Below are 144,179 nucleotides of genomic sequence, written 5' to 3'. Positions count from 1 at the left end.
TGCTCAAGATGCCACTCAAATCTGGCATTGCTGTGGCTGTGGTGTAAGTTGGCAGCTACAGCTCCAATTCGACCCCTAGTCTGAGAACTTCCATACACCGTGGTTGGGGACCTAAAAAGACCCCCCAAAAAAAAGTATTATGCAAAATTGTATGAACATATCTCAAAAAAAAAAAAAAAACCTGTATCTTGCTAAAAGGTATAAAAACATTATTCCAAAATAACAATGGGTTACATCCGATAGCAACGTTATGGATACTTTTTACCTTTTTGAATTTTCCTACGGTTTTTAGACTTTTTAACAATGTTCATGTATCTACTTTTTGTAATCATAAGACTCCACTACACTTTTAAACCCAAAGAATAAAAATCAGTCCAACATTGTGTTTGCGTCAGTATGTTATGCCACCCTGCTCTTAAATCTTTTCTAAATAATGCAGCTGTATCCATCCAAATACATTGGCATTTTCATTTGGGTTTCATCTCGGTGGCCTGGTCTGATCAAAGTCCAAAGCACATGCTGCTGAGTCAGCTCGCCGACCCACAGGACCCTGCTCTGAAAAAAACAAAAAATTATTTTTTTAACTGTATAATTGTGTTTTCACTAACACTGAGGAACATCAACTTTGGGAAGGGGGGGAGCAACATTCTTCGACCAACATTTGTGTAAAATGCACATGCCAGGAATTACAATAACAAGAAAAGGTTATTATTATAAGGACCTGCTGTCCAACATCTCAGCAAATGACCCTCTGCTCTAGAAACCCTTCCACTGAGAGAAGACCATCCTTTTGGGTAGATGTGTGTTTTCTGTTTTTGCAACTCAATGCAGGCAGATTAGAAAATAATAAATGTGCAACCGTGTGAGCTTTTAGTGTTTAAAGATGAATAGACAGCATCGAGCTTGTTTGTAAGTTAATGGAACTTAGAAATAAGATACAAAATCAGGCCTCTTACTTCACGTCCCATGAGTTCGTCTGAAGGAGAAAATGAAAAGCTCAGACAACTGGAGATTTTATAGGGAAGAAAAATGGAATCAAATTCTATTCTGTGTCAAATTCTATTCTGACTCGATCTCATATTAAAGAGCAAACAGATGCCTGCCTCTGTTAATAGAACTTTGGATCCCAGGCATGAACAGCCTCCATGAGGATGAAGTGGGTTGTTTTTTGTTTGTTTTTAGTATTATTCATTTTTAATTTTCTCACAAAATCATAAAAAGATAGACCAAGAACCTAAGAGTAGAGAGGAAGGGTACAGTATAGTGACAATTGGGATTATTTGTTTTGCAGATTTTTAAAACTTAATCCAAGTTGGCTTCAGGAAAAGGAGAATTCATTGCTTCATGGGACTGAACAATCAAAGGGAGTTCTGGCTTCAGTGGTGGCTGGATTCAGACACCCATGTGATGTCACGAAGGCCTAGTCTCTCTCCATCTCCTGGCTTTGCCCTTCTCCATTTAAATTGTGACTCAAAGCTCTCATTTGAAAACAGCAGAAGCTAACTACAGCTATTTTAGGCAGAAGACATTATGAAAGGGTTTTAACTAGCTCACAGCATCATCAGAAAGACCTGAGAACCAGATCTGGAAATGTGTGGCTAGAAACACGCCCCAAATTACATTCAAACCCAGGCCACCAGAGACGTCACTGCCAACAGTGGACCCAGCAGTTCTAATTCCACCCCCTGGATGCTCCTGGTGGAACCATTACTCCTGATGCTTCTAGAAACAGGATAAGGCAGCTATCGTCCTCTCGGAATATAGTCCTCCTTGTTTCATTGGCTTCTGTGTGAAAGTCTGTCAGGAGTGGGTCCAATTGGCAGAGCCTAGAACACGCATCTCTTTAGGCAAAAAAAAAGACTCGGAAGGTAAGAATCCAACTCTTAAAAAATGTAAGTGGTCTCAAAAATCGGAATGTTCTTCCACATAGGAAAGTTGTTCAAAGATGCTTAATGGCCCCAAAGAGTAACAAGCATATGCCACACCCTTTTCCCCATAGGTATCACATGCCGCCAGATGGCTTCCAGCAGCTCCAGAATTACCTCTCCTCAGGTTCATATCCTACAAAGAAAATGCCTGTGCTGTTAGCAGTAGATACGGCAAAACACTGTCTCCCACTGCCTCTGATAATGTTTCCTGCCCAACTCTGAGCCCATCACATGGTCAGGGGAATGGGCTGTTTCATTGGCCAGAACGGAATCCTCTGCTCTCCCCTGGAGCTGGAGACAAGTCAGCTCCACTTGAGGCATTAGAAATACTTGTTCTGAGAGCAGAAAGGCTGTGGTTCCCCAGAGAGAAGTTGCTAGATGGTTTCCAGAAGGGTGAATGGATGAAAAAAAGGAGGGCAAAAGCAACAGATGCTTTCTACAAATACTTTGATATCCAATTTAATCCTTTTTTTTTTTTTGTCTTTTTGCCATTTCTTGGGCCGCTCTCGCAGCACATGGAGGTTCCCAGGCTAGGGGTCCAATCGGAGCTACAGCTGCCGGCCTACCCCACAGCCACAGCGATGAAGGACCAGAGCCTCGTCTGTGACCTACACCACAGCTCATGGCAACGCCAGATCCTTAACCCACTGAGCGAGGCCAGGGATCCAACCTCCAACCTCATGGTTCCTAGTCGGATTTGTTTCTGCTGCCCCATGACAGGAATATGTATATTTAAAACTACCATTTTTTCCCTCAATATGTATATTTAAAACTATTATTTTTTTATTAAAGTAGAGTTGATTTACAATATTATACCAATTTCTGCTGTACAGCAAATGACCCAGTCATATATATATATATATATATATATATTCCCTTTCTTATATTAGCTTCCATCATGGTCTATCCCAACAGACTGGGTATGGCTTCCTGTGCTGGACAGCAGGACCCCACCGCTTCTCCAGTCTAAATGTAATAGTTCGCATCTACCTACCCCCAACTCCCAGCCCATCCCACTCCCTCCAAACCACGTACATTTCCTCTCGGCAACTTTATGCTGTATATTTTCTCCATTTCACGAATGAAGGGACTGAGGCACAGCATGTTAAATAATTGGGTCCAGGTCAGATGGTGGTTTGAATAGAAAAGCTGGGATGTGACTCTCTAGAATCTATTTTCTTACCCACATACTGGAGGTTCTAGAAAGTGATACCTGGTGATAGATTTTTTTTTTTTTTCTTTTTAGGGCCAAAAGTGCAGCCTATGGAAGTGCCTGGGCTAGGGGTTGAATCAGAGCTGCAGCTGCCAGCCTACACCACAGCCACAGCAACGCAGGATCCAAGTCGCATCTTCGACCTACACTGCAGCCTGCAGCAATGCCGGATCCTTAACTCACTGAGTGGGGCCAAGGAGTGAATCCGAATCCTCATGGACACTATGTCAGGTTCTTAACCCATTGAGCCACAATGGGACCTCCTGCCATAGGTGATATTTAATACAATTCTGGGGATCTTCTAGTGAGGAGATGTGAAAGATACTTTGCTGTTTCCAAAAGTGATTGATCACTTTTCTCGCCTCCTCCCAGTCGGCTGTATGCACTATAGGCAGACGAGGGCTTCATGAAGCACTTGCAGTCACCCCTCTGCGGCCACCACCACAGGTTCTGGCGCACGGTGGCAGGTCAGGCAGAGGACACTGTGTTTCTCAGCCTGGCCCCGTTTGTCAATTTGTTCCAGGCTCCTGCACTGAGAGCTACCTGTGGAAGTTGAATGGCTCGCCTAGGTGTTCGCAGTTACCCCCCCCCCACTCCAAAAACTGCCCTGCAATGCCTGACCTTTAGCCAAGAGATAAATATTCTACATTTCCAAGCAGCTCCCACAGTCTAGGGCTGCTCACAGATCTGCTGTCTCTAGACAAAAGTGCTTTGCTAACCTGATTAACTCACTAACCTCTCTCACAGCCATGTGAGGCCAAGGAGGGGCCACAGAGCCTCCCCAAGCCCCTCACACAAATCTATTAGTCAGAGCACAAGTTGTGCTTGAAAGACAATCTAATGATTGTCCATCTTCCCTTTGGGCTCTAGCTATTTTTACTTTTTTCTAAACCGTTCTCATCCTGTTAAACACTGAAGCTGTGGCGGCAAACTTGATTACAGTCTTATGTGCTATGACACACACATTGCTGTCCCCCACCCCAAAACCACTGTCAAGCGCCTTGAGTGGGGAACTGTTGTATGCAGCTGGTACGCATCAGTGAACAAACAGAAAAAGATTCCAGCTCTCCTGGGGCATGTATTCCAGGAAGGAAGGAAGAAAGGAAGGATGATATGCAACGATTTCAGAAATTATGCTATGAATTGAGTTAGCAGAACCCAACCCAGCCAGGACGTGGAATCCAATATCTTCAACAGTTTATAAGTCTGATTCTCAAAACCTATTAAGCGATTCTTGTGGTTGAATATTATTCTGAGTTACTGCCACTGAAGGCGTTGCCAAGATTGCTTACAAGTAACTAAAAAGATCAGTCTTTCCAGTCCATCTGATTACTCACTGCTCCCTGAAATTCTGCAAAGTGAAAAATCCCTCCAGATACCTACTCATTAATTAATTAATTAATAGGCCCCTCCTTCATAAGCCTTGAAGAGAAAGATACATATGATATCACGTGTACGTGGAATCTAATAAAAAATGATGCAAATGAATGTGCTTGTAGGACAGAAACAGACTCAAAGATTTCAAGGTCAAACAGGATTACCAAAGGGGGAACCTTGGCAGGAAGGGATAAATTGGGAGGATGGGGTTGACATATGCACACTACTAAGTAAAGGGTGGATAACCAACAAGGCCTTATTGCGTAGCACAGGGAGGTCTAGTCAACGTTCTGGAATAGCCTATATGGGAAAAAAGAATAGATATACGTATATGTATATCTGATTCGCTCTGCTGTAGACCTAAAACTAAAACAATATTGTAAATCAACTATACCCCAGTAAATTTTTTTCTTTAAAAAAATAAAAATAAAGTTCAAAACAATTCCAAAAAAATAAGACCTTCTCTCGGATATTCTGATTACTGTGCAGCCCGAAGGATTTTCTTATGAAGTAGAAGATCTTAGGCACGAAACTTTGAACAGTTTTCCCATTCTTATTGTCCTCTATAACTAATAACACGCATTAAACTATATGTACTGCAAGGGGGCCAGGCTTGCATTTTTGCTACCATACTGCAGTAGTAGGACCGGCATTTAGGTTGTTGCCAAGAAATGCAAACACTTCACCGCATTTGTTCAACTATCTGTGGCATCTGTTCTCAATCCCTGATGCTAATAACAGGGAGATCTATTTCCATTCGATCAGCTTTTAAAGAAATGGAGCCTTACTCTTTAAAGAGGTGAAGAACCAGATTGATGTATCAGTGTTTTCTATTTTATTTTGCAGTAGTAATGACATTATAACTGCTTTTGAGAGAAGAATTCTTAGCCTAGTAAATGCAATAACTTCTCGATGAAAAAAGTGGCTACTGAAAAGCCATCACATTATTTTTGCAAATAGATAAAATAACTAGCCAAATAAAAACCAGTCTAGCACCCTGAGCGTCTTCATGGACGTCTTTGACAGCTCTGCTTGTGTTTCTTTTCTTGATTTTGATTGATCTTTGAGGCTAACCAAGAAAAATAAAACAGACATTTCTTGAAGGATGAGCGTTTTCACTATTGGTTACAATATGTCCACATTTTTAGGAATGCATTTGGTTACACACAATTTTGATCAGAAGTATCACTCAAAAGCAATGGAAGTTGTTTTTCATATGACAAGAAATATTTTGTCTTATATGTGTTGGGTTAAAATACTCCTCTAAAAAGACGAAGGAAACAGTGGAGGATTCTTGACTCCTGAATATATGATTAGATGAGTTTGGTTATTCAAGTTCGATAGCAGAGGCTAGAGAGATATGAGTTGTTCTGCATAACAGAAATTTTTATTTGAAAAAAAAAAAAGAGGACATGAGAAGCAAAGAGAGGTGGATGGAAGAGAATCAAGTGTGATGAAGAAATCTCTAGCAATGGGAGAGCCAGGAGGACTTATTTTTTAAAGTGCTTTTTAAAATTGTGTCTTTGGAGTTCCCATTGTGGCTTAGCAGTAACGAACCCAACTAGTATCCATAAGGAGGCAGGTTCGGTCCCTGGCCTCCCTCCGTGGGTTATAGATCCGGTGTTGCTATGAGCTGTGGTGCAACTCGCAGAATTAGCTCAGATCCCACATTGCTGTGGCTGTGGTATAGGCGGCATAGGCAGCTCTGATTCAACCCCTAGACTGGGAACTTCCATAGGCTGGCTGCAGGTGCAGCCCTAAAAAGGCCAAAAGAGAAAAAGAAAATTGTGTCCTTAACACACATAGCAAGTGTGAAATATAAATGTAAAATTCAGTGAATAATTTCAAAATAAATTCCCATATAACCACCTGAATCAAGAAATGTATTATTGGAGTTCCCATCGTGGCGCAGTGGTTAACGAATCCGACTAGGAACCATGAGGTTGCGGGTTCCATCTCTGGCCTTGCTCAGTGGGTTGGGGATCTGGTGTTACCATGAGCTGTGGTGTAGGTTGCAGACATGGCTCGGATCCTGCATTGCTGTGGCTCTGGCGTAGGTCAGTGGCCGCAGCTCCAATTGGACCCCTAATCTGGGAATCTCCATGTGCTGCGAGAGCAGCCCAAGAAATGGCAAAAAGACAAAAAAAAAAAAGGAAAAAAGAAAAAAAAGAAATGTATTATGAAACTGATGTAGGTTTCATAAAGAACTGATATTTTCAAAATATCAACAACATTGACACACCCCTACCTAGACTAACTAAACTCCAAAAATTGGAAAGAAAATGAAGTCATTACAGAAAAGGACTGTGTCTACTGTAGACAATTATTTGCCAACAAATTGGACAACCCAGAATAAATTACTAGACTCAAGAAATCAAAAATTGGGGCAGACCTATAGCCAGTAAAATTTATCCAAGCAGTCTTCCTAGAAACATAACTCATGTTACAGCAGAACAGACTACAAAGTACGGCAATGCAGGGAGTCTTGGAAGTAGACAACTGCCTATCAACTCCTTTAGAAATTGTCTGGATCAGAAGACATCCATAACAGACTTAAAAATGTTTCAACACTTTCTACCAGAATACTTAGACTGTCAGAAATAATGTGTGGTTTGACCAGAGAAATAAAAGTTTGGCAGACACCTACTTGAAAAAATCAAATAAGACTTTCACAAAACCGAATAAGCCACACATAAGGACAAAATTTAGAGGCCAATACAAACATACTCACTCTTCCTTCTCTCAATACGAAATAATTCTTTAAGAAATTTCTCTTTGCCTTGAGATGGTTCTGCCAACACCATGTCTCTTTTAATTCAGTGTTTGTTTACCCACTGTGTTCCAGGAAATGCATGTTCTGTGAGATGCTAATAGGATTCTCATAAAAGTATTTTCGATGCTAATTCTTTTGGGTAGCTACACATCTGCCTCCTGGAAATTCGCAATGTACGGATAAGGGCTCTGGGAATTCCTACGGTAAAGAGAAGTGCTTAACTCAGCATTTAACTAGTTATTCTGGCCACTGAATCATGAGGGCACTTCTAATATTTTACTGAATTGTTCAGCAGAATGTTTTTTTGGAGGGAGATGGTAATTTAATATCCGGAAACAATTCATTTCCAGACCCACAATGGGTTAAGGAGATAGAGGGCCCAGAACTATTTTTCCAGGAGTTGGGAATCTGACATTAGCTGTGAATGTGCTCCTACCCCCTGTCTCATAGCATTTTTGCATATTCCGTAAATCTGATGGAGAAGGCGCCCTGGCTCACAATTAGCAGAGGTCACAGGTGTTGATTCTGCCACTAGTGATCATGAATCCGTGAGGATTTTTAAAAACCTCTGAACTAGTTATTTTATCAATAGAACAGAGTTAATCCCTGCTTTTTTTATTCAATATCAATAAACATTAAACCAAGCTTGGAAGAAATTTACATTTTTTTAAAAGAGGGAGAATGATTAGATAGATAGATATTGATGGGTAGATATTGGTAGATTGATTGATTTTATAAATGCAAAAATAAATAAGAAAATATCAGCAAGTGATATGAGAAGAGTTAACATAAGATGATGTGATAATGTTGGGACAACTACCTTTGATTGAATGGTTATGGAAAGACTCTCCAAGGAGATGAAATTTCAGTTACAGGCAAGCAAGTCTTTGGGATGAGGCTCTCAGGAGCAAGAGCAGGACGGGCTCTTTCTCTGGGGAAAGTGCAGTGGGGACGAAGGAGAGTCATAAGCGATCCGTGTGGAGAAGGAGACAGAAACCAGATCAAGGGCGGCTCTGTGAGCCATGCAGCTTGGGTTTTATTTCAAGTGCAGTGAAAAGCCATTGGAACTTTCCAATGACAGAGGTGACATGATCTACCCAACCTATGTCATAGAGTGAGCATAAAGATTAAATGAAGCATTGTATATGAATCAGTCAGGGGCCCAGCAGGACACACTGAATCCAGGTGATCCAAGGGGAATTTTTAAAAGAGACTATTTGGGGAGTTCTCGTGGCGCAGGGGTTAAGGAATCCGACTAGGAACCATGAGGTTGTGGGTTCGGTCCCTGCCCTTGCTCAGTGGGTTAAGGATCCGGCGTTGCCGTGAGCTGTGGTGTAGGTTGCAGACACGGCTCGGATCCCGCGTTGCTGTGGCTCTGGCGTAGGCCGGGGGCTCCAGCTTGGACTGGACCCCTAGCCTGGGAACCTCCATATGCCGTGAGAGCAGCCCAAGAAAATGGCAAAAAGACAAAAAAAAAAAAAGAGAGAGAGACAGACTGTTTACCATGAGGTAGGTTTTAGAGAACCAACCAGAAAGGGTTCAGTACCCATGGGCTATTAACAAGTGAATCCGGAGTTCCCGACGTGGCGCAGTGGTTAACAAATCCGACTAGGAACCATGAGGTTGCGGGTTCGATCCCTGCCCTTGCTCAGTGGGTTAATGATCCGGCGTTGCCATGAGCTGTGGTGTAGGTCGTAGACGTGGCTCGGATCCCGAGTTTCTGTGGCTCTGGCTTAGGCTGGCAGCTACAGCTCCGATTAGACTCCTGGCCTGGGAAACTCCATATGCTGCGGGAGCCGCCCAAGAAATAGCAAAAAGACAAAAAGACAAAAAAAAAAAAAAACAAGTGAATCCAAAGCCTGAAAGGAGTGGCTATCCAAACCCATAGGAGGTAGTTGTGTGGAGAATATCAGCTGAGAAGAGCTTCATAACCTTAAGGAATTGGACAGAGCCAACCTGTAGCACCACAAAAGGGAAGGAGCCACCACTCACTGGCGCAACCAATCAGGAGCCAGAGGCAAAGGGGGCTATTGATGAAGATCCACACAGAGAATGATGGGCAAGGATAGAGAGGGTACCCAAGCACGCTCTGGTCCTCCTGCCTCGCAGCATCCGCCTTCATCCTTTGCCTGGGTGAAAAACTTTTTTTGCCAATCAGCTACTCTATCATCAAGGTCAATTCAGTCTTGTCACCACGTGCAGCCTAACATGGTAACCAGGAGCAGAGCTCTTCATAAAAGGAATGGGAAGCAGCATGGAGAAAAGAAACCATTACTACAAGGTAAAGCTGTACAATCTCTGCTTCTGGACACTAGACCCAGTTGTTAACATCCTGGCTTCCTTTCCAATCCCCATTCCAAGTCTTCCTTATCTTCTTAAAACACACTGGTTGGATGGATTCTTAATCTGATTGCTGAGTCAAGCTTTCCATCCTAGAGGAGCTGAGTCCTTTTGTGGTTCTATCTTTATGGCACTGCCACAGTTTTCTATTGCCAAGGGGCGTGAGGGTAATAAGAGTCTTGAGTAGCTTAGAGTCTCACTTGGGTCCCAAAAATAGTCCTCCTCACCCCCAAATGTATATCTGTGGCTCAATTTCCCCTTGATAATAAGATCATCACCCCAGATAATACAATAACCTCTTCTCCATCTATTGCTTCCTTAGCCTAAAATGGCCAGTGGGCCGTCTTCATTTCTAATTCAATGGAACTACTTTGAATTCCTTCGTGGGTGCATTCTTCCCTCCATTTCTGTAAACCCACTGAGACCGAGGTTGCACGGATGGGAAGAAAAAAATTCCCCAAATTGTACATTTGGTGTAGTGGTTGGAAAGTCCTTCCAGCTCCTAGATACATGGAGACATGGAAGATGGTACCTTATGTTGGCCCTGGTTAAAGGTGTTTACTGAATCTCGTACGTGGCATCCCGTCCTTACAGGATTTTACTCCTGATGGTGCCAAAAGTGGGCCTTCAGATGCCATCGCACAATTCTATGAGCCTGACAGAATACCATGAGGGGGGTCAGACTGAGAGCTCAGCAATGGTCTTTGCCACAGGAGGATTGGACGCACAGTGGTGGTGCTGATAAATCAGTCGAGATGAGCGTGTACCCATGTTGCTGAGCCCACACACAGTTCTGTTCCTGCTACCATACCCACTGAATATACGCTCGTTGACCAAGCACATCAAAGGCTAGGGGAAGAGGCTGACAGACCTTCAAGTGGAGAGAGCCGCTTATCCACTTAGTCACTGAAAGCACTCACTCCCTACTGGGATACCCTCTCATGGAAATTTACATGGAGCACAAATATCCTCCCATGTGGCGCGATGCTGAGAGGCCCATGCCCCCTTCGCTCTCCCCAAGACCCTGCAACCAACTTTCCTGTGTGTTTCTCCTTCCAAAGCCTTAACCGGTGGTCTGTGCAGTTTACGTGATCCATGCTGCGGACTCTCTCTCCTTCCATGTTAAGTGGACAAAAAGATGATTGTCCCAAGTTCTGCCCCCAGAAACATTTTTTTTCATGGCTGTCTTCCCGTGCCTCGGCTAAGTGAGGCTCTGTATGGTGCTACCCATTTCTGTTTGAGGCCCACAACCTATCTGTTCATAAGCCATCCTCTTTCCTCCCATGTCAGCTGATCATAGAGTCCCCCCGCCCTTAGTCGGCAGGTGTCGTCTGAGGGGTGGCAGGAAAGCAGTAGAGCAGTGACCCTGGGAGCCTAAGCCACACGTTAATGCCACTTATTTGTGCCTTCGGACTTTCCTTGTTTTCATGTTCTATTGGAACGGTAGGCACGTGTCTACATCTATGGTGCAGGGGACTCGATAACACCCAGCTCACAAGAGGCAGTTCGGGTCATATCCACTCACATTCAAAGATCAGTTGTTCCATCTTTGCCAGGAACAAGTTACGAGGTGTTTTCCAAGTGGAGAATGCTGTCAGATGAAGTCAGGTTTTCCAAACACCTAGGGGTCTGCACTGTGAGCTTGTCAGAAGCTCTGTACATCTTGGAGAGTTCCCATCGTGGCTCAGCGGTTAACAAATCTGACTAGCATCCATGAGGATGCAGGTTTGATCCCTGGCTTTGCTCAGTGGGTCGAGGATCTGGCATTGTCGTGAGCTGTGGTGTAGGTTGCAGACGCGGCTTAGACCCTGTGTTGCTGTGGCTGTGGCGTAAGCCAGCAGCTGCAGCTCTGATTCAACCCCTGGGAACCTCCGTGTGCCCCAGGTGCAGCCCTAAAAAAAGCAAAAAAGAAGCAGTAGCAGCTCTGTACATCTCTGTCTGAAACAAATGCTTAACATTATTGGGTCGAACGGGCCATGGGTGTGAGCAGCACAGGCCTGCTAAAGCGCTTTCGTTGCTTTTCTTGCTCCAAGCTCTGCTCCAAAACAGCAGCATCACAGATTTTCCAACGATTACTGAGGCCAGCATCTCTATATGTAGTATTTGCAGCCTCCCAGATCCAAAGAGGCTCATGAAATGTCATGCTTCTTCTTTGCAGGGGGCCATACCAGGTGCAGAGACTTAGATCTCAATTTAGAAGAGATATTCCAGCATTCCCAAGATGACTGGATACGTAGACATTCTGCTTGTGTAGCACATCTCGGAGAGTTCCCATGCTGGCTCAGCAATATGATCCTGGAAATCAGCAGGGTTTGTCACTCCCCCTCTGACACATATCTGTCTTACGGAGGCATGTAGGGGCTTGAGAGTTCATGCTCACTAGGTCCAATAAGCATAATTTCCTCAAAGGAATGCACTGCCATAATGTGCTATAGCTCTTCAAGATGATCAAGCTCCCTCCAAACCACGTTAAAACAGGGATGAAGTGGGCTGGCGTCGATTAAACAGCCCTTAGGCAAGAGAGTATCCCGTTTTGCCTGCTACTAGAAAGCAAAATGACATCTTGCGAATTTAGCTGCCAGAGACGCCCAAGAGCATGTACTAGGTCAACAACAGTGCACCAGGCTTGGAGTTACGTTTATTTCCTGTTCCAGGGAAGACAGCATGTCCAGAATCGCAGCGGCAATGACACGGCCACCTTATTATGTCTGTGATCATCTACAGCCATTGGTAAATGGTAAGATATAAAATAAAATCTCCATGAATTTCCCCCACGGCTGACGGATCATTCGTAAAAGAATGGAAAGGTCATTTCCTCAAACAGAAGTAATGCCTGGCTTCTCTTTTGGGAAGGCTGGGTGCTCAGGCCCCGGGGAGGTGTTAATGGTTTGTGGAGTTCAGGGCTAGGGCAGGAAGGAAGTATGTTGCCCAGTGAGTGGTGGAGAGGGGATCTGGGGCTTTGGGGTCAAAGGGAGGTCTGATCTCACCCCAGAAGAGCGGTGGAGTCCTTAAGTTTGAAGGGATGGTTAAGTGATGGTTTCCATAAAGGCCAGAAATCTGTATTCTATCCAGGGTAGCTCCCCTGGGAATTGCCAGACCTCTGGGGAGTGGTGGCATGGGTCTGGAAAATAAGCCACTACACACACACCCTTAGGTCATTCGGTGAAAGTGCTGATGGCCACGCTCAGCACAGGGAAGCCAGTAGAGTTACCCCCTGAGAATGATGGTGAGAACGGGGACAAGAATAGACCCAAACCAGAGGCCAGGTCTTGGGTAATCCCAAGGAACAAGAAAACCAAAGTCCATGAAAAAAATGAGTGGACTTGAAGGTCCTGCTCTTTGGCAGCCTGCAGCCGAGACAAATTGCATTTCTTCAGTAAGATTCTAAAAAGCATGTTGTTTTGTGCCAGAGGCCAGCTCCATTAAGTTGGATATGAATAGGGGAAAGTCTTTCAGGATGAAATTCTTATTATATGATTGTTGTGATTTTGTGCAATCACAAATCACCACAGGAAAATAAGAATGGGAAATAAGAATAAGAAGCAAATAATCAGGAAAGACTGAGGAAAACGGAATAGCAAGTCAAAAACAGAAAACACTAAGTCATCCATGGAACAACCCCCACTCAGCAACATAAAATGGCAATTATTTTCTGGGAAGTTGAGTTTTCCACCCATGTCAGCAGGCGAGCCTTATTGTCTCCTGGGGCCTGTCCTCGGAATTGTGCCATGCAGGCAGGCAGCCCCTTGTTTAGGAAGCTGCCCTCGGAATTGCACCGTTCAGACAGGCCCTTTTTCCTGATGATGAGCTTGCCCTCGGAATTGCACCATTCAGGCAAACTCCCTTCCTCGGCTCCTTGTTTCTTCTCGGGTCCCAGCATCTCCCCCTTTTTTATTTTTTAAAATGAAGGTATGAAGTTCAGTTGAAAGCTGTCAAACATTACGACCTGTAAGTTTACAGAGAACTGGAAGAGACAGCAACAGCAGAGTTAGAAGTAAAGCAGACACAGCAAGACTAGTGAGCATAGAGGTGAGAGGCGTGTGACTCACAAAACTGCTTATGTCGTCAAATAGATCTGAGGTTATATTTTGAGCCCTGAAGGTTTGCTCCCCCTGATTTACACCCATTATCCCCTGATGTAATTTAGAAATATCCAATCCAAAGTCAGAGTGATTCCCAACTCCTTCGAGGTGATCTTTAATTTTATCCCAGGCATAACGAGATGATTTTACCTGGAGAGGAGGGACACAAATCCATTTGAAATCTGAATGGCAACGAAGAGCCAATTTAACTTTAAGAGATATTATTTCCTGTTCCATTGCCATAACTGCTTCTCCCAAAGCATCAACCTTGTCAATTTTTTATCAATAATCTCTTGTGTAATTAAAGCTAAAGTAATATTTTTAGATAATTGATCGGCGAAAGTTGCAGTATGTACCTGTTTTGTTAAACCAACAGCCGATACTATTAAGGAAGTGATTATAGAAATCAAGGCAGTAATTCCTAATATAAGAGCAGCAACAAATCATTTGGTTTTAGTTAACTGATTGTTAAGCAGCTGTAATGCTCTTAATCCCTGATTATCATACCAATCATCAGAAATGTTTACAGGAATCATTACATATGGAGGCTGTTTTATAATAAGCATAAATTTATAATTACCAACATCAGAACTAATACAATTTGTCAAAGTACAATTATCACATTGCGTTGTAAAAACATCATTTTTTTATTAATTTTTATATTAAAAATTTTGAAAGAAGAAAAGCATAAGGAACTTGTAAACAAGCTTTTACAAAATAAGTATTTTAGCCAAGGACATTCGTTGGTCTAGGACTATAAGGAGTTAACGGCAAGGCAAAACAAATCGGCAATGTCTGAGCTTTTGAGGAATGAATAATTAAAGGAACTGGCTGTAGGAATTTCAAAAGGAGGGGGAGGAAGCCCTGGTCCCCCTAACAGGTCAGACTGATTTATATGTACTTTAATTATTTTATTTTCCCAAGTAACAGGCTGAAGACTGGGTGCATTAGGAAAAAAGGCCCAATATGAATGAGCAAAAATACTACTTGTTTGACAACAAGAATTGTAAGCATAGTAACGAACATAGTTGTAGGATTTAAATGTTGATTTTGAGCTCTCACCAACCCCTCAGCATTTTTAGCAAGTCTCTCTATCTGGCCCCAAGTAGGTGGCAGACAGGATGGGGTGGTTGTAGCCAGACCTTGGCGGCGAGACAGCCGAGTTGATTGTAGCCGAGGGGATTTGCAAGAGAGGTTTTTCTTTCTTACTTGGGCTCAGGAGGTTTTGTTCCTGCTTCAGGAAGTTGAGAGGAGGCAGGGGAGGCAGACCGGACTTGTTTGATCAAACGGTCAGGAATCCAAATAGGTGATGATGAGTCCTGGAGAAAAGCATAAGCACATCCTCTCCCCCGTGTTAAAAGGATATCAAGTCCTTTTCATTTACCTGTAAGGAGGTCCTTCCAATTTACCTGAGGTTTAAGCGTGTTTTTAGGATTCCAATGTCTTGACATCTGTGAGCTTCTGCAGGAATCAACATTTAGGTGATTAATAACAAACATTGTATGATTAACAATATGATGAGGAGAGCTATACTTAAAATTTTTTCCCTGTAGATTAGTTATTTAGTTTTTAATATTTGGCGTGCCCTTTTTACTATTGTTTGTCCTTGAGGATTTTAAGGAATCCCCGTAGAATGAGATATGAAACTGGGCACAAAATGACTGGAAGAATTAAGATGTATAAGCTGGAGCATTATTTGTTTTAAGTTGTTTAGGTATTTTTAACTGTATAAAACAGAAAAGCAAATGTTGAATAACATCTTTATATGTCTTATCTGTTTGGGCTGAGGCCCAAATGACATAAGCAAAACTGGAAAAATGAGTAACATCCATTTGTCAAAGAACATTTAGTTTGAGTCCCCATCAAAAATCACTGAGAAGAGTTCCCGTCGTGGCGCAGTGGTTAACGAATCCGACTAGGAACCATGAGGTTGCGGGTTCGGTCCCTGCCCTTGCTCAGTGGGTTAACGATCCGGCGTTGCCGTGAGCTGTGGTGTAGGTTGCAGACGCGGCTCGGATCCCGAGTTGCTGTGGCTCTGGCGTAGGCCGGTGGCTACAGCTCCGATTCAACCCCTAGCCTGGGAACCTCCATACGCCGCGGGAGCGGCCCAAGAAATAGCAACAACAACAACAACAACAACAAAGAAGACAAAAGACAAAAAAAAAAAAATCACTGAGAAGCACAAAGAGAGAGCCATATCACCCTCAACTTGAAAGGGGCAGGGGTTAATAGGGAAGTATTTTCTCCTGGTTCCCGTTTAGCTTTAAGGGGCATTTTATCAATATCTTGTTGAAGATCTAATACTTCTCTAATGATATACCATAATGCAAAAGCATCTACAGGCACCTCTTCTGGACCGTGATGAGTGTAATAAAGCTTTAACTGTTCCCCTACTTTGGTCCAAGTTTTAAGATTAACGGTGCCTTCTTTTAGGAACCAGGGGCATCGTTCTTGTACAAGATGTAGAAATCCAGCAATCTGAGAGTTCGTAAGTTTTATATGTCGTTTATTAGCACACATAACAAAATATCAATAAACAGTCATCTCTCTTGACTCCTGACCCATGGTTGTTACAATATTTTTACAGTTATTTTACAGATTACCTATCTATATAATATCTCTACAGTTACTTTAGAGATTATCTCTACAATATCTTTACAATCATTTTACTGAGTACTTATCTCTACAATATCTTTACAGTCGTTTCACTGAGTACTTATCTTTACAATATCTTTATAGTCGTTTCACTGAGTACTTATCTTTACATTCTTGCACAATTACTCACCCCTACTCTCCCTGCCTCTCTCTACAGGGGGGTCCTGGGCACCCCAGGTGAGATCCCAGCCGTCCCGATACTTACTTTTAATGATTATTCCTTTGGATCCCTGTTCGGGCACCACTTGCCGGAGCCCAGCTCCAACAACCGGGTCCGGCAGCCAGGGTATATACATCCTGATCAGAGATGGATGGCGTCGGCGATGAAACGGAGACAGCTTCTTTGTCCCTTCTTCCAGGGCGCTGGACTGCTCAAGCTCTATTAGCATAAGTGGTTGATTATATAGACAGTTTTTCACTACAGATTGCATCTTAGTGTTAAAAGTACATTGGTTAACTATTAGGCTTTGTTGTTTGATCACATGGTACAGTGGCAACACATTACATTCTAAAATCTTCAACTTCACTAAATTCAATGAGTACAGTTCAAGGAGAAACAGGTGCAGCATATCATGTGGGAAAGAGGAGACCCAGCACAAACCATCTCACGGCCAGCCAATTCCCACAAGCTGAAGAAGGCACAAACACAAAAATTCCTGGCTTTAGACTAGTGTCTATCTTTAAAGCGTCTCACAGTGTGAGAAAATACAAATCAACTTAGCCAGCTACCACTACAAGTTTCTAAAATCAAGGACAAGACTCACAGCTGGGTTTCTTTTGATCAAGAATAATATATGTCTAACCTCTATAGACCTCAGTAAAATCCTAACTCTAAAGTTTACTGTATAACTACTTCGTAGATAAACACTCTGTTTTAATTAAGTTGGATATGAATAGGGGAAAGTCCTTCAGGATGAAATTCTTATTATATGATTGTTGTGATTTTGTGCAATCACAAATCACCACAGGAAAATAAGAACGGGAAATAAGAATAAGAAGCAAATAATCAGGAAAGACTGAGGAAAACGGAATAGCAAGTCAAAAACAGAAAACACTAAGTCATCCATGGAACAACCCCCACTCAGCAACATAAAATGGCAATTATTTTCTGGGAAGTTGAGTTTTCCACCCATGTCAGCAGGCGAGCCTTATTGTCTCCTGGGGCCTGTCCTCAGAATTGTGCCATGCAGGCAGGCAGCCCCTTGTTTAGGAAGCTGCCCTCGGAATTGTACCATTCAGACAGGCCCTTTTTCCTGATTATGAGCTTGCCCTCGGAATTGCACCATTCAGGCAAACTCCCTTCCTCGGCTCCTTGTTTCTTCTCAGCTCCCTGCATTTTTGGAGTCTTATTTATAAAGCCCATTGACATCTTGATATAAAAATACATGGAGAGCGGACAGCTAACCATCTTCCAGCGATGAGAGCAAACCCATGGATGAAGAGGCAGAAGTGAGCTTCTAGCCCAGGGACCCCCGTTTACTTCCCTCACTGCAGTTTGTCCTTCTAGCTCTCAATGCTACTTCCTCTCAAGTCTTTTCATAGCAGTCTTAAGGCATGCCAACATAGTGAAACTGCCAGTATGAAGGGCCTGAACCCAGACAGAACACAGATTGGAACTTAAACCCAAGGTTTTAAATTAGAATCCCTCACCCTATGTCTGCACCCACTGGGGCTCACGTTCTTCATGTCTCTGCGCAGAAGGAAATCAGCGAGAGACAAAGGGATAAGCAAGAAATAGATTTATCGGGACAGGTCTATATGAGAGATGCAAGCGGGCAGGCGTGGAAGCTCTACCCCGAGGATCCGGTGGGCTACAGTTTTCTCACCCTAGGGAGTGGGAGTTGGCAGAGCCCGGCTCTTCCTTTCTGGGAGTAGTAGCTCCTCCTTGGTATCTGGTAAGGAGTGTTCAAATCCGCAGAAGGGTGGTTCTTAAACTCTTGCCCTTGGTCTGAATATGAATGCAGGCCTCACCCCATCCTCCACCCAATGACCTGAGGCAAATCTCAAGGCTCCACCAATGAAGCAAACCTACCCTGCTCTGATGGTTTTTTGAGCAATGTGTTTACGTAGAGAGATCCTCCGATGTCCCTCTTTAAATATGGTCCCTTATCGGGACTTCTACAACCACCTGTGTCTCCTCCATCTCTATCAACAGCACTTTGAAAATATTGTTTCAGGGGCACCAGTATTGGAAGACTGTGTTCAAAGCAGGCGTTGTTGCCACATCCCTCCAGAGAGAAAGTCAATAAAATTTTATTTGAACAAGAACTAAAATTAAAATATTTCATGTCATATTTTCTCAAGGAATATTTTTTAAATCACCCTGGCTATAAAAATAGTGTTCCTCACTCCATTAGGTCTTAATTTAGGGCAGACTTTCCTGCACACTTTGAGAAGTAATTTGCCCAAGCTCTGTGGCTTTCTATGTTCTTTTAGCTTCAGCACAAAAAAAGGGCTCTCTCCTCGCTTTCTTCCCAGTTGCATAATGGCTAAAAAACGAGCAAGAGAATTTTTTTTTTCAGCCTGAAGTTGCAAACTCTGTTTTATGGGATTTTAAAAAACACCCTTAAAAACACCCAAGCATTACACCTTTTTGACAAAGTCAGTGATTCCTCTTCAATGAGCAAAACAAATGGCACCGTATTTAACTCAATAGATGTTACCCTTGAAATCTACCTGCCAGTTCACACTCTCTTCTGGGCATCTGAAAGGGTACATATCCCTAGAGAAGTTTTCTTGTTCCAGACCAAGGAATACTTACCACGAGCATATTTTAAAAACTGCAGAATTGTGCCAAAAGTAATTATATAACAAGTATTTTTCAAATTCTACTGTAAGATAGTCATGGGAGGCCAAGAATATTTAAATCATGGCCATAAACTATCCAAGAGCCATGGCCTTCCCACCCCACCCCCAAAAAAAGGAAAGAAAAGAAAAAGAAAATCTAGCATCCAGGTCATTACTGGGTCCATGCTGGGAAATTCAAAGGTTAAAGTGTAAAAGGAAGACTGAAAATATCCCCACTTCTGGGAGTGCTTTTTTTTTTTTTTGTCTTTTTGCCATTTCTAGGGCTGCTCCCATGGCACATGGAGGTTCCCAGGCTAGGGGTCCAATCGGAGCTGTAGCCACTGGCCTACACCACAGCCACAACAACTCAAGATCTGAGCCTCGTCTGCAGCCTACACCACAGCTCACAGCAACACCGGATCCTTAACCCACTGAGCGAGGCCAGGGATCGAACCTGCAACCTCATGGTTCCTAGTCAGATTCGTTAACCACTGCACCACAACGGGAACTCCTGTAAGTGCACTTTTGTAAGTTATTCCAATTAGTTTTTGCTTCTTTACTTGTGCCCTAATAATGATGGGATAGGTTCTGGATGTATTAGTCAATTAAAGGAAGCATTCCCTTCATGGCTCAGTGCTTCACGAATCCGACTAGGATCCACGAGGATGCTGGTTTGATCCCTGGCCTCGCTCAGCAGGTTAGGGATCCGGAATGGCCGTGAGCTGTGGTGTAGTTCGCAGATGCAGCTCGGATCTGGCGTGGCTGTGGCTGTGGTGTAGGCTGGCAGACATAGCTCTGATTCGACCCCTGGCCTGGGACCATCCATATGCCACAGATGCAGCCCTAAAAAGAAAAAGAAACTTTAAAAAAAACCTATGAGAATATTATCCTCTGGTGTATTCTTCAGATCATGAATGTTCAAGACACATGGAAACCGTGTGCTCTAGTGTGTTTTCCAGAACAGCCAGAAGTCCAATCCTGATCCCCCCACCCTCTCCACCCCCCCCCCGCCCCCTGCCAGGAGTTTGTTTCTTATCATGTACATTTACAGCTTTTGCAAGGAGTCAATAGTCTGGGTTTGCCCACGTAAGACCTGCGGTTCAAAAGCAGGTCAAAAAAAGATGATTTCTCCCAGAATCCACTGTCACTCTTCAAAAGGGTTTTTTTTTTTCTTTCCTTCAGCCAAAATTCAAAGGACTTGATAGACCTTTAAATGTTCCAAATGGAAAAGTACCACTAAAAATAGCACGATGGGGAGCATGGGTAGAGGAGCTTTTAAATCTACTACCAATAAGGCAACTCGGTAAATAGAGATAAAACGTGACCTGTGAAGTCTCTTCTATAATTACTCTAATTAAATGCTGTCCTAAATGAACCTTCAATTCGTGAAATGAGTGTTAGAATCAGTGCCAGATGCATCATCCTTAGATTATTGACCAAGGACTAAGACCCTTTAAGTGTATGTTGACGATAATCATATAAAATGCGCCTTCAGGAGGATAAAGGCTACTTCCTTCTTTTCAGGGTGTATCTTCTCTGTTGTACTCTTGTTGGCAAGTGCACTATGTCGCAGGTTTTTGGACGGTTCCTTTGCAAAGAATAAGACTTTAGTGGCAACGGTGGGTAGTTGATGAGTTTCTTAGAGAGTGTTCTCGTATCTCCCCATGAATGGCGATGTTGAATCCAGTTTGATGACTCACAATAACCCCATGTTAGCAAATATTTCATGAGTCAAAGGAAACCACGTAGACTTTATTTCTGAGTTGAAGATGTAATCCTCTGAAATTAAAAAAAAAAATGCAAAGAACGAAATTTCAGAGGCTAGTTCCGGGCAACCATACCCCTGCTTTGGTCACTGACAAGTGCCTGCAATCTCTCGTGTCCCCAAAAGGGACTATAAGGCTTGCAGTTACTGCACCAAGAAATGCTAACTTGCTTCCTCTCGTTCTCCATCTCTAACCACACTTGCTCTCGTTGTGTCTGATTCCTGTTGTTACACAAGAAATATAATCACACTCAACTGTGGGTCTGACTGTGTAGTGGTGGAAGGAAGGGTGAGTTAGGGGTGCTTCTTCTTACCAGTCTGTCGCCAGCTGGAAAAGTTTGTCAGTTGATTGGCTGGATTGTTGGTTTTATCAGAAAAGATGTATTAAAAGAAAAATAGGAGTTCCCACTGTGGCACGGTGGGTTAAGTATACAGCTTTGCTACAACTGTGGCTCAGATTCAGTCCCTGGCCTAGGACCTTCTACATGCAGCAAGTGCAGCCCCCCCCCCCAAAAAAAGGGGGGGAAATCAAATATGTTTCCAAAGTCAAATAATGTTATGGGTTGGGGAAACCTGGTCTGCATTTGCAATCTACTTGAGCTAGAACAGCATTCCTTTGAGAAAGAGGTCAGCTACTTTCTTCAGTTATGTCCATGCGGTTCTAAGAACAGATGCATATGACCCATCCCAGTTCCAAACTGGCAAAGCAAGTCTGAATTAAATCAAAAGAGGTCGGAGTTCCCGTCGTGGCTCAGTGGTCAACGACTCTGACTAGGAACCATGAGGTTGCGGGTTCAACCCCTGCCCTTGCTCAGTGGGTTAAGGATCCGGCGTTGCCGTGAGCTGTGGTGTAGGTCACAGACGTGGCTTGGATCCCACATTGCTGTGGCTCTGGCGTAGACAGGCAGATACAGCTCTGATTGGACCCCTAGCCTGGGAACCTCCATATGCCAGGGGAGCAGCCCAAGACAAGGCAAAAAGACAAAAAAAAAAAATCAAAAGAGGTCCTCTCATATGTGCTTCCCAAATAATACAACTGATTTAATCAAGCCAAGTGCAGAAGGAAGTGCAAGTATAACCAAACCCAGGAGTCAAACAACTTCCTGGAATGGGTCGTGTCGGGAGATCTATTAAAATACATCAGATTAAAGACTTATCTTCTTTCTCTTCCCAAACTCACTACCATGGCCACAAAAATAGCAAAGCCTGTAAATTCAGAGAGAAAATCAACGAGGAAACGATGGTGAACCAAAGATATCAACACGACTGAAGGCTTTGTTCTTAAACCCACCTTCAACCTGCCGGGGTTGATTTCCTTTGGACTCTGGCCCTCTTGTTTTATTCTCTTGCTTCTCCTACTGGGCTTTTCATCTTGATTTACCTTTTGAACTGTTTCTTGCTTCATGAATGTTACATTTCTTTCCCAAAACTTTCACTAGCTTGCAGCTTCCTGGAACAGTGTCTCATTATTTACTGTCGCTTGGCACTGATTCAGGACAGCTTCCCTTCAGGGCCTCCCCCCCAACCGCTGTGCCCCTCCTCCTGCTGTGGGGGGCCTGACTGGCACAGCTCCCTCTCCCTGGCTCCAAGCCAGGAGGAGCCAGCCAACACTGCCCACCAGGACGGTGGGAAAGTAAATGCAGAACAAATAACAGCAATCTTCGGGGATCGTGAGATGAGTGATATTCCTTCCCCGTATTCTTCAATTTTTTTAAAAAAGGCACAGGGAACATACACTTGGATAGACCTTACAGGATTCCAACATCGAAGACAAGACTAAGGGTGTTGGGAATTCTGACGGCTTGCGAGAGTTTGAAAGTAGAAGTCTCTCCTTTCTGTTATCCTTGTGCAGTGAAAAGAGCAGAGACAGTAGGACCTGGCAGACACAGGTCAAATTCAGATTCTGTTGCTAAATAGATAAGACTGAGACCTTGACCTATTAACTCTCATCTGTTGTAAAGATTAAAGACAACATAGACCAATTGCTCAATTAAGATTTCTTGAGTGATGAGCGCTGAGGGTCCCCTTGAATTAAAGGGGAGTCTCTAAAACGGCAGAATTGAAGGAGGAGCTGTCGGGATGGGAGGGACTGGGGTGGGGTGGGGTTTATAGATGCTTTGGTACATTCTTTCGGCTCTTTTTTTTTTTTTTTTTGGTCTTTTTAGGGCTGCACCTGCGGCACTTGGAAGTGCCCACGCCAGAGGTTGAATCAGAGCTGTAGCTACCAGCCTACACCACAGCAACACCAGATCCAAGCCACATCTGTGAACTATACCACGACTCACAGCAACATGGGATCCTTAACCCACTGAGCAAGGCCAGGGATCGAACCCACATCCTCATGGATACTCGTCGGGTTCATTACGGATGAGCCACAACAGGAACTCCTACTTTGGCTTATTGATGATAAGTCACAGTTATGTGATGGATAACATTTTGTTTAAAAAAAAAAAATCCTGAGACCAATATATTAGCATCTGACAAGATATTTCCTTTTCTCCCTCGTATAATTTTTACAAGTTCATTTTATACCTTAAGTAACTAAATTCAGGAGAAAATACAAGGTCACTGCTGTATAGCAACAATTGGCACAACATTGTAGGTCAATTATACTTTAAAAATTTCTAAAATAAGGAGTTCCCGCTGTGCCTCATTAGGTTACTAACCCGACTAGTATCCATGAGGATGTAGGTTAAAGCCCTGGCCTTCCTCAGTGGGTTAAGGATCTGGTGGTGTTGTGAGCTTGGTGTAGGTCATGGACGAAGCTCAGATCTGGTGTTGCTGTGGCTGTGGCGCAGGCTGGCCGCTCTGATTTGACCCCTAGCCTGGGAAACTTCCATGTGCTGCAGGTGTGGCCCTAAAAATTGAAAGAAAGAAAAAAAGAAAGGTGAAAGAAGAAAGAAAGAAAGATGAATGAAAGAAAGAAAAGGAAGGAAGGAAAAAGAAAAGAACAAAATTCTAAAATTAAATAAAAATAATACTGCGGAGAGAAAGGCAAAAAAAAAAAAAGATTTTAGGGTAGAAATTAGGTTGGACAGATAATGTTGAAAAATGAAAAGGTGCTACTATTGGTACCCAAAGGAAAACAAGGAATAAATTAGATAGTAATTATCATTTTGTTTTAAGATTACCTGTAAGAATGTAAAACTAAATTTGGTGCCAAGTGTGTGCATTTTGCCCACGTAGTAAAGAGTGTCAAAGAAAAAAAAAGAGAGAGAGAGAAAGTTCGAAGAGGGAAAAACCAAGCATGTCAACCAACTCCCTCCCATTCAGTGGCCCTGAGGAAACTCGGGGACAAAGTGAATAAACCATCTTTGTCTGTCTTTGCACAAAAACTGGTGGAGTCCTGCCTTGGAACTTATTTATATTATAAGAGAAACTGTAAAACTTTCACTCAGCTGCGTGTTACTAAAAAAAACAAAGCCTTAGCGTAGACATCATTTTATTTCAAACATACGGAGAGGTATTCCATGGAGAATAACATTGTTCTGCTTTGGAAAAGGAAAGGAGGCATTCCCATCATGGCTCAGCGGTTAAGGAATCTGGCTAGCATCCATGAGGACGCAGGTTCGATCCCTGGCCTCGCTCGGTGGGTTAAGGGCCTGGCGTGGCTGTGAGCTGTGGGGTAGGTCCCAGATGCAGCTCAGAGCCTGTGTCGCTGTGGCTACAGCTCTAAAGCCCACACAGTTAAACAACCGTCTTGTGGAGTTCCTGCTGTGGGTCAACAAGTTCAGTGGCGCTGGGACTCGGGTTCGATCCTGTGGGTTAAGGATCCTGCGTTGCCACAGCGGCAGTTTAAGTCTCATCTGCAGCTCAGATCTGATCCCTGGCCCTGGAACTTCATATGCTGCAGGGCGGCCAAAAATGACACAAAACAAAAACCTGTCTTGTTTAACATGTAAAACAAAGTATTATGGAACAGACTACTTATTCTAACATTTTAGTTTATTTTTCCAGCCATTAGAGGAGGATTGCTATGCAGGAATAGACTTTTCCAACAAGTGACTAGTTTTTGAAGAAAATTTTTCTTATTGAATTGCCACTAGTAATTACGATTCCAAACAACTGACCTCGGGGAGAGGGGAGCCTCAATACCGACCTTGTTTGAGGTTTCGTCTTTGTCAGTTTCAGTTAGGTCTTCCAGGGTGATTCCTAACTTCTAAGATTAGGATTTGGAGTGTGTAATTTTTGTCAAGTCAGCAAAACGTACACATGTGCTGCGGTGAAGGTTTCATCTTCCCAAGGCTATGCTTATGGGCAGGAAAAAAAAACAAAGTTTGCTGATGAATAAACTGTCATTATCCCTTGGTCATAGTAGGCCTTCCTAGACTTCTGTTTTACCATTTTAACAGGAAGTTAAAGAGACAAGAGCTTTCTTCACAAACCTAACTTCTCAGACTTGAAAAAAAAAAAAAAAAAAAACCTGCATAAACTGGAACCAAAAATAACTCCTTGAACCTTCTTATTTAGCTCCAAGTGACTCCAAAGTATTAGACTTCATAACAGGAGGCAAACTCTGTTGATTACATTTTACAAAGGAGTATGCTTTCCATGACTTTCCAAAAAAGACAAAGTTTTCAGAGTTTTCCATGACTTTCCAAAAAAGACAAAAAGTTTTCAGAGCAGCCAAATTTGACTTTAGCTACTTTGATAATTAACACAATGAACACAATCCACTATTTTAATACATTTATCATTACACAATGTAAATTGTGTATTTATTTGTTAATTGTGCATTTATTTATTGTTATTCGCCATCGTTAGCCTTGCCATTAGAATTCAAACTCCTTGAAGGCAGAGGCTTTGAATGGTTCGCTGCAGTTTTGTTAATGGAATGAATGAATCCCTGAGAGTTATGGGTCTGTGCTTAGGCAGCACATTTCTTTTGCTCTAGAAAAATAATGAAATTAATCCCACCATAAAATTAAGACACAAAATAAAACACTTCGGTTACTTCATGGCTATAAATCTTAACAGAGCGAATCAAAAGATACTTTGTGCCGGCATTCCCATCATGGCTCAGTGGAAACGAATCTGACTAGCATCCATGAGGCTGCAGGTTTGATCCCTGGCCTCCCTCGGTGGCTTAAGGATCCAGCATTGCCATGAGCTGTGTTGAAGGTTGCAGATGCTGCTCAGATCTGACGTTGCTGTGGCTCTGGTGTAGGCCGGTGGCTACAGCTCTGATTCAGCCCCTAGCCTGGGAACCTCCATATGCTGCAGGTGTGGGCCTAAAAACCAAAAGAAAAAAAAAGATATTTTGGTTAGTACCTCACTTACTATTTTCCTCTCTAGTTCTGGTGTTCCATGATTTTCAAATACAAAGGCAAAAGCATAGAAGGTGTAAGTCATTAAGGAGCTTGGTAGGATCATATTTCTCTCAAGATGAGACACCAAAAGATGTGTTTTTCGAAAGTCAGTGACGCTCTTTACATATATGTTTAAGTGGAAATGCATTCATAAATTTCCATGTGCATCATAAACAAAACCAGATCAATGGATTCACTATGAAGAAGCTGCGCAAGGCTGCTGAGCTCAAAATCACAGATATGCTGCTGCTTCTCCCAGGTGATCCGTGGGGCCATTCCACTCACGGTCCCAGCCACATGCGTTCAGCGAGATGGGCACACCAGCTTATTTGAGCCAACAGTTATGGACTCTGCTCTGGAAGGGGAAGTTGTGATCATAAACCCCCTGAAAGTCTGTGCGTGGTTATCTACACTTTCCGAACACTAAACGCATTTGCAAATGGTGCCACTTAGCTCTTTCCAGTTGCGTCTTTCCTTTCCAGAGTCTCCACTTGGGAAATCAAGCGTGGCTCCAACCACCACTGGCGTTAGTCTAGCAGGACCTCATCAGAACCCGCTACAGAACTGGTGTTTCCACAACGATATGGACGGCATCCATGTCCACGCAAAATGCAGAGAGCAGCACTCATTGCTGGGCTGATGTTTGTTCATATGAAGATGGGAACTACCACCCATCAGAAAGGAAGAGAGAAGGAGAAAGACAGGGACAGAGCGAGGGAGAAAGGGAAAAAGAGAAGGAGGACAAGAGAGAGACAACATTCCTATCCATTGCTTTCTGTCTAAACCTTTTTTTAAAGTTTCCATTTTCATGGAAAAGGCGATGTGGCCCAATTAAGACATGTGCTTATTTCCCTAAACAGCTCATAAGTTTCCATCTGTTAAAAAAATGTCATTTGACTTCAGTAAGCTAAAAATTCTCAAGAAGCAGAGGGAACCTAGGCTGAATGCTAAGCACAGTTTCAGACCCAGTATTTCCCAATATACTGTCCATCTAAAAACGCAGCGACTGTTCTGGCGGAGATTCCCCAACCCCAGCTATTCTGCTTTCTTTGCTACCATAACACACAGTCACTTTTCTCTTCATTGTGTGTGTAGAATGAGTCTGAAGACAGGAATTTCATTTTTAATGTTTTCAATGTTTTTCTACTGTTGCCTATTTATCAAATCTCCCAGCAGCCCCTAGAAGAGCTTTTTTTCTTCTCCTTTGGCTTGGAAGATAGAAGTCATACACCATGTGATTTCTTGTATGGAACATGGTGTGTAATGTTAGGCACTTATCTAAAGTGTGCTTCCCACGCTTTGAAGTTAACACAGTTGTAAAATCACAGATATCATTTCTGAGTGATAGGAGCACGGAACCTTTGTTAAGTGCTTACCGAGTTCCAGGTCTAACTGCTGGTCTAACCCATGTGTGTATGCACACGTTTAATCCTCTATTTTACAAAAGAGACCCAGAGAGGTTAAGTAACTTGCTTGAGATGTCTCAGTTAGGACGTGACCAAAGCAGCCTCAGCCCTCGTTCTTGAGGCTGTGGTACACTTGAGAGCAAGAACGCCTCGGGACATTTCAGAAAGACCTTGTCTTCTTTATATTTGACGCCAAAAAGCAGTGAGTGGATCTGTGATGTACACAATTTTTGTTCTTTCTTGTTTTGTTCTTTTTAGGGCCCCACCCGTGGCATATGGAGGTTCCCAGACTAGGAGGTCAAATTGGAGCTGCAGCTGCCGGCCTACACCACAGCCACAGCAAGGTGGGATCTGAGCTGCGTCTGTGACCTACACCCCAGCTCACGGCAACACCGGATCCTTAACCCACTGAGTGAGGCCCGGGATTGAACCTATAAACCTTGTGGTTCCTAGTCGGATGTGTTTCTGCTGCGCCACAATGGAAACTCCATACTCACACAAATTCTAATTCAAGGTTTGACCTTGCCAACAGGTCAGCTAATGAGGCCCTTAGCTCATAAGAGCGAAGGTAAATTTTTGGGAGTGAGGCATCTTGCACCGACACAATCCAAGGCTGCGTGGCTGCTCTCCCTGTGTCAGGCGTGTGCTATTGCTGCCCACTTGTCAAGCTCACTGCAATCAGTGTGAGAGAGTTTCCTTTCCTTTGCCACTGAGAGGTAGTGATTACGAGTATTTATAATGTATACAGCAAACACTGGCGTACGAGGTCATGCAAACATCGGAAAGGTGTAAATGAACTTCAGGGTTCTGAGTAACATCTCTGAGAAAATAGATTTTTTTTTCAACCCCCTTTTGCTCAAAGCTATTGCCTTCCTCTCCAAGAGGAGAGTGGTATTCTCTGATTGCATGTCATCTTCCTGGCCTTTTTCCCTTAGCTCTAAACTCCCTTTTTCCCCCCATTTCACTCTGCCTTTCTTTATTTTCTTTTCCCTTACATATTTGTTTTAAGAATTATTGGTCCTGGAGTTCCCACTGTGGTGCAAGAGGACTGGTGGTGTCTCTGCAGCGCCAGGACGCAGGTTTGATCCCTGCCCGGCATAGTGGGTTAAAGGATCTGGCGTTGCCACAGTTGTGGTGCAGGTCACAACTGTGGCTTGGATTCAATTCCCGGCCCAGGGACTCCTTAAGCTGTGGGGTGGCCAAAAAAAAGAATGGTCCAGAAATGATGGTGTCTCCCCTCCATTAAAAAAAAAAAAAAAAGGAAATTGTCTGTCTTCCCTAGAATACGACAGAAACCTTGGTTTGAGGCAAGGCACAGGATCATGCTCTCCTAGTCAAACCTTCTTAGCAATTCTCTCTGCTCTGGAAGGCCCTGAGTGGCTTCTGATCCTTGAAACAGAAAGCATTGGTGCTAAAGGAACAGCTGTTCATTTGTTTACTTGAAATTCCCTGAAAAAGAACATGGATGCTTTTCTGACATTCTCCTAAAAATTCCCACATTCCCTGTATCAGGCAAGGTCTCTCCAGAAAATCAGAAACCAAGGCCTAGAACAGAAAGGTCTTAACACAAGGAATGGATATGGCAGAAGATCTGAGATGCCAGTGGGCTCCGTGAGACAGCATCATGAGGGGCCACTGCTCTCCCTGAGCCAGAGGAGAGAATGGGAGTCGGTCACAGCCCAGGACCTGGGGGCACCAGGTTGGCACAGCATTGTCTGAGAGGCTGCCGGGGGGCAGAGAGAGAGAGAGAGAGAGGCGGAAACCCCGGCTGCTACCTTCTTCCTGCCATTCATTGACTGAAACCAGCCAAGGTGAGATGACCTGGGGACTTGGGAATGCATCCTTCAGGGCCATTCCCTCTGATCCCGCGCTGAGCCCCGAGGACGAGAGACTGGAGCTGACAGCCAGCAATCAGGCCGCGGACGGCACACTTCCATTCTCTCCTCCACTTCTCCGTGGCTACACACAGTCATCTTTCCCCACCCAAGAGCTGTTACTCAATCTAAACACACGGAACTTTAGAACTCATGTGGTAATGTGTCACTCATCCAATAACACTACATCATCAGGAGAAACGTCAAGGAATAATGTGCTGAAAACTGAAAAAAAAAAAAAAAAAAAACCCTACCAAATTGCTATGCAGAGGACTGTGACACAAAGCTCCATCTCTGGGACATTTATCGGAAATTCAGTTGCAGATTATTTCCTTATTGAGTTTTGCTTTTCTCTTTTCCTGGGATATAGACATAAAGTCAAATTTGGCAAATTTCTCCGGGTAAATCACATTCTGCAAAATTACATTACTTCTTTATACGGCCACAGAGAGATTTCAGTGACTATTTCAGTACAGTAGGCTAGATGAAGGCGCAAAGAAAATAATGCAACGTCTGAATTCTTTAAAACTTTTTTAAAAATTTCAATTTTCAAAAAATACTCTTGTCTTAAGCATGCATTATAACTTTTAATTTTAAAAGCCTTAGGGTAAGTTAAAAACCACCCCCAAAACACTAAAGTGTAAGAGCTAAGAGACATTCACAAGAATTTGATCTGGTTTTAACCAGATTTGGCACATTCTTCCCTGCAGTCGCCTCCCAAAAAATCCTGCAACAAGTACCAGCAGAAGAAGCTTTTGAGCTTCTTGCAGAAGAAGATGGAAATGTGTTTGATTTTAAATCCCCAGCAGCTGATGCAGGCCCTCACACCAAGCAGGCATCCGTAAATATTTGTTGAATAGTCCCTGGGTCAGAAAAAGATCTTGCAGTATCTAGATGCTGATGAAGCAGGGATTGTTCCTTTTAAAATTCCACTTTACTATGGAATCCTTCTGCTCAGGAAACTACACTGCTTTTTTCATTGCCCGTAGGCTAGGGTTCCATATAAAATACAGGATACCTAGTTAAATGTCAGTTTCAGATAAACAATGAACAATATGTGTGTCCCACATATTGTATGGATAAAAACGTTTGCATACTTGAGACACATTTATACTAAAATATTATTCATTGCAGGTCTGAAATTCACATTTAACTAGGCATCTTATATTTTCATTTGCTAAATCTGGCAAACTTACCATAGAATTAAATACAGATTTCTATTTTATCATGGTTTAAAAATGGCTTAATTGGAGTTCCTGTTGTGGTGCAGCAGAAACAAATCCGACTAATATCCATGAGGATGTGGGTTCAATCCCTGGCCTTGCTCAGTGGGTTAAGGATCCAGCGTTGCCGTGAGCTGTGGTGTAGGTCACAGACATGGCTCGGATCTGGCGTTGCTGTGGCTGTGGTGTAGGCCGGCAGCTACAGCTCCGATTAGACCCCTAGCCTGGGAAGCTCCATATGCTGCAGGTTGGGCCCTAAAAAGGAAAAAAAATGGTTTAATTACCAGATATATTGAGTAGAGATGGCCACCCAGTGATGTTAGCCAGGCGTCAGCAGACAAACTCACAGCTATCATTCTCATGAATAATTTTTAATAATTTTCTGAATAAAAAACTTTAGCTATAAAGAAACAATCCAACAAAGAAACAGGAAAAAAAAACTATGACGTTTAGGCAAACTGTGTTTTAAGTCCTGATTCTACAATTAAGTGAGCATATGCCCCTGGAAAGCCATTTATCCTCTATAACTTTATAAAATTATCCTAATTCCTCTTTCTTCGTGTTGAGAAGAAAATAAGGACCTAGATTAACCTATTAAAGTTCCTTTATACCCATTTCTCTTCACTCCTTTCCAGAGATAATAACTGCTATAGTCTGAATGATTCTGTTTTGGGTTTTTGGGTGTTGGGTTTTGTTTTTTGTTTTTTGTTTTTTGTTTCTTTTTAGGGCTGCACCCGAGGTGGCAAATGGAAGTTCCCAGGCTAGGGGTCACATCAGATCTGCAGCTGCTGGCCTACGCCACAGCCACAGCAACGCATATTTGGAGCTGCATCTGCTACCTACACCACAGCTCATGGCAATGCTGGATCCTTAACCTGCTGAGTGAGGCCAGGGATCGAACCCACATCCTCATGGATATTAGTCGGATTTGTTTCTGCAGCACTACAATGGGAACTGCAGTCGGAATGTTTCTCAACATTCTCTCAAAACTCAAATGTCAAAACCTAATCCCCAATTTGTAGGTATTAGAAGGCAGAGTTTTGGGAGGCGCTTAGGTCAGAAGGGTGGATCCCTCATAAATGGAACTGGTGCCTTGTAAGAGACCCCAGAGAGCTCCCTCGCCCCTTCTGCCATGTAAAGACCTAACAAAAAGAAGGCTCTCTACGAACAAGGACAAGGCTCTCACCAGACATCTAATCTGACAGTGCCTTATCTTGGACTTTCCAATCTCTTAAACTGTGAGAAATAAATCTCCACTGTTTATAAGCCATTCAATCTATGGTATCCTGTTAACACACCTTGAACAAAGACACTAACCATTTGATCTGTATCGTTCCCATTATTTTGTATGCATTTATAGACAGACATGTATTTATGCACATGTCCTCTTTTATTCATAAAAAGGAAGCCATATTTCACATATGATACTTTCATTTTAATCTAAATCTCAAATGCCTAAAATTATGTATTTCATTTTACTAAATAGATCACACACACTGTTGTGACAAGCCAACTCTAAAAGGACCTCTCTATGATCCCCAGCTCCTGATACTCACGCCCTCACATAAATCCCTACCCTTGAGTGTGGGATGGTCTAATGACTTGTTCTAACAAACAGAAAAAGGCAAAAGTGATGAGATGTCCCACGAAAGTGTAGGACATAAAATTCTGACTTCCATTTTGCTGGCAGGCTCCTTCTACTGCCTTCTCAGCTTGCATGCTTTGATGAAGTAAGCTGTCACCTTGGAGAGGAACAGAGGCATTATTTCGTTCTTTTCTATGGCTGAGTAATATTCCATCACACACACACACACACACACACCCCAGAAGATATCTTCTTTATCTGAACTAAAATTGCTGCTCTGATCTCCATTTTTAGTGATTCTCTTCCCATCTAGAACCAAAGTTGTCCTAGAGCTAAAAGAGAGCCTCAGGTTTAGATCACCCGTCCTCTTCTCAATGCCCTGTCTTCTTGCCATCCTTCTTCCAGCTGGTTGGCAGATTCTAGGGCTAGAACCGTAATGGTAGATTAGGAAATGTTATCTTTAATAGAAATCTCCTCTTTATCTTTTGGGATTCCTACCACCAGTTTTTCTTTCAAAGATATTTTTGATTAGCCAAACAGCCACATACAATCCATATGTTTAATTTATATTGACTGAAATTAGTGATTTTAAGCATTTGTTACTAGATTATGTCAAGGCAACTAAAATTAATGTTTATAACCCCATATATAGCCTAGACATTTTTCTATTTTTGTGCTAAATTTACTAAAACACTTAATAAGTTTTATTGGTTTCATAGCATTCTTTCCTCAAATCTCTCAACTGTTGATGGTGTATTTTTATGTTGCATAGATTTTTGTTGTTTCTTTTTTTTTAAAAAAAGCTCCAATCCTTCATGCAAGAGAAAGAGCTACACACAGATGTGTGCGTGTTCACACATAGCTGGTACCATGGGATAAAATTTAACTGGGTTTATTTCCCAGTCTTAGTTCTCCTGCTCACATGGCTAACACCCCAGGATAGAAGATGGAACCACAAGAAATAAACCAGTTGCCCAGTTTTATGAAAATACCATGAAAGTAAATTCTCTTTTAGAAAAATGGACTCCGTGCATGTAAGAGTATTATTCTCCTTCTTAAAAAGAACAAGGAACATGTTTCCATTAATTTACATCCCCAAACTTTCAAAGATAGGAGACTTCCCTGAAAATGTGTCACTTCCATCTTTCTAAATTCAGAATGCCATGGTCTCTACAATACAAACTAGATTCTTTTTTTTTTTTTTTGGTTTACTATCAGTGATCTTTATTTTATTGTGTTAAAAAATAAAACAGCCTAATTGTTCTCAACACCTGCTTTCTTGTTGCCATGTACAAACTAGATTCTTAAGTGACCAAGCTGGATGAAGCGAGATGTATATTTGAAATCTTACCAGAGGTTGAGACACCACAATTTGACTCGTGTCTGAACCAACTCCACATGAACAAAAATAAAATGAAGCCCCAGCCTGAGACGCTTTGGCCCTGGCTACAAGCGGGAAGAGGCTGCTTTCCTGACCCCAGCCTCCACTTCCTCCCAGCCCGGACGAGTGGGAGGACCAGCGCTGCTGATATGCCATCCATGACCTCTTTCCCGGCCTCACGGAGAATGCTGGCTAACCCGCTGGCCAAGCTATGATCCACAAACCAAAAGCCCACTACCATGTGGGGAATCTCAATGAAATATACAGGAAAGGGTCAAAATGCCAGCTCCCATCATAAACAGTTTCTAACTTCACCTACTGTTACCTCTAATTATGGTCATCTCCATATTGGGAACCACGGTGAAATGTTTTAAAACTCTTCAAGTTTCCTAGAATTTGCCACTTACACAATATTTGATCTGGTAAACGGCAACTAAAACTAAAATTAACCTGTAAAAGCATTCCTCGCAGGGAAGAGAAGTCATTCAAAACGTTCAGAGAACATGACTTCAAGTTTTCAAATGTAACTAGATAAACTGATTTTAACTTCATCTCTATCTGCCCGTTGGCCCCTTGGTGAATAGGCCAAAAGACAAAAGGTACCCAAAAGACAGGTGGTCTAAATTAAGAAGTAAAAGCAGGAGTTCCCTTTGTGACTCAGCAGGTTACAGACCTGGCATAGTCTCCGTGAGGACGCGGGTTTGATCCCCAGCCTCACTCAGTGGGTTAAGGATCCGGCGTTGCTGCAAGCTGTGGCCTAGGTTGCAGATGCAGCTTAGATCTGGTGTTGCTGTGGCTGTGGCACAGGCTGCAGCTGCAGTTCCAATGCAACCCTTAGCCCGGGAACGTCCATATGCCTCAAGAGGAGAGAGAGAAAAAAAAAGAAGATGTAAAAGCAAATGATGCTGTGTGAACAAGCAGAAGTTGCAAGATCAGTTTATTATTTATTGGGAGGTAATTGTAGCTTCTCTCTTCTCACAGGCAAACTAACTTAACCATATTTAACAGAACTTGCAGTATAATCACGAAAGACCTTGGGTTCCCTGGTTTCCCATACTGGACATGGTACACTGACACCTGTACCAAAGCTAATTCTCTTCTGGTAAAAGTGGGAAAAGCAAAAACAGATGATGAAGACAAAGCTGCTCTCCTAATCACTTAAAATATCTACTGATACTACATATCATCTCCTATTGCAATTGAGTGATGCGGTTATTGTATAAAATAAGCAACACCAATTTCAACATGTTCGTAATTTCACAAGGACTAATTCAGTGCTTTAGAAATGGAGAAGAAAAATGAATAGAAAAGATGTGATACAGATAACACCTATATAGATACAGATGTTATAATATAGAAGTAGAGACGTTATAATATAGAAATCATATACATAACACATATACACATATATGTAACTTACATGTACCTGTACACATATATGTAACTTACATGTACGCACATATATAACTTGTGTATATACACATATATATGTAAGTTATGGCGCCAAAATTTAAATCCAGTCTCATATGTCTAATGATCTGGCACACAGATGCTAACATTCAGAAACAATGGATTGAGCATTACTATGTGTACAAAGTTGGCTTACTTAAGGTGACAGCTGTTACTGTAACAGAGAACAGGGATGAAAGGCAACAGAAGCATGTTTCTGGTTCATAAAATATCCAGTACCAGGGTTCCTGGTCAGCAGACTGTTCAAGCTACCTCCTCCTTGGACTTCCGCCTTCAAAACCCTTCAGCATCCTCTCCATTCACCCAAATGGGGAGAAGAAGTCTAGGGAGGAGATACCCTTCGTTTTTAGGCACTTTTGGCCTAGACGTGGAACACATGACCTCACTGGCAAGAACCAGTCACGTGGCCACACCCAGGTGCAAGAGAGCCTGGGAAATGTAGTTCAGCTGGGCAGCTGCTTCCCAGCAACTCCTCTGCAGAAGATGAGTCTTTGGTGTACAACAATCACGACGGTAGGTACCACAAGGAATTCAAAGTAGTAAGACAAGGCTAACTATGAATACACGGCTTTGTCCAGCTTTGTCCTGTTAAAATACGAGGAGCAATTCACTCAAAATTTAGCTAATCAAGATAACTAATATTTAAGGTCATTATATTGTTGGGTTTTTTTTGTTTGTTTTTTGTCTTTTTGCCTTTTCTAGGGCCGCTTCTGAGGCATATGAAGATTCCCAGGCTAGGGGTCTAATCGGTGCCGTAGCCACCGGCCTATACCAGAGCCACAGCAACACGGGATCTGAGCCACATCTGCAACCTACACCACAACTCACGGCAACGCCGGATCCTTAACCCACTGAGCGAGGCCAGGGATTGAACCCAAAACCTCATGGTTCCTAGTCGGATTTGTTAACCACTGCGCCATGACGGGAAATCCTATGTTTTTGTTTGTTTGTTTGTTTGTTTGTTTTTTATTATATTGTTTAAGTATGAGGCTCACACTGTTAACCCCCAATCAGCAATCACGTGTTTTGAGTTGGTGATTCAAAGGCGTGTGAGATTAGCAGGGATGTATTTACCTTGTCTCACACTGTGTGGCTGACGACCACACCATGACATGGCTGCATGGCATATGTGGAAACATAAAGCTTTGCATTTTATTAGATGTGAACCTACTAGAGATAAGGCTAGTCACTCTCTTTACTCATCCATGTTGCTGTAGCTTATAGCTTTTTTGGCATGCTTATTTGGTTTTTGTTTTTTTCCACAAAGTTTGGTCAAAGTTGGATGCTTGCAATTTTGATTCACATCTTAGAAGTTAGTCACTAAAATCAATTCCTCTGTATTGTATTTCAGAATCCTCTTGGAAGTCTCCCATACCTATAACAGCAGAACTAAGCACTCCCTCTCCTGGGCCTCCACTCTCCCTGAACATATGTATATATATATTCAAGGGTTTTTCAAAGAGTGAATATAAGGACATATACAGAAGTGACTGCAGGATAGTTGGCTTCTATTAAACTTAACTGAAAAATTAAGATCACGATACTGAATACATATAGTTGTCAAGCATATTAGACATAATTCATACTTTCCAGTCTAGTATATTATAGGTGCTCCCCGAAAACATATAAATTTCCATGAATATTGTTATTATTTTGAATAGCTCTCCTTTTAATAAGCAAAGGCAAAACCTGGCTTTACCATAGAAAAGGTAAATTACAAGGAAGTATTTCTTCTTATTATTTTTTGTCTTTTTGCCTTTTTCTAGGGCCGCTCCCACGGCATATGGAGGTTCCCAGGCTAGGGGTCAAATCGGAGCTGTAGCCGCCAGCCTACACCACAGCCATAGCAACGTGGGATCCGAGCCGCATCTGCAACCTACACCACAGCTCACGGCAACAACGGATCCCCAACCCACTGAGCAAGGCCAGGGACCGAACCCGCAACCTCATGGTTCCTAGTCGGATTCGTTAACCACTGCGCCACGACAGGAACTCCAAGGAAGTATTCCTTACAGAAAAAAACAAGCGGTAGAAATTTGTAAAGCATGAAATGGGTGAAAAGAGGAGAGAATCTGCTCACAAACTTTGATTCTTGAATAATTTCATCACATACAGAGTGAAATTAATAGGTTGCCTTAAGCGGTCCCATCCACAGATGCTGCAAGTAAAGAGGACATAAAGTGTGAGAAAGCAAAATCTAAAAACATCTCCGGATTACAGAAAGCCTGACGTTCCTGATCTGTTTGGCAATGAAATTGCCTCCTAAAACCACAGGCAGCAATTTCCAGGAAAGAAACAAGCCAACCTTTTCAGTTTCTGTGTCCTTGATCTCATATTCTTGGTGTAACAGAATCTGAGAGAAAGTGATGGGACCCACGCTGAGAAAATGATTCTACAAAATGCATTTTCGGGGGAGGTAAGATTACAAAATTCTCAGAACAGCAAAGATTAACTTGTTAGCGTCATATCTTGGGAGTGATTCCCCACCATTAAAAAAAAGGTTTATTTTTGTTAATATTATTATAATAATGTACACTAATTTTTATCCATGACTTCAATATGGCCAAAAAAAAAACCAAACCCATATGACCATTTACTCAAAAACATCTTAAAGACTGCAACTTTTCATATTAGAGATTCTTCGTGTTCACATCTTCTCTTTCTGGCTTTTAATCTGAACTTCTTTTACCATCTTGATGCCATTTCTACTTCTATACCTGGTTGCTCTTCTGTTGTAATATCAATATTTCATGACTCATGGGTTTACAAAGACATAATAACATTGCAGACTTTTGCAGTTGAAACTGACATCAAAATTAATCTAGACTAACTCTATCAAGAAACCTCAGATCCAAACAAGTTAAAGTGCTTTCCAGAATCCCCTAGAGAAGGAAAGAAGGTCCTGGTCCTTCAAATTCTGCAACAGCATTTTTTAAAATGTATGTATTAATTGTGGTGAGAACCCGGCAGTTGCTTCAGCTCCCTGGAGCTAATCCTAAATGCGAGTGTTACCTACAGCCTCAAACAGGCTGAAGCATGATTAAGGCAGTACTGCTTCATTCACTTGTTGCCCATTCATTTACTGAGTCCTAGTAGGAAACTATGGATGTAAACATGAAAAAGATGCAGCCCCTGCTGGAGAGAGTTGCCCTGAGCTGTGGGGTAGGTCGCAGACACGGCTCAGAACTGATGTTGCTGCGGCTGTGGTGTAGGACGGCAGCTGCAGATCAGATTCGACCCCTAGCCTGGGAAATTCCATATGCAGTGGGAGAGGCCCTAAAAAGCTATATATATATTTTTAAATGAACACTGAAGACAGCAGAATAGAAGGACTGGAGCTCAACTTCTCTCTAAAAACAGCAAAATCACAACCAAATGCTGAGCAATCTTCAACCAAATGAACCAGAAACTTTCAAAAAGATATCCTACTCCAGAGGACAAAGAAGAGGCCACATCAAGAAGAAGCTAACATCTATCCTTCTAAAACTATTCCAAAAAATTGCAGAGGAAGGGACACTCCCAAACTCATTCTATGAGGCCACCATCACCCTGATATCCAAACCAGACAAACATACCACAAAAAAAGAAAACTACAGGCCAATTGCACTGATGAACATAGATGCAAAAATCCTCAACAAAATACTAGCAAACCGCATCCAGCAATACAGTGATCAAGTGGGATTTATCACAGGGATGCAAGGATTCTTCAATATCTGCAAATCAATCAGTGTGATACACCACATTAACAAACTGAAGAATAAAAACCATATGATCCTCTCCATAGATGCAGAAAAAGCCTCTGACAAAATCCAACACCCATTTCTGATAAAAACCCTTCAGAAAGTGGGCATAGTGGTAACCTACCTCAACATAATAAAGGCCACATATGACAAACCCAGAACTAATATCCTTCCCAATGGTGAAAAGCTGAAAGAATTCCTGCTGAGATCAGGAAAAAGACAAGGATGTCCACTCTCGCCACTACTCTTCAACATAGTTCTGGAAGTCCTAGCCATGGCAATCAGAGAAGCAAAAGAAATAAAAGGAATCCAAATTGGAAAGGAAGAAGTAAAACTATCACTATTTGCAGATGACATGATACTATACCTAAAGAATCCTAAAGACTCTGCCAGAAAACTGTTAGAGCTCATCCATGAATTTGACAAAGTCGCAGGATACAAAATTAATACACAGAAATCAATGGCATTGCTATACACTAACAATGAAATATCAGAAAGAGAAATTAGGGAAGCAACCCCATTTACCATCACATCCAAAAGAATAAAATACCTAGGAGTAAACCTACCTAAAGAGACAAAAGACCTATACTCTGAAAACTATAAGACACTGACGAAAGAAATCAAAGATGACACAAATAGATGGAAAGGTATACCATGCTCTTGGATTGGAAGAGGCAGTATTATCAAAATGACTATACTACCTAAGGCAATCTACAGATTCAATGCAATCCCTATCAAATTACCAAGGACATTTTTCACAGAACTCAAACACAGTATTTTAAAGTTTGTTTGGGAGCACAAAAGACCCAGAATAGCCAAAGACATCCTGAAAAAGAAAAATGGAGCTGGAGGAATCAGGCTTCCTGACTTCAGGCTACACTACAAAGCAACAGTCATCAAAACCATAAGGTACTGGCACAAAGACAGAAATATACATCAATGGAACAGGATAGAAAGCCCAGAATTCAACCCACACACCTACAGCCAACTCATCTATGACAAAGGAGGTAAGAATATACAATGGAGAAAGGACAGCTTGTTCAATAAGTGGTACTGGGAAAACTAGACAGCCACATGGAAAAGAATGAAATTAGATCACTCTCTAACCCCATACACAAAATAAACTCAAAATGGATTAAAGACCTAGACATAAGACCAGATACTATAAATCTCTTAGAGGAAAACATAGACCAAACACTCTCTGACATAAACAACAGCAAGATCTTCTCAGATCCACCTCTTAGAGTAATGACAGCAAAAACAAAAATAAACAAATGGGACCTAATCGAACTTATAAGTTTCTGCACAGCAAAGGAAACCCTAAACAAAATGAAAAGACAACCCACAGAATGGGAGAAACTCTTTGCAAATGAATCGACTGACAAGGGATTACTCTCTAAAATTTATAAACACCTCCTACCACTCAATACCAAAAAACCAAACAACCCCATCAAAAAATGGGCAGAAGGTCTAAACAGACAGTTCTCCAAAGAAGACATACAGGTGGCCAAAAACCACATGAAAAGATGTTCAACATCACTCATCATTAGAGAAATGCAAATCAAAACGACTCTGAGGTACCGCCTTACACCAGCCAGAATGGCCACCATCAAAAAGTCTACCAACAATAAGTGCTGGAGAGGGTGTGGAGAAAAAGGAACCCTATTACACTGTTGGTGGGATTGTAAATTGGTGCAACCACTGTATAAAGCAGTATGGAGATGCCTCAGAAAACTAAAAATAGAACTACTGTTTGATCCAGCAATCCCATTCCTGGGCTTCTATCCAGAGAAAACCATGACTTGAAAAGACACATGTTCTCCAGTGTTCACTGCAGCGCTATATACAATAGCCAAGACATGGAAACAACCTAAATGTCCATCGACAGAGGAGTGGATTAAGAAGATGTGGTACATAAACACAATGGAATATTACTCAGCCATTAAAAGGAATGAAATACCGGCATTTTTAGCAACATGGATGGACCTAGAAATTATCATGCTAAGTGAGGTCAGCCATACAATGAGACACCAACATCAAATGCTATCACTGCCATGTGGAATCTGAAAAAAAGATACAATGAAATTCTTTGCAGAACAGATACCGACTCACGGACTTTGAAAAACTATGGTTTCCAAAGGAGAGAGGTTTCAGGGTAGGAGGATGCGCTGGGGGTGTGGGATGGAAATCCTATAAACCTGGATTGTGATGACCATTGTACAACTATAAATGCAACAAATTCACTGAGTAATAAAAAAAATTTTTTTAATTAAAAAAAAAAGAAATACTGCTAGATTCTTGAGTACTGGCAAATATTAGCTGTCAATATATGATATACAGACTCAAGCATTTTGCCCATGCATTATATTGACAAGCAAGAACTATATACCCACAATCAGTTGTTATGGAAAGAGATGTGGTGGTTAATTAACAATTGGTTGAATACTTATTAACTCTGTAACAATTATATGGGTCTAAAATGAAACTTTTTTCTTCTGTTTCAAGTGAAACTAATGTTTTCTGATAGTAAGACCATTTTTTCAGGAGCTAGATTTAGTTGACTCATTTATCAAGCAATGGGATAAAAGTTTTATATATTTCTTTTTCTGTATTTCTGAAATGTTCTACTATCATGTCTGAACTAAAAACAAAACAAAACCAAACCAGCCTCTTATCTTCAGCCCTTGTTACCCTCCCCTGGTAATAATGCCATCTGCAAATGATGAGTAGTAGGCTTCTGATTAGATATAATTCCCAACTTCTCTGTGACAGATCTAAGATATCAGCTTTTTATCCGAACTTTGACTCAAGTGAAAAATAATTACTTACAGAGCTGAAAGAGTTGAAATAGTTGATTTTAATTAGTAAAATACAATTAGAGATATCCAAATAAACTGGAAGTCCATATAATAAGTCCACCAAAACAGCTGGACACTTAAATTTTCCTATCATATGAGAACTTCCATGTCATTCGAGAAAGAAAATTGTTCTTTATGTGTCCATAGGTCATCTTCTAATGTCTATATTTTATGATCACAACCCACTTTTCATTCCAGTTTAACAACTAAACTTCCTTTCCACAAACAAGATTTACAAGGAATTTGATCATTTTGACCTTTTGATTCTAACGACCATCAGCCTAGTCTAGAATGGAAAGGCTACAGATTCAACCTCTGATTTAACACGCTCATTCTGACCATTGGAAAATCCTACTTAAAAAAAAAAAAAAATGTGTTGGCAGCATGTTTGATTACAAAAAAAATCGAGAAGCCTGAGCTTCTTCAAAAATCCAACCCATGCTTGACAGACCTGCCTCTGTGACAAATCACTTTTTATCTTCTCTTCTCCGAAGCATCCCAGACACATTCTTTGACCATGAATTCACTCGTCTTTCCTTTGAGGGAGACCAGCTCTTGAGCGAGTGTGGGAAGCGGGGAAGGAGCCCATCACGTCCACCTGCGGTTGCTAAAGACAACAGAGCAGAAAAGAATGCTCTGCTTCTCTTGGCCTCCGTGTTCCCTGTTAATGTGTAGCGCGTCATTGTTGGGAAATGGTTCCTCACCTGACTTTCCAAGAAATGGAGGGCCTCACAGTTGTTTGATGGCTCGGTCATTAAATGCATGATCGTTCCGTCCTGCTGGAATCACTGACGGAACCAGACCGTGGTCTCAGGTCCTTCTCCGAAATGCTGCCATCGTGTGGCACCTCGGAGCCATGACCGGAAGAGCCCTATGGGTCATGTGGTTCAGCGCAGGGTGGCTGGGCTCCAGCAGAATCTATTCCTATAACTGTCTACGTTCATATTAGACCATTCCCGTGGGCACAGAGTAAACCATAGTGAATCCTGCGGAAATCTTGGCTGTTTTTAGAATTTGTGAACTTCCCTCCACGACACTGACAATATGACAAACTTAAGTGAGTAATGTGTTTAAAGGGAAAAAACAGTTTTTAAGAGCAGAAATGAGAAATCTGGTTTTGCAACCTGATAACCTGTGTACTTTATATTTTATAGAGACAGCTGCCATCCGAATTATTAAAATGTGTGCTTAGAACTCACAAAGCAACAATATCAATTCATTTGAAATGCATCCAATTTGAAAGTGACATTTCCACCCAACAAATCTATGGATTAATTATACTAGCACGGCAAAAAAATTACTTAACCTGTATTTATGTTAAAATGAATATTTGGTAAATAGGAATTGACTCCTTAGGACTAATAATAAATAGGGCCATTTATCTTCAGTCTCATCTTACACGTGAGTCTTACAGTGGAGGTGTGAGATAAATGACTAGTGCAAGCTCCTTTCACAACTGAGAAAGGGAGATGAAGAGGGTAAGTAACGTCAAACAATATTAAATATTTCAAATGGGCTCAGAGCTCTGCTACCCTGAACTTTGTTCCAGTATTCAACCTTCATCTCCAGTTTTCTTTCAAACACTTTTTCAATACCCAGTAAAGTTTTTTAACATAAATTTTTATATTTAATTTTCATTTAAGTAACCAACTTTATATATCCTGGGAAAAAACACTAGAAAAAGACAGTTCAGAAACCTAATCCATTCCCGCAGATGTGTGCCAATGAGCCTATTGATGTGCACAGTTTAAAAATGCTACATCCGGAGTTCCCACTGTGGCTCAGCGATAATGCATCCGACTACTATCCATGAGGACACAGGTTCGATCTCTGGCCTCCATCAGTGGGTTAAGGATTCAGCACTGCTGTGAGCTGTGGTGTAGTTCGCAGACGTGGCTCCAATCTGGCGTGGCTGTGGCTATGGTGCAGGCCAGCAGGTGCAGCTCCGATTCAACCCCTAGCCCGGGAACTTCCATGTGAAGCATGTGCAGCCCTTAAAAAAAAACAAAAAAAACCCTTACATCTGGTCTTATTTTAATAGCCTATTCCATTTACAGATTCACAAATCATGACTACCTGTTCCTCCTAAAAATTTTAATAATAATTAACACATTATACAGTTTAAAATATGCAAGGCATTTGCATATATGTGCCAAGTATCATTAGTTTTACACACACTAATTCACTTAAACCTCTCAAAACCTCCATGAACAAGGTAATAGCATGTATATTTGACAGATGAAGAAACTGGTATAGAAAGACTTGGTGATTTGCCCAAGGTTACAGGGCTAATTAGCAGCAGGATGGCAGGCAAAGCCACGTCTTGTTTCTGAAGCATCACTTTCAAGCAGTAACCCTGCCCTCAGTCAGAAACTGCTTGACTTCTGCCACATTGAGAATAAATTACCATTCTTCTGTCTGACATAGCAATTATCAGATTCATCACCTCCAAACCATTCAAAAATCCATGTCCTTGAAAGGTCTTGGATTTACAATGGTAAATCCGATTTAATAAACATGAACGTGGATTTGAACGTTACCAATGCCACTTGTCTAAATGACAAGCTGCTGCACATTTGGAATCACAAAACAGAGCTTTAGTCGAAATGGAGAGAAGCTGGCAGAACTCTTTGTGTGCCTGAACAATATAGCCTTGTCGCCAGAAATAAGTACAACTGTAAGGCAAACTTGGTTGCATATATTACCTTAATCTGTTATTTCAACCAAAAGAAACAAAAATCCATCCTATTTAATTCTATTTAGGACTGATTTCTGTAATATTTTTTCTTCTAATTCAGAGTTAATATAGTCTTTGTAAGAACTAGTCATTTCTCTCTCCCCCCCCCCCGCTTTTTTAGGGGACCCAGAGATGCCCTTCCAGGATGCTGAGAGCCAATCCTATTCACGAAAAAGCTAGTTAATGACATTGTACATAAGTAATGTTTTAACTGCAGAGGGCGTGTGTGTGTGTGTGTGTGTGTGTGTGTGTGTTGTAACCACAAAACCAGAGGGGGAAGTGTGGGAGCAAGTGGGTTGGGCAGTGGCACAAACCTCATGACACATCTCTCCGCCCCCTGTGTTGGTGGCGGATGTCTGGTGCAGCCTTTAAATTCGGGGGAGGTCCAGGCTGTCAGCAGCGAGCGGAGGCCAGAGGGCAGCACTGACAGCCGCATCAGCATTGCTCCCGGGACTGGACTCTTCGCGGGGCTGCAGACCAAGGTAAGCCTACAGCCCGCTGATGGTTGCTGTCGTAGGTAGGCAGTGTTTCATTTCACGGGGAAGGTCAAGTTGTCAGGAGAAGGGTTTAACCGCAAACGCTGTTAATCAGACTTAAATTGTTCTAAGAGTCTTTCCAACAAGCACGTCAGATCCAGGGCAGGGCAGATCTCCTGCAGGAAAGGTGACTGGCTATTTTGAAAGACAGTCAAATATAAAACTTAAAAATATGTCCACGGAGTCCTCAAAAGAATTATAACTACTTCTTGCCATCAGAAAAAAAATAAAATTCTATGCCTATGTATTATATGTAGCTACGATGGTATCTGCATCATTTTAAACGGACAGTTGATGGTGGAGACATTTAGAAGGAAAATAATATTTAGTGGTAATGTTAAGCTGGTGATAATGCTAATTTTTAATGACTTGACTTACCTGTTTTCAAGGGAAAAAAACGCTTTCTGAATATTTTCACCCCTGTATTTAGCTGTTAACATTTTCACCAAAATACCCACATGACATTATGAAGACTTACAAATAGAAAGGCTGTGAACTGCTCTCAGTGTTTAATTTTTCATTTCAAATTTTAGAACACCTTACTTAAATTACTAACTCTAGAGACAGCTTCATTTCACTTAAGTAGCACCTTTTAAATAATTTAAGCTGAAAAATCCCCTTTGAAATGCATGCTGGAAAATGGAGAAAGCAAGTTTCTTTCTCTCTTCTCTTTTATTTTCCCGCTTTCTCTTCATATTTTTCGTCTTTGAAAAAAAAATGTGTTCCCCTTCTAGCTTATTATTTTAATTAAAATACTGTTGATCTGTTTTTAGGTTTAGATGGCTGGAGATATCGGGTAGTGATGGCATAGCTCTGAAACTCTACATTTTTTTTATAAAAATTATGTGATTTTTTTAAATATTTTTTTTATTTTCCCACTGTACAGCAAGGGGGTCAGGTTATCCTTACATGTATAAATTACAATTACATTTTTTCCCCCACCCTTTCTTCTGTTGCAACATGAGTATCTAGACAAAGTTCTCAATGCTATTCAGCAGGATCTCCTTGTAAATCTATTCTATGAAACTCTACATTTTAAAGGGGACTAAATAAGATTTGTATGTAATCCCCCTCTCTCTTGCCTAACAGTAAGAGATGGAAAATAGAGGTGCCCCAACAAATATTAACTCAAAGGATCATAAAATTAAAAAGAAAAAATTTTTCTCTAAGTAGTAGAGAGTATTTCTATAGGAAAAAAAATATTTTTTTTTCGTGATTATTTTGTAATGTGGTGGCTTTGTTTTAACCTAGGAGAAGATCAAATATTTCTTACAAAATATTTTGCAGGAAAATCATTACCATGAGAATTGCAGTGATAGCCTTCTGCCTCTGGGGCTTCGCCTCTGCCCTTCCAGTGAGTACAGCTGAATCTTAAACAGAATTCCCCCAAATAAATGAATTGTGTGCTTCACTGTGCCAGGAACTCATTCTCACTGTAATCTTTCTTCCCATGTTCTATTTCAAAGGTTAAACAGACTAATTCTGGCAGCTCGGAGGAAAAGCTGGTGAGTATCTTTTAGGTTTATCATCTGGTTAAATTGTCGATGCCACTGGTGCAAGATATACTACAAACATGTGGCAATTTTACTTATTTCATAGTTAAACAAAATAAGTTAGAAGTATGTATTGAATACCTGCTACGGTTCTAGGCCAGTACCATGTACAGGATTGCTTTTAATTACTGTCATCTCCTACAACCAAACTAAATATTTTAATAGAATAAAATCTTGCTCTAGGCCATTATCATTTACGTAAAATGAGTTCTATGAACTTGTGTGGCTTTTTGTTCCCATGAGTCAACACACTGTTCCAGTAGCAAGAAATTCCATCTTTTGCTGTACTTGGGGGCAGGTCAAGTTTAAAATTCACCTCACACATTGGTGAGTTGGTATAACCAGAACAGTCCCAAGAGCTCCTAAGATATTTGCTAAGAAGGCCATCATAAAAAGAAAATCTATAGGCAGCAAGGTCCTACTGCAGAGCAAAGGGAACTATATCCAATCTCCTGGGATAGACCATGATGGAAAATCATATTTTAAAAGAATTTACTGAGTCCCTTTGCAGTACAGCAGAAATTGGCACAACATCGTAAACCAATTATACATTAATTTTGTAAAGAGAACAAAAGGAATGATATAAAATTTCTGTTGATTATAGGGAAAAAAGGAAGTCTATTTATGCTGTTTATATCCGCTGTGCTTGTCAGATGACTTCAGATCACATTTTTCTCACCAGGCATAAAACCAAGGCGAACTCTTGATTACAATGATTTGTAGCACCATTGCTGTACTGCCCCTCCCACCAGAGGGGAAACCGTGCCAGCCAGGCAACAGGCGGGCATTGTCCCAGGGAGCTTGGACAAAAAGGCACACAGAGTTCAATTCCAGAAGAACAGAATAAAGGCCAGTAGAGAGCTGCCTGGGGTCACACTGCAGTGAGATGGCTTAAAGAAGATGTTAGAAGTATCGCTGCGTGTGTTTGGGCATGCAAGTGGGTGTGTGTGAGTGTGTCTGTTTTCCAAACTGAGTTAAGAGCACAAGTACTGAATCACAGTAAGAAGCCAGAAAAGTAATATTTGCAGAGAAGACAGGGGTCATGCTGTTTAAGGCAGGATTTTGTGCCTTTTTAATAGACTAAACTATGGCCCAGGAAGCCGTGGCAGTGTAAGTTGTTCACGGACACTTGGGAGATAAGTAAAGAGTTGAGCCTTCTAGAATGCTAGAAATCTAGAGCCGGTAGGAAATATGGAAAGTCTCTAAAGAGAACCTCCAAAGAGGAGCACTGGTTACCTATGAGTGATATGAGGCCCCGGGCAGATTTTAGTTTGTTTTTCTTATCCATATGTTCTTTCTTTCTGTCATTTTAGGGCTGCACCAGCAGCATAGGGAGGCTCCCAAGCTAGGGGTCGAATCAGAGCTGCAGCGGCTGACCTACACCACAGCCACACAATGCCAGATCCGAGTTGTATGTGCAGTCTCCACCGCAGCTCATGGCAATGCCGGATCCTTCACCCACTGAGTGAGGCCAGGGATCAAACCTGCATCCTCGTGGATACTAGTCGGGTTTGTTACCACTAAGCCACAGTGGGAACTCCGGTTCTATTTAAAATTATACATTTATCCTATAAATATAGAAAAGCATGTATTACACCTATCATCCAAATATGTATAAAATACATCGAGGATAACATATTTATGCATATAGCATTTATGTAAATCTATATTTTAAAGAAAAGAAAGAGGGAAATTGTAAACTCAACTGGGCCAGTAGGTTTCACATGTTTTAATTCCAGGAGCCCTTTCTTTGAGCAAAAGCTTTCACAGAGGCCCGATATGAAGCTGCTCTGATTGAAGCCAGCCATGGGAAACTCAAAGGGCTACCGACTGGTTTCCTTCCTGCTTGTCCCCTCCTTGGTGGCTCTGAAGGAGCTCTTGGAAACCCCTGGGTAATCGTTTTCAGTGGCAGAAATGTGAAGTGATTACCCTTGGCCATGCAGCCTGCCCGATGACACCTGTTCATTGCAATTTCCGTTCCTAGCATATTATTGCCATGTTCCAGAAAAACGACTTGTCTACATGAAAGGCCTTCCCATTCGTGTCTTTGGCACCTTAAAGCAGTAAAATATTAGATTTCTGACTGTCCGCTAGGGGTGCCACTAGACCTATGTGACCAGCGAACACTCAAAATGTAGGCTGTGCCGTGGAGGAACTAAATTTGTTTAAATCAACTTCAATTTAAAGAGCCATATGTTTCATGGCCACCAAAGCCATGGAGAGTTTCTTCCTTGTTCCACAGAGAAAGAAAACAAGGAAGAGCAGGGCTAAATGAGGGCACCTCTGCTTCAGTTTGGCCTCATCTGAGAGGAATTTCAGCTGCCACACAGAGCACAGGAAAGCACAGTGTTAGCACCAGTGTGAAGAGCCCCTGGATTTGAACCCCGGCTCTGCCACTGACTCTCACTTGACTTCACTGTGGCTGAATGTCTCCTGATCTGCAAAATGGGATTGAGAATAATGAGGATGACACCTACTCCAGGATCAAGAGAAGGAATATTTATAAATAGTTTTGAAAGTATGCCTGGCTCACAGTCAGTGCTAAGTAAGAGTTTATTAAAGGAATGTTCCGGAAAGAAGACATTATGAAAGGTATATCTAAGGCTCTCTTTGACTGTGTCATGCTTGTTATGCTTATCCTAAGTTTTCAGGTTATCACTTAGAGATCCTTGCTTCTTTTTTCTAGAATGACAAATGTGCAACTCTTTTTTTGTAGCTTTCCAACAAATACACAGATGCTGTAGCCACATTGCTAAAGCCTGACCCATCTCAGAAGCAGACTTTCCTAGCACCACAGGTACTTTTGATTTTAACTGATTTTAAATATTAAAATTCTCATGGTTAAAGAGCAGCCACCACGAATTGTAACCACCAAGCAGGTCATTTAGCCTGATGAAATAGATCTTTCCTGCTGGTTGGTAAACATGAGCTTCGAGCAACTGATCTGCCATGTTGTCTTCCCTGCAAAGCCATCCACCGATGAGGCTAAAAAATAAGACCTGCTGTAGATGGAGAAGGCTAACTTCTGAATTTAAAAATTAAGCATGTATGATGTACACTGATCTGTGCCCTTCCTTCTTCAGAACACTATTTCCTCGGAGGAAACTGACGACTTCAAACAAGAGGTGAGTTTTCACTCTGAATCCAAGGTCCGGCATGTCACAGAGGGACCAAGGAAGCCATTCTTTCTCCTAGTGACACTGCCGGGGCTCAACTCCGGCAAAATTACGTTAGCAAATGATCCAGTAAATATCACGTCTAAAATTTGCTCACCAAAAGCGCAAGTATTTCCTAAATGTCAAAAATACCAGGTTTCTACAAATAAGTTTACTGTGGCAGGAAGTGTTGACTAATGTCTGTTTGAAATACTAAGCCTCTTGCAGTTATTTAAGGTATGTGGTTGATGTCATCTAATACCTAATAAGTATCTAAATAATGCCTACCAAAACAAAGATTTTGCCTCCAGGAACTTTTCTGTTCCTAACATTATAGTTTTTTAATAGCTCTTCTTTTTATTGGGACTATTAATATATTTCCTAAGCAAAGGGATAAGGTAAATCTGTCTTCCTTAAGATTCCATTTGAAGGTGCTAAGAATCTCTAATAAGGAAAGGTAGATAAATAGCCCAGTATATTTGCTAATCAGATGTTTAATAGACACGAACTGATTTTGAGCTGCAGTATATATATATGGATAACAGAGTCACTTTTAATTATCCGGACTAATAGGGAAGGGATTTTGGGTGTGGGGGTACACATTGCTGATATATGAATGCTCTGATCGCCTGAGAATTCTCATTTCAAATAGAAAAAGAAATTCCACAGTTAGTATCTGTATTTATTACATTATTGAATTCAGGAAATTGAATAATGTCTAATGTGAACAAGGAAAAACAGCGTTATTACGTACGTATCGTACTCAGATATTTGGCTTGGAAATACCGATGAAAATAATTTTTGTGAGAAAGCCAGAAAAAATGCCTAAATATGATGCCACTTATCATTGTGTTAAAAGAGAAATCAGAAGATGCTCGCTTTAGCTCCTAAAGGCCACTGAGTGCATTGTCATGACTGCAAAGATTCTCAAACGAAAGGAAGATAGTAAGCGGCAGATGCACTGTCGAGCTAAGGGGAAATTAAAAGCTCTTACACCCATGTTTCTGGCCATCTCGATATTTAGACCCTGCCAAGCAAGTCCAACGAAAGCCCTGAGCAAACAGACGATGTGGATGACGACGACGACGAAGACCACGTGGACAGCAGGGACACGGACTCCGAGGAAGCGGATCACGCTGACGACGCCGACCGATCCGACGAGTCTCATCATTCCGATGAATCCGACGAGCTGGTCACCGATTTCCCCACCGACACCCCAGCAACCGACGTCACTCCGGCTATCCCCACAGGAGACCCCAATGATGGCCGAGGGGATAGTGTGGTGTATGGACTGAAGTCGAAATCGAAGAAGTTCCGCAGATCCGAAGCCCAGGTAAATCCTGAAACAGACGCAGCCGATGGTTCCGAGGAGAGCCCTGTCCTAGGCAACCAGAATCGGCATGCTCATGGATTCGCTCACTCAGCCAGCATGACTACTTGAACACAAAACCTGTGTTTAAGTCCACATAATTTCTCCCTAATTGTGTCTCTCAATCACGAGGCAGTTTTTCCAAACCCTGGCTATAAAGCACTTATTCTATTCACTGTTTTAGATTTAAAAAGGACTTCCGAAAAGAGTAATTCTTTTCCATGCTATCATGGTCACGTTTTGAAATTCAATGCAGAAGAAGACTTGGAGAGGTGCAAATTACACTGACTCCACAGTCAAAGGATCTGAATTTGGCACATGGCTTTGCCATTTACTACTCACATTACTTTTTAACTTCTGATTCCCTTTCCCTTTATGTAAAACAGATGAGACCCGCCTCGTAGATTTCCTCACCTAGATAATGGATGTGCCTATTAAAGTAAAGGAGATGAGGGAGTAAAAGGACCTGGTGAAAAAAAAAAAAAGTACCATGCTGGTATTATTATTATTACTTCAGCCACATTTAGACATTTCTGTAGAATACACTGGCCTGAAAGTTAGAAAGCAGAAAAGAGCTGCAGTGTTCCCACCCCTGGCTGTTCATTTAATTCTTCTCCCATTTTTGCTGTGATTCAGCAGCCAGATGCCACAGAGGAAGACCTCACGTCACATGTGGAAAGTGAGGAGACGGATGGTACCCCCAAGGCCATCCTCGTTGCCCAGCGCCTGCATGTGGCTTCTGACTTGGACAGCCAAGAGAAGGACAGTCAGGAGACGAGTCAGCCGGACGACCGCAGTGTGGAAACCCGCAGCCAGGAGCAGTCCAAAGAATACACGATCAAGACCTATGAGGGGAGCAATGAGCATTCCAATGTGATTGAGAGTCAGGAAAATCCCAAAGTCAGCCAAGAATTCCACAGCCAGGAAGACAAGCTGGTCCCAGACTCTAAGAGCGAAGAAGACAAACACCTGAAACTTCGAGTTTCTCATGAATTAGAGAGTGCGTCTTCTGAGATCAACTGAAAGGAGAGAAATACAATGTCTTACTTTGCTTTTAGTAAAAAGAAAAAAATACATTATAGCGAGGTGGGAGAAAATATGAAAGGCTTATTTCTCAGCTTAGTTGGTGAATGTATATGTGTGTGGCTCTGGAAACAAATAATATTTTTGATCATTAGTTTAGTGTGTGGCTTCATGGTAACACCTTGTCAACTAAAAGCTTCAGGGTTTAGTCGACGGTCTTTCCGTATAAGAAATACAAGCCGTCGCTGATATGTAATGTTTGCTATCCTTTTATGAATAGAAATTTACGTAGAAGCAAACAAAACACTTTGACACACTTACAAGAGAGGATATAAAATTTCATGTCACTCTGATCTTTTGTTTTTTAAATTAGTGTATATTTTGTTGATTATTTTTGTTGGTGTGAATAAAATATCTCGAATGTAATGAGAGTTTGGTGGTGTCATTTGTGTTTCTTATTTGGTTTCCCACAGTTGTCTAGCAATTAATACACGTAGCCATTTTCATGAATGTGCTGGACTTAGTAGAGAGCAATCTATGACCTGCTGGATCAACCATACAGCCTCTGGCTGAGCTTAAGCTCCTAGTCAAGGAAACAGGAGCCAAGTGATGGGTGATATTCAGCCAGATACCCTCCAATCATGCAGGGATCTGTAGACCACTTTTGCTCAATGGGAGCAACCTTTTCTAATTTTCACCAAGCTGATATAAAAGCTAAGGAAAGCCTAGATGCAGTCACAGATCAATTTTATTGTTTCTTATCATTATGTATTCATTTTCTCCATATATCTCTTGCTTTGTTGCCCTTGGATGGCAGAAGTTCTGAAAAAGAATTACAGTGAAAACATAAAATCAATAGCATACAGGTAAACCAGTGATCACAGAAAATCCATAACCTTAACTTCTTGCAGCAACAACAAAATAAAAGAATGCAAATGAATATACTGAGCTCCCCTCAGAGTGAAGCAAGATAGGTGAAGGGAAAAAAGAAAGAATCATGAGCAAATAATAAAGTGTCACACACGCCTTGACAAATTTCAACACTTGTTCCTAATTTCATAATAATAGAACAAAAATTAAGGGAAACTTCCTTACCACGAGGAAATATTTTATATCTTAGCCTAAAAACTATCATCATACTTAAGAAACATTATAGACATTCCCATTAAGATCAAGGACAAAGCAAGTAGATCTGTTCTCTCCTCTGCTATGTAACATAGTTTTGGAGATAGAAGCTAATAATCACGAGCAAGGAGGTGCATAAGACTGAGAAATAATTTCTTTTTTTAATAATGATTTTTATTTTTTTCCGTTATAGCTGATTTACAGTGTTCTGTCAATTTTCTACTGCACAGCGAGAAGCCCCAGTCACACATAAATGTATACATTCTTTTTTCTCACATTATCATGCTCCATCACCAGTAACAGATGCAAACTATTGCCTTTGCAATGGATAAGCAATGGGATCCTACTGTATAGGACTGGGAACTATGTCTGGTCACTTGAGAAATAAGTTATTTCTTTATGTAGATTATGTAGTACTACACTTAGAAAACAGAGAATCAGTACTAAAAACAATAAGTAACTAGTTCTGATGGGTAGCATGATATGAAACTTAGCTAAGAACATACACACAAAAACTACTAACAAGGTTACTAGGGAATTAAATAAAAACCTACAGAACACTCTACCCAGTATTATGTGATAATCTAGGTAGGAAAAGAATCTGAAAGGGAATGAATGTGTGTACAGGCACAACTGAATTCACTTTGTTGCACAGCAGAAATTATCAAACATTGTGAACAGCTGCACTTTGATAAAACTTTAAAAAATGAAAGTTTTAATTAAAACATTAAAAATACTAACAGTGACGCTTTAAAATATTTAGTGTTATTTAATACAGAAACAAGAAAAAGATAAAATACTTAACAGGAAATGTGCCAAAACTATTTTGGAAAACCATGAAACATTCCTGCAAGCCAAAAAACAGCCTTAACCAAATGGAAAGATACTGTTTGTTCTCATACAGGAAAATGCAACGTCATAAAGATGTGACTTCTCCCTCAATAATACATAAACGTGGTGTAATTCCCAATAAAAATTAAAGTAAAAATTTTCCCCTGGAACAATGCAAGCTAATTTTACAGTTCATATAGAAAAATAAACATAACCACAATACGAAGGAAAATCCTAAAAAAAATAAAAGCCATGGGGGAGGAGTAGTCCTAACAAATATTAAATCAGACTACAAAGCCTCTCTAATAAAAAAACACTCTGGTACCAGCTAATAGAGTAAACCAGGAGTTCCTGTCGTGGCTCAGTGGTTAATGAATCCGATTAGGAACCATGAGGTTGCTGGTTCGATCCCTGGCCTTGCTCAGTGGGTTAAGGATCAGGCGTTGCCGTGAGCTGTAGTGTAAGTTGCAGACGCGGCTCCGAGCCCACATTGCTGTGGCTCTGGCATAGGCTGGCAGCTACAGTTCCAATTAGACTCCTAGCCTGGGAACCTCCATGTGCCACAGGAGCAGCCCTAGAAAAGGCAAAAAGACCAAAAAAAAAAAAGAGTAAACCAAAAAGCAAGTCTTCATTAGACCCCAAATCTACTAATGCTTTCATCTTGGCTGTTAGAAAGAAAGGTTTGTTTATAAGGTTCCCAGTCTTTAGTAGCCCTAAGAGACCAAGCTACCACCATCCTTGTTGTCGTCATTAGTCAAGTGCACTGGGCTCCAAAGGCACTTGCTTTTGTTGGCATTTTATCACAACCAAACACAGGTGATAGCTTTGTTAATTTCGTTGTCAGCTGCCGTAGAACACACACATCCCACTTCCCATTGGCAAGTGACTCAGCACTGTGCTCAAATCCAAGGGCATGACCAAGCTCATCCTGAAATTGCATCTTTGAATGGAGCTACCGTTAAAGAACGGTACTCTGTCAGTCACTCAGAAGGCAGGAAACACACCAGCAGTTTGAACAGGGAAAATTTTTTACATAAAGAATCATTAACTGGAAACGAAGTTAACCAGAGCAGATAAAAAGAAGAAGAAGAAACTTAATGACGCCATAGGATTGAGAGTACTCAAATAAGGGGCAATTTGGAAAGGGGGCCCTCTCCCCAAAGCTGAGATTTGGACTTCATTAAGGAGGGTGGAGCTACAGCCCAGAGGATGACAGAGAAGTGTGCAGTGTCATCCTGGGCCCCACCTGTCTAGAGCTGGTGTGCTCAAGTTGCCAAACAGGGCACGTCCCACTGCAGCACCAGTAGACTGAGGCTGGCAAGCAGGCAATGGAAACTGCCTGCCAGGGTGCCAGCAAAACCAGCTGAAGAGTCACCCCCAACACACACCCCGCACCCCTCTTTGGCTCTTTGAGCTGTTGCTGGGGGCTCTGTAGGAACAAGAAGCCCAAAAAGCCTGCAGTGTCCTTCCAGCGCCCTCTGCTGACAAAGCGTGCCAGTGTGCCAGCTGGCAAAGGAAACACCTTCACTTTACAGGGTCCAAGTCCAGTATCACTAAGTGGGGAGGAGGCAACAGACTCTGAGAAGGACAACAGTAATCGGAGAGATGTCACAGGCTCTTAGGGAAGAAGCTTCTTCCTGTTCTTGGGCAAAATGAATTAGAAAATAAATGTGGCAGACCTGTTTAAGCACGGAAGATGAAATGAAGTCATGACCAAGGGACCGAAGAGCAGACTTGAAGGGGGCTTCCATTAGCCAAAACTGGAGTAATTTGAGAATAAAAAGAATAATGGCAGTAATAAATGATAACAAATTGAATTTTTAAATTCCATGACTATATAGTGATACTCTAGGAGAGGGTATTTAAAAAGGTTTTCTTTGCAGATGAATTCCAGCTCATAATAACTGTTGAAGAAATAACAAAATGACAAGATCATTTTGCAGCTCACAGCGTAATATTGATTCAGGAAATGATCCCTAATGAATGTTAAAATCATCGCACAGATGGTTACTGGGACCAGGAGAGTCACCTGGCCTCAGAACACCACCCTACTAATTGCTCATTTCAAAGGAAGAAGATGATTTTGCTTTTTTGGAGGGAAAGGGGGTGACGTCCACAGCATATGGGAAGTTCCAGGACCAGGGATTGCATCCACACGGCAGCTGCAACCTACACCACAGCTGCACCAGCACTGGATCCTTAACTCATTTTGCCATAGCAGGAACTCCCAGGAAGAAGATGTTTTTAACTAGAGAGATTTAGAACTCACCCTCTTCAGCCAGAGTCAAACAGCTTCACTCATGGGACTACGAGATGTGTGCCACCCATTGTGACACAATAAGTCGCACCATCACCTATGAAGTGTTTTTTTAAAAAATGTTTAACGGATTCAGGAGTTCCTGTTGTGGTGCATCGGAAGCAAATCCGACTAAGAACCATGAGGTTGCAGGTTCAATCCCTGGCCTTGCTCAGTGGGTTAAGGATCCTGGGTTGTGAGCTGTGGTGTAGGTCACAGACGCGGCTCAGATTCCACAGCTTCTATTTGACCCCTAGCCTCAGGTGTGGCCCAGAAAAGACAAATAAAACAGAATAAAACAAACAAAAAAGTTTAATGGATTCAAATCAGAAGAAAACAAATGAATCTAGACATCAAACTACTCTGCGATATAACAGACCTGAACTTTCCAAAAAGTAGGGTTGCCATATAAAATACAGGACACTCAAATTTGAATTTCAGATGAACAACAAATCAGCTTTTAGTGTAAGCAAGGGGCATAGGATAGTAAAAAATGATTCATTGTTTATCTGACATTCAAATTAACTGAGCATCTGGGAAAGTTTTTATTTCCTAAATCTTTCAGTCCTACAAAAAAGTCAACGTGATGAGAGCAAAAGGGAGGGGAGTTTCTAGATTAAAAGCTTAAACAGAGCAACCAAGGGTAAAACAGGGACTTTGACTCCTGGATTAAGAAAGAAAATGATAAAAAACCCTTGAGGGAGAGTTATGGTCATTTGAATTTACACAATACTTTAGACGATATTAGGGAATTATTAATAATTTCCTTAGGTGTGGTCCTTACATTATGTTTATGAAAGTGAATCAGTCCTTATTCTTAAGAGACGTGCAATAAAGTATTTAGGAAAGCTTATGGGAAAACCTCTTACAGCAATCCTGAGAAAGAAAAAATAAAGCTGGAATCATCACTTCCTGATTTCAGATTATACTACGGTACTGGCATAAAAAGTCACAGAGACCAACGGATCAGAATTAGGAGCTACAAAATAAATCCATATATATATGATCAACTTGCCTTTGACAAGGGCACCAAAAATATTCAACAGGGAAAGGATAATCTCTTCCAAAAACAATGCTGGGAAAACAACGTCCACATGCAAAAGAAAAATCAGCCCCGAATCTTATACCATACTCAAAAATTAACTCAAAGTGCATTATACAGTGTTGGTAGAAATGTAAATTGGCACAGCCTTTATGAAAAACAGTTTGGAGCTCCCTAAAAATTTTAAAATAGAATTTCTGGAGTGCCCTTGTGACTCATCGGGTTAAGAACCCGACTATTAGCCATGAGAATGGGGGTTTGATCCTGGTTAAGGATGCGGTGTTGCCACAAGTTGCAGAGTTGGTTGAAGACACAGTTCCGATCTGGCGTTGCTGTGACTGTGATGTCGGCTGGCAGCTGTGGCTCTGATTTGACCCATAGCCCGGGAATCTCCATATGCCACAGGTATGGCCCTAAAAAGAAAAAAGAAAAAAAACAAAAACAAAACCTGCTGTATGAGCCAACAATCCCACTTCTAGATGTAGATACCCAGGGGAAATGAGATGAGTGTCTTGAAGAGATAGCTGCACGTCCATGTGCATTGCAACAGTACTCACAGCCACCAAACATGGAGCCATCTAAGTTCATCGACGGATGAATGGAGAAAGATGTGATATATGTGTATATATATATACATATATATTATTCAGCCACAAAAACAAGGCAATCCTGCTGTTTGCAGCAACATGGATGAACCTAGAGGACATAATGCTAAGTGAAACAAGCCAGACTCAGAGGGACAAATACGCAGTGATCACACCTATATGCGGAATCTAAAAAATTCAGATTCTTAGAACTGGAGAGTAGAACAGTCATTCCCAAGGCTGGGTGTGACAGAAACGAGATGTTGGTCAAGGGTACCAACTTTCGGTAACAAAGTCAATTAGTTCTGGAAATCTAATGTACGGCATGGCGATTATAGTTAATCATACTGTATTTACTTGAAATTTGCTAAGAGAGTAGGTCTTAAGTGGTCTCAACACAACACCACACACACAAACACCCGGTAACCATGTGAAGCGATGAATGTGTTAATTAACTTGATTTTGGTAATCATTGCACAATACGTATGTACATTAAATCACAATATAGTACAAATTTTTTTTAAAATCACACCATACAACCTAATTATATAAAAATTTTATATGTAAATCATATCGCAATAATGCCAGAAAAAAAAATGTAAGTAGATGAAGCCCCTCTGTTCAAAAACATACTCATATAATGATAAAATAATAATTACAATAAATCTTACATCATTTTTATTTCTCTTTGTTATAAGTGTTTCCCTTATAAACAGATGAATTTTTTAAAGAATTACAACATTACTGTCAAAGTAGAATTAAAAAGCAAATAGCATGCAATGCATCTACGAGTTTATTCTATATTGTTAAAAGTCCAATAAATATATAACTATTATGAATGATTATAGGCCAAATAACCAGGCAGCAAAATGTTACATAGCAAAAACTACTACAATCACAATAAATAATTGATGAAAACATAATAAAAGGAAAGTCTAGATGAACTGGGGTATAATGATGGTTTTTTTAGATATGATACCAAAGGCAGGATCCATGAAAGAATTTGTAAGCTAGGCTTCATTGTAATTTAAAACTTCTGCTCTTCAATAACAATGTCAAAAGAATGAGAAGACAAGCTACAAACGGGGAGAAAATATTTTGAAAAAACATATTTAATAAAGGACCGTCATCCAAAATATACAACAACTCTTAAAACAATAATAAGAAAGTAAACAACATGGTTAAAAAATGAAGCAAAGGCCTTAACAGACATCTTGGCTGTTAGAATGGCCAAAATCCAGAATGCAGACAACATCAAGTGTTGACAAGGGTCATGGCTGGTGCAAATGTAAAATAGTACAGCCTCTTTGGAAGATGGTCAGTCTTAGAAAACTAAACATACACTGACCACAGGATACAGTAATCACAGCCCTTGGTATTTACCCAAAGAAGCTGAAGACATATCCACACAAAAACACTGCACATGGATTTTTATAGCAACTCTATTCATAATTGTCAAAACTTGGAAGAAACCAAGATATCAGGTAGTAGGTGAATGGCTCAATAAACTATAGTGTTTTCAGCCAACAGCCATGAAAAGACATGGAAAACTTTCAAGCATATTACTAAGTGAAAGAGCCAATCTGAAAGTGTTACATACAATACCACTCCAACTAGATGACATTCTAGAAAAGGCAAAACTATGGAGACAGTCAAAAGATCCGTGGTTGCCAGAGGCTAGGGATGAGAGAGGGGTGAGTAGGCAGAACTCGGAGGATTTTTATGGTAGAGATACTCTTCCTTATAGACCAGAGTAATGGAGAGATCTCATTACAAATTTGTTCAAAACCATAGAATGTACAACACCAGAACTAAACCCTAATGTAAACTAGGGTTTACATTAGTTTTGAGGGATAATATTGTGTTAATATAGATTTGTCAATTGTAATAAACGTACCACTCTGATCAGGATGCTAATTACAAGGGAAGCTATGCATAAGAGGAGGCAGGGGTTATATGGGACTTCTTGGCATTTTCTTCTCAACTGTGCTGTGAAGCTGAAACAGATCTAAAACAGAGGCTTTAAATATGGGGGAAAGAACATAATAGTGGTGAAAATTTTAACACAGCACTTAAAATCACCTAGACTCACTTCGGAAAAAGATGACATACTCAACAGGCTATTTTGCCAGGGAGTTATACCGAAAAGAGCAGCTTTCATTCTAGGCTAATTCAACCCCACTCCTGAGGCATTACCTTTATGAGGTTCCTATTCAACATTCCATGTTTTACAAGGTTTTTCTACTTTCTTTTCTTTTCTTTTTTTGCTTTTTCGGGCCTCACATGCAGTATATGGAAGTTCCCAGGGGCCCCTAGGGGTCCAATTGGAGCTGCTGCTCTGGGACTACACCACAGCTCACAGCAACACCAGACCCTTCACACACTGAACGAGGCCAGGGATCAAACCCGAGTCCTCACGGATACAAGTCGGGTTCATTTCTGCTGAGCCACAACAGGAAGTCTCGGGTTTTCTACTTTGGATGTTAAGAATTTTAGAAATTCTCCACCCTGTGAGAGCATCAAGAATTTTTCCACCTGCTCCTTTCTGGTAATTCTTCCTCTTTCCTCAGATAAATTCTTCAAATGCCTTGAGGACTGAAGGGCAACACCCTGGAGAATTCTGGAGCTCTTTCCCTGTGCAGCTTTCTCCTCTCTGGGGGTCTGTGAATTCTACCCACCTTGGCTTCCCCACACTCTCAAATTATTCTGTCTTCTCAACTGAGGCAGACTGCTTTGTAACCTGCAGTCATTGTCTTGAGAATTACTGGAGAAGCCATAAGACTCACATTGTTTATATTTTTTCAAAGTTTACTATTCACTGCCTGTTGTCCAGTGTTCAAAAACATTCTTCATAAATTTTTAGTTTTTTTTTTTCAATTTATTTAAGGTAAGTGGTAATTATGTTTCTGCTGCTCCATCCGGGCTAGAAATAGACATCCTTTAAAAATAATGTAACTTTTAAAAAATGAAAAAGATCAAATAAAATATATAACCATGCAGGAGTGAAAATTGAGCTGGCATAATTCACAGGAGGAACTAAAGATGTTAAAGAAATAATTAGAAAAATAAAAGCCACATTTAAAACTTCCGAAACATAAAAGGTACAGTAACACGGGGACAAGATTTGTAAAAATCCTATTAAAAGCAAAACTAGAAAAGGACAAAAAGAGAAATCATTAGAAATAAGGTCATATGGAAATTAAACAGTAGTTCCAACATAAGCATAATTGGTATTCCTGGATTAAGAAAACAAAACAAGTGAAACAATATTTCAAAATTATAAAAGTAGAAAGCTTTTCTGAAATTAATGAAAATATTAATTTGCTGATTAAACCTGTACAATACTTCCCAGAAAAACTACTATGTATTCTTGGAATAGGATTTTTAAAAACTCACTAAGCAGGTAACTTTTAGACAGAAAAATGAAGTCATCAGCTAGGGCTCGGAGAAAAAAATGTGCACTTAATTGGCCCTCCTCCTTCTCCATAGCAACATTTAATGACAGAGGAAGGTGGAGAAATGTTTCCAGAATACTAAAAACAAGAGGGGAAAAAAAAAGATTGTGCCAAAATTTTGTGCCCAGCCCATTTGTTTTATGTTTATGGCAACAGAAAGGCATTCTCAATTTTGTACAGATTCTGGGAACAATGAGGCGTTAGTGAGTCCTTCTTAAAAAACAGAAACAAAAACTGCTTAACAAAAGAACATCTATCCCAAAAGCATTAAATCAAGGAGAGAACTCGGGAAAGGGCAGTTCCTATTTTAAAAGTACTTGTAATGAGTTTAAATATACAAAATAAATACATTTATTATTTTAGGAAAAATGAAAGTTTATAGGCTTTGGCTACATAAAATTTATTATTAATTTTTAAAAGTGTTTCAAGTGGAGAGTATATATTTGCTAATATCCTTAGCTTTCAGAAGAAGAGTTATAAGCTACCGAAAAAAAAACTGATGAATTAATTATGTAATTTAAAACATTGACATTGATATTCAAATTTACATTTGTAAATTATTTCAAAACATCTTTCAAACGGAAACCTGACATAAGCTCGATACAGCTCTATGATAAAATGATGCGTACCCCTTTATGAGTCGGACCAAAGTAGAGAATGGGACCAGAAAGAGTCATTAAACAAAACCATTAAAATTCACAAAATATCTTGTATAGCCAATGAGGAAGAGTGGGAGGGAAGCTACTGCGACCAAAGCAGGAAGGTAGTAGTAAAAGATTAAATACACAAATCAAAGGAACAGAACAGACCGTCTAGAAATAAAGTCAAATGTATATGGTCAATTGATTTTCAATAATGGTACAAAGATGATTTAATACAGAAAGGACCGTCTTTTCAACTAATAGTGCTGGAGCAGTTGGATATCCATGTGTAAAAAAAAAAAAAGAAAAGCCATCTATCCATACCTCACACCATATACAAAAATTATCTCAAAATGGACTATATGCCGAAATGTAAAATCTGAAATAATAAAACTTCTAGAAGAAAATATAGACGGAAATGTTTATGGCCTTAAGTGAAGCAAAGTTTTGTTAAGTATTACACAAAATTCACAATCCATAGGAAGAAATTTTCTTAAATTGGACCTTGCCCTTACAGAGTGGTTTAGCCTACTAGCCACCCTGTATGCCCCATTTAGCCTACTCAGCTCAGAGAAGGGGGACTAATCGTGTATTGATGTAGCATCTCATGAATATTATTAACATAACTCTTACCAGGCTGTACGATTCACTTCTATTCCAATCTATTAGTCAGTCCTACTTCAACTGCAAGAGACAGAAACTCTAACCTAAAATAAATTAATCGAAAAAGAATTCTTGGCTATCAAAGTCCAAGGATAGCTCGAGATTCAATTAGTGCCAGTTTCAGGAGCTCAAATGATTGCATCAGAATCTGGTCATTCTCCATCTCCTAGGACCCACCCGACACACAATGAATCAGAATCCTCAGGACCTAGACTCCAGACTCTTAAACAGCAACCAAAATCACATCAACCACCAACAATAAAAACCTTCAACCAACAATAAAAACCTTCCCAGATGAGTACCATACAACATTCATGGGGTAATTGCTTTATGTGTGTATGGCTTGTGTTTACAAGCTAATGACAAGCATCTTTCAGGCAAGGACAACTCCTTTTGCACCCTAATCGTATCTGAGATTATGCTAGAGGTATATAAAGCAGATATGCGATAAAGTCTGGTAGATCCTGGGAAAGCTGTAAACATCATCTACGTTGGCATCAAAGGCTTTGGGAAAAATTCTGATGTCCTTTTGGAAATCTGGGCTAGTGAAAGTAGAATTGTATTCAAAATGTTTGAACAACTATACCCAAATGGCGATAGTGAAGACGCTTGAGTTCGTGAAGAGAAAAGCCTCACAGAGTGTTCCAAAGAGCTCTATTCTTTGCCCTATATGATGCAAAATTCTTTTGAACGTGGATAAAGACATGTGCCTGAATCTGACAAAACTGGAATATGGCAAATCTTCAAAATGTATTTCACAACGTTCTCGAATAACATGGCCCCTCAAACATCACCACCAGTTCAATTTGGGTCTTCGTCCCCTCTCCACACTATACAGGCTTTTGTTCATATGTATATTGTTGGCTTCATTTTTTCCTTCAGCATAAATATTGTGGCTGCCAACTTGTCTAGACTTACATCCTTATAACTCCAAATCTAGTGCGAAGAAAAGCTTTTCCTTTCCAAGAACTCAGAAAAGACATTCTGTCCTGACTTCCATGGGACAGAACCAACTTCCACGCCTGTTCTTAAGGACCATATTCACAGGTGCTCAGGGGACATGATACTCTCGTTGGCTAAGCCTGGCATCCATGCCCACCACGTGGGAGCTTAGTGGGGGTGTTGGCCACATCTGAGGCCCTCAAGGACTCAGGATGGGGGAGGGGTGGTTTCCTGAGACAGTGTCATTACTGTTATAAGAAAGGGAAATGGCTACTGGGCTGCTAAACAAAACCCAGGTCTTACATGCCGACTCAGGAAGACCATTGCAGTAATGGTGGTAAATGCTAGGCTAAGTGTTTGCAAGGTAGAGGGGTAAGTTAATTCAAGCAGAGGGGCCAGGATTGTGGCTAAGCAAGTTTCCAAAAGGAGATGATACCCGTCTGGAGAGACTCACTAGTCTTTGCGAGGGCTCGGAAATGATGAAAAGATGTTTCCAGGCATCCTTTTTCATTTGTGTGTCTGTTTTATTCAGGTATAGTTGGTTTACAATATTGGTTTCAGGTGTGAGCAGCATGCTTGACTGAAAAGACTTGATCCTCTTGAAGGTGGGAATTATGTCTTATCTTTGACGTCCCAGAATTCCACATGGGGCCTGGCATCTGGAGGATACTCTATAAGTGTTTGGTGAATTTATTCATATTCCCTCATTCTGTCTTCAGCAAAAATTCCGTGGGATGAGTTCTCTGGTGGCCTAGAAATTAAGGATCTGGCTCAGGTCACTGCTGTGACGTGGGTTCAATCCCTGGCCCAGGAACTTCTGCATGCCGAAGGCCCAGCCCAAAAAAATAAATTCTGTGGGAATTTGGAAGATTCACATTTAACCTTATTATTCAGAGAAGGAGACTGAGAGAGAGGGATTAGGTCATCAAAAGCACAGTGCCAACCAACAATGGTGCCAAGGTAACCCCCCAGAAGCAGGGACATATCCAAACCAAATTCCAGACATGAAGACTACTACAGATCCTAACTTTGCATGATTAGAGCAGTAAAGTGAGAAATAAAACGAATGTTTTGGTATGGCTGGCAGTTCTTATAAAGCCCCAAACACCAGATTTTCTCCTGTTGAGTTCAGATGTCCAGTGTTAAGAATTCTATGATACAATGTGCTTGAATAAATAAGGACTGAGAAAAAAACTGCGAGGGAAACATGTTTGTTTGGGTGGGTTGCTAAGCAACACCACACATGCCAGAGATTCCTTTTGGATTTCCCCCTGGAAGGTGGAATCTGTGGGTATCCGTGGGTACTTCAGCTTGCATCTGCTTGACTGGTTCACCACGGAAAATACAAGCAAAACAGGAAACAACACAGGCAATTTTAACAACGCATAAGTCAGAAGTGTGGAGCACACCATGCATTCAATCAGACCAGACTGTTCGAAGGCTGCCTTTTCCATGGCTCCGCTGAGTGTCCTCAGTGGCACTGAGACTAAGGGGTGAGGGTTTACCGTGTGTCCCCAGAAGAACCTACCACACAGATGAAATAAAAGCAGAATAGCAACCAGGCTATGTTCTCGATCCCACACAGTATCTCAGGCCCTACAAACGACTGAAATTTGTCATAGGGCCATGAGACATAACAACCAGATAAAGAAAAATACAAGTTTGTGTACCTCGCTTATTGAATAAGAGAGAACGTCTCATGAGAAATTGCGGTTTTTTCGTTTTTTGTTTTTTGGGGTTTTTTTTTTGGCTTTTTGCCATTTCTTGGGCTGCTCCCATGGCATATGGAGGTTCCCAGGCTAGAGGTTGAATAGGAGCTATAGCTGCCAGCCTACACCACAACCACAGCCACGCCAGATCCTAGCCTCATCTGCAACCTACACCATAGCTCGCGGCAACGCCGGATCCTTAACCCACTGAGCAAAGTCAGGAATCGAACCCACAACCTCATGGTTCCTAGTTGCGTTCGTTAACCACTGCACCACGACGGGAATGCCAAGAAATTGCGTTTTAAGATGGGTACTAAAGGGAAGAATCTGAGGGAAGGGAGAGAAATTTATAGCCTCAGGACCTGCTTGAGCAAAAGCTAGGCTCTCTGAAGCGGAAAAACCTGTCCAGGTGAAAGCAGGAAACAGAACAGAGTGAACCAGAGAGAGTGAATAAGGATTTGAACAGGGTACATATTAAACAGCCGGTGAAGAATTTATGAAGTCTAGCATGGAAATTATTAGTGAAACTCCCAGAACATAGTATTTGAAGTTGCTATGGATCCAGAGTTCCCTGGTGGCCTAGCAGTTAAGAATCTAGCATTGGAATTCCCGTCATGGCCCAGTGGTTAACGAATCCGACTAGGAACCATGAGGTTGCGGGTTCGATCCCTGGCCTTGCTCAGTGGGTTAAAGATCCGGCGTTGCCGTGAGCTGTGGTGTAGGTCACAGATGCAGCTCGGATCCCACGTTGCTCTGGCTCTGGCTTAAGCTGGTGTCTACAGCTCTGATTAGACCCCTGGCCTGGGAACCTCCATTTGCTGTGGGTGCGGCCCTAGAAAAAGACCCCCAAAAATAAATTAATTAATTAAATTAAATTAAATTAAAAATAAATAGGCCTTTAAAAAAAAAAAAAGAGCGAGAATATGGCATTGTTGGAATTCCTGTTGTGGCACAGCGGAAACAAATCTGACTAGGAACCATGAGGTTGCGGGTGTGATCCCTGGCCTTGCTCAGTGGGTTAAGGATCCAGTGTTGCTGTTAGCTGTGGTATAGGTCACAGATATGGCTCTGATCTGGTGTTGCTGTGGCTGTGGTGTAGACTGGCAGCTACAGCTCCGATTCAACCCTTAGCCTAGGAATCTTCATATGCTGTAGGCCCTAAAAAGCAAAAAAAAAAAAAAAAAGAAAATGGCATTGTCACTGGTGAGGCTCAGATCATTGCTGTGCCACAGGTTCAATCCCCGGCCGGAGAATTTCTGCATGTCATGAGCATGGCCAAAAAATGATGCAATGACTCAACTGCTATCCAAGTTACATTACACAAATATTGCTGTGCATTTTTAAAAATCACATTTCTTTCCATGATTTATGATTCAAATTTCAGGTAAGCACACATCTGAGTCTGAACCATGTATGTGTGGACACATTTTCAATCCATCCACATTCTTTGGGGACAGGAGTTACAGTCTTCGAAAGAATATTTCATATTTGAAGACAACGACACTGTAAAAGGGGGCATTTTATTATTATTCGTTGCAGAACAAAGTCTGTCCCCCTTGCCGCGCATCTGAGACTTTCCACGATCTGGCCCTGCCTACCTTTCTCTCCCATGCCAGTCTGAGTACGTGCTCCTTTCAACACCTTCTCATGCTGAGAACCTTCACTACCGACTCAATGCTAAATTATTATTATTATTATTATTATTATTATTATTATTATTATTATTATTATCTTGCCTTTTCTAGGGCTGTTCCTGCGGCATATGGAGGTTCCCAGGCTAGGGGTCTAATCAGAGCTGTAGCCACTGGCCTACGCCAGAGCCACAGCAACTCGGGGTCTGAGCCATGTCTACAACCTACACCACAGCTCAGGGCAACGCCGGATCCTTAACCCACTGAGCAAGGCCAGGGATCAAACCCGTGTCCTCATGGATACTGGTTGGGTTTGTTAACCACTGCGCCACAACGGGAACTCCTGCTAAATTATATCCTCCAATCTATTGTTACTTAGACTCCAAGTATGAATCTCAATGAGCAATAACTCCCTAAGGGATCTATCCACATAGTATTTTTGTTTTGCATATTCTGTCTAAAATAATAATATTATTTCCTATGCATGGTAAATGCACAGAATTTAAAGCCAATCCATGGTTAGTAATTTAGTTAATGTATTTGCTATTCCTTGGGATTGTTTTCCCACTCAGCATTCTCTTCTTTATGTCTTTGGACTCTAGGTCAGCTAGCAGAAGACAGTAAGAACAAACAAACAAACAAAAAAAATGAATAAGCAGAAATCAATTGTCTTCTAAACCTTGAACTCTAGAAAATCAAAATATCCTTGGGGAACAAATAGCACAAAATTGAAAAGAGCATTTTGAGCAGTGACTATAATAGCCTCCTGAGGGCATAAGATATACCAAGGGCCCTTGGAGCCCGAGGAGAAGTGGCGGTAAAAAATTAAGTTAAAAAGAGTTCTATGTGAGGAATTAAGTCAGCAGTCTAGCTGTGTGCTTTAAAATGGTCACACCATGGAGTTCCTGTTGTGGCTCAGCAGGTAAAGAACCCAACACCCGTATCCTTTTGAGGATGTGGGTTCAATCCCTGGCCTTGCTGAGTGGGTTAAGGATCTGGCATTGCCATGAGCTATGGTGTAGGGAACAGATGCAGCTCGGATCTGGCATTGCTGTGGCTGTGGTGTTGACTGGCAGCTACAGCTCCAATTCACCCCCTAGACTGGGAACTTCCATGTGCCACAGGTACTGCCCTCAAAAGAGAAAAATTACTGATTGCCCCTGACTATATCCATCCATTCGTCCAACAAATCCACGGAGCATGCAAGCTCTTTAAGGGCAGGCATTTCCCCTGTGTCACTGCTTGCACTCTCTCCTGGTGTTATGCCTGGCACCTAGTAGCTGCTCAGTATTTGTTGTGGCATTGGACAGACTTCCAAATATGGAATTATAGTAGATGAAAAAAAAATTTTTTTAAAGAGTACTTCTTTTTTTTTTTTTGTCTTTTTGCCTTTTCTAGGGCCGCATCCTTGGCATGTGGAGGTTCCCAGGCTAGGGGTCTAATCGGAGCTGTAGCCACTGGCCTACACCAGAGCCACAGCAATGCGGGATCCGAGCCACGTTTGTGACCTACACCACAGCTCATGGCAATGCTGGATCCTTAACCCACTGAGTAGTGCCAGGGATCGAACCTGCAACCTCATGATTCCTAGTCGGATTCGTTAACTACTGCACCACAACGGGAACTCCTAGATGAAAATATTTATCATAAGTAAGATACAAGAGCTAATAATGAGCACTTACCATGTGCCAGGCAGGGTTCCGACGCCTTACATGTATTAATTCACCTGATCTTCACAACAACCCTGTGCAGGGAACACTATTATTATCTCCATTTTCACAGGCACAACTTGGGAAAGCCACTCACCCCAGGTCAACAGCTGGGACGTGGTTCAGAATTAGCACACTGGCAGGCACAAGACAAAGCGCTAGTCGGACTCAAGGACCACAGACGTTTCTTCCAGACCTGGGGTTGAAGGCAATGGCATCGTGGGTGACCATTAAGTGCTAGGAGTATGGCAGAAAGGTTTTATGAAACCCCATTCATTCGGAACATATTGGAGCCTCGCAAGCTTAGGCTGCCCCAGAATCCTCTGAGAAGATTCAGAATTTTAGGCCTGAAATCCTGGAATTTCTGAATCTATAAGGTTGCCATTGGGGACACTTGGAGTGGAATCTACTTTTTTTTATTATTAGCAAGTGTCATGCATGATGCAGATAATCACATGATTAAAATACTGCACTAGGCCTACTGTTCAACAGAACCCTTTGGCTGAGATTCTGTACTCTGTTCTCGAGCCTGGCTCTCCTCTGGCCGGGTGTCTCTTGGGAAGTCTTTGACTATGCCCTCTAGTATTGCTCTCTTGGGGGCACTGGCATCCTTAGAAGTTCCTTGGATGACAGGCATCACCCAGGACAGTTATTTCTGGTTGGTCTGTCTCTTCTTGAGGGCAGAGGCCACGTCATACTCCGCTCTACACACCAGCTCCCAATCCAGTGCCTAGGAAATGTCTTCAGAAGGAATTGATGAATGGCAGGAGCCAGGCCTATGCCTCAGCCCCATCAGCTCCACCCTTGAGAAGCTCGCTGTTAAATGAAGGACACAGATACCCCAATAGGTAAATTGCATGATCAGGTGACGAGCGGCCATAATAATCCAAGTACAAGCAGCGCATGTTCTGAGTGCACAGGGAACTGGTGACAGGTGCTACACATATGGATGTGCAGGATGGGAAACCAGGCAAGAAAACTAAAATTTGGGTGGTTATGGGCTGAACTGTGTCCCCATCAGAAATTCATATTTTAAGGTCCAACACCCCCATCCCACCCCATCAGAGTACTCCAGAATGTACTGAGGTAGGGTCTTTGAAAAGGTCATGAAGTTATAAGTGAGATCATTAGCATGGGCCCTAAACAAATCTGATTGGTGTCCTCGTAAGAAGAGGAAACTGGGACACAGACACAGAGGGAAGACGACATGAAGACAGAGTGAAGGCTGCATCCCATCTACAAGCCCAGGAGCAAGGCCTCAGAAGAAACCAACCCTGCCCACACCTTGATCTTAGACTTCCAGCCTCTGGAATTGTGAGAAAAATTAATGTCTGTGGTTAGAGACACCCAGTCTGTGGTACTCCATTATGACAGCCCTAGAAGAAAAAAATGTATACACACACACATATATGTGTGTGTGTGCATATATATATTTATAAATATATATACATATAAAAATATATATATACCTTATACACACACACATAGAAGAAGGTTTTGAAAATTCACTAAATCAAGATATGGACATTAAATGTTAACCTTTAAGCTGGCAGAAGCCTCCACAGGTGTCGAAGCATCAATGCAATGTGACACAAGCAGGTTTGGTTCTGGAAACACAATTTGGAAACAGTGGGGACCCCAAAGTGAAGGATGATGGTGGACCTGACAGACTAAAACAAGCCATAGGGGTTCTGGGCTAAGTTACTGCCAATGGGAATAAGCAACAGAGGTCCTATCAGGGAGACATTTGTGGGGCAGAAGTAACACAAGTCGGGGGAAATGAGGTGTAGGCGAAGAGGAGAAAGGTGAGGCAATCCTGCAGAAGTGGGAGTGAGGATGCCTCAGATCTCACCTGGGGATGCAGGAGGTGAGGCAGGCTGGAAAGAAGAGGGGGAAGGATCAATTTAGTTTGGGATGGGTGCAGTTGGAGACAGCTGCCAAGCATCGAGCTGGATGTGCTCCACAGAGCGGGAATTAAGCGCCGGAGCTCGGACCTGGCATGCGATTCTGTTACTCCCAGGTCAGTCCCGGCTGCAGCAGATGCGGTGGTGGGAAGGGGACGGCTGAGATCACGCGGAGCACCAGCGACCCGAGAGCCCCAAGGCCGAATCCTTGCGGTTCCCACAATGTGTGGAGAGAGGAGCCAACCAAAGATTAAAGAAACCATCCGAAAGGCAGCAGAGTCGGGACGAGGAGGGCCGCCAAGGGCCAAGTTAGTCAGCGTTAGGGGCTAGTTGGTCGTTTTCAAGTCAAAGCTTTCCTTTGCCTCCGCTGCAGACCAGCGCAGGCTGGATTTCGCCTGTTCGCACCACCGTCCCTAAAATGGTTCACCCCTCTCCCCGCACTTTGGTAAATCGAGGCAGAAGTGGCTCGGGGGGGGGGGGGGGGGGGGGGGCGGGGGGGGGGCGGGACGGAGACCCAAGCCTTATCTCAGGGTCGCGCAGCCAGGGACAGCTCCAGAAGCCCTTTGCTCGCGGGTGGACGGACGGCTCGGCGAGTCCCTCCCCGTCCGAGCCCTTCCACCCGAAAGGAACGCGGCCGCCCGCGCCGGTGCTCAGGCTGCACTTGGAACGCGGACCCGGGCGCCGCGCGCCGAGCGCGCGGACCACGGGGGCGGCTGCCTTGCGCCTCCCCCTGCAGCGCGCGGCGGCCGCCGGGCGAGGCGAGGCGAGGGGGAGGCGGGCCGAGGGGGCGGGCGAGGGACGCGGGACCGCGGGGAGGTCGGGGGCGGGGAGCAGGAGCCGCGGGCCCCGGGAAGAAAAGAACATGGCTCCTGCAGCGGGCAGCGCCGAGCGGGGCACCGGGCGAGGGCGCGCCTGGAGCCAGTGACCGCGATGGTGAACTCGAGCCGCGTGCAGCCGCAGCAGCCCGGGGACGCCCAGCGGCCGGCGGCGCCCCGAACGGCGGGCCCCGGGCGGCTGATGGCGGGCGGCGGGGCCGCGGGCGCTGGCCTCGCGGCCCCGGGCGGCCTCCGCGAGCAAAGGGGCCTGGAGATCGAGATGGAGCGCATCCGGCAGGCGGCCGCGCGGGACCCTCCGGCCGGAGCCTCGGCCTCTCCCTCTCCTCCGCTCTCGTCGTGCTCGCGGCAGGCGTGGAGCCGCGACAACCCCGGCTTCGAGGCCGAGGAGGAGGAGGAGGAAGACGAGGTGGAGGGAGAAGAAGGGGGCATGGTAGTGGAGATGGACGTGGAGTGGCGCCCGGGCAGCCGGAGGTCCGCAGCCTCTTCGGCCGTGAGCTCCGCGGGCGCCCGGGGCCGGGGGCTGGGGAGCTTCCACGGCGCCGGCCATCCGAGCGGGAGGCGGCGCCGGCGAGAGGACCAGGGCCCGCCGAGCCCCAGCCCGGCCGGCGGCGGGGACCCGCTGCACCGCCACCTCCCCCTGGATGGGCAACCGCCCCGAGTGGCCTGGGCCGAGAGGCTGGTTCGCGGGCTGCGAGGTAAGCGCGCGGGACCCGCAGTGGCTGATGCACAAACCAGAACCGCGGGCGCCGCGGGAGCCATCGCCCGCCGGGGCAGCTTTCCGGGGGCTCCACCTCGCGTACCCATTGCGTCCCCGCCTCCCTTGGAAGCGCCTTCCCCACCTCTGCTAAATCTGCTCTATTTCCGGTGCCCATCGCTGAATTCCAGGGCGCCCTTGTTGGTGCAAACTTATTGGATACCTCCTTCTTCTACAGGAAGACGTGCCTGCTTATCTTTACCTTTGGAAAGAGTGAAAGCCGTAGTAGAGTGAAAGGGTACATCTGGAGATTTTTTTTTTTTTTCCTTGTTAGGGAAAAGAAAAAAAGACTAATACAGATGGTGGTTGCAAGTACATATTTGCTCATTTTACCTAATTTTCTACCTAGTAGAAAAATTTATCCTAGTACCCATGGTCTTCCGCCGGCCTGGATGCCCTAGTGCCCCTTATGCGATTCTGGAAAGGGTAGGCAGTTCAGCGGGAGGAGGGCCATTGAGTAGTTATTGATGGTTTGGTGATGTGTAGGTTTGTTTGCGGGAGAGGGAGCTGTCTTTTGAGAACACCACGAATAGAATAAAATAATGCCTGTTACTTGGCCTGCAATTCTAATTCATTGTCTAAAATAGTTGCAAAGTGAATGTTAACATTGTTAAGGATGTTTTTCAATAACTAACGTTCTTTGAAATTCCGGTGAAACAGTGAAGTCATCAGATACCACCTGTGGGTAGATGTGTCGCGTTCAGTGCACCCAACCCGCCAAAAGGCAGCAAAGGCATTTTGGAATGTACCAGTGCCTGTTAACAGGACACAATTTTTCCAAGAGCAGATGGGAGCCTGTTTTTGCAAAGTTTTGTCAGAGGCATCCTTGGAAACGAGTTGCATTTGCTCTTTCCATCCAAATGACTCTGTCATCTCCACTTTGAATACTTGACCATTCTCAGTTCTTTTGAAATTTCCCCTTCTCTTCTCCTGTCAGTTTTGAAAGTCTTGCACAAAAGACAATCCTGGTGTTTTTATAGACATGTGATTAACTCCAAGTCCCTCTGATACCCAAATCCCAGTTCTACCACGCAGTAGCTGTATGACATCAGGCAAAGTGCCTAACCGCTCTGATCCCCAGTTTTTGGATTTTTTTGAAAAAGGGATAATCATAATACTTAGTTCTTCATTTGGGAGATTAAATAAAAGGAGACGTTATATGTAAAGGAAGTCTCTGCCATGTTGTGAATGCTGCATAAATATAAACTCATAGATTGTGAAATGTACATTTGGGTACTTTTTTAACACGAGTGATTATGCTGGTTAATTTGATCCAGAGCATGGTAAGAACAAAAGATTCCTTTTGGGTAATCTGAGTGAATAGATTAGTAGAAAAGTTTCCTTTTTTAAGGTTTGAAATTGTATTCAAACAAATTATGTATTTTACATGGTGTTGATTGTACTTTTAAATATAGTCATTCAAATGAGAGAAGTTTCTTGTAAGTTAATACATAATGGTCAATCTTGATCCTTTTAATTTAATTGCATATATCGGTTTATTAAAGAAAAATTTCAGAAAACTTAGAATGAATACGCTAATAATAAAACTTTTGGTCAAACCTTATCAATGGTCTAGTTGGTAGGAGAGCAGACTCATGAAAATCTTTTATATAGAAAATCTTAGAATAAATTTTGTTTTATTACTGTCTTTTATGAAGACGTAAAATTGATCTTCTTGTCACTTATGAAATAAGTAACATTTTAAAATAATTAGCACCTACTGTGGAAATAGACTGTGCTAGGTAACACACACACACACACAAAGAACTAAAATAGCACATCACCATTTTCCTATGGACAGAAACCCAGAAAAATGAAATGAATAACCATGAATGAGATGTGATTTTTTCCCCCTCTTGGGATACCAATGATAAAAATCTTATGTGCAAAAAAGAAAGAAAAGAAAAGAAAAAAATCTTACGTGCATTATCTAAGTAGTGTCCTGGCTCTAAAGAGAGAGTACCTTAAAATTTCTAAATGTAGAGCAAGTAGAAAAACTAGAGTGGTCAGGAGCTGCCTTGGAGGTCTCCCACCTTGATGCCTTAATGTAACTCACTCAAATATCCTGGCTTCCCTTCCTTGTTTATAGAGTGGATGAGTTGACCCTAATGTTCAAGGTCATTTCCTGGCTTCAGCCTACATTGTGCTATGTAATGATATGAATCTGAGCTGGACAACAAATGATCATTTTTCTCCTTAGCAGGAGTGAGAGAGCAAAGAAGAAATATTTGAGGCCTGGTTGTGGGCAGCACATTCTGTCTAACCAAGGAATTAAAAACTTATCCCAAAATATTAGGAAGCAGTCGAAAGTTTTTGAGCAGGAGCAGAACATGCTGAAAGGGAGTATGAGTCAGGCAGTGTGCTGTGCAGGAGAGATTGCAGAGGGAGATAGGGAGGTAGGAGGTAGCCAGCCAAGGGGTGAGGAAGGCCTGGACCAGAAGCTGCGAAGGATGCCCAAAAGACTGCTCCAGTCTTAAAGGTATCCCTACCCAATAATCGTGCTTACTTTTCCCTAGCAAACTTTTTAGCATGAGAGAAAATTTAACACTCTACTCCAATTTTCTGAAGTTCCAGAGTCGAACGTGTTTTATGGATGTATCAACTTGTTAAAGTCACTTTCTGTTTGTTATTTCAAACATATATGCCTGAGGGGTTTTTTGTTTTCCTGGAGAAATCATAAAGAACTAGCTGTAATGGGCAGGGTGGGCGAAGTTGCTGTAACAAATAGATACCTCTTCTCCCCTTCACTATACCGTATCATCACTTTTTCATCATCCCAAATATAAGCTCTGCCCATTAAATAATAACTCTCCACATCCCCTGCTCTCCCCTGCCCCCACCTCTCTTCTGCTTTGTGTCTCCATGAATTTTCCTATTGTCGATACCTCATTCGTGGAATCATGCCGTATTTGTCCTTTCATGTCTGGCTTATTTCACTTAATGTTTTCAAGGTTCACCTATGTTGTAGCACATATCTGAACTTCATTCCTTTTATTAACCAAGTAGTAGTCCCTTGTATGTAGGTACCACATTTTGTTTATCCATTTGTCAGATGCTGAACCCTTGGATCGTTTCTGTGTTTTGGCTCTTTTCCCTTTATTTTTAATTCAAACCTCACTCTATCATTTCTTCCTTTTCCCCTTTTATTTGCACTACAATTCTGAACAAATGAGATTTTGTATTTTCATTGCAGTGGGGATTTTTTTTTGAGAGAGAGGTGCTACTCTGGGCGGTGTGATAAGGCTATGCTAGTAACAGAATTTGTACACCCACAAACATTTATTGAGCCTCTCCCTTGTGGTAGGTACTAGAGATTCAGAAATGAATAAGACAAGATCCCAACTCTTAAGGAGCTCAGCGTTTAGTAGGGGAATGAGAGATGTCAGTAAATAATTGTAGGGCCCGGTCCCAGGCATGAGAGGGACCCAAAGAAGAGAGGACCGGCTCTCCCTGGGGAAGTTAGAGGAAGTGAAACTTGATGATGGTTTGAGATATTAACAGATGCAATGATGCGATTACTGGGATTCATTTCAGAATAATCGAGGAGCGGGTGAGGGTTTCGATGAATCAGAGCTGGTGTTGAGTTGATTGTTGTTGAAGCTGGGCGCGGGACCCCTGCAAGGTCTTTATGTCCTTCCTCTTTGTGATTTTTTTATGTATTGCAAAATAAGGTTTTGGAAGCATTTGGATAAAAGTTGCAAAGTGGCATTTTTTTCAAGTTAATGATTAATGTTTTGAGACACCTTTGGTGTTTTGGACTATCCATGTCAAAATTCCGCCATATTCATAGTAATAAGTAATGTTGTTTAGGTGATGTCCTCTGACTTTGGGCTTTGGCGATGCCTAAGCTGCCTCTTACACAGGAAGGAAGGTGGATATTGTCCAGTATCCTCTCCTATCACCATCTCCTAACAGGTGGAGACATGTACTGAACAGAGGGGCTGGGGTGCTGGAAGCTATTCCCTTCACACTTGGGACAATTGCGGGAAAAGAACCATTGCTTTTGAAGAATCCTGCCATCTTGGACGTGAGCTCCACCCTTACCCATTCTTACTTTCCTGTATCATCCCTGCTCCACATGGGCCTTGGTTGGCTACAGGACAGCTGTTTTTTCTATTTGTGGATGCAGCCATTCCTCACCCATCGGGATGTGAGAGTCCCTGTACCCTAAGACTGAGCCTTACATACACCCCCACGTGGGGAAACCAAATGAAAATTTTAGAGCCATAAATACTTGAGAAGGTAGCTAGAATAATTTAGAAAAAGTAGATGCATAAAAATATGTTTCTATAAAATATAAATAGAAGGACTTGTTCCTTTTCATTTGAAATATTTTATTCAAGGGCTGGCATTAAGCTGCCCTAGACCGTTGACTCGAATTTGATAGGAGTTTGGTTTTTCTCTTTATAGGTCAAACAAAACCATTTGTTAATATTAAGGACCATGACTTTTCCTTCATGCACAATTGTTTATAAACCATGGGACAGAGTGACATCCCTGACCAAGGGAGGCAGGGCAGTCTCTCCTGATGGTAAAGGGACTAGCAGTTTCCACCCCTCTGTGTATGTTTTCAGCCCGGCCTCCAAAAGAAATAGACCCACAGAAATGGTCTGGTTGTGTCCAGGGCTACTGAGCCTCATACTTGGCTGCCTCTGTGTTATTCTGAGTTGTAATTTTCCATGTCATCTAGATTTGTAATAATTCTTTAATATGATGGCGTTTCAGCGAACAAACATTCTGCTTGCTGCATTTCTTCTGAGTGAGTAATTCCCTGACAACTACCAGATCTTGGCAGGAGCCAGCCTGGTCATAAGTTTTGCTCCACTTTCAGCGTGGTGAAACCTAGCATGCGTAACACAGGGTCTTTGAATGCAGATGCTGATTTTCCTACAGGAAATTTGAAAGACCCCAATTTGGGCATAGAACTAATGTGTGATGCTGAGACTTTAGAAGTACATAAACACTGCAGATGAGGTCATTTCTTCCAAGTGGAAGACCATATACCATTTCCCCCCTCTTCTCTGTGTGGCTTGACTGTGGCACAAGTGGCTCTGTGCGTTTCTGCGATGGAAGGGGTTAAAGCCTGTGGACCAGAAGTGCAAGGTCGTTTGCCATTAACAGCCAACCTAAGCTAATACAAAAGATGGAGAGGTTTGTCTTTTTTGGAAGCTGTTAAGGCTCTTCCAAGTAACCAGCAATGTGACTTGACCACACTGTTCACTAGTGGGGGTTTGGACAGCCACCACGTCTGTCTGCCGGCCGCGTCCAAAACTGTGGGATCTCTCTCCAGCCAGCTCACCAAGGCTTATGTCATCTTTGCCCAGCGGACCCAACACTTTTTCCATCTGCTGAGCTACAGAGCATGATTGCTGATCTTACTCTTTCTGCAGAGAGAGAGGTCGCATGATTCGTTGCTTTTAATTTAAGCATCGTATGTTGGAGTTCCCATCGTGGCTCAGCAGGTTCCTGAGCTAGTATCCATGAGGATAATCCCTGCCCTTGCTTTGTGGGTTAAGGATCCTGCGTTGCCATAAGTGTGGTGTAGGTCACAGACGCAGCTCGGATCCCAAGATGCTGTGGCTGTGGCGGAGGCCAGCAGCTGCAGCTCTTATTGGACCCTTAGCCTGGGAACTTCCTTATACCTCAGGTGTGGCCCCTAAAAAGCAAACAAACAAATAAATAAATCAACATTATATGTGAATTGGCATTTTAAAAATCTGCTCAGCTAAGCGTGTTTAGTATAATCAGGCAGCATTGAATTTCTTAAAGGTCAAAAGAGGAGTTCCTGCTGTGGGGCAACAGGATCGGCAGCACCTCTGTAGCACCAGGACGCAGGTTCGGTCTCCAGCCTGGCACAGTAGGTTCAGGATCCGGTGTTGCCACAGCTGCGATGTAAGTCACAACTGTGGCTCAGATCTGATCCCTGGCCAGGGAACCCCATGTGCCAAAAAAAAAAAAAAAAATGAGTAGAGAGCAGAGGTTTTACACTAGTGGGTTGGAAACATGATAGAAGTTTCCATAATGAAATGATGCCCCAATCAGGACGTCTTTTCATCCGGGGTGACTTAAAAGGTACCATGTGCCGTGTAGTTTCATCATGTACTAACAAGGATAATTAATAAGCGCCATCATTCCTCCCGCTTGTAGGAAGAACTGGTGCGTATGCAAAATAATTTAACCTTCTCTTATAGGCTGCCTGGCTTTCCTCTTCTCTTTCTAAATTTTTACTAAGGTATTTTCAAAGGAGCTTGGGAGTTGGACAATGATCAGATCGTTGCCCTGTGTTCTGTACCTCTGGGGGAACAGGAGAAGCTGATGTATTCCTAAGTTAAAGGTCCTTCTGTTAAAAGGATGTCTCAGTTGGATTTAGAGCATGCGAATACATATATATTACATACAACATATAATATATATACATGTAATAGCATGATACATACATGCAGGAGACTCTTCCTTAAAGGTGTGCTAATTTTTTAATGTTGTTTTCCTTTTCCATTCATAAGACTTTTTTAAATAAAATGACATCTTCTTTTCTTATTATTCCAAAGGTCTCTGGGGAACAAGACTCATGGAGGAAAGCAGCACCGACCGCGAGAAATACCTTAAAAGTGTTTTACGGGAACTGGCCACGTACCTCCTTTTCCTCATCGTCTTGTGCATCTGTAAGTAGACGATTTCCTTCCACCAGAGGAAACGTTTTGAAAATATGTGACCTGTCCGATCTCGATTAAAAGGAATGGGAGCCGCGCCAGAAGGGTTAATGCAGACGTGCTCTCTCCTCTGTTATCAATTCTGAGTTAAATTCGGTGAGGCTCTCCTCTCTTCTCTGGTACATGCTGATCAAAATCCAGCGTTACCTGATTGGCCAGTTCAGTGTCACTTGTGACCATTTTCGCTGTGAGATGCCTGAGGCAACCTGCCAGACCCAAAGAAACCGAGCAAAAAGGTTACCGTGTTAGATTTTTCTTAACGATAATTACAGTGTTACTATTCTCCATAAGTATGTGTAGCAAAATGACTTTCCAAGTTTAACTTTCAGAAAATACAAATAGTGTCACCTCACGGTGCTTTTATGACAATATATATGTAAACGTCCTCTTCTTTTGGATTTGGATGTATGGTGTGGATGCTTTCATCCTAATTCATCATTTCTTCCAAATCTTCAATAACTGTGGATTTTTACTTTACAGACAACTTATTGCAGGCTCATCTCTTTTTTTTTTCTTCTTGCTTCTTCTTTTTTTTTTTTTTTTCGGTCTTTGGTCTTTTTAGGGCTGCACCCGAAACATATGGAGGTTCCCAGGCTAAGGGTCGAATCGGAGCTGTCGCTGCAGATGCCACAACAACGCCAGATCCAAGCCGCTTCTGCGACTTACACCACAGCTCATGGCAACACTGGATCCTTAACCCACTGAGCAAAGCCAGGGATCGAACCCTCAACCTCATGGTTCCTAGTCGGATTTGTTCCCACTGCACCACAATGGGAACTCCTCTTTCTTCTTTCAATACATCCCTGTATCCTCTGGAGGGTTGGGAAGCCAGAAGCAAGTCTTGGAAACCATTTGCCTCAGGTCAAGAAAGTCACAGGCAATGGATCTGTCTTCTGAATCAAAGGATGTTGGATGATGGAGTTTCCGCTGTGTCCTCTCTAAAACCCTTTATGAGAAAAGACAGGAAGCAGACTTATGACCACCAGAACTTCTTACCATATTCCTCGGGGAAAGGACTTTATTCTCGCAGTGAACACTTAGAAATGCCTAGCAATTAACACTGACCTTGGAAACAGTTCCCTTGGTAATGGACAGAACTGTGATTTAATCGATACTTTAATAATGCCATTCTTTTTCTTTTTTTTTTCTTTGTACAGCCACACCCATGGCAGATGGAGGTTCCCAGGCTAGGAATCTCTCATAACTTTTAAAAGCATATTATCTAAGGCTTTCTCTTGTGGCACAGTGGGTTAAGGATCCGGCGTTGTCACTATAGCTGCCTGGGTCACTGCCGTGGTGCAGGTTCAATCCCTGGCCTGGGAACCTCCATATCCACGGGTGTGGCCAAAAAAGAAATGCCAAAAAGCTAGAAGAGATCTATTCAGTGCATTAAAAGTAATAAAGCCAGAGATGTGATGTTTTTAACTTTTATGTTTCTAAGCTGTTAGAGCTTAGAATAAATACTGAAGTGGGAGTTCCCATCGCGGCTCGCAGAAATGAATTTGACTAGCATTCATGAGGACACGGGTTCGATCCCTGACCTCACTCGGTGGGTTAAGGACCTGGTATTGCCGTGAGCTGTGGTGTAGATCACAGACGCCGCATGGATCCACGTGGCTGCGGCTGTGGTGTAGGCCAGCAGCTACAACTCCGATTTGATCCCTAGCCTGGGAACCTCCGTGTGCCTCAGGTGCGGCCCTGAAAAGACAAGAAAAAAAAATAAGTGAAGTTTGCTTCCAGCCTAGAAACGGTGCTTAAATATTAAACTATGGTGGCCTTAAATTTAACAGATAAATCAGAATCTTTATTATAACTAAGGGTTTTCAAGCATGACATATATATGCATACGTTTATGTTAGACCAAATATAAGCATTCCTATAAGATGTCTAAAATTTCTGTGTTCTTGAAAACGACCTGGACATCAAAATCACCCACAGAATTTTTAAAGTAATTATAGTTTGCCCAAATCTGCTAAATCAAGGCCTTCCAGATGTGGCCCAGAGAAGCGAGTTTTCAGGTGCGCTGACAGGGTTTGGGAATTAGGCCAGCTAAATAAACTGAATGGCTAGAGTTTTAGAGAACAAGCTTAAATCATATAACTAATTAGTATTTTCTTGTTTATTTTAGAATTCTTAAGCTTTTTGTTCTTGTTCACACTACATTTTTCTCATAGCAGCTGCACTTTTTATTATAGTTGATTTACAGTGTTCTGTCAATTTCTGCTATAAAGTGACCCACTTATGCATTTATAGACAATCTTTTTCACACATTATCCTCCATCATATTCCATGACAAGTGACTCGATATGGTTCCAGGAGCTCTACAGCATGATTTAATTGCTTATCCAGTCCAAATGCAAGAGTTTGCATCTACTCACCCCCAACTCCCAGGCCCTCCCAGGCCCTCCCCCTCCCTCTTGGCAACCACACGTCTGTTCTCCATGTGCATGAGTTTGTTTCTTTTCTGTAAGTAGGTTCATTTGTCCTCTCTATTAGATCCCAGATATAAGTGATATCATACGGAATTTCTCTTTCTGACTTACTTCACTTAGTAGGAGAGTCTCTAGTTCCATATAAGCTGCATTTTTTTTTTCCCTAGGCAAAGTTTTATTTTCAGAATATTCTAGAATCTCTGGGTAAGACGGCGTCTTGGCAGTCAATGGATCAAACCTCCATCAAATGCTGACACTGCTCCTGCAGCATCCTTTCCGAATGGTTAGTCATCTTGCCTCTGGGCAAGAGTCCCAAGTTAAGGGACCAATGCCTTTGAAGTAGCGCATTTATGTTTCTTTGCCTGTGTGAGGACCGGCTTCCTTGTGTGAGGCCAAGGTCTGTCCTCATCTAACGTCCCCTCTTCGTCTGCTGCTGTTGTCCCTATTTTTAACCTTTGTCCTCTCTATTCTGGATGATTCATTTGCTGGGTCAATGACCTGTTTTTAGGGATTTAGCGAAAAACATGTAGGAGTCCCCGTTTGGCTCAGAGGGTTAAGAACCCGACGCGTTTATCCATGAGGTTCGATCCCTGGCCTCGCTCCGTGGGGTAAGGATCCGGTGAGGCCGTGAGCTGTGGTGTAGGTCGAAGAGGCGGCTTGGATCCCATGTTGCTGTGGCTGAGGGGTAGGCCGGCAGCTGCGGCTCCAGTCCGACTCCTAGCCTGGGAACTTCCAGGTGGGGAGGGCTTGGCCCCAAAAAGAAAAAAAAACAAAGTGTGTAGGCCCTGCCCTTGGAGGAGGTAGGTGAAGAGAAAGAACACAGTTGGGGAGGAGGATTCTCCTGCAGGGAAGGCCTCTAAGGCTCTAAGCAGGAGTGGAGCCTGCGGGTCAAAGAGGGGGCTGAGCCAGTGAACATTCTGAGGCTGGAAAGAGCTCAGAACATCCCAGAAGCTGCGAGCAGAGAGTGACTGGAGGGAGGCATCCGATGAGGATGCAGAGGTCGTCAGAGGCCCGAGCCTGCAGGTCTGGTCAGCTTTGGTAAGCGGAAGCCAGGGTTATTCCTTGGGGTGGGGAGGGGCTGATAAGATTTACTTAAATGTTAATCAAACGGCTCTGAATGCCTTTGGGATCCAGTGTCTGGACTTTGGGATTCCCAGGCACTGCCTCCAGATTGCCGTTTCTCTGTTTTGCCTTTTCAAGTACAATAAATTCTTTTCATGGAGGTTTTCAGAGAGGATGACTTCTTCTTGTGCCAGCTGACAGCCAGCTTCCCCGCCCTGGGTCTCCCGGGGGTGAACAGCCCCAGTGGAAGCTAGGACGTTATTCTGACCGTGGGTTCACCCTTCTAAGGATCCAGAGATGTGTCTTAACATCAGGAGACTGACGTTGGCTGGCAGCCAGTCCAAAGTCAAACGATGAAACCAGGTCACGCGTCCATCGAACATGCTATAATCACCTCACCTTCAAGGTGAAGTTTAAAATCCTTAGTAATAGGCTGGCACGTCACTGTATGGTCTCTGCTTACTTCTGACCTACTGCTCGCCCTGACTAGCTGCGACTTCAACCACATCAGGCCCCTTAGGAGTCTCCAAAAAAGCCTTTGACCACGCTCTCTGCTTCCTGTCGGTCTGTTTAGCTCCTCCTTGTCCTTCGAGATCAGCTCAACAGCCAGATCCAGAGGTTCCCTTTAGGCGAAACGGATCAAGGATCTGGCATTGTCACTGCATCACCTTGGGTCACTGCAGCGGCTTGGATCACCGCCTGTGGTGTGGGTTTGATTCCTGGCCTGGGAACTTCTGCATGCTGTGAGTGCAACCAAAAAAAAAAAAAAAAGCCAGATCCATGGAAAAGCCTTTACCAACGAGCCCCTTCCCCGAGTGTGCTGATGTCTGGCCATCTCTGGTCACGGGCGCCCCACCTGTCACGCTGGGTTGCAGATGAGTTCATGCATCTGCCTCCCTGGATGTGGGGAGGGAGCCAAGGATGCTGGGAGCCCTGACTGTGGGCAGCCTGGGCCCTTTTCAGCCACTTGTTCACTCCCACGGCATTTTCCCGATAAGACACCTAACACAGCCCAACCTTCCTGTGATCACTGTATGACACTTCGCATTTACATAAATATCTGTTCTTATTTTATCTCCACTGCCTCCCCGCGAGGAGGTGGCACCCTCAGAGCCAGCCAGGAGGTCAGGTTTCCTGTTCAAGGCGACCGTGTCCCTCGGTGTCAGGTGGCCTGGAATACGGGGACCAAGGCCCCGTGGTCCTCGTGTCCCTTTATATTTGTGCGGCAGCTTTCCATCTCTTTGGCCTGAGAGTTATTAAGCGGAATAAAAAACCTTTTGATTTCTAACTGGTTTGCCCTTGTCTGTTATCTCGATCCTTTTAAAATCATTTTCTGCCTTTGTGGTTTAAAAAGTGTTGTTCCGTTGGTTGGTTGGTTGGTTTTCGTGGGGGAGATTTCGTTTTGGGAAGTTTGGGTTTGTTGGGGGTTTTGGCTTCAAACAACGGAAGTGTATTTTCTCACCGTGTTGGTGGGTGGAAGTCTGAAGTTAAGGTGCCCGCAGGGCCAGGCTCCCCGCGACACCCCTTCCTTGCCTTTCCCTAGCTTGTACTAACTTGTCCTAGTTTGTCTGCAATCTTTGGTCTCCTAGGCGTGTAGCTGTATCCTTCCCAGGGCCGCCTCCCTGTGTCCATCTCCTTTTAAGGACATCTGCCTGGTTGAGTCTTAATTTTAGGGACCTAACTAGTGTTGTCTTTGCAGCTTCGAATATTACTTGAAATGTTTGAAAAAGAATGTGAGTGATCTCCTTTGATACACTGTAGAGTTTGATGTATGTACATGTTCTTTTTTTTTTTTTTGGTCTTTTTGTCTTTTAGGGCCACACCCGAGGCATATGGAGGTTCCCAGGCTAGGGGTCCAATTGGAGCTGTTGCTGCCAGTCACAGCCCCAGCCCCAGCCCCAGCCCCAGCCCCGCCAGATCAGAACCATGTCTGCAACCTACACCACAGCTCACGGCAACGCCAAATCCTCAACCCACTGGGCAAGGCCAGGGATTGAACCCGAAACCTCATGGTTCCTAGTCGGATTCGTTTCTGCTGCGCCACATCGGGAACCCCCCCATGGTCGCATATTCCATTAAAATTCCTCATATCCCTAGATCATCTTTGTGTTCTTACTCTGTCGAAGAGTGCGAGACATAAATTTAAGTTTCCAGCTACTATTGTGGTTTTGGTAATTCTCCTTCTTCTGCTAGAAGGCATTGCTTTATATACCTTGATGTTATTATTTGATATGAAAGTTCATTCTAATTAAATCACTGTGTTAGTTATCATTTATCAATATAAAATAACCTTTTTCTGTAACACTTTACTCACCTTAAAATCTCCTCTGTCAGGTGATTGAAATACCACTGAACACCCATTGCATGTTAATGTACATTTTCTCACCCCTTTATTTTTGACTTCATTTTGAATGGGTCTCATAAAAATTCTAAAGATACATTTAAAATTTTTTTCTTCTCTTTTTTCTTTTTTCGGGCAGCACCTGCAGCACATGGAAGGTCCCAGGCTAGGGGCGGAATTGGAGCTAGAGCTGCAGGCCTGCACCACACTCATGGCACCACTGGACCCAAGCCACATCTGTGACCTATGCCACAGCTTGGGGTGACACTGGATCCTTAACCCACTGAGTGAGGCCAGGGATTGAACCTGCTTCCTCACAGACCTATGTCAGGTTCTGAGCCACTGAGCCAAAATGGGAACTCCCATTTAAAAAAATTTTAACCAATGTTTAAGACTTTGTCGTCTAGTAAGTCTAATCTCCTCACATGTCATGCTTTTGTCAAATTTCTGCCACTAGAGTTCCCGCTATGGTGCAGTGAGTTGAGAAGCCACTGCAGCAGCTTGGGTCGCTGCAGAGGCGTGAATTTGATCTCCGGTCCTGGAACTTATATATGCCAGGAGTGCGGTCATTTAAACAAACAAAAAGACAAATTTCTATCATCTTATTTTTTCTTCTTTTTAGGCATTCCTTTTCTTTTTCTTTTTTTTTTTTTTGTTACGTTGGAAACTCCATGTTTTTATTCCATGATTTGGAGTTGATATAGACCCCTTTACATAGTTTTTAATATTTCTGAGATTACATTTTTTCAACCATAATAAGAATTAGGGTGTCTGTAGCCTATTTTGAAATGAGACCATGTTTTTTTTTGTTTGTTTTTGTTTTGTCTTTTTGCTATTTCTTGGGCCGCTCCCGCGGCATGTGGAGGTTCCCAGGCTAGGGGTCGAATCAGAGCTGCAGCCACCGGCCTACGCCAGAGCCACAGCAACGCGCGATCCGAACCGCATCTGCAACCTACACCACAGCTCAAGGCAATGCCGGATCGTTAACCCACTGAGCAAGGGCAGGGACCGAACCCGCAACCTCATGGTTCCTAGTCGGATTCGTTAACCACTGCGCCACAACGGGAACTCCGAGACCATGTTTTTAAAACAGCTTTACTTCGTTCACATAGCGATTAGTTTGTGGTCCTGCGAGAATATTTTTTTATTCTGGCTTATTTTATGGAAAATCGAATTTGAGAGTTAAGACAAGGACTAACGAGCAGGAAAATATATGCACATCTGTGTGTCCTTTACCTTATATTTTTAAAATATTTTTCTCTCCTTTCTGATACTCATTTATGGTTCCCTGTTTCGTATTGGAACTTCTTTTCTTTACAATTCAGTTCAGTAAAGGAGGGAGTTTTACCTTCCAAGTGGGCTTTATCCATCAGGGACTGGAAGGAGAAATGATGTAACAGTCTGACGTTTCCAGTGCATTTATCAGTATACAGAATATGCGTTCACATACATCTCTCCAGGTGAACTACACAAAAGCCCTAGATGCTATTCCCTTTTCTGGATAATGGAACTCAAGCTCAGAAAAGTTAAATAGTTGTCAGAGATCCCAGTACACTAAGACTCACCATTAGGAACCCAGACTTAAGGGTGAAGCAAAGCTGAAACTCAGACTGGAATCCTCCTGACCCCAAATCCCAGGGGTCCTTTAGCTACAGCCTAAAGGACGATGCAGCTGACCCCCGGAGTGTTTGGAGCTGTCACTTGAAGATATCCATCCCCTTGCACAAGGAAGGGATGCACTGAGTTAAAGTTTGCTGATTGAGGGGAGTTCCCGTCGTGGCGCAGTGGTTAACGAATCCGACTAGGAACCATGAGGTTGCGGGTTTGATCCCTGCCCTTGCTCAGTGGGTTAACGATCCGGCGTTGCCATGAGCTGTGGTGTAGGTTGCAGACGCGGCTCGGATCGTGCGTTGCTGTGGCTCTGGCGTAGGCCAGTGGCTGCAGCTCCGATTCAACCCCTAGCCTGGGAACCTCCACATGCCGCGGGAGCGGCCCAAGAAATAGCAAAAAGACAAAAAAAAAAAAGTTTGCTGATTGAATGCACGTGTTAGAATAATCACCTTCAATGCCAGACAGCATTATTACTCGGAATGTCCAGCAGGTGGTGCTGCACAGCCAAGAGGCTGTATCCCTTCCCTCTAGTGAAGCCATGAAATTCCATGTAGCTCCTAAGACTGTCCAAAGCAGTCAAGTATTAAAAATAGAGGACACTGAAATCCTGCTTCTAGCACTGAGAACTGTTTGGTCACTTAGGATGGAGCATGATAATGTGAGAGAGAAGTGTGTGCATGCACATGTGGCTGGGTCACCTTGCTGTGCACTAGAGAATCGACGGAACACCGTAAACCAGATATAATGGAAAAAATAAACATCATTATTTAAAAAAAAAAAAAAGAGGACAAGGAGTAACTGTTGTGGCACAGAAGTAATGAGCCCGACTAGTATCCATGAGGACGTGGGTTCGATCCCTGGGCTCATTCAGTGGTTAAGGATCCGGTGTTGTCGTGAGCTGTGGTGTAGTTAGCAGATGCGGCTTGGATCCTTCGTGGCCGTGGCTGTGGTGTAGGCCAGCAGCTCCAGCTCCAATTCGACCCTTACTTAACCTGGGAACTTCCATAGGCTGAAGGTGTGGCCTTAAAAAGCAAAAAAAAAAAAAATTTAATTAAAACTAGGGAGTTCCCAGAGTTCCTGTCATGGCACAGTGGTTAACGAATCTGACTAGGAACCATGAGGATGCGGGTTCGATCCCTGGCCTTGCTCAATGGGTTAAGGATCTGGCATTGCCGTGAGCTGTGGTGTAGGTCTCAGACACGGCTTGGATCTGGCATTGCTGTGGCTCTGGTGTAGGCCGGTGGCTACAGCTCCATTTCGACCCCTGGCCTGGGAACCTCCACATGCTGTGGGAGTAGCCCTAGAAATGGCAAAAAAAAAAAAAAAAAAAAAAAAAAATAGGGAGTTCCCGTCATGGCTCAGAAGAAATGAAACTGACTGGCATCTGTGAGGACACAGGTTCGTAGATCCCTGGCCTCGCTCAATGGGTTAAGGATCCGGTGTTGCCGTGAGCTGTGGTGTAGGCCGCAGACATGACCCTGCATTGCTGTGGCTGTGGTGTAGGCCGGCAGCTGTAGCTCTGATTGGACCCCTAGCCTGGGAACCTCCATATGCCGCAGGTGCAGCCCTAAAAGGATAAGACAAAAAAAAATTAAAAATAGAGCACAATAAAGGAGATATACCTTCAAATCTATGGCTAAAATACATGTATATATGTATATGTATATATGTATAGCATATTTATAGATCAAAAAATGTACATAATTTGTCGCAATGCTTTTTTAACAACAAAAAAACCCACAGGTGAAAAATTCAAGAGCATTCCACATTAATCAACCAATCCACAGCAAATTCTAATGAAGTTAATTGAAAAGTCAGTTTAATAACCAGTCAGCTTTGAGGAGCTGTCACTACTACTCTTGAGCATGGTGTCAGCTTTGGATCTGAAGGAGGCCTCTGCAGGGTACCCTATACGCTGGCACCCCTCTGCGGGAGCTGGCAGGCAGCGCCCCCGACCCCAGACGCTGTGAGCGCCTCCTGAGGACAGAGGTCGCAGCTTGTTCATCTTCATGTGCAGCATCTTGCCCGTAGGTGTGAATGGCTCGGATCTGATCCCCGGCCCGGGAACTCCATATGCCTCAGGGTGGCAAAAAAAAAAAAAAAAAAAATTGATTCTCCTGGAGGGTACTAATTTTTTTTTTTTGTCTTTTTGACTTTTTGTCATTTCTTGAGCTGCTCCTGCGGCAGATGTAGGTTCCCAGGCTAGGGGTTGAACCGGAGCCATAGCTGCCGGTCTACACCACAGCCACATCAAGGCGGGATCCGAGCCGTGTCTGCGACCTACACCACAGCTCACAGTAATGCCGGATCCTTAACCCACTGAGCAAGGCTAGGGATCGAACCTGCAACCTCATGGTTCCTAGTCGGATTCGTTCATCACTGAGCCACGACGGGAACTCCTGGAGGGTACTAATTTATCTTTAAGTGATATGCATGTACCAGTATTTTTGGATTTAGACAGTATTGGCTGGGGTTGAATCACAGCTTCAGCTGCTGGCCTACACCACAACCACAGCGACGCAGGATCTGAGCCACATCTGCGACCTACACCACAGCTCAGGGCAACACCGGATCCCCCACCCACTGAGTGAGGCCAGGGATCGAACCTGCATCCTCAGGGATACGAGTTGGAAGCACCACAAATGGGAACGCCCTCTAGTGGTTATTTTTATACTTTTACATATTTAAAGTTCTACATCTTAATTCATCACATTTAGGCAGAATCTATTGAATTTCCTTTACATGAAATGAGAAGTTAGCCGCATACATGTTCCTCCGCCTCACCTCATGCCAGCCTCCAGCTGCTGTCATTCTTATAATTTCACAGTCTAAGGGGTTAATTAACTTAAATCATTCTATGACTATAATAAAAAGTTCCCTGACTTTTGATAATAAGTTAACGCTAAAAGTTATAAACTATAAACTAAAGCCAGCAATAATTATCATAATTATAAAACATTATCCACTGATAATTCAAGTTGTGGGATTTACCATACAGTTCTTATCACTGTGCTGCTCAAAATTGGCTGTTTTAAGATTATGTTAAATGGGGATGGTTCTTACCGAACATAAATTAGTTACTGAAAATCATGCCACATTTTTTATTCTCATTCAATATCAGGTTTTGAAATGCATTTTATGATGCCCGAGGACTATTACAGAATTAGCGTAGCATTCATTGCTTGCTGGGTGTTGAGAACTAAGGTCAAAAGAAGTTTCCCTTCCCTCTTGAAGACTTTTGTCAGCTCATTATAGGTATTAGAGCCTATATACCAGCAGTCATTAGAATTCAGCCTAAGACAGTGCTTATTAAAGTGCTGAGATTTATAATAGATGCTGTAGCGGTCTGATTAAGTGTGATGGACGTTTAAATGTCACCTCCTCTATTGGATAATTTTTAGTTATTATTTTTTAAATACCAAAAATCCTTATAGCTAGTTATCCCCACCTTACAGAAGAGGAAACTGAAGCTTAGGAAGGGTGAGCGACTTGCACAAGTCACAAAGCAAGTAAGAGGCATGACCCAGCCTCCAACCTGTGACTTACTAAGCCTATAAATTATCTCCCCACCGTTCTCTGGGACCCCGCAGAACAGGCTGGTATGATCAGCACGTCTTCACGGCAGGGTGGGCTTGAGTTTAGCGTGTGCCTCAAGATCGGATAGGTGGCAGGCAGATGTGTGTTTCAGCTGGCATCCCGGAAGGAAAGAGATGGGAAACTCAAAATGGTAACTAAAGTTTAATGAGGGCCCTGTTTACAGAGGTGTGGCAGGGTGACAGGAGCCAACAAGGGGACCTGAGGCCCTCGAGAAAGACTCCCACCTGCAGGCTTGAAGACGCGAGGTGGGGGATGCTGTGACGTGAAGCCCATGCGGCTGGGAGAGAAGAGATTCCCCAGCAGCTGTGGCCGCGGTTAGAGGGTCCCCCCTAAACGGTGTCCAGACTGTGTGGGAGCGGGAGGAGGGCCAAGCAAACCCGATTCTCACCTCCGCCCCCATCACCTGTTCCACCTCCTATTGGCTGAATGCACTGAAAACTGGAAGGCAGGGGAGCCCGGGGCGGGGTTGGTAGGGATTGGCCCCGGGGTAGAGAAGGGTAGAGAGTTGATCCAGGAGCTCCCTGGGGATGGCCCACCGTGCTCCTTAAGGGAGAGCGGGCAGCCGGAGGACGCGGAGCATCGGGCTCCCTGGCGAAGAGGGTCTTTTCCGGGAGGTGGTGGGTGGTGAAGTTGGAGGCCGTGTTGAAAGTCCGAAGTGTCAAGGCGAGGTGCCTGATCTGAATCTGACACTCGGTAGCAAACCAGCTTTGTTGCCCATTGAGCTTCATTTCTTTCGTTTACGAGCCAGAGAGCGGAGGGGCGGGGGGTATCGGGGAAGAAGGGTGAAGGGAGCGGGAGCATCCGCCGGGATCGCAAGCGGGGGTGCAGGGTCCCTTGCGAGCTCGCCCGGCTCCTTCTGTCTTCCAGTGACCTACGGGATGATGAGCTCCAGTGTGTACTACTACACCCGGATCATGTCGCAGCTCTTCCTGGACACCCCCGTGTCCAGAACGGAGAAGACCAACTTTAAAACGCTTTCTTCAGTGGAAGACTTCTGGAAGGTATTTGCAAGTGACCTCTGTATCCCTGAAACTTGTTCATTGGCCTTCGTAAATTCAGTTCAGCGGTATCTCCAGGTCCTGGTTCTACTCACTTAACACTGGGGCAGATGCTCTGGTGAGTTGGTGGTGCTTTCAGCGAGAACCCGGCAGGTGCTTTGTTTCATAGCTTACCTTATTTAACCTCCACTGTCACTTAATCAGGTGAGTACTAATATTCTGCCCCAGGTTGTAAATGAAGAAGTTAAGATGCAGAGTGCCTACCATGCCTAAAGAATAAAGAAAATGGACTTTTTTAGCCTGACAGATACGCCCTCACCCTAGTTTATCCTGCATTCAGTCACTCATGGCCCAATAAATGTTTGTCATGTAACCCCTAGGATGTAAGGTCCATGAGGGCAGAATATGGTTGTTTTGTCTTGCTTTGTTTCTGTCTCTTTGTTGATGGTGGCATGTACCCAAGAGCAGTACCTGATGCAAGGCAGGCACATTCTTTCAAAGACCTCTAATGTAAAATTCAGCCCAGTCCCTTTCCAAATTGTCACAAACGCCAACAGAATAATAGAGACAAAGCAGTGAGGGATACCATAGGAGAAGTATTCAGCTGATCAGGGAGATAGGCTCAGAATCTAAAAAAATGGGGAGAGAAGCTGGAAATGATTGCTTCTTCCTGGGGAAATTCCTTCTGAAATTTTTATTAAACCCTGAAGTCAGAGCTGTTGTTTTTAAAGTCCGAGGAACTGGATTACAAGAACCTAAATATACCAACGAATGCCTGAAAATACTTGGCATCCAAAACCACACTTGTAGAATATGAATTTTTCCCACCCCAAGGGGACAGATCACTATTGATCATCTGATCAGGGTGAAGCACTGAGAAACAACTGGGTCTGCTTTCCCCGTAGACAAAAGAAGGAGAGACTTCTCCCACCCACACGGCTCCGTGACAGTGTGCCACGCTCTGTAAATGGAGGGGGGCAGAGGGGATAGAGCATTCACTGTGGGAAAAAATAGTCCAGCAGGAGTGAAAAGATCCAGCAGGAGTTCCTGTTGTGGCGTAGCAGAAACGAATTTGACTAGCATCCATGAGGATGTAGGTTCCATCTCTGGCTTCACTCAGGGAGTTAAGGATCTGGCTTTGCCAGGAGCTGTGGTGTAGGTGGCAGGCGCATCTCGGGTCCGGTGTTGCTCTGGCATAGGCCGGCAGCTGCAGTTCTGATTCATCCTCTAGCCTGGGAACTTCCATGTGCCACAGATGCAGCCCTAAAAAGACCACACACACACACACACACACACAAATCCACCAGATAGCAGATGGGTCATCAAAACTATATAGTCTTTTCTTCTCTAATGGTTGTGAGCCGTGACTGTGAGGGCTGCTGTTTTAATGAGGGAAGGTGAAATTGATCATGGTTATGGATTTATGCAAACCGCACCCTCTCCCCAGCCTTTAGAACCAGACTGAAAATCAGAGTTACCATTTATGAAGCCCCCACACTGTGTCAGGAGTAACAACCCTACAAAGGATAGAAACGGCAGATGCTCAAGGCCTCCCAGCTACCAAGACAGTGACGGGGCAGGATCCACCCACACCCCTGACAGCAAGACCCACCCTTGTCATGCTACCAGGTTCCCGCAGTTGCTGAGCTCTTGGTGACACAGACCTTCCAGGAAGGAGCAAGGCGGCCTCTGAGCTGGGAGCCTCTCAAAAATGTTTCCTTTGCTTTTAGTTCGCAGAAGGCGCCTTGTTGGACGGGCTCTACTGGAAGACACAGCCCAGCAACGGAACGGAAGCCCACAACCGAAGCTTCATCTACTACGAGAACCTTCTGTTAGGGGTTCCTCGTATACGGCAGCTGAGAGTCAGAAATGGATCCTGTTCCATCCCCCAGGACTTGAGAGATGAGATTAAAGAGTGCTACGATGTCTACTCCGTCAGCAGTGAGGACAGGGCTCCATTTGGTCCAAGAAATGGAACCGCGTAAGTGTCGGTGGCTCTGGCCGCGGGCCCTGGCCTCTCAAAGATGCTCAGACCTTTCATTCTCCAGCCCCTTCCTCAGGGAGGAGATGCTTCCAGTGCTTATTGTTAAGGCTCTGGCCAAACGTCAGTGTCTCAGGTTTGCTACACCTTCTACCCCCTTTCAGCTTCTGCGTACGTATTTTGCAAAAGGCTAAATCATCGCCTCTGTGACCTGTAGGAAAGAAGCTTCTTGAGCTTTCGAAGGTTTGAAGATTTAAGAGGCCTCCATCCTGTTTCTATAGATGCAGTCACGTGGTTCGCTAGGTTGTCACTGAAAAGTTTCTGGGACAGAAATTCTTTTTTATTGGCGCTTAGAAAGAAATTTTGTGTTCAGAGTCCAGTTATTTAAAGTGTATGGTAAGCGTGTGAGGCAAGCGTCGCTGTCTGGCTTAACGTCTGTCCTCAGACGTGTGTTTGTGATTTTTGAGCGTGCGTCTGCATTGTGCATATTGGCAGGCATTTGGCCTGCTCTTTGGTAACCATACTTAAAACATCTTGTGTGTGAAGGAAGGATAGTCATTATTTCTGGAGTGACTGTAGTTATTATAAAAAAAATGGGACCATCTCTCAGGCTGTCCCAAGGAGGACCTTTCAGGCACCTGTCCCGAAGGAGTCACTGTGGTTAGAGCTGTCTTTTAAGCTTGGGGCTGAGCCAATTCTTTCACCTCTAGATCCCTTTCTCGGGAACTGAGACACGGGAATCCAGATTGGTGAACACACAGTGGGGGGCAAACCCTTTTTCTGATTCAGATTCTTTGCCTGCCATCCAGGACACACCCTTTTTAGTACTCAGCCCTATAAGAAACAAACTTCGTAACCATCAGAAGGTTTAGAGTAAAGAAGCTGAGTCTCAAAAGACGTTTTTCCCAGGTCACGATGGTGATTTTGGTCTCTTGTGCTCCTTTTTCTAGTTTCAGCAAAGCAGTAGCATGCGCTTAAGCGAGGGTACCTTATCTCTTAGCGTGTCACCAAAGAGATTTATGCAGCCTCTGCGCCCTGCCGGATGCTATTTAAGAACTGAATCTCCTCTACTTTTCATAAAACAACTGTGAAAGGGATCTCAGCTCCGTGTTATTGATGAAAAACAGAGGCTCACTTACCCAAAGTGTCACTGCTAGAAAAGGGAACCAGACTGGGATCTAACCAGCCTGACTCCAAAACCCCTATTTCTTCTATGTTACTTCTTCCATATGAATTATGTCGCTGGGGTGGCTGCTTCTGCCCTCCGCTTCCCATCAGAATTCAGGATTCTCGAGGGCGGGGACTCTGCTTTGTTACTTTGTATTTCTGAGGCTTCGAACCATGCCTGGAACACCCAATATCTGTTGGATGCACAGAGAGTAAGTGATTCCTGCTGCAGGCTGGGCTGCAAAAGGGATTCTTCCAGTGTATATCTAAAGCATCCCTGGTCTTGCCAGGCTCTGAGGTACTCCCATTTCGCCTTCCCTTCAACCCCAGACCTCTCAAAGCATAGTCTTCACTGGCCACCGCCTTACCATCAATTCACCCCTTCAAGCTTAAGCCCTGGCTGTCGACATCTCTCTTGGAAGCTGCCAGCGGTTTTGTTCCGTTTGCTGATCCGAGGAATGATCAGCCTTCCCAGCCTCCTCCTCCTTAGCCTCTCTGCAGGATGCGGCTGTGTCGATTGCTTGTTCTTTTATCTCTAATGAGTGATCCTGAACTTGGAGTTCTCTTAATTCTGCCACCTCCTCCTTCTCTTTTGTGCCCTGATTCCATCAGATCCCTGTCTTGTCTTTCTTTTTTTGGGGGGGGGGGGGCAGACAAACCTGCAGCATATGGAAGTGCCTGGGCTAGGGGTCGAATCCAAGCCTCAGCTGCGACCTGTGCCACAGCTGTAGCAATGCTGGGCCTTTAACCCACTGCCCTGGGCTGGGGATCGAACCGGTGCCTCAGCAGCAACCCAAGCCACTGCAGCGACAACACTGGATCCTTAACCCACTGCACCACAGAGGGAACTCCCTATCTTGTCTTTCTTTATACTCTTTCCCTTGACATGGAGAAGACCCCACACTCATCTCTGATGATTCATTTCCTCAACGGATATAGTGAGTGTTAACACGAGCCAGGCATGTTCCTAGGGAGGTCTCTGTTTTCTGGAAAATGCCCTTGGCACTGGCTGGGGTGAGAAAACAGCAGTAATCAAAGCAGAAGCAAATGCTCTGTCTTGGCAGAGCTTATGGTCTAGTGACAGAAGACAAGTCTGTACGCTACCTGCACATCCCACTGGCTCCCACAATGCACTGTGCCCCGGGCTGACCTCATTCCCCTTCCTATTGGATCTGCTCTTCCTGTGTCCATGGTGCCCCCATCTTTGCAGTACCCAAAAAGAGACTGGAGACGTTTTTCAGAGGTCCCCCCTTCCTTGCCCCAGCTTCCAGATCAGTGCCCAGCTCTGTGGACAGCCACCGAAGTGGCCCTGTCCCCACCCTCCCTTTCCCATCCCGCCTCACTGCTCTAGTTCAGGCCTCATCACCTCTTGGTTCCTGCAGGAACGCAAACTCCGTTGAGTCGGGGTCCCCAGGACCACCCCCAGGTTCAGCGATCCACTCACAGGGCTCCCGGACTCAGCACATATATACCCGGCTAAGGTTTACTGCAGCAAAAGAATAGATGCAAACGCAGCGGAAGTGACAGCCACGTGGGGCAAAGTCTGGAGGAGACCAAGTGCCAAAGGTCCCTTCCCAGTGGAGTTGCACAGGACATGCTTTGTTCCTCCAGTCACAAGCTGTGACAACACGTAGGAAGTGTTATCTGCCGGAGAAGCTCATCAGGGACTCAGTGCCTGCTGGGTGTATGGGCTGCTGTCGCAGGCAGCCTCTGTGAGCTGTCCCCAGATCCCTGACTCCCGGGAGGGAAGCAGGAGTGTGGCACAAGCCGCCGTGTTTGTGCAGACAGCCTGGGCCAGTGAGCGCTCTGTCCAGCCCGGGCAAGTTTTATATCAGCAGAGGGAGCCGTTTATCACCCACATTCCTGATGCCAGCCATGGTCCCACCTCGCAAGCAGGCCCTCTTGAGGGAAGGTGGTCTCAGACCCGCTGGGTTCTGCCTTCCCGCCCAGGAGGAAGCGTTCTCACCACTCCAGCCCTCCCCGTAGCCAGCAGAGTAACCCCGCTCTCTGCCTTCCACAGACCTTCCCTCGGGGACCCGTCAGGCCCGCCCCTGGCCCTTTGACCACAGTCCACCTTCCAGCGGTCTTTCCTTCATCAGACGGGAGCCACGTCAAGCTCCCTCAATAGTAGGGCCTTGGACTTCTCTGGTCCTGCTTGGCTCTGGCCCTCCCGGACACCTGTGCCAGGCTCGCCCTGCTTCCCAGGTCCGACCTGGCTTCTTCCCAAAGCCTTCTCTGACTGCCCTTTGCCATCGCTGGACACGCCAAGAAGGCTGACTTTCCTCGGATCAGCCCGAGCAGTGTTGCTGTGTCTCCCTGCACTTCTTTGCATTTACCTCATATTTTCACTGTTCAATTACAACTTTTCTCTCGCCGCGTATTATAAATCTGCGAGGGAAAGGGCCTTGGTTCATCTTTATAGCCTCTTAAATGCCAAAGAGGCCTCTGGTTCCTGAGAGCTTCTGTACGTGTTTGGATTATAGTCCCAAATGCTGGAGTTTCCATCGTGGCACAGTGGTTAACGAATCTGACTAGGAGCCATGGGGTTTCGGGTTCGATCCCTGGCCTTGCTTAGTGGGTTGAGGATCCGGCGCTGCCATGAGCTGTGGTGTAGGTCACAGACACGGCTCGGATCCCGCGTTGCTGTGGCTCTGGTGTAGGCCAGTGGCTACAGCTCCAATTCGACCCCTAGCCTGGGAACCTCCACATGCCGCAGGTGCGGCCCTAAAAAGACAAGACCAAAAAAAAAAAAAAAAGAAAGAAAGAAAGAAAAATACTCATATTACCCAGCTTGATGGGAATTTATTTATTCCATACTCTTATCTTACCAGGAACCAGTTGTCTTTGTAATAGCCCCCGGCTTCCTTGATTTTATCCGTTTGGTTTATTCTCGGTTTGTTTTTTCATTAGTTGGATCTACACAAGCGAAAAAGACTTGAATGGGAGTAGCCACTGGGGAATGATCACGACGTACAGCGGAGCTGGCTATTACCTGGATTTGTCGAGAACAAGAGAGGAAACGGCCGCTCAGCTGGCTCACCTCAGGAAACACGTCTGGCTGGACCGAGGAACCCGCGCAACGTTTATTGACTTTTCCGTGTACAACGCCAACATCAACCTGTTCTGTGTGATCAGGTGTGTACAAGGCCACACCCATCCTTCCCACTTCTGTGTGTTTGTGTATCCATCCTAGGGTGGAAATAGGCCAGAGCACCGCTGCCTGCCGTTGGCTAAATGAGAATGTCACGGATCAGAGCTGATAGCAAGGTGGGGTGGAAACCAAAGCTTCCCAGGATAGGGATATCTGGCGGAAAGAAGTTAGGATCCTTGAATATTATAAGTTGGGAGGAACCTTAGGTCTGGTCCAGGTGCATCCCAAAGCTGGAACATTCCCAGATAAAGCACGGTGTTTTGCTAACATCTACCTTTTCCCACGTGAAGGATGATTGGTGCTCCGTGCTCTGTTACCGAGGCCCCCAGCCATCAAATCTTGATTCTGCTCCCTTAGTTTCCCACTCTCCGATGAAGCGCATGCTATTAGAACACAGGTGCAGTAGGCAGGAGCGATGCCTGGGTTCATATTCGAGGATCTGCTCGTGTTCGAGATCTACCAAGAGCGGGTCACGTTCCTTCTACAGACCCCATGACGTTGCGATCAGGACTGCTCTGGTGACAGGACGCTGGCAAAGACCCCACTGGCTTGCCTGGGGCTTCTTGTTCATTCATTCATTCAGCGAGCATTTAGTGGCCATTCAGTATGTGCCAGGCGCTGTTCAAGACTCTTGGGAGGCATCGGTGAACAGAATAAAGATCCCTGCCCTTGTAGAGTTCACATTCAACTAGATAAGAGAGGTAAGAGAGAAAAACAATAAAAACAAATGAATTAAATGGCATATTAGAAGGTAAAACATGCTCTAAAAAAGTAGGACGAGACAAGAGGAATCCTGAGTTCACCCACTTTCATCCTCCAGGTGAACGTGGCGGCAACATCCAAACGTTGTCGCCATGAATTACTTCCGCCAAACAAGAAGGATAAATACTCGTGATATCCTTATTTGGTGATTATTTTTGAGGCTAAACTCAACTCTGCATTACAGAGCTCGTTGGATTTTCCCAGTCTGTAACAACTTTGGTAGAAAATAATATCATATTAAATCAGGTAATAGTTATCACTAAAAATGTATGAAAATCTACTGCAATTATGAATGGTTCCAGGGAGCACAGGAAGAGGATTAAAAAGCAGGCAGGACGCGCTGACATTTAAGGAAATATCTATTTATAGAAGGTATAAACGAGTGTGTCTTTCACTTCCTCCACATGCTTTCCGAGTGACTGTTGTCCAGGCAGTTGCTTCATTTCTCTTAACTGTTGCTTCAGTTTCTGGAGGGGTTGACAGGGCAGAATCAGACTGGAGCTGGGAGAGTGACTCAGCACACAGCAGCCACTTCCTGCCTTGCACGTTCACACAGAGGCTGTCATGAGACTCTTTGTTTCAGTGTTGCTCTCCTGAGTGTGTGGTTCTCAGCCCCGCTCTCCAGCACATCCAATAGGAAGAAGCCAGCAGGCGGATAGTGCCAAGGAAGGAAGGTGGCTGATGCTTTGACCAACTCTCACTGGCCATGGTCCCTACCTGTACTTGATTATTGCTCATGCTTGAACCCTAGACACTCAGCTTCTAGGAGTGGCCACCTGTCCCGCCCATCCTGTCATGGGAGAGATGGTGACGCCTGCGCGGACTGGAGGTCCTGCAGATGTCCTAAAATTAGGGAGCTAGAGATTCTATTTCCAGTGTGATGGGGAAATTGTACCATTAAGTGGATCATGTAACTTTCTCAGTGTGACATCTACGAATGCGAATTTGGCAAGAAACATCTTCAGTTCTGATAAAGCGCTGAAGACTGTTGCCAACAGTGTGAATGTGAAAACCTATGTTACTGGGTCAGACAGTCAGACATTTGCCAAACACCGATTGACTATAAGGCTCTAAGTCTCAATAGCAAAAGTACCCCCTAGGCAAATTATCCCGTGCTCCTTTGTTGTTACCAAGTGCATGAATGAGAAACTCAGTCGCTATCTCTATATGTGTATGAAATTCTCATCCTATTTATGAAGATGATGTACATTTATGTTTTTCATTGCCTACTTGAATGACTTGCATTTAATAGAAGTCCTAGAAAGGCTTGTTTGTTGATTAACTTCTGCATTTAAAAAACAAGTATACAGAGTCCCCATAGTGGCTCAGTGGAAACGAAACTGACTCGTATCCATGAGCATACGAGTTTGATCCCCGGCCCTGCTCGGTGGGTTAAGGATCTGGCGTTGCCGTGAGCTGTGGTGTAGGTCACAGATGCAGCTTGGATCCAGAGTGGCTGTGGCTGTGGTGTAGACCGGCAGCTGCAGCTCTTATTTGACTCTTAGCCTGAGAACTTCCATATGCCACAGGTGCGGCCCAAAAAAGAAAAAAAAAAAGTACATACAACATTTTGAGTGGTATAAATTTGAGAAAAGTGAATAGGAGACTGAGAAGGAAGGATCTCCTTAATCTGAGAGGCCCCAGGAAGTCTTATTCCTTTTGTGACACAGAATTCTACAAGGATGGAGTTCCTGTCATAAAAACATTTTGTCACTCATTTGGGGTGAGTTGCGGTTGCAGTTTTATTACCTTCTCGTGCAGGGACAGGCTAGATGGTGTCCTTTCCTGGCTGCTTCCATGTGTTGTCAGTGCTGATGCGGCTATTGTTTTAATTGTTCTTGTTGCAACGCAGGTTATTGGTCGAGTTCCCAGCCACAGGCGGAGTGATTCCATCTTGGCAATTTCAGCCTGTAAAGCTGATCCAGTATGTCACAACTTTCGACTTCTTCCTGGCAGCCTGCGAGATTATCTTTTGCTTCTTTATCCTTTACTATGTGGTGGAAGAGATACTGGAAATCCGCATTCACAAGCTGCACTATTTCAGGAGTTTCTGGAATTGCCTGGATGTTGTGATCATTGTGGTAGGTTTGAGAACAGCACCAAACCCCCTGCACTGTTACGAACACATGCGAATGAGTCTTTTGCTTTTCTCAGTGTTGTGGGTCTTGGTGTTCCCGAAGGAGACGCTGAAGGCTCTTTGCTGTGGCAGTAACTTCAGTGTTACTGATCATTGCCTCGTTTTGCATGTACTGTAACCCTTCTGCACGTGGAAGTGCAGGGACATTTGCAATAAGCTCTCATTTGGCCTTACTAAGAACAAGAATTATTCACTAATTCATATTTGGCGTTAGCATGCCCTATGCGATGTGGAGCTGAAAACAATGTTTTCTTATTCTGTTTTTTGGTGGTGGGGGGGGGGTCTTTTTAAGCCCGAACCTCCAGCTTATGGAGGTTCCCAGGCTAGGGGTCGAATTGGAGCTACAGCCACTGGCCTACACCACAGCCACAGCAATGCGAGATCTGAGCCACGTCTGCAGGCTACACCACAGCTCATGGCAACGCCGGATCCTCAACCCACTGAGCAAGGCCAGGGATCGAACCCGCAACCTCATGGTTCCTATCGGGTTTGTTAACCACTGCGCCGCAACGGGAACTCCCCATTATCCTACTTCTTAACCCACAGTCTTCCTCCTCAACCCCAAATTCCTTTGGCTTTGTGAAGCATTTGCATCAACTCATTATCAAAGCCTCACTAGAGTCAGTTGGTAAAATACAGAAAATATGTGATTTGATATGTTTTAATATGTTATTAAGTATAAAAATGTGTTTAAAATATATAAAAATGTGTTATTCATATGTAAGTAAAATAATGCTTAAGACATAAAAATACATGTAAACTCATGGCAATAACAATATTAATGGGAGCAGTAATAATACTAACACTTGCTAACACTTTAGAAACCAGCTGTGCTAGGCGCAGTTCCAAGCGCTTTTCCTACACGGAGGTTCATTTAATCCTCACAATAGAGGAGTTCCCATTGTGGCTCAGTGGAAGCAAACCTGCCCGGTATCCATGAGGACACGGGTTCAGTCCCTGGCCTTTCTCGGTGGGTTAAGGATCCCCTGTTGTTGTGGCTGTGGTGTAGGCCGGCAGCTACAGTTCCAATTTGACCCTTAGCCTGGGAACCTCCATAGGCTGCGGGAAGCAGCCCTAAAAAAAGAATAAATCCTCATAATAACCTAACCACTCTGCCACCGCCTCTCAAGCCACACCCGTGTCCACCTCAGAAATACCTTCCGCATGAAACGAACCTTCCTACAGGCTGTTCAGCGTGGAACCCGTTTGACTCTGATGCAGCTGGAACTGCATCCCTTCTTTCACGATGGCTGCATGACACCACACACTTCCTGGAGCTAAACTCTTCTTTTTTCTTTTTCTTTTTAGGGCCACACCTGCAGCATATGGAGGTTCCAAGGCTAGGGGTCGAATCAGAGCTACAGCAGCAGGCCTGCACCTCAGCCACAGCAATGCTAGATCCGAGCTGTGTCTGCGACCTACACCACAGCTCACGGCAACGCTGGCTCCTTAACCCACTGACCAAGGCCAGGGATCGAACCCGCATCCTCATGGATCCTATTCGGGTTCGTTAACCCCTGAGCCACGAAGGGAACTCCTCTGTGGCTAAACTCTTGATCCCTCAATTTCTCAACCTATTAATAATGAACAGTTACACAGAATTTCAGTATTTAAAAAGGCAGGAGAGGTGATGATATTGAAAGTAATTTTTCAAAAATATTTCTGCACTGTATGATGGCAGAGCACAGTCCATGTACATTGAAAATTATTCTAGAAAACAGTTACTCTTTGGAGCCCTAAGGATGCAAATCCTGCTTTGTCAGTTTATGTATTTATATTTAGGTCATTGAGAATAATGGTACAAGGTGAGTGTGATATTGTGCTTATTAATTTTTTTTTAAGCAGATACTTTCAGTGTCAACAAAAGACTAGTCAATGGCATTCAATTTTTTTTATTAGGTGCACATACCAGTGAAAACTTTGATGACACACCCGAACACATTTTTTTTTTTTGGTCTTCTTTTCTTTTTGGGGCTGTACCCGAGGCATATGGAGGTTCCCAGGCTAGGGGTCCAATCAGAACTGTAGTGGCCGGCCTACACCACAGCCACAGCAACGCCGGATCCTTAACCCACTGAGCGAGGCCAAGGATCAAACCCACAACCTCATGGATGTTAGTCGGGTTCACTAACCACTGAGCCTAATATGGAAACTCCTGTATTTTGATTTATCAAATGTCTCTCTGTGTGTGTGTGTGTGTGTGTGTGTGTGTGTGTGTGTGTGTGTGTGTGTGTGTGGTGTAATAGGTACATTTGTAACACAACATGGAATTTGAAATATTGGGATAAAAATACATACAAATTGAATTCTGCCACTTTCCTTTCCCTGCCTAGAAGCTTTCTTTTCTTCCCGCCCTCTGGAAACCTCTGGAAAAAATAGCTGATGATGTTAGGACGTTGAAGTTAGTGTCTTGGCTCAGGAGCCACAGGATTTTGCAAGTATTTCTTTGAAAACGTGTTTCACTGTACTATGGTTCTTTTTTTTTTTTAAATCTTACTACTGACAAGACAACAGTTCAGACAGTGTCCTTTTGTGTAGAACAAGGAAAGGCTTCTAGAATCCTCCTTCTCCTTTAGCCTTCTCTGACCCTGTAAAAATAAAACATGCTTTCTGCTCATCCCCCCAAACAAGCCCTAAGCCCCGCTAGACCTTGCAGCCTGTGAAAAGAACCGGGGCTTTTTTGGTTTTTTTTCCTGGCCCAGATGTGCTGAAGTACACCTGTAAGTTGTAAAGAAATTATATCCTAAATATAAATATTAACATCATGGGAATCACTTTGAAATTAAAAGCTTACTTAAGCATCAATCATTTGTCCTTACAGTAGCCTCTCAAAACTAGCAGAATTATTGAAAAAAAGATGACAGAAGTCTAAATTCAAATCATTTTGTGGGTGGATTTCACAGGGTGAAAATGAGTAATTCATTTAGTTAACAAATATTTTCTGAGCACCTACTATGTGCCTGGCATTGTTCTAGGCACTGGGGAAACAGGAATGAACGAAACAACCAACTCCTGCCCTCCTGAAGCTTATATCAAGGAAAGAAATTTGTTTTATAGATAAGGACAAAAATCCCAAAGAAAACTCAGAGCGTTCAAAAAAAACCAAGCGTTCAAAAAAAAACCAAGCGTTCAAAAAAAAATCTCTTTTCTCATCTCTTTCTCATCTCTTTTCTCTCATTCTCTATTTTGAAGAGAAAGTCTCAAGGAAATTTAGTGTATTTATACCATGTTGATATGGCACAAATGACCATATATTCCAAATTTTTATAAACATTTGCCCTGGGCAGAGCACAAACAGGGTGCCTAGCAAGAGATGGATAAAGGGTTATTTTTTGGTTTGTTGTTGTTTTTATGTGCTTTTTTTTCCCTCATTTTTTCAAGTTTTATTAACGTGCAGTGGGTTTACAATGTTGGGATAATTTCTGTACAGCAAACTGATTCAGTTATGCGTAAACACACCTCCATTATTTTTCAGATTCTTTTCTAAAGGATTATTTGGGGAAGTTTTCTAGTGGTGCAGTGAGTTAAGAATCTGGTGTGGCCAAAGTTGCAGCTATGGCACAGGTCACAACTGTGGCACAGATTTGAGCCCTGGCCCAGGACCCTCTGTATGCTGTAGGTGAGGCCAAAACAAACAGATAAAGGGTTATCTTTGGATGACAGTCAGCCCTTTTCTGTCAGCTAAGTCCATTAGAAAAAGCATTTTCAGGAATTCCTGTTGTGGCTCCACCACAGGACCCAACTCATATCCATGAGGATTCAGAGTCGATCCCTGGCCTTGCTCACTGGGTTAAGGATCCAGCATTGCTGTGAGCTGTGGGGTAGGTCGCAGACATGGCTCACATCCTGCATTGCTGTGGCTGTGGTGTAGGCCGGTGGCTACAGCTCCGATTGGACCCCTGGCCTGGGAACCTCCACATGCTGCCGGTGCAGCCCTAAAAAGACCAGAAAGAAGGTAAACATCAGTGCCTTCCAGAGAATACACTGAAAGGAAATATTCCTACCACTGGTGCGAAAATACAAGTTTCAGTCTGGAAGTGCTTCCCAGCGAAGAGAGGAAGGCCGTGCGTGAGTGTGGCTCTGGCGGTTGCCGTCAGGGGCCAGGCAGGCCTCTGCTCTGATCGTCACCGGGACAGCTGTCTCAAGAAGGGCCAGTGAAGTGGTCTTTAATCACCATCCGTGAGAGGAGAGGTCGAACGGACAGCAAGGGTCACGGCACCTGCCACAGCCCACCTGCCTCTGCGAGGGCCAAGGACCAACCCCTAGCCCCTTCCACACACACAGGTTAATCCAGTGGGGATGGTGCAGGTAGAGCCCCGTGTTCCCTTCAGTCTGCCCAGAACCAAAGCAGACTGGAACGCTAGCCTCTCCTGAGTTCAGGGACAGAAGCAGCCAGAGGGAGACCCTTGGCTCACGTCTCAAGCCTCCGTGTCGTCACTCCCACCGTCTTTGAAGACCCAGCTCATTCTTTGCTCTTGGGAGCCCTTCTTTCAGTACATTCTTCTTGCACCCTTCACCTGTCGCATGATGCCCGCTCCGTAGAAGCTCTCTGTGTTATTTGTCTTTGTGTGTTTACCTGCTCTCGAACCAGAGTGTAAGTTTGAGAAGCTGCACACTGTTAACCTCTGCTTGTCCCTCCCCAGCCCCTAGTGCAATGCTGTGTCCACAGATCGCCCTGTGTATTTGTTGAGTAATGGAAAGAGATGGCTGGAAAGGGGGAGAAAACCCCCAAACAAGAGCGGAGGGGAAGAGGCCTGGGGAAGAGGGGACGGTGATTGGAATGGGGGGGCAGGGAGAGCAGAAGGCGCCCCTGTTTGAGTTTCGGCTTGCGGTGTAGTGACATCTCTCCTGTCGGTGCGTGAGGGTGTGTATTACACGCTCACACCAGTGCACATGCGCTCACTCTGGATTTCTATTCCTCACTAGGGAAATGCAAGCCGTGCACTGTTTGACTTTCTTACGCAGGGCTCACGACTTTCCACCCGTGGGAGTGACCTTTGTGTGTGCCATTGGGTGAGTCGAATGGTGAGCCCTAGAATGAATACTGCCCAAGAAAAGTAGACCAGTCTCTCTTTCTTTTTTTGGTCTTTTTGGGGCCACATCTGCGGCATATGGAGGTTCCCAGGCTAGGGGTCTAATCAGAGCTACGGCTGCCGGCCTACACCAGCGCCACAGCAACACCGGATCCAAGCCTCGTCTGCGACCTACACCACAGCTCAGGGCAATGCCGGATCCTTAACCCACTGAGCAAGGCCAAGGATCGAACCTGCAACGTCATAGTTCCTAGTCGGATTTGTTGCCGCTGCGCCGTGACGGGAACTCCAGTAGGCAAGTCGTTTTGAGGTAAGTTATATATTTCTGAGACCCTGAAATAACACATACATCTTTTGTTTTCCAGCTCTCAGTGGCCGCTATAGGAATTAATATCCACAGAACATCAAATGTGGAGATGCTGCTACAGTTTCTCGAAGATCAAAATACTTACCCCAACTTTGAGAATCTGGCATACTGGCAAATCCAGTTCAACAACATAGCTGCTGTCATAGTATTTTTTGTCTGGATTAAGGTAATTTGTGCATTTCCTATTCAGCTTTTTCATTTTGTGTTTCTTCTTTTTATTAACGTGAGTCGCACCAAAATGTCAGAGGACTTGAATTTGTTCCTGTGGCCAAGTTTAAGAAGCCACCCCGAACTGCTCTGTGTTTCACACGTAAACTAGCGGGATGCACATGACCTGTCTTCTCGCCGTGAAGGAGGCTGCCTGCTCCCTGCACCTCTTGCAAGACCTGTCTTTGTAGGTTTGCTTTAACAGATGCATTAAGAGACCTTTTGGGTGTGTCCGCTGGGCCTGGGGCCCCTGCCCATGCTAAAGAAGAGACAGGTCCGAGTTTCATCTGATGGGGGGTGCGCAGGTGAAGGAAAAGGAACGAAGGGAAAGACCGGGAGAGGGAAGGCAGAGATCCTTGGAAATGTTCTCTGCAAAGATTGGCTCCTTTCTAGCCGGAGGCTGTAGGGAAGCTTTACCTAAAACTGAGATTGGAACAGACCGCTCGTTTGAAGGTACTTGATGACTCATTTCCCTCTTTTCCGAGGCATCCTGGGCATTTCCTTGTATGGGAAAGCTTAGGTCATTTTGTAAACAGTGAGCCTCAATTCTGGAGATCCGGGAAATTTCAGTAATTCCAAAGCAGCTGCCAGCCTGTCACACCAGTTGAGTAATGTGACATCCAGATGGTGGCTGTGTGCCCCAAGGGACTCTTCAGATTTTAATTAAAATTACATACAATTAGACATTCAGTGCCTCTGTCACTCTGGCCCCATGTTAAGTGTTCAGTGTCTCTGTGTGTGGCTAGTGGCTACTGTGCTAGAGCATGGAAATAGAGAGCATTTCCATTGGACAGCATTGTTCTAGAAGGTAATTTCCAACAGTTATTTCTTTTCCAGAATTGGTATTCACAGCTGGAAAGCCCGAGATTTATCTCTTGTGCTATGTATTCAGTTACATGTTTGTTCAAGAGAAACCATCACTGGGAGTTCCCATCATGGCTCGGTGGTAATGAACCTGACTAGTATCCATGAGAATGCTGGTTCGATCCCTGGCCTCGCTCAGGGGGTTAAGGATCCAGCGTTGCCGTGAGCTGAGGTGGAGGTTGCAGATGCAGCTCGGATCTGGCGTTGTGTGGCTGTGGTGTAGGCCGCCTGGCTCAGATCCCGAGTTACTGTGGCTGTGGTGTAGGCTGGCAGCTTTAGCTCCGATTCAGCCCCTAGCCTGGGAACTTCCATAGGTGGCAGGTTCAGCCCTAAAAAACAAAAGCAAAGAGAGAGAGAAACTGTCATTGGAAGCCCCCATGACTCAGCAAGTTAATGATCCAGCGATGTCACCGCTGTGGCCTGGTTACTGCCGTGGCAAGGGCTCAGCCCCCGGCCCCAGAACTTCCTCAAGCCTCGGATGCAGCAAAAAAGAGAGAGAAACCATCATTCATGTACCAAACCTTTATCACAAAGCAGAAATAATGATCAATATCTCAGAGAACTGCTGCTGGGAATTGTATTACCTAATGTGATTAGACCACATCCCTTTTTCTTATGGCCAGAAACAGCGTACAAATGTATTTAAGTAAAATTCTGGAGATTTCTTTTCATGTGTGCCTCGGGCTGAGTATTTTTTTTTTAGTGCTTTGCTTATAAATATCTTGCCCCCAAGACCTTGGGAAGCATTAAGTTCGCGAAGGCAGGGATGGGAACTCTGGCTTCTCAGGGATCTCCCCGTGTTCTTCCACCACGGCTCCCTCCCAGCGAGAGCCGTTGGGGCTGCCCTGCTCTCTGGGCAGGAGCCACCCAACCCCAGCAGCATCGTCCCCGGCTCTTGTCCCCAGAAGTGCGCCATGTGGCTTTGCAGTCAGACAGAGCTGGTTCAAACCGCCCCCCTAGCCCTGCTGACTCCATAGAATATCCATATTTTGTGAAGATGGAAGGCCAGTGCCTGGCACATAGTTGATGCACGATTAAATGACAATTAATAATATACAAGAAGTATTTTATGCATTTTTTAAAGCCATTTTTAACTAATTTTTTTGTGTTAACTCTTTGTTTTTATTGAAGTGTGGTTAATTCACCATGTTGTGTTAGTTTCAGGTGTACAGCTGAGTGATTCAGTTACACACACACACATACACACACACACATATATATATATTCTTTTCCAGGTTAATTTCAATTATGGTTTATTATAAGATACTGAGTATACAGTTCCCTGTCCTATATAGTAAGTTCCTTGTTGTTACCCTAACTAGTTTTCATTTGTGGGGTTTTTGTTTTGGTTTAATTTTAACCTTCCTTAGGGTAAAAATATCAACGGTCATCTTAATATCATTAAACCTGTCTTCACTGTATTTTTGACCATTGTTTGCAAAGTACGAGAGACATAAGGTCAGGAGCTTTGCTCTGTTCGCTGCTGTATTCCAGCTCCAAGAACAGTGCCTAGCACATGGGGAGTCTCTCAACAAATAAGTTGTGAATGAGATTAAGGATCCAACACTGGCATTCAGAAGTTCCTGGGCCAAGGATGGGACCTGCACCACGGGCAGTGACAGTGCCAAATCCTAACCCACTAGGCCACCAGGAAACTCCTCTCCCTTTTTCTCTTTGTTATAAAAATATGCACAGCACAATTTACCATTTTAACTACTTTTTTTCTTTCTTTTTTTTTGTTTTGTTTTTTTGTTTCCAGCCTCCCCCATGGCACATGGAAGTTCTTGGTCTGGGGATCAAACCCGCACTGCCACAGAGACAAAGCTGGATCCTTAACCCGCTGCAACACAGTGGGGCTCCACTTGAACTACTTTTAAGTGAACAATTCAGTGGCATCAAGTCCCCTCACAGTGCTGTGAAGCCTTCACTGCTATGCATTTTCAGAACTTTTTTTCTTAATCATCCTAGCTGTAACTTTTTTTTTTTAACCTTTTCTAGGGCCGCTCCCGCAGCATATGGAGGTTCCCAGGCTAGGGGTCTAATCGGAGCTGTAGCTGCTGGCCTACACCAGAGCCACAGCAACGTGGGATCCGAGCCACCGCGTCTGCGACCACAGCTCACGGCAACACTGGATGCTTAACCTAAGTTAAAGCTCACGGCAACACTGGATGCTTAACCTACTGAGCGAGGCCAGGGATCAAACCCGCAGCAACCTCGTGGTTCCTAGTCGGATTCATTAACCACTGAGCCACGACGGCAACTCCTTTCCTAGCTGTAACTTTGTTATCCATTTCCTCCTCCTTGCAACTCCTGGTAACCTCCACTTTACTTTCTGTCTCTATGAATTTCTCTTCTCTAGGTGCTTCATATAATTGAAGTCATGGCAATATCTGTCTTTTTGTCTCTGGCTTACTTCACTTTGTACAGTGTTTTCAAGGTTCATTCATGCCGTAGCATGAATCCGAATTTCATTCATGGGGCTGAATAATGTTCCGGCGTGTGTATATGCTACATTTTGTTTACCCAATCACCTGCACACATCTTCCCTCTCCTTTGCAGCTCTTCAAATTCATCAGCTTTAACAGGACCATGAGTCAGCTCTCCACAACCATGTCTCGGTGTGCCAAAGACCTCTTTGGCTTTGCAATTATGTTCTTCATTATTTTCTTAGCATATGCCCAGTTGGCATACCTTGTCTTTGGCACTCAGGTTGATGACTTCAGCACCTTCCAAGAGTGTATGTAAGTATACGTGAAATTAAGAAGAAAACTTAATCAGAGCTATCGCTGCCTTCTCCGGGTTAAAGAGCTCTTTATGGTTGCAGTTTAACTACCAAGAGTTTAAAACTAGTTGTGTAAAAATGCGAATTAGGCATTTCCGTCTTGGCGCAGCGGAAACGAATCCGACTAGGAGCCAACTAGGTTGCAGGTTCGATCCCTGGCCACACGAATCCGACTAGGAGCCGACTAGGTTGCAGGTTCGATCCCTGGCCTCGCTCTGTGGGTTAAGGATCTGGCGTTGCTGTGAACTGTGGTGTAGGTCGCAGACACCGCTCGGATCTGGCGTTGCTGTGGCTGTGGTGTTGGCTGGCAGCTGCAGCTCCAGTTCACCCCTTAGCCCGGGAACTTCCATGTGCCGCGGGTGCAGCCCTCAAAAGACAAAACACAAATAAATAAATAAAATGAGAATTCATTCTCTTTCTGAGAAACATGCACCATTGCAAAGATGACAGTATGTTCTAAAATGCTAATGTTTAAGATACAGCCCTAAAGTAATAAGATACAAAAGAACAGCAACAGTAAACCAGTTCTGTTCCAGATGCAGATGCTAACAGTTAAGGGACCATTTGCTGTGTTTTTATTGCTATCAAACATGGGTTGCCACACATTTCAAACTTCAGCTTATTTTCTAAGGAAAAAAAAAAAAAAGGTGCTTCTCATGTTCTAGGAGAAAGTCAAACCAATACAGGAATTTTCAGCCCTTTCTCAAATATATTAAAAACAGCTAAAAGAGCCAGAATTTTCATGCCTCTCAGAAAGTCATTTAGCAAAGCAGATGATGATGATAGCAGAGTTAAAAGGCCTTTGTGCATGAGGATCCCTATTTAACATTTTGCTGTTGCATAAAGGTCAGTAATGGAAACAGTTTTATTGATTAAGATCCAGCATCTGGCAACATGCAGCACCCTGACCCCACTTTAAGTGCATTGAGAATATGGATCTTCAAATACACACAATTTGGGCTATCCTTCGAAAAATCTTAAGAGATTTTAAATTCAGACGCAGGATCTGGGTCTGAAGTTTGAGTTACCATTTTTTTACCCAGATTATGTATTAAATTCTTACAGCTCATGGCTTTATAACTCAGATAATAATAATAATTATATTTTCTTTTTAACCAAAGGGAAATACCATATTTAGCATGAAAGCCTATTACTTTTATTCTAGAAAGGCTTCGATTGCTCCTATTAGTAGCAGGAGTTTTCCAAAGGGATTGACAGTTTTCAAGGACTTGAGCACTTTCTCCATTGATTTAAAAAAAGGTGCGAAAGTATGCAATCACCTTTTACAAAATGTTATGTCAAAAGAATGCTGGACGGTCTTAGTTTTTGTATTGTGGTGTTGTGTTTTTGTTTTGTTTTTATAGCTTCACTCAATTCCGTATCATTTTGGGTGATATCAACTTCGCAGAGATTGAGGAAGCTAATCGCGTTTTGGGACCAATTTATTTCACTACATTTGTGTTCTTTACGTTCTTCATTCTCTTGGTATGTACGCTTTTGTTTACAGTGCGGTGACTGAACCTTCATGAGTCACCATCATAAATCATCATCTGTTCTCTCTTCTCTCACGCTTCTCCTCTCCCTGTCAGGTTTCAAAAGACGCCGGCAGTAGAAAAAGCAATGTAGATATGGGAAAATGTATTTTGTTTTACTTCTCATTGGTTCACAGTTTTAAGTCTTCAGCGCCTATCACTTCCCCGATCTTTCACGGATATATATGGACTCGGCACAAACAAAAAGTGGATTGCGTGCCAATTTCTAGTTACCTAAAAGGGTGCTTTGCCCAAAAAGTAGACTTGGCGTCTGTCCTTTTTAACACCGATGTCAGCACTTTCATGATGACTTGGTTGCATGACTTTTCTTTTCTCTTGTTCTTCTTTTCTTTTTAAAAAATAGAAACTGACAAAGCAAGCCGGAAGCAGAGGGTCGGGAGTGACATTTGAGCGAATTATTGCTTGTCAAGATCCAGATAGCCTGTTTTAATGTACTCAAACTTAATATATCTAGAGACTACTTACAAAGAATACTTACATTTTAATTTAAAGCTAAATCTAATAATGAATGGAAATGCATTCAAGGTTATGTTCAAAAATAATTCTTTATTCTCTGAAAAATGAAAAAAAAAAAAAAAGGAGTTTCCATCGTGGCTCAGTGGTTAACGAACCTGACTAGGAACCATGAGGTTTTGGGCTCGATCCCCGGCCTCACTCAGTGGGTTAAGGATCCGGCATTGCCATGAACTGTGGTGTAGGTCACAGGTGTGGCTTCGATCCCGAGTTGCTGTGGCTGTGGTGGAGGCCGGCAGCTAGAGCTCTGATGTGACCCCTCGCCTGGGAACCTCCATATACCATGGGTGCATCCCTAAAAAGACAAACAAAAAAATAGAGGCAAGAGTAAGGCTTTGTTACTCTCTGACATTGGTAGTGCTTTGAATTCTGGAGCATCCGAGTCCCTGAAACTCTCCTAGGACAACAAAGACCAGGAGCTGAGGGTTCTGCTGTGCACCCTTTAGTTGACTCCAGGCCACTTCGTTTTCTCGCCGTGTGCATCTGCCAGGGGAGGGTGGTCATCGGGAGGTGCTCAGAGGCAGACCTGTTTGAAGGTTGTCCTCTAGGAGGCGGGGCCTCCTGAATTATGCAGTCATCTTATCAGATCCGTCAGTGGAACATGAAAAGCTCTTAGTTTTTGTCTTCAGACTGAGATATTTGTTTGCACTACCGCACTGCACAAAAAGGAATTGTTCTCCCTGCGCCCTCCGGAGAGAGGGGAGGTGACATCAATACACATCTTTTTTTTTTTTTTTTTTTTTTGGAAATGGCAAGCGGAGGGCTGGCCCCGTTCTGAGATGACTGCCAGGTGTTGATTTATTGCCCCCACTTCGAAAGCCATCCCCGTGTGTGAGGTGGCTCAGATGAGCCAGGAAGCAAAAGCCCGGCCATCCACAGGCCATGACCCGCATTCCTTGGTCCATCCCGCAGTGAAGTGATGCGGGCGAGAGAGGATGCGGAGGAGGAGGAATTTCCGCTCCCCGAACCCTCGAAAGCCATTCTCAGCTGCCTTCTATTTTTTGAAATCTCTTCAGAGGACACACACTTTAATCCATTTCCACAAAGGCACTTGCAGGCCGTAGGTGACAATCATTTGGAAACAGAAATACAACCAGAGAGACCTGCGTTGGATCAGAGAGGGTGGGAGACCTGCCACCGACTGCGCCTGTCTGCCCTTAGTGTAGAGCATTGAGCCCGGACCTTTCGTGTACTTGACCTTCGGTTCTCGTTTCTGCTACAGAATCATAAACAATACCGCTCCTTGATGCATAGAGATTTGGTAGCTCCTTAAAATCATCGCGCTCTCATTTGTTCATTCATCCATCGCTCCATCAGTATTTAGTGAGCCAGTCTATTCCAGGCAAAGTGCTGAGTGCGGAGTTGCACATGGTGAGGAAAATAGATACCAACCCTCCTTTCAGGAAGATTTCACAGACGTGGGGGGGGGGGGGGAACAGACATAATCAGATACGCAACTGTATAGTCACAAACTATAGGTACACGCCCAAAACGGAGAACCGGTGGCAGAGCATGTTAAAGAAGCCCTGATGGGTTGAGTGCGGTGCTTTGAGAAAGCCTGTTGGAAACAAGTGTTGGAAATACAAACCATTGCAGTGGGAAAGGAAGAGTCAGGAAGGTGAACTCACCATTACTGAGTAGTCGTAATAGCTTATCAATCATGTAGCACCTGCTCTCCATTAGGCCCTGTCCTGAGCGCCTTACACAGATGATCTCAATTCATACAGCAAATTTGTGGGAGAGGTTCTAGGATTGCTCCCATTTCATAAATGCCAAAACAAAATTTTTTTGGTGTCTTTTTTAGGGCCGCGCCTGCGGCATATGGAGGTTCCCAGGCTAAGGGTCCAATCTGGAGCTACAGCTGCTGGCCTACACCACAGCCACAGCAACACCAGATCCAAGCCGCAGCTGCGAGCTATACACCACAGTTCATGGCAATGCCGGATCCTTAACCCACTGAGCGAGGCCGGGGATCGAACCCAAAACCTCATGGGTCCTAGTCAGGTTCGTTAACCACTGAGCCACGACGGGAACTCCAAAAACAAATGTTCCAATGAGGAGCAGAAGATTATACAACATGGTCTTGGCAGTGGCAGGACAGAACCCCACGTTTCTTTGACTCCAGAGTCTGTGTCTTTTCCACTAAGCTTTTCTTGACTGTCTTTCCACTAGGCTTGCCATGTTTCCGTTTGCAGAGGTCTTCTTAACTCCTTAACGTAGGTTGTGTAAACCTCAAATATTATCATACAACAGTATTTGGAAGAAGTGTACAATTCTGGTTGTCTCTCTGGACTATTGAAAGTTGAGCTATTTAGAGTTCTGTACCCCTAATAATTTATGTCAAATGAGGAAAATGTAGACGACACAGATAAGCAAAAATAATAAAATAATCCCATCATTCACAGGTAAATACATTAATATTCTGTTGTGTTTCATTCTTGTCTCTCACAAAATATATTGCAATATATGGTTTTGTAAGTGAGAATGTATATTGCATTTTCTTTTGCCATGACAATGGAGAAACTAATTTTCCCAGTGACTATGGTGGCAAAACTATTAATTGATGACTTCTTTTAACATTTCACTTGGGAAAAATTTAGATGTGTGTCAAATTTTGGATTGGTGTTTACAAAATACATTGAGGTTTCTTCTTTAATCTTTACGTTCTTTGATTTACAAACAGAATATGTTTTTGGCCATCATCAATGATACTTACTCTGAAGTTAAATCTGATTTGGCCCAGCAGAAAGCTGAAATGGAACTCTCAGATCTTATCAGAAAGGTATGACAAGCCCTAATTCTCAGAATTGCTTTGTTTTCTGCATAAAATGAGCATGTTTCAACCAGATGGCCAAATCAACATGGATCCATTGACACTGTTTAAAATGAGGAGTAGATTGCTATGTTCCAGGAATAATGTAAATATTCTGTCCCTTGGAGCTACTTGGATATACTGCTAGCTTGGACTTAAATTCTGGGACTCCTTTCATGCCCTAGAATTCAATTTTCCATAATCTCTTTTGCCCCTTAAGAGCTGAGCTGCTGGTTTCATCCCCTTTGTTTATTTTGACACCTCCTCTAGTTGGTTTTCACTTCCAGATCCAGAGTTCAGAATAAACGGGAATAGGAAGTTCTTGTCCTGGCGCAGTAGAAATGAATCCAGGAGTTCCCGTCGTGGCGCAGTGGTTAACAAATCCGACTAGGAACCATGAGGTTGCGGGTTCGGTCCCTGCCCTTGCTCAGTGGGTTAACGATCCGGCGTTGCCGTGAGCTGTGGTGTAGGTTGCAGACGCGGCTCGGATCCCGAGTTGCTGTGGCTCTGGCGTAGGCCGGTGGCTACCGCTCTGATTCAACCCCTAGCCTGGGAACCTCCATATGCCGGGGGATCGGCCCAAGAAATAGCAACAACAACACAAAAGACACACACACAAAAAAAAAGAAATGAATCCAACTAGGAATGATGAGATTGTGGGTTCAATCCCTGGCCTCGCTCTGTGGGTTAAGGATCCCGTGTTGCCATGAGCTGTGGTGTAGGTCTCAGATGCAGCTTGGATCCTGTGTTGCTGTGCCCACGGTGCAGGCCAGCAGCTGTAGTAGCTCCGCTTCGACCCCTAGCCTGGGAAACTCCATATGCCACGGGTGCGGCCCTGAAATGCAAAAAAAAAAAAAAAAAGAATAAATGGGAAGGGAAGATTATATAAAGACATTTCCACTTCTTCTATATCAATTGCAATTTTTAAAAAAGGGGGTGGGGCAATCCCTGGTGGTCCAGTGGTTAGCACTCGGTGCTGTCACCACTGTAGCTTGGATTTGATCCCTTGTCTAGCAGCTGAGATCCCACATCAAGCTACTGCATGCCACAGCCAAGTGAATTAATTAATGAATTAGTTAATTAAAAGGAAAGAAGTTTTAGAGGCAAATATGTTGTGGTTCCCTCCTTACCCCGGACTTACCAGGGACGTTTTAAAATAGCCAAAGGAAAAGTCCCTGGAGCAAGTCCACAGCCTAAGAGCCTGAGAACTTTCACTTACGCCCCTTCTCAGGAAGTGTTTGATTGTTCAGTGGAAGGGCAGGACAGGAAAGCTGGGCAACTTTGTTCTTCGAAATGTGACTTCTCTCTTTGGTCTGACGTCTAAAATTCAAGCAACAACAAATAACTGCATCTGAAGTACACAGCTTGTTCTTTAAACATCATTCTGCTGAAGATGCGGTGTGGCTCCTTGACCGTAATATTTTTCTGTTTGGTTCAAACCATTGGACAATGTTGTCTGTGAATCAGGTTGTGACAGAGAACGTCCACTTTGGAGAACAAAGTCCCTTGCACAGGACCTAGCTTTGTGTTATCCTGAGTGTTGCGTAACAGGTGATTACATTCTAGCAAATCCCCAGGGCTACAAGCAGCCCTCACTTTGCATTTTGCTTCCAATGTGTCCAAATTCCAGTTATTTCAGTGAAATAACACCAGCCTCTCAACACAGGTCATGGTTCGGTTATCACAGTATCCTGGCTGTTGAGGGATAACAAAGTACAAAGGTCACCTTCGGTTACCGCACTCTATTTATTACCTGTGACTAATAGCACGAAGGGCAGACCTCACGCCTATCGCTACAGATCGTTACGTAAATAACAGGTGTGCAGCATAACCACTGGCTGATCGTGTCACTTCTTCCAAGTCAAGGCTTGGTCACTGCGCATCTGCCATTCAGTTTCCACACAGAGCGCAGCTGTGTTCAGACACCTCATCTCCCCGTGATAAACCCAAGTGGCATTTTACAAATACGCAAAATTAAAAGAGACAATACGCCATGAGAGAAGAAAGTTTGGCAAAGGAACCAAGAATGATAACATCGGGAGAGAAATTCAAAATCAGTGTAATGCATTTATCGACTCTGTAGCTGCCCGTGGGAATGGGGACCCCGCCAGCATTCCAGAGTTAGACGGCAGCCAGACGAACCCAGGGAAGCAAACTTACCATAAACGAGGAAAGTGACTGTGACACATAGGATGAAGAGGTCTCAGAGAGAATGACACTGGCCACAAACTTCACATCAAAGGAACTCTTAGTGCCATTTCACCACTTTGAAGGTGCCAGGGATAAAATGTTGGAAGCTGATCCAGATTAAGAAAGGATTATGAGGGAGTTCCCGTCATGGCGCAGCAGAAACGAATCTGACTAGGATCCTTGAGGTTGCAGGTTCGATCCCTGGCCTTGCTCAGTGGGTTGAGGCTCCGGCGTTACCCTGAGCTGTGGTGTGGGTCTCAGATGTGGCTCGGATCTGGCCAGCAGCTACAGCTCCGATTCGACCCCTAGCTTGGGAACCTCCAAATGCCTCAAGCGTGGCCCTTCAAACAAACAAAAAGGATTATGAAATAGAAAAGATGCCCGCTCTCTATCATAAATTATACAAGAAGAAAGCAAGCACTCTTCAAACTACTCTGGTTAAGTTTTTTACAAAGAAGTGAAACTTTAATTTTGAATATTTCTACTATTTAAAATTTCAATTTTCACCTTAATATTTTAAAAATTCCCAGAGTCTCCACTGTGTGGCACAGTGGATTAAGGATCCAGCGTTGGCACAGCTGTGGCCTAGGTCACAGCTGAAGCTTTGGATTCAGTCCCTGGCCTGGAAACTTCCATATGCCCTGAGTGTGGCCAAAAAAGAAAAAAAAAAAATTCTCTGCAAATTTATAACCAACCCTAAGGGAATTTTTACTTTTTGACAGAAAGTTTTAAAGTTCATAGACCAGTGGTAATTTTTTCCATGGATTATTAACATTGCGTCACACAGTTGTCATTTGTACAGCCCTGTGCCACCAGGCATAACAGGGTCTGCCTCTAGTCCATTAGTGAACAGTACTCATCTCCGTGTCACTGAAATTCTTTTTTTTTTGTCTTTTTGCTATTTTTTTGGGCCACTCCCTCGGCATATGGAGGTTCCCAGGCTAGGGGTCAAGTCGGAGCTGTAGCTGCCGGTCTACGCCAGAGCCACAGCAACACGGCATCCGAGCCACGTCTGCAACCTACAGCACAGCTCACAGCAACACCAGATCCCCAACCCACTGAGCAAGGACAGGGACCGAACCCACAACCTCATGGTTCCTAGTCGGATTCGTTAACCACTGTGCCACGACGGGAACTCCTGAAATTCTTTTATGCAAGTGACATACGTAAGGAATTCCAGCTATGAGATACATGGAAAATAATTAATCCGTTTCTGTTTTCTCAAGAACTCTGGCACATTCCTGTGTAGCCAGAGGCAGACAGCCATGGAACACATTTGTGCTTTTTCAGTCCTGTAAGCCGAGCTTGAATATAAGCCAGAGGTCCCTAGGTCTTCTTGATTTACTGAAAGACCTTGACTCTTCCCATATAACTCCCTCTCGGGAGCTTCCTGGAAAACACAGGATGCCTTCATCATTCATCCAACACATGCTTGTTGAGTGGCCCACGTATGTCAGGCACTGTTCTGGTCACTGGCTTTGCAGTAGTTACCTCTGTAGGTAGAAGGCAGCGCAGATGCAAAAGGAGGACACATTCAATGATGGCTTTTCTTTCCCAGGGCTACCATAAAGCCTTGGTCAAGCTAAAACTGAAAAAAAACACTGTGGATGACATTTCAGAGAGTCTGCGACAAGGCGGCGGCAAGTTAAATTTCGATGAGCTTCGACAAGATCTCAAAGGGTAAGGCCCCGGGAAATTCTTTATATAAAGATAAATCCCTGGTGAAAAGTCTGTCCTGGCCCAGGTACCCATAGAGACACTTGATTTTCAGAGGGGGTGTCTTTCTGGAATGTATTGCAAGAGGCCTGGCCCTGCCTCCATTCCTCCAGCATGTTGATGTCTTATGTTTGGGTTGGACCGTGGGCATGCGTGGGTTCATCTGTAACCTGTCAATCATTTCAGGAAGGGCCATACGGATGCAGAGATTGAGGCAATATTCACAAAGTATGACCAAGACGGAGACCAAGAACTGACTGAACGTGAGCATCAGCAGATGCGAGACGACTTGGAAAAAGAGAGGGTGGGTCTAGTTTAGGAGAACATGATGGATTCTGCACCTGTGACGTTTCAAACACTATACTAAGTGGTGGGCTATTGGGGGGGTGTCTCCATTTATGTAATAGCCCCCTGCTTCCTCCAAAAAGTATATATGATACAATCATGTCTTAAAATGCAATGAGTTCGCATCAATGTAAAAAAAAGGAAGAGGAAGGCAAAACAGAACTGAAACATACAACAGGACGTGAATGAAACTGAAAAATGTGTTCCAGGAGTTCAGGTTGTGGTGCAGCGGGTTGGGGATCCGCATTGTCTCTGAGGCAGTGTAGGCTGGATCCCTGCCGGATGCAGTGGGTTAAGGATCTGGCATTGTCCCATCTGTGGCATGGGTCGCAGCTGCCACTCAGATTCTATCGCTGGCCCAGGAATTTCCATATGCTTCGGGTGAGGCAAAAAAAAATGCATTCCACAACAATACGTAAGCTTCATAAGATTGAGCAACGCCTTTGGCCCTGAGCTTTTTTGTGACTCACTTGAGGAGAAACGTGAGTAGTTACGATGTCCACGAGAATGGGGAAAAAAAGCTTTCTCAAAGGAGATAAGATTTGTTAACTGCTTTTTAATTATAATTCATGATAAAATGAAACTAACAGCTGCCTTCTATTGGAATACTTATTATGAAGCTGTTAAAAATAAACTTGCCTGAGCTTTTGTAATGAGAAAAAAATAATTTAATATCAACTTGAAAAATAAATGGTTGAACACACCAAGGAAAAAAATCTTGGTAATTTAGGTGCAGAGAATACAAAAGAATGGCACACGAAAAGTCAGTTCCCTATGAGGCAATGGTATGGGAACAGTGGTTTCTAAATACTGCTCCTACACCCCAGCTCATGACAACGCCGGATCCTGAACCCACTGAACAAGGCCAGGGATTAAATGTGCGTCCTCATGGATGCTCATCAGATTCATTTCCACCGAGCCATGATGGAACTCCTTTAGTCAAAATTCTTCTTCTGAGATTATAGCCTGCCTTCCTTTGTAGCTATGAAATGTGTCAGCTATCATGAAAGGGAGATAATATATTTCTTCATTTACTTTTTTCTTTGCTTTCCTGTGTTTTTAATGTCCTTTCTTTTTTTTTTTTTTTTGTCTTTCTGCCATTTCTTGGGCTGCACCTGTGTCACATGGCGGTTCCCAGGCCAGGGGTCAAACCGGAGCCGCAGCCGCCGGCCTACACCAGAGCCACAGCAACTCGGGATCCGAGCCGCGTCTGCAACCTACACCACAGCTCACAGCAACGCCGGATCCCCAACCCACTGAGCAAGGGCAGGGACCGAACCCACAACCCCATGGTTCCCTGTCGGATTCATCAACCACCGAGCCACGACGGGAGCTCCCTTAATGTCCTTTCTTGCCCAAACAAAAAGCAAGCAACTTCTTGCTGGTCATTCAAATCCATTTTGAAAATGTGCCCATCTGTGAAAATGGAAAAGTGAGAACCGCAGCCGGGGTTAATGTCGCGGAAATCCCATAGGGAAAGGGCACACACGCAATTCCGCTTTCCCACGCCCTCAGTGACGCTCCCGCGGGCTCCCGGGCTTCCGGCGCATCCCCCAGTGATCTCATGTTCTTCAGGAGGACCTGGACTTGGAGCACAGCTCTTTACCACGTCCCATGAGCAGCCGAAGCTTCCCCCGCAGCCTGGACGACTCTGAGGAGGACGATGACGACGACAGCGGCCACAGCTCCAGGAGGAGGGGGAGCATCTCCAGCGGGGTTTCTTACGAAGAGTTTCAAGTGTAAGTATCAAGAAAGGGGCAGAACTTTTGTGTTGACAGGCGTCAGAAGGACACCAGGTAGTTTCTCCCACCTCTCTCAGCTCATCTTTTCCATGACGAATCATCAGTTCTTCCCAATAACTGCTACTGATGTTTTTCCTCTTCATAAATAAAATAGTAGTATGTTTAGGAGTTGCCATCGTGGCACAGCAGAAGCAAATCCGACCAGGAACCATGGGGTTGTGGGTTCGATCCCTGGCCTCGCTCAGTGTTGGTCAAGGATCCAGCACTGCCGTGAGCTGTGATGCAGGTCACAGATTCGGCTCAGATCTGGCATGGCTGTGGCTGTGGTGTAGGCCGGCAGCTGCAGCTCTGATTTAACCCCTAGCCTGGGAACCTCCGTATGCCGATGGTGTAGCCCTAAAAAGAAAAAAGGGGAAAAAAAAATAGCATGTTCTTTGTGGGGAAATTAGCTCATAATGACAAGTAAAAGAAAACATTAAAATCTCTCACATTCTCACCAACCCCAGATGTCACTTAACATTTTGGTATTTGTGTCTCCATTTGCATGTGTTTATTTATTTATCTATTTTATGTTTTTATGGCCTAACATATGGTATATCCTGGAGAATGTTCCATGTGCCCTCGAGGTATGTTCTGTTGTTGAGCGGAGCGTTCTATAGATGTTTGCTTGTTAGGTCTACTTGGTTTATATGGTTATTCAGTTCTTTTATTTCCTTATTGTTCTGCCTAGTTCTGTCCACTTTTTGAAAGTGGGATATTAAATTGTCTGCTCTTTCATTTCTGTAAGGTTTTACTTTATGTATATTGGAACTCTGTTGTTAGGTGCATATGTGTTTATGATGGGTGTATCTTCCTAATGGATTGAATGGTTTTCATTATAAAATGTCCTACTTTATCTCTAGTAAAGTTTTTTGTTTTAAAGTCTTTTCTGCCTGGTATGACTATAGCAGTTCCAACTTTCTCATGGTTGCTTTTCATCATGACAATGCCTTTTTCCATCCTCTTACTTTCAGCCCGTTTGTATCTTTGAATCTAAAGTGTGTTTCCTGTGGACAGCATGTAGTTGGATTTGGTCTTTTTATCCAGTCTCATAATCTCTGCCTTTTGATTAGAATGTTTACTCCATTTGCTTTTAATGTTATTATTGATATAGTTGGATTTACTTTTACCATTTTATTTTTTGTTTTCTATTAGTCTCATGTCTCTCTTGTTCCTCTGTTCCTCTTTTGCTGCTTTCTTTTATATAAAGTGAATATTTTCTAGTGTAACATTTTAATTCCTTTAATGACTTTTTCACCATATTTTTTAGGTATTTTCTGAGTGGTTCTAGGACTTAACATATATAAATCAACTTATCAAAAAAACAAACCCAAATCAATTTATCAGAATCTACTTCATATTTATACTAACTAAACTAACCCAATGACATAGATCATTTCTATATAACTATTAATTCCTCTCCCTTTTTGTGCCATTACTATGCATATTTACCTGTATGTATTACAAACCCAACATTACAGGTTGTAATTATCACTTTAAAAAATGTTCTGTGTCTTAATGAAATAAGCAAAAGTGTATATTTATAGTTTGTTATATTAACCTTCTACTTGCCATTTCTAGTTCTCTTATTTTGTCCCTGTGGATTCGAGTTACTCTCCGATGTCATTTCGATTCCAGTACAACTTTGCTCTTACCCACCTCATTTGTGCCATTATTGTCGAATACATCATTAGGTTTCTATATGCTGTAGACATTAGGTTTCTATATGTTTCTAAGACAGTATTGTACATATTATCTTCCACAGTTGCTTCTTAGATCAACTAAGAGGCAAAAGAGAGAAGAAGTATGCACTTGTACTCTCCATTATGGGGAAATAATCCTCTTTACCAGTGCTCCTTGTTTTCTCATGTGGATTCTGTCTGGGATCACTTACTTTCAGCCTGAAGAACTTCCCTTATCATCTCTTCTAAGGTGGCCCAACTAGCATGAATCCTCTGTTTTTCTTTATCTGGGACTTTTTTTTTAAATTTTTTAGGGCCACACCTGAAGCATACAGAGGTTTCCAGGCTAGACATTGGGTCTGATTGGAGCTGCAGCTGCTTGCCTACGCCATAGCCACAGCAATGCCAGATTTGAGCCTCATCTGCAACTTATACCACGGCTTGTGGTAACACCACATTCTTTAACCCACTGAGTGAGGCCAGGGGTCAAACCCATGTCTGCTAGTCAAGTTCTTAACCTGCTAAGCCACAACAGGAATTTCCTGTCTAGGAATGTTTTTATTTCACTCTCATGTCCTTCTGACCCCCATTGTTTCCAGTTGAAAGACAGATATTAATTTTCCTGAGATATCCTTGAATGTGACAAGTCATTTTTCTCTTGCTGCTTTCAAAATTTTTTTCTTTGTCTTTGTCTTTTGTATGGATTTCTTTGCAGTTATCCTACTTGGAGTTCATTAAATGTGTTGTTTGTCAAATAGAGGAAGTTTTCAGCCATTATATCCTCAAATATTTTCTTACTCCTTTCTCTCCTTTCCTCCTGGGACTCTCATTGTGGGTATGTTGGGGTGCTTTAATGGTATTCCACATTTATCTTAGGCTCTGTTCATTTTTCTTTATCCTTTTTTCCTTCTGTTCCTCTGATTGCATAGCTTCTGTCCATCTATCTTCAAGTTTGCTGATTCTTCTGCTGCCTCATAGCTACTCTTAAGACCCTCTATGAATTTTTAATTTCATTTATTTTTCTTTTCAACTCTGAATTTCTATTTGGTTCTTTTTTTTTTTCTTTGTCTTTCTAGGCCCACATCCATGGCATATGGACGTTCCCAGGCTAGGGGTCTCATCGGAGGTGTAGCCACCGGCCTACACCACAGCCACAACAACACAGGATCTGAGCCGCATCTTTGACCTATACCACAGTTCATGGCACACCGAATCCTTAACCCACAGAGAGAAGCCAGGAATCAAACCTGCATCCTCATGGATGCCAGTCAGATTCATTTCTGCTGAGCCACGATAGGAACTCCAGAAAATTTTGAAAAATAAATAATCTTCAACAGTTATGGCTGTTTCATGCCACCATTCCAGAAGTTGTCTCCTATTAAATGTTTTTAAAGTATTTATGTAAGATTTTGTTTATTCAAAATAATGAGATCTTTAAGTGAGTAAGCTGTTTTCTCACTGCTTGATTTACATTATAATATTCTATTTCATCATTAGAATGTGAACATCATTTTATTTCATTAAATATTAAATGTCACAATATAATTTCTGATATCTTAAAATTTTATTGTGTAGATGAACAATAATATATTTAAACCATCTTCTATTAATTTTAATGTACTCATTCTTCAATGAACCACTGTTAATGAGCAGAACCCTAATGAATATCCTTGTAGCCAAAAATTACACATATACTTCTTTCCTTTAAAATTTTTCAAAAAAAGGGAGTTCCCGTCATGGTGCAGTGGTTAACGAATCCGACTAGGAGGCATGAGGTCATGGGTTCGGTCCCTGCCCTTGCTCAGTGGGTTAAGGATCCAGCGTTGCCGTGAGCTGTGGTGTGGGTTGCAGACGCGTCTCGGATCCCACGTTGCTGTGGCTCTGGTGTAGGCTGGTGGCTACAGCTCCGATTCAACCCCTAGCCTGGGAACCTCCATATGCCACGGGAGCGGCCCAAGAAATAGCACAAAGACAAAATAAATAAATAAATAAATAAATAAATAAAATTTTTCCAAAAAAATAGGAGTTCCTGCTGTGGCTCAGCGGGTTAAGAACCCAGCTAGTATCCATGAAGATGCAGTTCGGTCCCTGTCCTCACTCGGTAGGTGAAGGATCTGGTGTTGCCATGAGCTGTGGTGTAGGCCAGCAACTGCAGCTCTGATTCTGTCCCTAGCCTGGGCACCTCCATATGCCAAGGGTGCAGCCCTAAAAAAAAAAAAAAGAAGAAGAAAAGAAAAAACAAACAAAAAAATTTGCAAAGAAAAAAAAAATAGAAAAACTGAATGAAAAGATAGGCATACCTTTCTAAGATTTCTGATCCAATATTGACTTAAGTCATCAAAAGGTTGTGCCAGTTGGCATTTGCACCAGTAGGGTATGAGAGTTTCTAAAGTTTGAGACTATTTGGAAAGTATTTTAGGAGATCCCTTCATGGCCCAATGGTTAACGAACCCGACTAGTATCCATGAGGACGCTAGTTCAATTCCTGTCCTTGGAATCCTTCAGTGGGTTAAAGGATTGAGCGTTGCCATGAGCTGTGGTGTAGGTTGCAGACATGGCTCGGGCCTGGCATTGCTGTGGCTGTGGCGTAGGTTGGCAGCTGTAGCTCCAATTCAACCCCTAGCCTGGGAATTTCCGTGTGCCGCAGGTGTGGCCCAAAAAAGAAAAAAAAATAAGTGGTTTCGATTGTAATATTGTTTTAAGAAACAATTTTTTAGCATCTCCATTTGACAAGCCAGCTGGGCTGAAAAGCCAGCAAGACCAGGTGGCTTTGCCCCTCTCACCCTCGGTTTCCTGCAGCCTGGTGAGACGGGTGGACCGGATGGAGCACTCCATTGGCAGCATCGTGTCCAAGATTGATGCAGTGATAGTGAAGCTGGAGATCATGGAGCGGAACAAACTGAAGAGAAGAGAGGTGCTGGGGAGGCTGCTGGACGGCGTGGCCGAGGTCAGTGGTCATCAGAAGCAGGGCCACCCTGCTCCTATGGACCAGACGGGAGGTCATAGTGGGTAACCCTTCATCTGAGCGCTTCTTTATTCCTGCAGATCAGTGCAGATAATTTGATAATCCAGAGGTGTCACTTTCTGAATACGCCTCACACTGATGAACCTGCCTTCACTGGACTCTAGAATTAAACACAAACCTTCCTCCAGTGACTCTGAGAAGGGCTCTTACGTTTCGTCTCCAGCCTGTGCTAGTTAAAGTGACTGGTCCCACAAGGTATGCATCGCTCTGCCTCAACATCTTGGTCTCTCCTTCCTTTATTAGGATGAAAGGCTGGGTCGTGACAGTGAAATCCACAGGGAACAGATGGAACGGCTGGTGCGAGAAGAGTTGGAACGCTGGGAATCCGATGATGCGGCGTCCCAAATAAGTCATGGTTTGGGCACACCCGTGGGACTCAATGGTCAGCCTCGCCCCAGAAGCTCCCGCCCTTCTTCCTCCCAGTCTACAGAAGGAATGGAAGGTGGAGGTGGAAATGGCAGTGCCGATATCCACGTGTAGGACAAGTGCTTTTAACAGTGTAGAAGGTGGGCGAGGTGGTTGACGAATCCGACTAGGAACCACGAGGTTGCGGGTTCGATCCCTGGCCTCGCTCAGGGGGTTAAGGATCCGGCGTTGCTGTGAACTGTGGTGTAGGTCGCAGATGCGGCTCGGATCTGGTGTAGCCGGGGCTGTGGTGTAGGCTGGAGGCTACAGCTCCAAATGGACCCCTAGCCTGGGAACCTCCATATGCCTCGGGCGCTGCCCTAGAAAAGATGCAAAAGACAAAAAAAAATAGGTTAGAAGGTGAATGTCCCAAATTGCCATGACAAGTATGCTATTTATATGCCCTGACCACCGTATGAGGCTGGTCTTTGGGACCAACCATCATTTCTTCTGCACTTTAATTTATTTTAGATAAACTTTGCCCATGGATCAAAAAAGTCTTTTTTTTTTCTTTTCTCATATAAGAAATCTAGGTGTAAATATTGAGTACAGGAAAAAAAAGATCTCTGTAAAGTCTATTGAGTGGGACACCCACTTGCTGCCATGACTGAGTCTCCTCAGTCGACGATGAAGTAGCCTTTGAAAGCTAGAACTCTCAAAAGGCTTCTGAGTTTATTTCCAATCACAAAAAAAATCAGGATTGTCATTTTTGCCGAGTGTGTGAAGGGAAAATAGGGGCATTCCTTTCCACTCAGGCTTAGCTCATGGGCTGAATGCATAGCTTTCTTTTAAGAAAGGAGCCTTGTATTTCAACTACCTTCCTGGGGTACCCTTTTCTAAAAGATGAGCTAGAAAAGAACCCCAAACCCTAGAATGGGTACGTAGTCATTATGCTAGCATTTGTATGAATGGTTACGATAAATGTTGAACACTATGCTTTTTTGTTATCATATCTAATGCCTGTGGGATATTTTGCTTAGTTTTTATACTATTTTCACTCTCACTTGAAATGAGCTGCATAAAACTACCAAAGAGTATGGGTTAAAATGTCATTTCTGGAGAGTTCCTGTTGTGGTGCAGCAAAAGCGAATCCAACTAGCATCCCTGAGGATGCAGGTTTGATCCCTGGCCTCGCTCAGTGGGTCCGGGTTCAAGCGTTGTTGTGAGCTGTGCTATAGGTCAGCAGCTGTAGCTCTGATTCGACCCCTAGCCTGGGAACTTCCAGATGCTGTGGGTGTGGCCCTAAAAGGAAAAAAAAAAAATCTCTGACCATCATATAGGAGAACTGGAAGGAGCCAAATCACTAAATTTGACTTTTTCTAACAGTTCGTTCTGTATAAAGATTTATTCCATATATTACTTTTTCATGTGGTTGAATCTATTTGCAACTGAATTTAATGTTGTAACTAATCTAGGAAGACAACTTACTAAAATTTTTAGCATGTCCTGCAAGGTTTAACTCAGCACTCATGTTCCTTTTAAAATAAAAATTTAAGGAAGTTTTGAAATTCATATAAAATATTATAAAACTACAGCTTGAGTTTTATACAGTTTTAAGAAAACAGAACTCAGAGTTCCTGTCGTGGTTTAGTGGTTAATGAATCCTACTAGTATCCATGAGGATACAGGTTCCGACCCCTGGCCTCAGTCAGTGGGTTAAAGATCCGGGGTTGCCATGAGCTGTGATGTAGGTTGCAGACATGGCTTGGATCTGGCATTGCTGTGGCTGTGGTGTAGGCCAGCAGCTGCAGCTCCGATTCCACCCCTAGCCTGGGAACCTCCATATGTCGAGGGTGCAGCCCTAAAAAGACAAAAGACCAAAAAAAAAAGAATACAGAACTCAAATACTCTTAATCCTGCACTTCAAAATAGAAATTATAACCTGGGTGGAACTCAATTTAACAAAAAAGGAATTCTGATTATTGAGGGTTCCATCATTACCAGAAGGTATCAGCCAAAATCTGAGTTTGTAGCAGTTGTTGTTGCTGTTGTTTTCCCAATTGGGAGAGGGGCTCACCAAATTTATGGGGAAGAAATCTATTGTGCAACAAAACCCCCAAAATCTTATTTTTCCAAAACCATTGACTAAGCTGACCTTTTGAGAGTTGATGGGACAAGTAAAAGAGACTGCAGTGGTGGTGAGTCACTGTCGAGTGGAAAACAACTCACCTAGTTGTCCATTTAATCAGTAGACTAGATCAGTCAAATCTTCAGTGGAAATATGAGCAAACAAACCTTTCTGAGCTGGTTTCTTATACACATCCGGCTTCTTTAACAGGTGTTTCCCGTGCTTTCAGCTCCATTTTTACTTTGTCTTGAATATGCTACCCAACGTTCTTGGGTACTGAAGTTTGCCTTCCAGGGATGTCGAGTGTACATATGTGTGTATGTGTCCCATGTTACGTGTAAACAAACTTCGATTTGAAGTGCAGCCCTTATGTGGTATCCATGTGTACTGACCCTGTGCCATAGATCCATATGGTCACTAGAAAGTCCTTTTATGATGCTTATTATTATACTGTTTTTCATTTCACCTGTAAAATTTCGCGAAATTCTCTCTACCCACAAGTTACATATTTTTCCCTCCTTGGTAATGGAGAATCTTCTCCTTCTTATTCCTCCCCTATCATCTCCCCTCTATGTGGTATTATTAGGAAACTGTTAGATACACAAGTCTCTCTCGACAATCAAGAATTTGATTAATGTGTAATACTGAGCACTTTACTTCTTAATAAAGACTTGATATACTAGCAGAGGTAAGAGTTGTGTATTTCTTAAGTGGAAGCAGTTGGGTAATTTGTATGAAGAGACTGAAAGGGAAGGCTTAGACTTTGAAAAAAAGCATCTTTCCGTGCTCAAAGACAGTTGGCATTACTTTTTCTGCAGTATGTACTGCTGGTGAATTGGTCTATGATTATGTAGTAGTTCCTGGTATACAGCCTCCACATTGTCCTCGGGCATTCCTAGAGCGAATGGTTGACTTTAGTATTTCTGCCTTTTCAAATCTCTTTTATATAATTCCCTTGCTGACTTCTTATGAGTTCTCCATGGGCATATAACAAGAGCTGGAGGGCTGGGTGCCACATACATAAAGTTAGTTTTACCCAGAACTGTCAGGCAGCCCTCCAGTGTGACTGGAGCAGTCTACAGTTCCGCTAGATGCATGAAAGTACCAGTTCTACCCAGGCCCTCACCCACACTGGTACCTCACAACCAGCTTCCTAGTCTTTGTAATGGAATGTGGTTTGGGGGTTTGTTTTGTTTGTTTGTTTGTTTGTTTTTGCTTTTTAGGGCTGCACTAGCAGCATATGGAGGTTCCCAGGCTGGGGGTTCCAATCAGAGCTGTGGCCTATGTCACAGCCACAGGAACGCAGGATCCGGGCTGAATCTGCTACCTACACCACAGCTCACGGCAATGCCGGATCCTTAACCCACTGAGCGAGGCCAGGGATTGAACCTGCATCCTCAGGGATGCTAGTCAGATTTGTTAACCGCTGAGCCACAATGGGAACTCCAGTAATGGAATGGTTTTGAAGTGGGGTCTCATTTTACCTTATTATCGTACAGTTGTTCAGCACTGGGTTCCCTTTTGGTATATTGCCCATTCAAATCTTTAAAATACTACACTTTGATCTAATGGGAAGCAAATGTGTTCACTGTCTACTTCGCCACAGAGTCAAGGTCTTTTTTGGCTGGTTTGCGAAGTTCCTTGTGTGGTCTATTTATTTATTAGTCCCTCACCAGTTTTGGACTCTTAATATCACTCATCCAACTGATAATGTGGTCAGTCTTTCCTTAGTTTTTACATAGCAAGGTCCATCCTTTTTTTTTTTTTTTTTATTGTGTTTGGGGATTTTAAAGAGACTTTCATAAGGTCACAAATTTTAATTATTAAACTTACAGCTTTGGAGTTCCCATTGTGGCTCAGTGGTTAACGAATCCGACTAGGAACCATGAAGTTGCGAGTTTGATCCCTGGCCTTGCTCAGTGGGTTAAGGACCCAGCGTTGCCGTGAGCTGTGGTGTAGGTTGCAGACGTGGTTTGGATCTGGCATTGGTGTGGCTGTGGCTGTGGTGTAGGCCGGCAGCTACAGCCCCGATGAGACCCCTAGCCTGGGAACCTCCATATGCCACAGGAGTGGCCCAAGAAAAGGCAAAAAGACAAAAAACAAATAAATAAATAAACTTACAGTTTTACTTTCACACTTGATATGTCTTAAAAATAACTGTGCATGAGGTCCACAGGTACTGTTTGCCATATAACTGAGCCAGTTTTGTAAACACTATTAGAATCAGTCATTTTTCCTTAATAGTTCATGGCGTCACTGATGTATTCCAGGTTCCCATACACACGTGTCTAGATATGAGCGCTTTAGTCTTTACACTGCTCTGTGAAGCTTCCTACACAGCGATTTTTATTATCATGACTTTGTAATGTGTCTCCATTTGTGCCAAGGTCTTCGTATGTGTTCTCCTCTTTGGCCTCCTTTGATTGACTAGGCTGTTTTTGTGAACCTTTATTTTTCCATATAAATGTTAGAACAAGTTTAATGGCCTCCTGGGTGTGAGGGGGGCAGAGGGAGGGAGAGAGAGGGAAGAAGTAGTGCTAAAATTTCATTGGAATTACACGGAATTTACTGATTCGTTTGGGGTGAACTAACATCGTTACAATGTCAGAAACATAACTTATTCAGAACTGCCTTAATTGTCCTTCAAGTATTTCTCCAAATCTCTTAAAGATGTTATTATTCTTTAATGTGGCTTTAGTGCTACTATGAGCAGTATCTTGTCTTCCATTATATTTTCTAGTTCCTGATTGCTAAAGGAAAGTCTCTTATTTTTTATATTAATCTTACACATATCAGACTTGCTGAACTCCTTGACTAGCGCTAAGGGATTCTGCACTGATTCTTCGGGTTTTCTCTGCAGAAGACCAGCTCATTCGTAATCAAGAACAGCAGGGGGGATGAAGCTGGGACGGAGGGAGGGAAGAGGGAAGGAAAAAAGGCCACTCACGGGTCCAAGAGCCTGGCTTCTTTTATCTTAAACCAAAGTCATTTATTTATCCTTTCCGTTGTCAATTAGTTCTTCCAATATCCAAGAAAATAAAATCAAGATTCAAAAGAATAGAGACATATGCTGAAGTAACTTTTTATAAACCAAATTTTTCTTTTCTCCTTTTAGGACTTTAACTTGCAATGTTTAAAAAAAAAAGTTCCTAAAGTTAAAAATGGTTAAGATGGTAAATTTTATGTTATGTGTTTCTTACCATAATAATTTCTAAAAGAATTATGTAAAAAGATAATTGTGGTACGAGGGAGGATACGTATGATAGTATATACTTAAACTCTTACTAACTGTAAAAGCAGATATTAGGAGTTCCTGTTGCGGCTCAGCAGTAACAACCTGACGAGTATCCATGAGGACACGGCTTTGATCCCTGCCTCGCTCAGGGGATGAATGATCCTGTGCTGCCCTGAACTGTGGTGCAGTTTGAAGAGGCAGCTCAGATCCTACGTGTCTGTGGCTGTGACGTAGGCCAGCGGCTGCGGCTCTGATTGGACCCCTAGCCTGGGAATCTCCATATGCTGCAGGTACATCCTTAAAATAAAATAAAAGAGTGGGTGTTAATATTTTGGGCTTTACTGTTTTTTGGAAAGTATAATTTGTGTGTAAAACACACATATTGTCCATATTGTATGTACACAGAGAACTTGTGACATAGTTCTTCCTGTGTAAGGAAGAGTATATCCAGGGAACTGTGAGTACGCCTGGGTTATGTAAAAAGAAGGAACTGTCCCGAGAACAGGAAAGACTCACTAATCCCGATGGTCACAGAAAATAATCAGGTAAAAAGAAGGTGTTACAAGAAGATGCGTTAATCCACTATCGTAAAACAAGAAGAAAGCTCCTGAAAGCCCCAAGATGAAAACATCATGCTGTGGCCCTGGACTGGCGCTGCAACAACACGGCAGGGCATCTGCAGGTAACCCTCGCTATTCCAAGACGACCCGGCAGCCCATCTACACTCGGCTTCTGCCGCCCCCTTAAGTCCTCCAACACCGGAAAGTATTTACTTTGAAAAAGGAAATAATTTGGAGTTCCCTGGTGGTCTAGCAGTTAAGGATCCGGCATTGTCACTGCTGCGGCTCGGGTCACTACTGTGGCGCCAGTTCGATCCCTGGCCCCAGAAACCGCTGCATGCGGCAGTCACGGCCTAAATAAGTAAGTCAGGGAATCTGTTAAGTGGGGTCTCCTGAACTGCATCCTAGAACAATAAAGGAACGTGAATGGCAAAGCAGTGACATCTGGAAAAAGCGTACAGTTTAACAGTATGGCACCAATGTTGGAGTTCCTGTCCTAGCTCAGTGGTTAAAAAACTGGAGGAATACCCACGAGGACGAGGGTTCGATCGGTGGCCACGCTCAGTGGGTTAAGGATCTGGTGTTGCCGTGAGCTCTGGTATAGGCTGACAGCTGTAGCTCCGATTCCACCCCCTAGCCTGGGAACTTCCATATGACACAGGTGTGGCCCTAAAAAGCAAAAATCCATCATCAATAGAAATAAAAGCTAAAAAAAACTTTTTGAAAAGCTTTTTCTAGCACAATGGCTTTTTCACTCCATAAACAACACTGGGCTTTTTCAACACGGTTTGGATTTCCCTCTTCTACAGCACCAGTGTACATGTTATTTATTAGATAATGGTAGAGTCATATAATAACAAACACTGAAGATGGAGGGCAACTTACTCATCCTTTGAAAGGTTAAGGAAACCAATGCCAGAGCTATGAGTAACCTGTCACACATCTACAGAACCCAGTTCTGCTCAGGTCAATCATTAAACTAGCTGTCTTCCCCGTGGTGGTCACTGGCGGACCAGGCGAGTGTGTCGGGCACAGTATCCCTACAGTTCAGGACCTGGCTTCTTGCACACGTAACCCGGTTCACCCCGATGTCTATAAACGCTCCCACGGACAATAATCCTTGCTGAACAGCAGTCTGGTGGCAAAGGGAAATGAAGACGGACAAAACGACGTCACTCGACATGGAAGTCAGAATGCTTTGTCTTTAATGGGGGGTGAGTGGTGTAACCTAGAAGGGAATTTAGGAGTATTTTTTGAGGAATAACAGTTTCAGGTAGGCGATCGTCAGGAAGATGACCATCATGCACGCCAAGGCCACGTGATTCTGCCACAGGCCCCAAGCGGAGAGACTGATGCCCTGGTTTTCCAAATACTCGGCGCCAGTACATCTGCAATTCAACACAGAAACAGGATGACTTTATCCTCAGCGTCTGACAAATTTCATTCCACGGATCACTGATCCCTAAAGAAGCCTAGGTAACCTACAGGTAAACTATAGATTACTAAGTCTAAGTTTTCTTTATTTGTTTGTTTTTTAGGGCTGCTCCCGCGGCATATGGAAGTTGCCAGGCTAGGGGTCGAATCAGAGCCACAGCTGCCAGCCAACACCACAGCTCATTGCAATGCAGGATCCAAGCCATGTCTGCGACCTACACCATAGCTCAAGGCAATGCCGGATCCTTGACCCATTGAGTGAAGCCAGGAATCAAACCTGAAGCCTCATGGTTCTTAGCCAGATTTGTTTCCACTGGGCCACAACGGGAACTCTGTACAGTGGCCCAGTCTTGAATAACCATCCCTTCATTTGTAGTGGAAAGCAGTCATCCAGTGCTTACAATTCTCCTGGATGCTATGAAGCAACCTGCATATAACAGTTGAGTTAATCCCTAAAACAACCCAAATTCAAGAGTTCCCTTTTAGGGCAGCAGATTAAGGATCTGGTGCTGGCACTGCAGTGGCTCTCACGAATTAATCGTATCGAGAGCAAACCTCTAACAACGATCATTGAAAAGGAAAGTGATATTCAATTTTAAAACACTTCTAATTAAATCTGCAGTTTTTTGACAGTTTTATTGACATTACACAACAATTCCTGCTCAGCTCACTGAAATACGTGTTTCTCTTTAGAGGATACACCTTTCGAGAGGGAGTATTCCAAGTCTGCTTAAAAAAAAAAAAAATGAAAAGAAACCGGCAGACTTTGATTTCGGGATGTCTCCTAAATGCAGGAGGAAGCGGCGAGAGCCAGGACTGTGGCAGGAAAACGCCCACTCCCTTTCCGCTCCCGCTGCCCTTTCAGCTCTTATTTTTGGCCCCGGGTCGGGCTCAGAGGAAGCCCTGAGATGAGGGACCCATGCCCCTCATACTATCCAGACAGTTCTGATCCTGTGCCGCCTTGCTGAAACACCAAAGCGGTTCATGCAAGCTCACATGTTCGGACATGTGAAAAATCAAACCTCCCATGCAAACAGCCAAAGGCCCTTTTAAAGGGCCCCCAACAAACAAGCCACACAAAAGAAGCCTTTCAACAACTCAAATACGATCTTGCCCATAGCAGGGTACCCGGGAGGGACAGAGCACCTCCAGCTGCCTGCGAGCATGATGGCTCCCTTCACAGACGAGACCATTTAGGCTCAGAGGCCTCAGGGTCCCTGAAGAGACTTCGCAGCTCTAGGCAAACTCTTTTGCGACGCTGAGTGCAAACTTACATTGCGAAGCTACAGGTGTTGTTTGTTGTGACGTTGAGTCCCGGGCAGAAGTTTTGTCCCAAAAACTCATTATGCTGCAAAGCCTGTAACACAAGGAGGAGCAGGGCAAGGAAAAGCGTTGGACATTTCAAAGGGTCTCCAAAGAATCATCCCCACCCTGTTTCCCGAGTTGCATCTTTGCTGCCATTTCTGAAAACAAACCAGGCTTGATGTCCACAGTCTTTGTCACACCAGAGCAACTCAAATGATTTTCCCTGGCGGTCAAGAAGCCTGGGCTTGGGATTGTGGCTTCTGGGACAAAAGGAGGAAAGCGTTTGGCCAGGAGAGGAGACCTCTGGCTAAATTATCCCGTAGCTCTTTCCTTCCCTCCCCAGTTTTAAAATCTCACACACACCCGTGATCATTAAAGCAATAGAGTGGCACTCAATGATCACTGCTAATTTAGGGTAACAATCTTTTTATTGTACTTGTTTGTTCTCATCAAAACCAGTTCTAAATCTTGGCAGTTAGAAACTTAATCATCCTACCTTAAAGCGCAGTATTTTCTGGAGTGGATTAGCTTTCCAAAGCCAGCAGTGGCTGTGTTCTACAGGCTTTACTTTCCTTGCAATTTCCCTTTCAATTTAGACCACGTGCTCTAGGCTCCCGTCCTCTCAGGGTTCCCCTTACTGAACTGAAACACTGTTCTTTTTCTCTGCATCACGCAGTCAGTCTCTGGCCTTCGCTGTGGGTTTTCTTCACAGCCCCCCCACCCCCGGCAGCAGGGTGACTGAGAACATCCTTGGTGATGATCGAGGTGACCCGAGGCTTGATGGGAAACTCTCCCTCATCCTCCCAGGGCTGGCCCGACTCCGAGCTAGGGACACGAGGGGCTTAGGCTTCATGCTGGTTGTCCCCAGCCTGGGAACAATGACCCCGCCACAGGGACAGACCAGGAGAACGTACCGAAAAGCCGTATCGAGGAATGCTGAAGTACTGTAACCACGAGAGCCAAGGCACGACCGTTTTCAGATTTACCAACAGCCCCGAAAAGATCTACGAGAAGAACATACCCAGACTCAGAACGCGAGCAGCGATTTCACGGGAATTCGAGCAGACGGCTTCCTCGGGTCCCCACAGCCTTGGTAACACGTCCACCAAGGCCGCCTCCTCCTTGAATTCCGTCCCCTACTCGGAAGACCTCCCCTCCCCTCCTTTTTTCCTTTGTTTTGTTTGGCCACCGCACAGCATGTGGCGCTCCCAGGTCAGGGGGCAGATCTGAGCCACCGTGGTGACCTAAGCCAGAGCTGTGGCAACGCCGGATCCCTAACCCACTCTGCCAGGACGGGGACTGAACCTGCGTCCCAGCGCTCCTAAGATGCCACCGATCCCGATGCACCACAGTGGGAACTCCTCCCCTCTCCTCTTGGAACCTGTTTCTCTCCCTAGACCTGAGGCTGTTCACACTTCTAAGGAAATGACAACCTATCTGCAGCGTGCACGCATTTGAGCGGCACGTCCTTCACTGTCGAGGCTTCTGCTTTCTCTGTCACTGCACGCAAAGGAAGGTCACTAAGCACTGACGATTCCAATGATCCAACCATGGTATGTTCCCACCAATAAACACACAGGAACGTATCCCGAGCAGCTCATGCCCCTGTTTCCACATTACAGTAATATTTCTTATTTACAAGGGCTTGCAGTCTGTCTCTGGATGACCTTGGGAACAATTTTGGGTTCAGGATGCATGCTTAAAATAACCCAAAGCCTGGAACTGGTACATAGCACAATGCGGTGGAGCATAGCATAAAACATGGTCAATCCCTTCAGGTAAAGCTACCGAGCAGCAGCACTGCGATGGAGACCCCAGGAAGGACGGCTCCAGCAAGAGATGGCGAGTGAGAAGAGAGTCATAGAAACTTCTAAAGGGCACAAGGCCGTGACAATGGTCCCAGTGTGATGACATATTTTTAAATGTGGCCTAAGAGTAAGAGCCATACATGATTATTACATGTATTACAGAGTAATACATAAGTAACATTCCATATAGTAATACATGACTAATACAATGTATCACAGCAAGTAATACTTAACTCACAGTATCTGTGAGTAAAATACAGTCTTGGGACTGTTTTTAAAGGTCTATATAGTGGTTCCCATCATGACTCAGTGGTAATGAGCCCTCAAGTGTCCAAGAGGACGTGGATTAGATCCCTAGCCTCATTCAGTAGGTTAAGGATCTGGCATTGTGGTGAGCTGTGGTATTGATCACAGACACAGCTTGGATTCGTCTTTCCGTGGCTGTGGCATAGGCTGGCATCTACAGCTCTGATTGGACCCCTAGCCTGGGAACTTCCATGTGCTGCAGGAAAAGACAAAATAATGCCCTAAAAAGACAAAATAAATCAATAAATGCATAAACATCTACATACAAACCTTAAATAACACATCAAAGCATCTAATATATCAAACGAAACATTTTTATATTTGAAGAACAACTGATTGAGGATATTACAGAAAATATACAAGTTTCCCACTTTCTCCGAAAGGCTTAGATGGGTAGTCTTCAAACTCAGAACTGGAAGAATTGAACTTTGGCAACCGTTAGTGCAGCCTTTTCAAGACGTGGCCTCCTGTCTAGCAGGAAGGGCATGTGCATTAAGTCAACAGGCCACACCGGCCGGTTCGCGTGATGTTCGTGGGGAGATGTGGGAGCTGGCTGCCTTCACCTACTGATACATCTCTGTGTCTGCGAAATGTAGGGCCGAGTCAGGTTAGGGTCAGCAGCCACTGTAAGAAGCGAGCAGAAATAGATGGACACGAGGGAGTGTCAGGAACTCGGAGGAGAGGGGATCCAGAACGGACGTTTTTCAGGATCTTTAAAACACTCCTTTGCAAAACATAGGAGGGACCCAAGGGAGACCAGGCTACATGCTGCTCTGTTCTCATGAACTTCTTTAGCTTCTTCCCTGGAGAGTCGTGGATCCAACCAGCGTGTCTCAGCTGCTGGTTAAACACGCCAGCAGTCCTCGCCCGCCAGCCCCAAGTCAGACAACGAACCTATCATTTTTATGATTTTTTTTACAATTTGAAAAATCAAAATTTTTCGAAGTTCCAGTGGATCAAGCTTTCACCATATGTGACCAAGAAGCATCTTTTTAAAGCTGATATATAACAACACATTAACTAAGGTTGTAATAACCATATTAGAAGAGTGGCTGGAGTCCCCGTAGTGGCTCAGTGGTTAAGGAACCCAACCAGGATCCATGAGGATGTGGGTTCGATACCTGGCCCCACTCAGTGGGTTAAGTAAAGATCCAGTGATATTGAGAGCTGTGGCATAGGTGGAAGAGGCGGCTCAGCTCTGGCATTGCTGTGGCTGTGGTTTAGGCTGGCAGCTACAGCTCCAGTTCCACTCCTAGCCTGGGAACTTCCACAGGTGCGACCGTAAGAAGAAAAAAGGAAAAAGAAAAAACCAAAAAAGAACAAGCTAGTTCATTCTCTAATAACATAAGCTATCCTTCAATAGAAGTCCTCCTTAAAGTAAAGAGCCCAACATATAGAATCTTCAAAGCAGATTTTATATGACAGGTGATGTGTGGGGAGGAACGTGGCGGGCGGGGATAGGTCTCAGGGAAGCAGGTTCCTACTCACCATCATGAACACAAAAGAGATGTTCGCGAGAAGTGTTGCCACGGAGACCACGCTCTGACCGGCTGCTATGGCCAGGGCCATGGAACTGGCCGAGTACGCCACCATCATCAGGGTAAACATCATGATGAAGAAGGACTCCACCACGGGCTTCAGGCCTTCGTCAGGAAGCAGACAGGCGGTTAATCCAGCTGTCCTCGTCACCGGCCACCAGGAGTGATTTATCGTGCGAGTAACACTCGGATACTAGAGAAACTAGCATCGGAGCGACGACAAATCCCCTCTCTACACAACTACCGTGGCTCGTCAAGGTCACGGTGCCCCCCGGGGTAACTGTGCAAAGTTATGCACAGGTCTCCTTTTAGTCTCACTGCACACGCACGTTTCCATGGGACGCCGTGCTTCACGATTGGAATTATGACCAATTTCCGAGTGTCTGAGATGGAGAGCTGCAGGCGACACAACGGGCCTAAACTCTACTGCCTTCCTTCCTAAGAAGGAACCTGCCAAGAGCACATTCATTTCATCCAGACCTCATCCGTCGCTGACGGCCGTCACTGCGGTAGTCAAGATGCTGGGAAGACCCGGTGGACTTAAAATCTGGGCAGTGTGTCCACAACCCAAGCCTCCCAAGACAAATCACCCTGTAACTATGGGGCTGAGGAGGGGGTTAATCTTTTTTTTCTTTCTTTCTAGCGCCGCACTCTCTGCGTATGGAGGTGCCCAGACTAGGGGTCTAATCAGAGCTACAGCTGCCAGCCTATGCCACAGCTGTAGCAATGCCAGATCGGAGGCACATCTACAACCCACACTAAAGCGCAAGGCAACGCTGAATCCTTAACCACTGAGCGAGGCCAGGAATTGAACCCGCAACCTCATGCTTCCTAGTCGGATTCATTTCTGCTGCACCATGGCGGGCACTCTGGATGGAATTAAATTAAGTTTCATAAAACTGCTTCATAAACTAAAACGGGATAATATTATGGGTCACACAAAAAGCTGAAGATTTTGGAATAGCCATGAGAACACCAGTTAGGAGTCTGAGGATCTAGATTCTAGCTCTAATTCTTTATGACACGACTCTTATTTGTAAAACAGGAAGTATAAAGCTAAATAAGCAGTGCTCTGTCAAAAGCATTTATTTCATGCACATGTGCGTATCTCTGTGTGTATATGGGAGAGAGAGAGGATGTGGAAATTCTGATGCAATGAGTCTGGGGTGTAGTCTAAACATGATGCATAAATCCTTCGATCTACATCTGTCAAACAAATATTTTTACTAAGCCAGGAAGCCTCAAAAGTCACTCTTTCAACCATCTTTGTACACACACAAATAAAAATGTAAAACTAGACAAGTATTGAATATCCCAGCCCCTCCAACACAGTGTCAAATAGCATAATGAATCATTTCTGCATCTGTATACGACACATAATATCTCTTCTTATAAAATGTAGGGGGTTTTTTTCTTTGTTTTTTATCCTTTGCAAGGTGGCAACCACGGCACATGGAGGTTCCCAGGCCAGGGGTCCAACTGGAGCTGCAGCTGCCGGCCTACACCACAGCCACAAAAACATGGGATCTGAGCCGTGTCTGGGACCTACATCACAACTCACAGCAATGCCGGATCCTTAACCCACTGAGCGAGGCCAGGGATCGAACCCACGTCCTCATGGATGCTAGTCAGATTTGTTAAGCACTGAGCCACGACGGCAACTCTGATATAAAATACAGTTTCATAAGTAGATTAGAGAGTTACTTTGGGAAAAATCTGGACAACAATCTCCTTGGAGAACAGTTATTTCAGAGCATGCATAATGATAGACGCTTCTTCACCTCATGAGTTCATTTATGGTTTTGAGAATCAAAGCATGCTTAGGAAAACCCCCTCATACCCAAGACTAGAGACACATACCTCTGGTCTTACTGCTTACCTAACAAGAAGTACGTTATACAGGTAAAGATAATGCTTGGTAACATCCTCATGGGTAGTAAATCCGATAACAGTTTTCCGAAGAAATAAGATGACACTCTGTAGTATCCACTGATGTACTCATGTCTAAAACCAAAAAGCCACATCATGCACCCCACGTTCGCTTATTAAGAAGGCACAGAGCAGAAGATTAAACCACCTGCTACACAGATGTCTGCGGCTACCAAGGGTCGAACAAGCACAGCTCCCACAGCTGCGAGGTTACCCCACCACCTTCACCTCCGCCAGCAGCGGGCGCGACTTAGGCACGCGCGGCCGAGGGACCTCATTCCCCAGGGCCTGTGTCCTCCTCACTACAGACCCCTCTGGAAGTCCTCCCGTCTGCCCTCGGAGTGCCCACTCCGGACAGACAGTCTGCATCACCTCCCTCTCCTCCCACGTGGGCTCTCCTCCAAGGCCAGCGCGGCAGCAGCGGATCTCAGTGGCCACAGGGCCTTTCTTTCTCCCTGCTGCTTCTTTTTCTTTTATGGCCACACCTGCAGCACATGGCAGTGCCCGGGCTAGGGTCAAATCAGAGCTGCAGCTGCTGACCTATGCTACACTCAGAACAACACCAGACCCTTAACCCACTGAGCGAGACCAGGGATCAAACCCCCATCCTCACAGAGACAATGCTGGGTCCTCAACCCCATGAACCACAACGGGAACTCCCCTCCTTCCAATGAAGGTGCTTATTCTCGAACCTCAAATGCAGCTTTGGATCCCTAACCTCTTTTCACTTCTTCCACTCTCAGGATAAAGACAAGAAAACGGCACTTCTGCCCATGATCACGCCTGCCAACCCTTCACGCCTGCCAACCCTACACGCCTGCTGGCTATCCAGGCCTATTTTCTCCTCTCCAAAGTTTGGGACCCCTCCTCTCCTGAGATCTTCCTCCTGTAGTTCCAAACTCTTCCACCAACAGCTTCATTTGCATGGAATTATGCAACAACCGGCCCAGCCCACCCCAGGTCAGGGCTGCTCTGTGGCTCCTTCCAGTCCTCTTGGCATTGAGGGCTGGGCTCATTCTACATTCTTGGTCAGCTTTACCTCCTCACCTTGAATTCACCTGTTCAACCCACAACCCTCCCTCGACCAAGCCCTCAAACTTTGCCTTCTTCCTTGCTGAGAGCAAAAGGTCCTTTTCACCCTCTTTAGCGCCTGCCTCCTCGGCAGCACTTGGATTTGGGGGCTGTGCCCTCATCTTCACACTCCTTTTTCCCTTCCCATCAGGCCCCAGTGTGCTCCAGATTCACCCCACCCCCACCCCCTGCCCTTGGCTGCTCTGCCTCAGGCCACACCAGTCATCCCCAGGAGCCAAACCAAGGCCTGAGTCTGGATGGGACCCGTCTGACCAACAGCCCCGTCCAGGAACAGAGACCCACTCACATAAAGAGTTTCTTCTCCACCACAAGGAGCTCCACGGCCGAGACGCTGCTGAAACACTGGTCGGTTGTCAGGAAGAAGAGCACCCCGGCTCTGCAGTGAGAGGAAGGGAAAAAAGCAATGCAGACAAACATGCTTAGATATTTTTCTACCTGCAAAACCACCCCCCGCAAATGCCATCTGAACACAGTAAACAAACGACTGCTCTGGTTCAATCAGAGGGGGCTGTATGAGCCCCATCGGGTTTCGCTCCACTGGTGTCTCCAGAGTGGTACCCCTGGGACTCCACGTAGCACACTTGGAAATTCAAGGTCCTGCTTCGCTATGGTTTGAACTGCATTCTCCTGAAATTCCTGTGTGGACACCCTAACTCTCAATGCAATGGCCCTCAGAGACAGAGACTTTGGGAGGTTGTGAGGTCTGGACGAGGTCATGAGGGTGGGGCCCCCACAACGGATTAGGGCCCTTCAAAGACAAGAAAAGAGAGGTAAGAGAGCGCTCTCTCTGCCAGCAAGGACATGCAAGAAGGCACCAAATCAGAGTTCCCATTGTGGCTCAGTGGAAACGAACATGACTAGGCTCCGTGGGGATGTCGGTTTGACCCCTGGCCTTGTTCAGTGGGTTAAGGATCTGGCACTGCCACAAGCAGTGGTGGGTGTAGGTTACAGACACGGCTCAGATCCTGAGTGGCTGTGGCTGTGTTGTAGGCCAGCACCTGCAGCTCCAATTCGACCCCTAGCCTGGGAACTTCCATATGTCACTGGTGCAGCCCAAAAGAGCAGGAAAAAAAACAAAAATCAAACAAACAAAAAACCCAAACAAAAATAATACAATAATCATTAGAGAAATGCAAATCAAAACCACAAGGAGAGATGGCTATTACATAGGTTAAAAAAAAAAAAAACAAAAAAACAACACGTATTGGTGAGGCTGCAGAGAACCTGAAACCCTGGGCACTGCTGGCAGAAATGCATGACGGTACAGCTGCTGCTGAAGACAACATGGCAGGTCCTCGCAAAATTAACACAAGTACCAAATGATCCAAACATTCCACGTCTGGGTATAATTCAAAAGAATTTAAAGCAGAGACGCAACCCGATATTTGCTCGTACACTCATGTTCATAACAGCACTGTTCGTAACAGCCAAAAGGTGCAAACGACCCAGGTGTCCGTGGACAGATAAACTGAGACACCCAAGGTGGTATGGCCATACGGTGGAGTATTACCCAGCCTTTAAAAAGAAAGAAATTCTGACACGTGCTGCAACACGGATGATGCGAAGGGACATAAGCCAGTCACCAAAGAACAAATGCTCTGATGCCACTGATATGAGGTACCGAGAACAGTCAGCATCAGAGACAGAAGACAGTGGCGGTTTCCAGGGGCTGGGCAAAGGTGGAGGGCACGACTGCTGTTTGATGGGTACAGACATTCAGTCTGGAAGACGAAAAAAATTCTGGGGGCGGAGGGCGAGGTTTTTATGGCTGCATCATAATGTGAATGTGATTAATGCCACTGAACTGTACTCGAACCTGGCCAACAGGGTAAACTTTATGTTCTCTGTATTTTACTACTATATATATGTGTGTTTGTGAATATGGAAATTAACTCTTCCATCCAACTTTCAATTCGCTGACTTACCTGCAGTTTACCCTGTGCTTGTCTCAAATTCAAATTCGTAATGGATTTCCTTAAGCTTGAAAACAAAGTAATAGCACCTTCTCAAAATCAAGATCCAAATTGACTTACCTGTTCTGGATTCCTGAGGGATCATTTTTCAGATCATAGAAAAAGGCACCTATAACCAGGCCCAGGATGATTGTTACAATTATCTTTTCAAAAAGAAAAAAAATTTTTCAATTAAAGATAAAAACATATCATTTAATATTAAAATACATCTGGCCACATAATCAAATCTCTTTGTTGACATAGATATTTTAAATGGCTTGGCCATAGTTCTTGGGAAAATATAAAACAATGTATATTATTAAGATGCTTTTTTTTTTCTCTGTTTTTTTTCCTAGGGCCGCATCCGCGGCATATGGAGGTTCCCAGGCTAGGGGTGGAATCGGAGCTACAGCTGCCAGCCTATGCCAGAGCCCCAGCAACGCTGAATCCTTAACCCACTGAGCGAGGCCAGGGATAGAACCCGCAACCTCGTGGCTCCTAGTCAGATTCATTAACCACTGAGCCACGACAGGAACTCCTGGATTCATTTTTTCAATGGCAGCCATCCCTCAGAATTCACCTTGAGAAAGGTTGATAAATACATCTGAACAAAGATAGAACAACATATTTAGGAAATTTCTTTTTGTCCCCTCTATTCAAAGAAGCCAGCTGTGCAGAACTCACAGAAGAGTCTCTTTGCTCCATCGAGCAATCTTTGGATTGCAGCAGTTTCCCTGTTTATTTTCTTTTCCTAAATACAAGAAGGAGTAACATAAATGTACCTTGTAAAAGCATATAATTACCAGATTAATCATTTTGTCATGTTTGAAAACTTTGGAAACATTTTTCGAACTTTGAAACCTTTAGGAAACTTCCTAATGATAAAACTGACAGTCTTTTAATGTAAGTTATTAAGTATGAACACAAAAGAAACAAAGCTTATGGAGTGGTCATTGTGGAAAGTCTGAACATTCATAGTTATGTGGTGTGGAAGTATAGGCTTGTACAGGTGAGCTTGCCCACATGCTGATGGGGTCGTTTTTTATTTATTTGGAAGCTTGATCTGTTGACATGAAGTATATAATATATGTGGTAATTAAAACATGCCAGGGTGAAAACTCTTTATTCCAAATTTCTGACTGTCTTTTTAGCAAGGCAATTTTTAAGGACATCTCAAATCATATTCTTTAGAGACGGTGGTGTTCACAAACTAGTCTTCACAGATCAGAATCCTGTTTTCCAATTCTGTTTGCTTCTAGCCAAGATGTCTTGACAAATACCTCAGATCTTGATACCACTGCGCTATAGTAGTACTGATATTTTTTTAAATTTTATTTATTTTTCATATCGAAGGTTCCAGGGTACCTTGGTGTGCTAGTTTATTTTCTTTAGATTATCATTTCTTATATTTTTAATACATTTAATAAAATTTAATTAAAAAGTACAATAAGTAGAATTTCCTTAGAT

At 43.7% G+C, this 144,179-nt stretch overlaps 4 protein-coding genes and 1 long non-coding RNA gene across 7 annotated transcripts in view; 2 read left to right on the top strand and 3 right to left on the bottom strand.

Moving 5' to 3' along the window:
- Positions 1-44,881: 44,881 nt before the first annotated feature.
- SPP1 (secreted phosphoprotein 1) lies at positions 44,882-52,565 on the top strand. Of its 2 annotated transcripts, none has more exons than XM_047798045.1 (7): positions 44,882-44,985; positions 46,327-46,393; positions 46,506-46,544; positions 49,309-49,389; positions 49,676-49,717; positions 50,772-51,080; positions 51,756-52,565. In XM_047798045.1, exons 2-7 carry the CDS (start codon positions 46,340-46,342, stop codon positions 52,137-52,139), a joined length of 909 nt encoding a protein of 302 aa, XP_047654001.1. In that variant the 5' UTR covers positions 44,882-44,985; positions 46,327-46,339; the 3' UTR covers positions 52,140-52,565. The 2 variants fall into 2 exon arrangements, with proteins under 2 accessions (XP_047654001.1, XP_047654000.1); XM_047798044.1 differs by having other exon boundaries at positions 44,885-44,985; positions 51,753-52,565.
- An 11,630-nt stretch (positions 52,566-64,195) lies between these two features.
- Positions 64,196-71,141, bottom strand: LOC125137346 (uncharacterized). The gene is made up of 3 exons (XR_007137407.1): positions 70,620-71,141; positions 68,865-68,963; positions 64,196-64,469 (listed from the first exon to the last, which is right to left on the bottom strand). It is a non-coding gene; the product is annotated as an uncharacterized LOC125137346 (long non-coding RNA).
- Positions 71,142-71,435: 294 nt separating this feature from the next.
- PKD2 (polycystin 2, transient receptor potential cation channel) lies at positions 71,436-126,779 on the top strand. 2 transcript variants are annotated; one of them, XM_047798042.1, is made up of 15 exons: positions 71,436-72,202; positions 78,810-78,923; positions 90,882-91,015; positions 92,743-92,993; positions 97,071-97,295; positions 99,926-100,154; positions 105,609-105,776; positions 109,241-109,422; positions 110,828-110,948; positions 114,213-114,311; positions 118,090-118,211; positions 118,434-118,551; positions 120,168-120,331; positions 124,855-125,002; positions 125,324-126,779. In XM_047798042.1, the coding sequence occupies exons 1-15, from the start codon at positions 71,602-71,604 to the stop codon at positions 125,558-125,560; spliced, it is 2,913 nt and encodes a 970-aa protein (XP_047653998.1). In that variant the 5' UTR covers positions 71,436-71,601; the 3' UTR covers positions 125,561-126,779. The 2 variants fall into 2 exon arrangements, with proteins under 2 accessions (XP_047653998.1, XP_047653999.1); XM_047798043.1 differs by lacking the exons at positions 109,241-109,422; positions 110,828-110,948 and having other exon boundaries at positions 71,500-72,202.
- A 5,753-nt stretch (positions 126,780-132,532) lies between these two features.
- The window catches only part of LOC125137496 (broad substrate specificity ATP-binding cassette transporter ABCG2-like), a 62,067-nt gene continuing 50,420 nt past the window's right edge, over positions 132,533-144,179 (bottom strand). The window contains exons 10-16 of the mRNA XM_047798154.1: positions 142,794-142,876; positions 141,047-141,136; positions 139,619-139,743; positions 137,690-137,844; positions 135,002-135,091; positions 134,057-134,139; positions 132,533-132,736 (exon numbers count right to left, since the gene is read on the bottom strand). Coding sequence (XP_047654110.1) covers positions 132,589-132,736; positions 134,057-134,139; positions 135,002-135,091; positions 137,690-137,844; positions 139,619-139,743; positions 141,047-141,136; positions 142,794-142,876 — 774 coding nt within the window. The 3' untranslated portion in view covers positions 132,533-132,588. The remainder of the gene's footprint in view (positions 132,737-134,056; positions 134,140-135,001; positions 135,092-137,689; positions 137,845-139,618; positions 139,744-141,046; positions 141,137-142,793; positions 142,877-144,179) is intronic.
- Positions 143,244-144,179, bottom strand: part of LOC125137495 (broad substrate specificity ATP-binding cassette transporter ABCG2-like) — a 19,616-nt gene continuing 18,680 nt past the window's right edge. Inside the window, exon 8 of the mRNA XM_047798153.1 lies at positions 143,244-143,463. Within this exon, the coding sequence (XP_047654109.1) occupies positions 143,365-143,463 (99 nt within the window). The 3' untranslated portion in view covers positions 143,244-143,364. The remainder of the gene's footprint in view (positions 143,464-144,179) is intronic.

The sequence above is a fragment of the Phacochoerus africanus genome, chromosome 10, assembly GCF_016906955.1.
Source record: "Phacochoerus africanus isolate WHEZ1 chromosome 10, ROS_Pafr_v1, whole genome shotgun sequence".
Lineage (NCBI taxonomy): Eukaryota > Metazoa > Chordata > Mammalia > Artiodactyla > Suidae > Phacochoerus > Phacochoerus africanus.
Note: the sequence above shows the minus strand (reverse complement) of the source record. Positions and strands in the feature narration are given on the sequence as shown.

Excerpts from the sequence above, each read along its gene's own strand:
- SPP1 (XM_047798044.1), top strand. The coding sequence starts at position 46,340 with ATGAGAATTGCAGTGATAGCCTTCTGCCTCTGGGGCTTCGCCTCTGCC. Across the intron at positions 49,390-49,675 it reads AGACTTTCCTAGCACCACAG|AACACTATTTCCTCGGAGGA; the intron begins GTACTTTTGATT and ends TTCCTTCTTCAG. Across the intron at positions 49,718-50,771 it reads CTGACGACTTCAAACAAGAG|ACCCTGCCAAGCAAGTCCAA; the intron begins GTGAGTTTTCAC and ends CTCGATATTTAG.
- PKD2 (XM_047798042.1), top strand. The coding sequence starts at position 71,602 with ATGGTGAACTCGAGCCGCGTGCAGCCGCAGCAGCCCGGGGACGCCCAG. Across the intron at positions 114,312-118,089 it reads TCTCAGATCTTATCAGAAAG|GGCTACCATAAAGCCTTGGT; the intron begins GTATGACAAGCC and ends TTTCTTTCCCAG. Across the intron at positions 125,003-125,323 it reads TGCTGGACGGCGTGGCCGAG|GATGAAAGGCTGGGTCGTGA; the intron begins GTCAGTGGTCAT and ends TTCCTTTATTAG.